General features: G+C 38.6%; 2 protein-coding genes across 3 annotated transcripts; one reads left to right on the top strand and one right to left on the bottom strand.

The window, feature by feature from the left end:
* Positions 1-17,812: 17,812 nt before the first annotated feature.
* LOC149845717 (ATP-citrate synthase alpha chain protein 3) lies at positions 17,813-22,662 on the bottom strand. The gene is made up of 12 exons (XM_089997712.1): positions 22,388-22,662; positions 21,844-22,020; positions 21,335-21,496; positions 20,701-20,781; positions 20,290-20,341; positions 20,084-20,198; positions 19,928-20,009; positions 18,975-19,070; positions 18,770-18,871; positions 18,544-18,660; positions 18,347-18,463; positions 17,813-18,138 (listed from the first exon to the last, which is right to left on the bottom strand). Exons 1-12 carry the CDS (start codon positions 22,484-22,486, stop codon positions 18,067-18,069), a joined length of 1,272 nt encoding a protein of 423 aa, XP_089853838.1. The 5' UTR covers positions 22,487-22,662; the 3' UTR covers positions 17,813-18,066.
* A 24,393-nt stretch (positions 22,663-47,055) lies between these two features.
* On the top strand, positions 47,056-125,357 carry LOC149845716 (protein serine/threonine kinase). Of its 2 annotated transcripts, XM_089997710.1 has the most exons (17): positions 47,056-47,300; positions 53,366-53,400; positions 53,529-53,600; positions 53,736-55,853; positions 57,026-57,353; positions 57,499-57,714; positions 57,833-57,905; positions 58,021-58,226; positions 58,322-58,384; positions 58,545-58,726; positions 58,850-58,961; positions 59,041-59,559; positions 103,970-104,280; positions 122,563-122,806; positions 122,900-122,973; positions 124,773-124,902; positions 125,104-125,357. In XM_089997710.1, the coding sequence occupies exons 1-17, from the start codon at positions 47,142-47,144 to the stop codon at positions 125,251-125,253; spliced, it is 4,992 nt and encodes a 1,663-aa protein (XP_089853836.1). In that variant the 5' UTR covers positions 47,056-47,141; the 3' UTR covers positions 125,254-125,357. The 2 variants fall into 2 exon arrangements, with proteins under 2 accessions (XP_089853836.1, XP_089853837.1); XM_089997711.1 differs by lacking the exons at positions 122,563-122,806; positions 122,900-122,973; positions 124,773-124,902; positions 125,104-125,357 and adding an exon at positions 113,382-113,434.
* The last annotated feature ends 18,822 nt before the right edge of the window (positions 125,358-144,179 follow it).

Raw genomic sequence — 144,179 nt, 5'->3', positions numbered from 1 at the left:
TTATGGCAGAGTTTGATCTCACTTCCGCACAATGGTCCGGGGCATATCATTCTGCCCGCTACAGCTGGGATTCCTTTGTTTCTCTTAAAATCTTTCCTGGTCCTAGCGTGTCTGCCGACTATCATGAATGGTGGCAAATTGTTTGTCCCCCACCTCTTTGTCAAGATCAATAAAGTCATGTTTTCTCATTTCTATAAAATTGTCTCTCTTTCTATTGTAGTTTGACGACCTCGCCTAGGTAACAAGGCATATTATCGTTGTTTATTTCTTTTGTAGAAGGAATGACAACACAATTGTCGTGATTCCCACGACGACTCAGTCCCTAGTAATGGGACATCTTTTCCAAATTGTCTACCATATTTTCGGCAAATATTTCTTCCAAAAGCTAATTCCTTCATAATCTAATCCGGTCTTTGCCCTGCAGAGAGCATCCATATCGTTTGATGGTTGAGACAAGATCGGGCAAAAGAACCACGGCATCCCAGTACTCGTCAGCATCGGAAGAAGAGATGGGTTCCCCTCGATCCGAGAAGAGTCAAGAGCAACAGCAAGAAGATGACGGCATAGACCCTCAAATGTATGCCATGTTCAGAAAAATGATGAATAAGATGATGAGTGAACAGCCCGGGACCAGCTCAGAAAGAAATCCATTCAGAGAAAGGTTCCATGGTCACAGGAGTAAGAAAGTTCCCAAGAAGCAGATCCAACCAGAAGAGATTTCAGATGAATCAGATTCTACTGAAAACACAGATGAAGAATATGAGGTGCCTCCGGCATTTCAGAAGCGTGGCCAAAGTAAAAGCCGCAGATCAAAAAGCAGAGATAAAGAAGAGTCTTTGCAAGCACAGTTTAAAGAAATGGCCCGAGTTGTCAAGGATCTGCAAGCCCGCGACAAGGGCAAGAAAGTCTTCACCAGTGAGGACTTCTATGACGGCTTAGAAGGGATGATGATCTGGAGAATCTCCCCCGAAAATTCATCAAGTTCGATGGTTCTGGCGACCCAAAAGCTCATCTCGCCACATTCTTCGCAGAATGCTCGAGGTTCAGAAGGGATAACCGAGCATTGTTTCTATGCTTCCCCCGCAGCTTGGAAGGAGTTGCAGCCAAATGGTATGCTGAGCATATCAACCCCATCGAGCTCAAGGAGTTCAACAAAGTTGTGAATCTCTTTATTGAACGCTTCTTGTTCAACACAGAAGCGCTACCTACGTTAAGTCATCTCTGCAATTTAAGGCAGAATGAGAATGAAAAAGCACGGGATTTCATTCACAGATGGAGATCAGCCTGTAATAAGATAAGAGATCCTATCTCGGAAAGGCATGCATTGTCCCTGATCCTCAACAATTTTTCGCAGCCGTTAAGAGGATTGATCTCCACAGCGCCATCCAGGACCTTCATTGAGCTGACTGAACGAGCCGAATGGCTCGAGCTGAGTGTGGAAAATGGAGTCTATGAAGGCTTCACCTTTTCCAAGAACAACTCCCAAGGTAAGCAGAAAAAGAAAGCCCACTTCACTTATTCTGCTAACAACAACAACAAAGGCCGTAATCAGCACAAAGGGCAGAAGAAAGATTACTGCTACGGCACCGGCAGTTCGAATAACAAGGATCAGAAAGCAAAGCCTGCTCCTCAGTACAGCAAACCTCCTCAGCAGGATCAAGGGCCAAAACTGCGTGAGAAAACCAAACATGAAGGATGGAGCTACGACAGAAAGTTTACTCCTCTTGACCAATCACTCGAGGATGTGCTCGAGTACATGCTATCAAAAGAAATGGTGAAGTTGCCCAGATTGGCCGATCCCCCTGTGCCCATGGAGAAATGGAAAGATCAGTTCTGCAAGTTCCACAGGACAGTGGGACACAACACCGAGAACTGCTTTGTTCTCAAAAACATCGTGGAAGATCTCATTGAAAAGAATCTATTGGTAGAAGGAGAAGAAGAAGAGAAAATGGACATTCTTAATCACCCCTTCCCTTCACACACCACAGCAGTAGTGTATGCACAACCCTTTCTATCGCATGAACATATCAAGCCATGTTCTGCGCAAGATCTCCAAGTTCAGCATCAGGTGACGCTGCTACGACAAGCAGCTCCAGATTCTAAGAAGATGGACTTAATTTCGGCATTCAGTAAAATGAAAGTTTCGGAAGCACCTGTGAAGTCAGTTCCCAAATCAAAAGGAACTCTTGACTTCTTCAAGCAAATCGTTAGACCCAGGCTGGAGAATTCAAGTCAGAAGCCTCTGACCGCTTTATCCAATGTCTCCATCCTTGACTTGGCCAAGAATTCTAGCAAGCACCGACAAGTACTGGATGATTTACTCAGGAAAATCAAAGTTAAACCCAATACCACTCCAGAAGACATGGCACAGATTGTGAACTCTGTCATGACCAATGCACCAATCACTTTTTCGGATGAGGACCTTCCAAAGCCTCATTCCTTTCATAATAATGCTCTTTACATTGTTGTTCGGGTCAGAGGAATGACAGTACCGCATGTGTTGGTCGATGGAGGCAGTAGCCTCAATATTTGCCCTGAAATGACCGCAAAGGCATTAGGGATCAAGGATGAAGAATATATTCCGGATCCCATCACTATCTATGGGTTTGACAATCATGGTCAAACGGCCAAGGGCAAGATATTCCTGGAGGTGTTCATCAACTATTCAGTGCATTCAGTGCTTTTCCATGTGGTTAACGTACCACCAACCTACAACTTGCTGCTCGGTAGGACGTGGATTCACAATGCTAATGCAGTGCCTTCCACCCTACATCAATGTGTGAAGTGGTCAAAAGGTGGAATGATTACCACAATACTGGGAGAAGACTCAGAAGAAAGGCTCCCGCAGCCCATGATTCCTCGGCCATCATTCAATGCAGATATTCCCAGCATTAGGGAAAGCAAAGAGATCAATCTCAGAGAGAATCGAGAAATACTTCAGGCACCATCAGAGCCATCTCTGCACACAGTAGCCACGACACGATGGAAAGGTCCTCAATTCTTCAAGGTTGGAGGTCGAATCGACTACAGCACCATTAAGGATCATCCCTTGTTTCCTCAATTCATGAAGTCAAGAAAGGGATTTGATTTACTCCTGAAGCATGGCAATCATCCCTTCAAGGGACTCGGCAAGAACGAAGATGGCCGCATCGAGCCAATGATCCAGAAACATCGTCCCCACAGAGCAGGACTAGGGTTCTCCGGAGGAAGCTCGTCAAAGAAGACTGTTTTTGTCAAAGGGGCACAATGAAGACCATTTGTTATTGTCTTTCTATTCTTTTCCAAATAAATGTCTCATTTTACCAATGTCATTGATCAATTCAATCAATAAAATTCCAAGTTTCTTTGTCTATCCGGATGCCATCTACTCCCTTTCTGTATATCTCTTCATTTTATAATTCAATGTCATTTTATGCATGGTTCTCTTCAAATGATTGCTTGTCTTACTATAGGTCGATTTATCTGAACCAGATTTCTTCTCCAAAATTTCAGAATGACTTCTCGGACAATCAAGAAGCTCGTTCTCAATCCCAAGGCCTTTCAGAAGTCGACAGCAATTCACAGAATCAAAGCAAGCACCGAAAATGATAAGATTGCAAAGCAGTCTGATGATTGTGCAGAATATGATCAGTCTCTTCAGGAATTACCAGAGTTTGCTGCAGTTCAGAAGCAAGATGAACCATCTCCTCTAGTACAAGATCCAACTGAAAGTGTCAATATCGGTTCAGAGGAAGATCCCAAAATTCTCCAGATCGGAACCAGTCTGAGTCCGGAAGAAAAGAAAAGGCTTACAGATTTTCTCAAGCGGCATGAAGAAGTGTTCGCATGGACATATGAAGATATGCTAGGCTTAGACCCCAAATTGGTCGAGCACCGACTCGTCTTAAAGCCGGATGCTAAGTCAGTCAAGCAGAAGCTGAGAAAAATGGATCCCAGAATAGAACAACAAGTCAAGGAAGGACTTGAAAATCTGCTCAAAGCAGGATTTATTCGAGCTATTGACTACTCAGATTGGTTAGCCAATATCGTCGTTGTCCCAAAGAAAAGCGGCAAAGTAAGGATTTGCATAGACTTCAGAGACCTCAATAAGGCAACTCCGAAGGATGACTATCCACTTCCAAGCATCAATCTTCTAGTCGATAGCACGGCAGGACATGCCATGTTCTCTTTCATGGACGGATATTCCGGCTACAATCAGATTAAGTTGGCTGCCCGCGACCAATCAAAAACTTCCTTTACTATGCCTTGGGGCACTTTCTGCTATACGGTTATGCCTTTTGGGCTCAAGAATGCTGGAGCAACGTATCAACGGGCAATGACTGTCATCTTTCACGATCAGATGCGCAAAATCATGGATGCGTATGTTGATGATATTCTCGTGAAATCTAAAGAGGAAGAAGATCACCTTGAAGCGCTTGATCAAGTCTTTAAGAGACTCATTCTTTACAAGTTAAGGCTTAACCAGCAAAAGTGTGTCTTTGGAGTCGAATCAGGCAAACTGTTGGGTTTTCTGGTCAGCAAAAAGGGAATTGAAGCTGACCCAGCCAAAGCAAAGGCTATCATTGATATGCCTCCCCCGAAGAATCTCAAAGAACTACGTAGCCTTCAAGGACATATGCAGCCAATCCGGCGATTCATTTCCAATTTGGCGATGAGATGTGAGCCCTTCAACCACTTACTCAGAAAAGGAGTGAAGTTCGAATGGGGACCAGAATCCCAGCAATCGTTCGATCGAATCAAGAAGTATCTTCTTAATCCTCCCATCCTGAAGCCGCCAGAATTGGGAAAGCCTCTTTTGTTATACATCTCAGTCAATCAAGTCGCATGCGACGGATTCTTGGCGCAATACAAAGAAGGCAGCCTGATAGAACACGCCATTTATTACGTGAGTAAGACTTTCATAGATTATGAAAAGAGATACTCTCAAATAGAGAAGACCTGCCTAGCTCTGGTATGGATGTGTCAGAAGCTAAGACACTACCTGTTGGCATCAGAGGTCAAAATCCTATCTAAACTCAACCCCCTCAAATACATCTTAGAGCAGCCTTTCCTCAGCGGACGAGTCACAAAATGGCAAGTCTTACTGATGCAGTATGACTTAGAATATGTCTCGCAGCAATCAATCAAAGGCCAAGCAATTGCAGATCAATTGGCGGATTTTCCTCTGGCCGAAGAAGAGAAAGTCGAAGATGACTTCCCTGATGAGCAAATTTGCAATATCCAGCAATTTCCAGTCTGGAATTTATTCTTCGATGGTTCTAAGAACATGGCCGGAATAGGCATCGGAATTTTATTAATCACTCCTGAGAAGGAGATGATTCCATTTTCTCTCAAGCTAGACTTTCAATGCACTCACAATATGGCTGAATACGAAGCCCTGATTCGAGGTCTAAAGATTCTATTAGACTTCAATGTCAAGAGAGTACATGCCTACGGTGACTCATTACTTGTTGTAAATCAAGTTCGAGTCGAATGGCAAGTCAAAGATCAGAAGTTATTTTCCTATCAGAAAATTGTTTCAGCTCTCGTCAGCAAGTTCGAAGAATTTCAGTTATTCTACATCAAGAGAGATTTTAATCAAGTGGCCGATAGCCTAGCCAGTTTAGGCTCCATTATGGCATTCAAGAATGGAGAATCTTGTCGCTCTTTTGAAATTGGCAGACTTGACCAACCTGCTTTCATTCCAGCGGAACAGGTAAACCAGGCTGAGCAAAAGAAGAAGCCTTGGTATTACAACATCAAAACTTTCATAGAAACTGGCGAATTTCCTCCAGAACTCTCAAAGAAAGAGCAACGAGCAATCCAGCGTATGTCTACTCGATACTTCATTTTGGCCAATGTCTTCTATCGTCGTGGATTCAGTTCAGAGTATTCCAGATGTTTAGATGAAGACGAAGCCAAAGAAGTTGTGCGAGAAGCACATGAAGGCATTTATGGTGGCCATGTCGGCTACCAAACCCTTGTCAAGCAAATCATCAGAGCAGGTTACTACTGGAAGACTATGCAACAAGACTGCTATCATTATGTGAAGAAGTGTGTACAATGTCAGATACACGCACCTTCTATCCATGCTCCGGCAACTTATTTACAATCTGTTGTTTCTCCATGGCCATTCTCCATGTGGACCTTCGATGTCGTAGGTCCCATCACTCCTTCAGCTTCAAATGGCCATAAATACTTCCTTGCCGCAACAGAATATTTCACCAAGTGGGTAGAAGCCATCAATCTCCGCACAGTAGAAGGCCGACACATGGTCTCTTTTATTCACAAGAACATCCTTTGCTGTTTCGGCATCCCGCATGACATTGTGTCAGACAACGGCAGTCATTTCAAGAATGAAAAGATGAAGACATTCTGCTCAAAATTCAAGATCTATCACCATTTTTCCGCTCCATATTATCCTCAAGGGAATGGTCAGACAGAGGCCACCAACAAGATTTTAATTCGTATCTTGGAGCGAACTGTGGAAACAGGCCGTGACTGGCATGAGAAGATCCACGATGCACTATGGGCCTATCGGACCACCATTCGAACTCCAACGAATGTTACTCCATCAGAATTGGTCTATGGAACAGAAGTAGTATTGCCGCTACATGTTCAGAAGCCCGCTTTGAAATTTGCTTCACTTCTGCAATTACCTCTTGATCAATACCAGCAGCAGCGACTAGTGCAACTAGACTTACTCGACGAGAGAAGGCTAAAAGCAGCAGAGCATGCTCAATCCTATCGCCAGAGAGTAGCCAGGCAATACGCGAAATCTATCATCGAAAGAAGATTCAAAGTTAATGATTTAGTACTTTGATCCACAGCTTATCTCAAGCATCGTCCCGGCGGCAAATGGTCGCCAAATTGGGAAGGTCCCTATGTTGTCAAAGAAGCATTACCCCGCAACTCATATCGGCTCATCAATGCCAATGGGGTAGAATTGTCAGATCCTATTAATGCTCGACACTTGAAAAAGTTTTATACTTGAAACATTTATCCTTCTCTTGTAATCCTTCCTGTTTCCTTCAAATAATGATCCAACTTTCTTTCCCAGTTACACTGGGGCATTTTAAATTTTTGTTCTATATGCAGGCAGGATAAACAAATTCCTCATTTCATGCACATGTGCATTCATAAGCATCAATTCACATTCATTTGCATTCAACCACATTAACAACCATCTGGTCAGTATTGGGATTTCAACAAACAGTCCCATCACGATTCCTAAATAATTCGAAATCGAAAGGTCATCACCAATACTGAACCAAAACCCAGCGCTCGAACTGGTATTATTTCAAAATCCAGTACTCAAACTGGCACATTTTCAAAATCCCAATTTTTCAGAAAACCGAGTTCCGACTCGGGTTTTTTATTCAAATCATGTTCTTTTGTTGATCCGGGTTCCGACTCATGATCTCATTACCTTACTCGAGCCCTGACTCGAGCTCTTCATTTTCTTTTGTTGATCCGGGTTTCGACTCGAGATCTCTTTAGTTACTCGAGCCCTGACTCGAGCTCTTCATATTCTTTTATTGATCCGGGTTTCGACTCGTGATCTATGTATTTTATTCGAGCTCTGACTCGAACTCATCATTCTCCTTTATTGATCCAAGTCATTTCGATCATCAGGGTCTGTCAATTGCTCAAATTTGATATTTTGCCTTCCAAATTCTAATTTAAATCTTCAAATCAGGCAATTCTCCAATTTCGACCTCTGGGTCACCCAATTTCTAATTCTCAATTTCAATTACCAATTTCCAATTTCCGACCTTCGGGTCAATCAATTCTCAATTTTGACCTTCGGGTCACACATTTTCGACCTTCGGGTCAATCAATTTCCAATTTTCGACCTTCGGGTCACACAATTTCGACCTTTCGGTCAACCAATTCTCAATTTCGACCTTTTTGGTCAAATCAACTCTCAATTTCGACCGTCAGGTCATCCAACTTCGACCTTCGAGTCATTCAATTCCCAGCAACCAATGTTCCAATTTTCAATTTTGACCTTCGGGTCAATCAATCTCAATATCCAATTTCAATCATTTTCTCTTGCGAGAGACCCTTTTTAGGGAGAGCTCGAGGGAGCTCGTTCTTTTCGCATGCTATCCAATTCGTTCACTTAGCCCCTTTTCAGGGAGAGTTTGAAGGGACTCGCGTCTTTGTGAACCGTTTGCAAAACAATTTCCAATTTCACACAAGGAACCCTTTCATAGGGAGAGGTTCGACGGAGACTCGCTTTTCTTGTGACCCCCCCCCCCCCAAATTTCATGCTAGGCCATTTTCATCATGAAAGACCCTCTTTGCAGGGAGAGTGTGATGGACTCGTTCCTTTCATGACCCAATTTTCAGACCTCACTATTATCGGGCCCCTTTTCATAAGAGAAGCCTAATATTAGGGAGCTTTGACGAAAGCTCAATTTCTCTTCGAAAGTTCGTTTTGCAAACACCTCCTCTCCAGGGAAGAGAGGAGTATTTCCCATTTCCCATTCAGGTAAGGGCTAAGCCTGAGTCTCTCTTTTTGGGAAAAAAGAGAGGAGAATTTTCGTCACGGATGTATTGAGCCGGATTTAAAACGCTCTCTCTCACCAAGGATTTCAAGAAAATTTTATCAATTTGTCAATCAATTAATTGTTGATTTCAGAATCTTTATTGCACAAACCTTTATCTCAATTTACCTTCAGCATTACTTCCAAAAGAGTGAAGCTTTTGCGAAAAGAGATTCAAAATTCAAAGTCTTTTTATTGGCCAACCAAAAGGATGAAGGATAAGTCCTCGATATGGCCAGAAAAGAAGATTCAATGTTATTGAAAAGCCGTAGATGATCGATATTGATCGCAGTCAATGGCGCATCTTTAAAGGCTATTCTTGTAAGGACGAGGCAGTGGAAATATCCCGAGCGCTAGAAAAGAGAGAATTCACCCAAATCACCTAAGCTGCAATTAAATATCCGCAAAAGGGATCTCTCACCTGTCGTCAAGATGAAGGCGAATTAGGCGAGTAGACCCCCGGGGCCAAAGAAGATTCGAAACATCTCCCAGATGACGGAGTTTGTGACGGGTCCTTCCAGGGAAAGTCCAAAGCACTGTCGAGATGAAGGCAAATGCGATGAACCTCTCGACAATCCCTAAAAGATATTTAATTTCAGCTATCACCCAAAGATCTCCAAACCCATCGCCCAAGAAGGATCAAAACATATCCAAGATGAAGGAGTTTGTGACGTACCCTTCCCAAAAGAGAGAAAGAGAGGAAAAAGAAAGAGAGAAAAAGTAAGAGCATCTCCAAAATGAAGGAGAATATAGCCAAAAAACTCAAAGAGAGCCAAAAGAGTGCAGAGAGACTATCATGAGAGAAGCTCCCAGGATATCAAACTGCCAAAATTTGCCAAGAATTTCTTTAAACTTGTGCAATTCTATTATCAATACTCTTTCATCAACTGCTTTCGTAATATTAAATTCTCTTTCTTGTTCATATCTAGGAAATTGATAGCTTCCTTGAAGAAGGTCAATTGCAAGCAATTTGGATTTTCAAGTCTCGATTCTACAAAGTGAACCTTGTTTGGAGGTAATGCTTTGGGTAGAAAGTAAGGAATATCTTTGCAACAATATGCAACATTTTCAAAAACTTTGAATCAACAACATAATTCCCAACATTTTGACAATATTTTCTAGCTATCCTGACGTAAAGTGAGAACTTGATGTCTGTTTTCAATGCATCCTGACACCAATTTTTAAATCCCTCCTAAGGACTTGGTTCCTTTCCTTTTTTGAGAGCATGAACTCTCAGAATTGCACACTTCCCTGTGTCCCCAGTGTCCCACCATAGACAGTCCCATTTCGGTTCGAGGTCGAACCGCCAATCATTTCCCGCAAAAGGCAATTTCAAAAGTTGATTTTAGTCTCAGTAATGAGATGCCCAAAATCAATCCCTTTTCAAGCTTTAGGGACCCAATTTTCCTTTCTTTTGCAAAACCCTTGTCGGATTTACTGTGCAAAATCCGAAGGTTCCATCATGGTCTCTTCCTTTGAGGATTCCATTCATTTTCCGCCCGATCAGGACAAGGGTACAAACCTGAGCCTCGATCAAAGAGGTATTCTATTTTCCGCCCGATCAGGATAAGGGTACAAACCTGAGCCTCATCCAAAGAGGTATTTCATTTTCCGCCCAATCAGGTTAAGGGTATAAACCTGAGCCTCATTCAATGAGGTATTTCATTTTCCGCCCGATCAGGATAAGGGTACAAACCTGAGCCTCATTCAAAGAGGTATTTCATTTTCTGCCCGATCAGGATAAGGGTATAAACTTGAGCCTCAATCAAAGAGGTATTTCATCTTCTGCCAGATCAGAATAAGGGTATAAACCTGAGCCTCAATCAAAGAGGTATTTCATCTTCTGCTCGATCAAGATAAGGGTATAAACCTGAGCCTCAATCAAAGAGGTATTTCATCTTCTGCCCGATTAGGATAAGGGTATAAACTTGAGCCTCAATCAAAGAGGTATTTCATCTTCCGCCCGATCAGGATAAGGGTATAAACCTGAGCCTCAATCAAAGAGGTATTTCATTTTCCACCCGATTAGGTTAAGGGTACAAACCTGAGCCTCATTCAAAGAGGTATTTCATTTTTCCGCCCGATCAGGTTAAGGGTACAAACCTGAGTCTCATGCTATGAGATATTCCATCCCCAATCAGGTTAAGGGTCAAACATGAACTTCGTTTCATGCAAGGTATTTCAGTCTCATCCAGGTCAAGGGCATAAACCTGAACTTTGCTCTCACAGAGCAAATCTTTCCTCTTCATTCTCCGTTTCATATCTACCATCCTCCTCAGGCTAATTTCTTCACACTCAGTCAGATCCTTCTAACTGGGGCATTTTTTTTATGTATGGCCCAAATTTGGTGTGTTTTTCTTTGCCACTAAGCTCGGCCATGAGCCGGCTTAGTAACAAAGAGGGGCATCTGTAAACACCCCAAATTTTCACTCACCTCCCCGACATTTTCACCAAACATCATCATCCAGCCTCTGAAATCGCTGGAGGGCAAAATGGTCATTTTCTGAACCCGAACCTTGCAAAAGTCCAAATTTCATCTCAAACTCTCAAAATTCCTCTATTTTCAGCTCAGATGTTCAAAATTTTGTTCCTGACAGGAAACAGGCATCTCCAAGTCTTGGTTTAAGATTATATTGCATAAGACATGACATTGCATATCATTGCATGAGCATCTCATATCACTGCACTGCACAGCATGTCATTTCGAGGTCCAGAACTCTTGATTTCAAAATTTTCAATCCAGATTAAAATTTCAACTCTTTTCAAAATTGACTTCAAAACCCTGGGTCTTCAAAATTATCAATTCTTCCCATTTTACCGCAGGGCTCTGAATTTCAAAATATTTTCTCAGGAAAACAATCTGGATAATTTTCAATAAATTTCAACTCAGATTTTGCCTTTAGCTATTGCAACTATCATCTTTTTACAAAATCGCCCTACAAGGCCAACTCTTTCCAAAAATTCATGTTTTACCCATTACTCCAGATTTTATGAAAATTCCAAAAAGAAGTTGTTGTTTTATCCTTATTTCAATAAAGAAGCAATGTGGGACCCACACTGAGATGGTGTCACACAAGCTTTTCTTTTGAAAATTCGAATTTTGAAAAACCCAAAAATATAGGAGCCTTGTCCCCTGGATTGGTGCCACTTGTCTTTTCTCTCTCCTCCCATTTCCATGCCAAGTGTCAGTGTGGGGCTACCTTAAGAAGCCGCCACATGTCATCCCATTTTATCTGCCATGTGTCACCCTATCCATCATGCGTCATGTGTCATTCCAAGACTACCAGGAGATGCCAAGTGTCATAGGTTGTCCTGTCTAGAAAAAGTGGAGCTTGTCTCCTCTGAGGTGGCGCCACTTGAAGTGTGTCTCCTGCAGAGGACACGTGTCAACCTCTCCCTCCTTCTAGAAAAGTAGCCTGACACATGTCTCTCCCTACTTTTCTCAGAAAAGTAGGAGACATGTGTCACTCCTAAATTCCTACAGAAAAGGTAGGCTTGTCTCCTCTGAGGTGGCGCCATCTGGAGTGTGTCTCCTGCAGAGGACACGTGTCAAGCTCTCATTTCCTCAGAAAAAGCAACTGCCATGTGTCATTTCCTGCTATCTTCAGAAAAGCTAGAATTCAAATATTCAAATCTCCTCATAGGTGGCGCAGATCCTGAACTTCTACCTTTTCCAGGTTGTCTGAGATGGCGCCACATGGCTTGGCCCTCCTTCTCTCCCCTCTGCCACGTGTCATCTTCTGCTTCTTTCAGAAAAAGCAGGTGACACATGTCTCCTTCTACCTCCTTCAGAAAAAGTAGAGGACACATGTCTTCTCCCTACTTTTTTCAGAAAAGTAGGAGACACATGTCACTCCTGGCTTTCTTCAGAAAAAGCAAACCATTCAAAAATTCAAACAGGGCCTAGGTGGCGCAAATCCTGAGCTTTGATTTTTCCAGATGGCCTGAGGTGGCGCCACATGTCCTTTCCCTCCTTTTCCTCCCTCTTGCCACATGGCATTGTAGGAGCCACCCTGAGGTGGCGCCACATGTCCACCCTCCATTCCTCCAGGGCCAACCTCCATTTGAATTTCAAACTTCCCCCTGAGGTGGCGCCATCTGGGAGCTTCCTGCAGAGAAAATCAAGCAAAACAAAATTTTGAAAAATTTCAAATCCTGCTGAGGTGTCTCACTCACAAAAATCTCATTTTTTATTTTCTCAAAAATCAAAATAGCACCCCTGAGATGGCGCCACATGGAGGGCTCAGATTGAGCCTGTTTGAAATTCAAAATTTTTCAAAAAATCTATAAAAACAAGGCTCCACGCCCAGGAGAAGAGAGCATCTTTGGAGACCATTTTTGTGAACTTGAAAATCCGACCTAGCCTCCCTAAAATCTGATTCTGAACTTTGGAAATCGTGCCCCCTTTGGCTCATTGGAGAAGGTGGAGTAAAGTTCGTGCAGTGGCCAATTCGATTCAAGCATAGGTCGATTTTGGTGAACCATCCGAAGCCCGGAGTGAAGGACGAAGGAAGCTCGTGATAGCCGCCCCTTTCAAAAGCTTCTAAGCTGCGTAACGAAGCAAGGTGCACTTCTTTTCCCCTTGATGTAATTCCATAATCCGATTCGAGAGTCGTTTGAAGAAAGAGCTCATCCGAGAGATGGATTGAGCTATTCTCATAAAACGACATATATAAAACGTTTAATTATGCTTCCTTGATGATTTTTAACATTCATGCAGTTAGCTAGGTTTAATTTGCATTTTATTTCATTCATTTAGCACATTTCATGAATTAATTAGGATTAGTTTAGCATTTATTTCAACTCTGCTCATTTTCAGTAGGTCTTTGTTTTTGTGAGTCAGTCCACACGTCATTTCATGCATTTGTTTTTTATTTAAAATCCCAAAAAAATCACGAAATGCGCCCTTAGGTGTCCCTGAAATTTTGCCAAAAATTTGGAGGCATTTGAATTTGTTTACTGTGGTAAACATTCAAAATGGCAAGTCGGGTTTTGTTACCCGGGATGCGTTTTGAAAATCATTTGCCGACTTGTAAAATCGAGATATCCCTCATGGGAAATCCGATTTTCGATCCGAAAGATGTTCTGAACTTGGGAGAATGTCTAGTTTTTAATATGATTTTCTCAGATGTTTCTGATTTTTTTTTATGTCTGACAAAAATCCGAGAGTTCGGGACACGTGTCAGAGCCTAATTTGGGCCTCTGAGATCTTGGATCGACTTAGGGCTGTGGTTTCTCTTTGTGTGTTACTTCAAATCCAAAACTGTAAAAAGTGAAAGTTGTGTCCGAGATGTCGTCTGTTTGCATCTGAAAGCCTGTGATTTTTAGAACAGTGTTGATACCTGCTTCAGATTTTTTTTGTCAGTCCTCTGTTTTGCTACATTTGTCTGTTCTGTTAGTTTAGGCAGGAATAGTTATATTTTTATCTGTGTTTTCGTTGATCAAATGCCGAAGTTGTAAACATGAAAGTTGTTCATGTAGATGTCGTGCGTAGCTCTGATTAATTTCATAGATTTCCATGGCTGTTTTATATTTTTTTGGCATTTTACATCAGATTAGGTTGATTTTTACCTCTGTCAGAACTAAATCCCTGTTGCCAAACTCACCATGGCTCAAATCCCGAGGCTGTAAAAACCAAAAATGTTCCATTTCGGGTCTTTTAGCAGTCTGCAAAATATCAGAAGTTTCCATGGTGTAAATCTTGCATTATCATATTAGGCATTGCATTTGGTTCAGATCCATAGGCAAAATCCACCATTTTAGGACTTTCTTTGAATTTTAGCATTTAAATCATATCATTTCGTAATTTTTAGCATTCTAGGTTGTTTATCAGAGTAAGTAGATGCTTCATACCGAATTTGGTGCAATTTGGAATCCATTTGAGGTTCGGATTAGCCATAATACCAAAACAGGGTCCCACAGGACCCGGATCCAAGTGAAAAACAAGCGAAATTCGTTATTTTGGATAAATTGCAAAATGCCAAATTCTGATTTTACAGTCCTAATGTGTTTAGCAGCATGTTATACTGCATTTCATCATCATTTGATTCAATTTGAACTTCAAAATCTCAATTTTACCAAGTTTTCCTTCAAAAAACCCTGATTTTAAAGGTATAACTTTATAATTAGGGGTATTTTGGTCATTTTGACCACCATTCCGAATTTCAAACTATTTTCTACTAAATTTTCTGCATTTACATCATTTCAAATATCAAGGAAGCATGAGAATAGGGTTTATATCCAATTAAATCCAATAATTTCATAATATTATTGGAAAATCTTGGAAAAACCCACATAGTCGAGCTAACCCTATTTCAAGTTTGGCAGTAACAATCAAAAGAAGGAGCTGAAGTCTGAAAATTTCTTTTACTTCCTTTATTTAGTGATGTAATAATGTAAATCTTGGAATAAGAGAGTTAATTTCCTGCTTAGACTAGGATGCATATCATATAGTTTGAATTTATGCAAATATCCTGCTTATGTGATGCATACATCTTATTTCAAAAGCACTATGGATGTTCACGAATGACACGTGCACCAACTCTTAGGGAGTTGATGGACTCGGTGGGATCCATATTTACGGCCCTAGTCGGAATATGGACGAGACCCAGATCCATCATCTTTCTACTAGTCGCATAGAGCCTACACTCTTAGGCTATTTTAAAATGCACATCATATTTCCAAAGTTTTCAAAATCATGTGCATCAAATCAACTAAGTTCTGAACATATTCATGGCCACAGTCAGAATATGTGAAGGATTTATTTGGACTTAATGCACATTTTCCAACCAATTCCTCAGAAAATCTTTTCAAAGGACATTCATTTACTCATGTCATTTGCATCATGAAATCATTGATTTTCTCAAGATTTTCTCAATATTTTCTCAAGAAAACTTCATTCTCAAAGAAATCGATTTCTCAAGAAACTCTGAGAATTTTCAAGATCGGTTTTCTCAAGTCAAGTTTTTCCACAGTTTTCCAGGAGAAAAGGTCATTTTCCCAAGATTTTCAAGAGAAGTCTCTTACCTTTTTCAAAGTCAAAATCAATTTCCAAGTATTCCAAGATTAAGATTCTCAGGATTTCAATTTCCCAAGCTTCAATTTTCCTTTTCCCAAATGAGTTTTCCTATAAATTTTCCATTATTTTCCTAAAAAAACTCTCAAAGTCCAAGTTTTCCTAAGAAGTATTTCTCTTTTCAAAGGTTCACCTTTTTTCAAGAATCACTTCCATTTTCCCAGGATTTTCAACTATTTCTGATTTTCTCACATCTTTATAAGCTTTCTCATGTTTTCAAAAACCCTTTTTATCTGAGTTTCCTGAGAAATTGACCCTTTTCCTGAGAGATTCTTTCTAACTCCAAATGTTTTCTAAGCATACATCATGTTTTTCAACTTGCATTTTCCAAAATCTCATAGCACATGCCTGAATTCTTTGTGCATCTAGGATAGAACACGATGTTGATGATTTAACTAAGTCAAGCATAGTTTTGGTCCTTGGTTCGATTACCCCTGTTAAAGGCGGCAGGAACGGTCGAACCTCGTACCGACAGGTCGAGCCCCATCCTATGGATTTTCCCGCAATTTTCAAAAACGGAGGTGAGTATTTCAAAAGCAATTTCCAAAATCCGGTCAAGTTTGAAGCGCGAAAGCGTTTCCTCTTTCTCTTCCGCAAGGAAGGGAAGACGGGGAAAAATTTCGCGACGATAACAAACATCTGATGCATGGTGATGCGCCACACACATGATTTCGGATGTTTTAGCGTTGGTTGATCACTACTAAAAGGTCCAAAGTGCAAAAAAAAAATTTTTGCACCACTGATCTTGCACGTGATCACAAAAGCATATGATTGGTTGTGGACTTTTTGGGGGTTTAACCATACTCCCGTGTGTCTCTCTCTCTCTCACACACACACAAATTCTGGAAGTTACTGATTTCTAGTGGAACCTAGACTTGTCCAAGCAAGCTAAGATGCCAAATTAGAGCTGGTGCGGCCTGCTCAAGTATGGTGAGATATTTGATCACAAATAGAAGCCATTTTTTTAGGAAACCTGTTGGACTCTTGATGAAACAGATCAACTTGACACTTTTTTTGGCTAACCAGAAACCACCTTGCACACTGACTTCATTGGCATAAAACCCCAGGTCCCCCCTTTCCCACCAAGGAGTATGCCTGCAGCTTCAGCCTCGTGGCAAAGGTCGCACACCCTATGAGTTTCAAACTCGTGATGTCCCATCAACTTGGTGATATTCATAGTCGCCCCTATCAAATGAGTGAAACCACTTGGCGCCATATCAGTGCAGAGCTAAACAGCGAATAACATGGTGAATCCCCCAAGACATTTTACACATTCTTTTAACAGATCAAGGCACCCAAGTGCCTCATTGAAGTTTGTTTTTTAACTGCATCATAACAAGAGCTCCGAAATAATAGCATAACCATCATTTCAACCATGACCACTTCTACAATAATGCCATGAACAGAAATTCGTCCCTTCTTAGGATGGCAGAACCTTGATGGACTGGCACTGGATAGGTCAAGAAAACTGATGCTTTTGTTGCACTCCAGACATAATCAGAAATAATTAACTACATGAGATTAAAGGAAAAGGCATGACATGTTCATTTACCAATCAAATTTGCTAACAAGAGAGCATTCAATAGGATTGCAACCGTTAGCCACCATATCTGTCAATTTGCTAGACATGTAAGGCCCAGCCCACCAACAAGTAATCAGTAAATCAGTGTTCAGACATGAATGAATCAGTTGCATTTCTTTTTGTAGAGGATGTCAACTAACTCTGTTAATACAACTATCAATCAGCTAGAATCCAAAGTTGCCTTTTTCTCCTGTCTCCTGGATAGCAAGCTCCCCTACTAATTTGCTAGACATGTAATGGAACCAATCTAGCTGCTGGTCCCTATCCATTTTATTTGTAATAATCCCATTGGGAGATTCCAGCTCCAGGCCCCATCACTTGTGCTTACAAGATTGTTCCAAGGAAAAAGGAAAGGAGAGAGAGAGAGAGAGAGAGAGACTTTGCTGAAAATAAATAGAAAAATAAATATATAACATATCAAAATATATAATATATGTACAGTGTGTACTGTATGCATATATGAATCACCCAGAACCAGCATCTTGAAGTACTAGCGTAGACATGGGTAGGAAGTATCAATGTTAGATAGACACAGTAACACTGATATACCAATCAAGAAAACAATCTTTATGGAGGACAAAAGCATGTAGGCGTTTAAAAATAAACATCAAACACTTCATTAAAGAAGCAAGAGGGTGATGTCTTATATTATTATCGATGATCAGCGAAGAACAAATATTTCCTGGCATTAACAGCAGCTAGCTTTCACAACAATGGGAATTGTAGGCTCAATTGATGCCCTCTCTCAGTTTGTTTGGCAACAACAAAACTAGGAATATCTAGCTTTTCCACAGAAATCAAGAGTTATGCAGCACTCAATACATCAAAGGTGAATAGACACAACCAAGCAATTATAATTCGACCAAAAATGTAGAAACTTATGCAGTTGACATAATGCAGTCAATTGCCTGCTTACAGATTCCAGTCATCGTGGCTTCTGGCCCATAGACCTGTAAAAAATATGGCACCATAATACTGCTATCAGAGGAATAGGATATGGACATTTTTTATGTCTAGACAATTTTACAAAGTTAAAGATCTCAAATATCTGCAAGGTATTTAGCATAAGCCTTACAAAATCTTCACAAGTGGATAAAAGAAGGAAAGACGAGGAAATAAAAGGAAGAAGCAGCAGCAGATAAGTTCTGTATGTGTTACCTCAAGAGGAATCCCAAGTTCCTCCCCCAAAGACCGCATTTTAGCCAATCCAGTCTGATAATTTGGGCCACCTCTGCGAACGTAAATATGCATTCTTGAAGCCTTTAGTTTGGATTCCTGCACAACCAGAGTATGCACACCATTAGAAAAATGCATCAGCCAAACCCACATTAATCTACTTCAGGATGGAGCCTAACCTTCTCCCTTAGAGCACGAATGATGCCATTAAACGTAGTAGCAACATCGGTAAAGTTAGCAATGCCTCCTCCAATTAGAAGAGCTCTCTTACACCCATCAGGATCCGCAGTAGCACACTGCAATTAGATTAGCTTCTCAGAAAATTGTAACAAGCTTGAAATTGCCCAGCCCATTGGGAAGAAATAAGGGTATCTAAATGTGGTAACAAGAAGTTTGTAGACTTACATCAAGAACAACTCTTGCATATTGCAGCACCTCGTCTTCATTAGGAGCACCGCTGTATTCAGCATAGTTGCCAAGTTCAGATGCATAGCCCAAGTCTCCAACCTAAATGCATGGAAAAATCAAAGCCTTAGTGCAGGCATCAGAAAATGCAAATAACAGCCTTCTGTAGAAAAACGGGAGTATGAATAGAACATAACACACTTACAGTGTCAGCATATATCACACTAGCACCACCTCCAGCCACCATAGTCCATATGCGTCCTTTTGGGTTCAGAACTGTGAATTTCAGAGAGGCACTTGTCTGCCATTATATTGCAATGATAAGCCTTGGATTGAGAGGAAGAGGCTTGAAGCAGTTCTAAAGAAGATGTTCTCTATATCTAGCTCCTATCACATATATTCACTGGACGGCTGAAGATTTAAGATTGAAAGTTTCATTACTCATCTAAATGATTCTTCATAAAGAAGTTTAAAATGAATCCAGATATTAGTCCAGTAACTCTTGCTTAACTAGCTAACCCATCACACTAATGATGAGACATAAGTTCCTAAACCAATTAGAGTGGACTATCAAATGCTGATACAATTTTCTGGGAAGCCTTCCAGGACAGAAATAAGAATGATTCCAGTGAAGTGCTGCTGTTAAGAAACCTTTTTAGAGGGAGAAAGATTGCATCACCACTTTTCTGTATTCAGAATTTAAGCTCCTACAATCACGCATCAACATATGTAATGGTGTGAAAAATGTTTTCCCATATATCTCCTTTACCTTAATAATTTCAAAAGCACAACTGGCTTTACACACAAAATGACGAGTTGATTAAAGTCTAATGAAGAATGATATCCTTCTCTATAAGTAGAAGAATGAAAGGAAGTGTCCTCCATATGCAGGTCACAGTGCATGACACCAGACCGTATAAATTACTACGGTTATCAGGCTTCATCATGATAACATAAAATAGAGGATAGCAACGTTGAAGATGAATGTGGTTTACCCACTGAATAATGCAAAAGCATTTCCATCCCAGTTGACCATTTCAATAAACAGAAGTACAAGACTACAGCTAACTTATTTAAAAGTACATTCAAGATCATATATAAGAGAAACTTGTAGCAAACTCCATAAACATTAAGGATGACTCAAATTTGACAGTTTACCTTCTCATCCAAGACATGGACAAAGCTTTCGGTTGGGCTCAAGACTCTACCAAAAGGCAATGGGAACTCTATGTTTCCCCACCTGCACAGATGAATCATGAAAATTTTCATATTGCCAAATGGTTATGGATAAGCATATGGAGAAATATTATTTACTTATTGAAGTTCTTGAATGCAGCAGTGTCATCCAACTCTCCACGCATATCCAGTGGGTAAGGCTCTCCATTGACTAAAGTGAAGGGGTTCAGCTCTAGGAAAGTGAAGTCAAGATCTGCCATGCAGTGATGGAATGTAATGCCGCATACAGAAATAGTAGTAGTAAATGATAAATAAACAAATTTTACATAGGATATCAGTCATACCCTGAAATACTGCAAAAACAGCCCTTATAAAATCTCCAATTTTCCCTCGAATCTGCATAAATAAGAAGATGATAAGAACTTGCACAAGATGTGTTCTAATTGGAAAAAGAAAACCAGAGTATGAGCAATGTATAAGTGTGTATGATACAATCTGCCCAGAGCACAGCAATGCATACATTAGGAATTAGGATTTAATTAAATGCAATATATGAACAATATAGAAGCAATAGAAATTGAAGTGAAACTGCCCGTAGACAAAAAATGAAACAGATGCAACAACAATAATGGATTTTCATTCCATAAAGTGACTAAATGTGCAAGGTCCTCCCCAGATCTTAAATTCTTAATTATGTTTCCACTTTAAAATTTTAGAATGACAGATTGAAAACCAAAAGAATACACCAACCATACCTCCAAGGGAAGGGTGGCAATCAGTGGTGCACATGCCTCGGGGGTGAAAGATTTTTCAGTTGGGAGGAATATGGTCTTTACCTGCATGAGCCAAAATACGGAAAACAAAATAAGTCCAATAGACATTAAAATGCTCATAATGTATAACAAAATACCCTTAACCAGAATATAAACGAAAGAAAATCAGCCCAACTCGCAAGCAAAGAAATAAGAAGCCTTTCTTAAACTGATTCATTAAAAGAACATTCAAGTTACGGAACTGTAAACATGTGAAAATTACAGTTTTCAAGTAGGAGCTCCCATCACAGGCATCATGAAGCAGAAACAAAAAATGGATAACTAGAACCATGCAGGGATAATTCCAATCAACGTTTCCTCTTCTAGACTGCATATTTCTTCAACTTCACATGTTGACACAATTCAACAAGTAGTTATAAAATCTAAAACCCCTGCATAAGCAACATATATTTCATGCATCCCTCACTTCAGGTTAACCCTATATGCATTTAGCCTTGAAGATCTTATGATTCCGGCATGGATACGAGATCCAGTTTTTTCCCAATCAAATGTTTGAGCTTGCACAGCAGTTATTCATTACAAAAGAGATGGATAATAAATTCAACTTCCTTTGTACCTTGTCCCAGTTCTCTTCAATTTCAATCCCACCACATTCAGAGAAACTAATGGTGTATCCCAATCTCTCTGAGACAATCGACAGATAGAACTCTTGGCTGTGAGGAACAAACGGTTCCACGATGAAGGTAGTAATGGGAGCTTTGCACCCGCCCATCTCAACCTGCAAAATGTCCATGCTCATTAAAGAATACACACACACACACACACTTCCAAGAATACACATATATGAGTATACGCGTAAGTTGAACCAAGAGATCAGCAAAAAAGACACAACACCAATCATGTATCTGTACGAGCCTGAAGAAACAGTTGAGTGGTGGTTTCAATGATCTTGGTAAATTTTTCACGTCTTAATGAAAACAGCTAGTCCATCAATTTATTCAATTGAATCTAACCATTTATTAAAATCTTTGGCTTCTTAAGCTAATGAGCCCATGGAAGCATTTGTTCCAGACACAAAATTGAACAAGAGTAATCGTGCCGACACCAAACAGAAACAAGATTTACCTCTTTACCAAGACGTTCTTTCACAAATGCGGCAACCTGCACCAGATCAAGGTTCAGAGCTACCAGTCCGCTCTTGCCACGCTTTCCGAACAGCATGTCCGGCTTCACCACCAGCCTGGTCGACGAAAGCCACGGCTCTATGTCTGTTAACTCAGAGAAATCTGTCGACTCCGTTACCTATCAGATTTCAACATCATCAAAGCAATCAGAATAACCCATCTCATAAATATACAAGAAATTTCAGGATCTCCGCATCAAACCAACATTTTCACTATTTCATGAAAATACCAACACCCCATTTCTTCTATATAGTCATTCAATTGATACATATATGAATTTCCTTATTTAGTACTAATCAACCCATACAGAAAACAAAAAAAAAGTTGGCACCCAACAAGATAAAAGAACCAAAGAAATCGATACCCATATCGAATTATTTCACTATTACTGAATTGAGAGCCTAATCTTCCATTAACAGTTATAAACTTCTAAACATTTAGAGAGAGAGAGAGAACACAGACAACACGATGGGAATAGAGAAAACCTGTGCAGATCGTATCTCCAAGTCGATTCCAGAGAGCCTCTTCAAGTGTTGCTTCAGCAACCTCTTCGAATCGTACTCTCTGATCTTCTTCCTAGCCATTCTTGCAAATTGAAAATTTTCGAAAAACTCCCCAAATTCGAATTCTCAACGATCCGATCTACTTGATCTAGAACACCAGAAATCCACCAAAACCCCAATAAATCAAGAGAGGGAGGGAGAGGAGAGGGTAGGCCACCAAACCCACTCCCGAATCTATCACTCCACGAGCGATTCAGAAGCAAGAGCAAGAAGAGACCTGATTAAACAGTAGCTGGTTTGGGATTCTTTTATTGACTAAAGTACCCCTGTACGGTGCAGTGCTCATATTTAAAACTCTAGCCAATTTTGTAAATAATCAAGGGCATTACTGTAAAAATAAAATGGACCAACTGCCCAAGTTGTGTGAAGCGTTAGATCGGGCCCAGATTGTGTTTGGCAGGATCACATGTCTTCATGCGCCGTCCCCCGTGCAAACAACCAACCACCAAACTAATACTATTGAATCTTGACACTTGGACTCTTTGAGCAGCGATCTGGTTTACAATTGGTAACACCCAACTGTCAAGTTCCTGCAATGGGGTGCTGCCGGCTGTGTAAAATTAAGGTTGAATCTATAACATAAGAGTTCAAGGGGATGTTGTAGTGAAAACCTTGATGGCTTCAATAGGGAAGCAACTTCTGGTATGACCCAAGGTGTTAGCCTAGTTGGAACGGGCATCGGCTGTCATAGGCGCAATCCCCTTGCATCAGGAGACTTCAGGTTTTCACGCTTTTGGTAAGTATGCCAAGGTGGTAAGATCTTTGATCTCAAACACAGTTTCTTCGAGTAATAAGGGGGTGTTTGCATGTCACGGAATGGGGTGCTGTGCGACACCCCCTTTCCATGGATTCCACTGCCCCAAAAATGGAATCAGACCGGAACCGTTTTGGCAGAAAAGGGGGTCCCTCAGGCATTTTAGTACCCCCATCGAGGTAAATCCACACTCCCACATTTGTTTCAAAATTTTGGGCATTGTAGAAATGCACGCTGGTCGATGCATTTTTTTGCAAAAAATACTCATTTTCCTTTACATGCAAGCTGCCCTTAAAAAAAGAGAGACTAATGAGAACTTAATTAACACTTTTTCAAGTGTATAGGAAAGTCAAGATATCATTTTTCATTGAGAACAAAGGTTGTTGATGCAACTTTTTGTGAAAGTGTTTTTAAAAGGTATTTTTTAATAAAAATCATTTATGTAAACCATTAATCAAATCTTAAATTTTTAGTTCACACTAACGGCGAAGTTTATTGCCTTAATAAAAGAATAACTAAACGTTCTACCCTATTACAATTGTCAATCAGAAAGTAAAAATTATTACAACCTAATTAAATGGCCAGTGACCCTAAAAAAATAAAGAAAAATAAAAATCTGCAGGGCTCCTTCTTTCACGAGCTAGCTTTTTTTTTGCTTTGCACGGGCACGACCCTAGCGATGATGCTTCCTTTGCACACATGAATCCACCCGCAAAACACAAAACAAAAATGCACACGCAACTAGATTTTTAAAATAACGACGGTTATACTTTACAAATAAGAAAGATAAAAGAAAAAAATTTAAGAACGATAAAAAAACTACCAATGATAACTAATTAACTTACTTTGTAAAGAAATAAAAGAATCTAAATTAATATGCAATGTGATGCTGAACTAAAACACAAAAAAAAAAATGGAAGATGCATGTTGCAAAGTACGCACGATAGAGACGTGGCCTGAGTACTGCAGATTCACGCACCACCGTTTCACACCATACAAATCTCATATCTGATTAAGATTTTGATGCAAAAATGTGATTCACACTCACATTGATGTGCATGATCTGCCCGAAACTTATGAAACATGATTCACGCTAGAGTGCATGATTTAAAAAAAAATGCTGGTAAAACGTGACCAGCCCACGCTATGTTGTAGCCTGCACGATCTGCTGTAAACGACCAATAGACAATGAAAGAAAAATCTTGAAACCCTGGTCACGTTGATGCCAATAATTTGCAGGTCCAAATTATGTAGATCTGCGTGAACTACTGAACACGCACGCGCACTACTTTGATCTGGTTAAGACCATGATCTACGAATCACGTTAAAAAAAATGTGATACAGCAGATAGGCGCCCTGCTGTTCTTGCGAAACAACCCGGCACAAAGAAAATAACTCCAATCGGTTTGCGATCTGGGTTGATGAACCTGAATTTACGAAAAAGATAATAACAACGCAGATCAAATTTATATGCTATATGCAAATAATAAATGATTAACATGCTATGCAATATGTAATGCCAAAAGCAACTTTATGCATTTGATGAAATAACTAAAAATCTAAACTAAATACATAAAAATAAAGAAACGAGTGAGAAGAAGCGTACCTGAAAGTCGCTTCCGATGGAGGGGTTGGAAAGAGAAGTGGTTCTCCAAGGTAGCACATGGACTCTGATGAACGAGAAGAGATCTAGCACCGACGAGAGAAGGGAAAGAAGAAAGAAATAAATAGGAGAAAGAAAAGAGAATAACAGAGGGAGAACCGACTATATATAGAGAGAGAGAAGAGAAGGAGAAAAGAGAGGAGAGAGGGGCTGGCATGTTTCTCAAGAAAAGACGTCCCCCTGTCTCTAATTAATATTATTTATACTAAAAATTAGGTTAAAAAATATTTCTAAGAAACCCTACCTATATTTATGAAATTCACAAAACTACATTTTCTAAAAAGTCTTTTCAAAAGAAAGGCTGATAAAACAAAATAACTTTTTAAAAACCACTCAGGTAAGATTCATTTTTTGTAATTTTTTCTCTTTTTGAAAACTAATCAATGCCCTGCCAAACTTGGATAAATATGAGTAATTAATCTTCTTTTCAACTGTAACCATGCATATAAAGTGTGTATAATATGCATAAAATTATGCATGATCAGTTGTCACTGGTCCAAGGTTACTACTTTGATCTGCAATGAGTGTGCTAGGTGTCCCCAACCGATCTTCCTGTTTGAATCAAGCATATATGAGTCGAACTTGGGTCTAAGTTGATGTCCTTCAATAATTCATCTAAAATTCAATTTTGGGTGCAAATTAATGCTTGAATTGACTTTGGTTTTATTGAGCAACGAGTTTGATCAAGTGTTCTCCCACTTGTGCTAAATGCACACTCGGATGCAACTGTTGATATTGGATTTGCTAAAATATCTTGTACAATTCTTGCAAGAACTTGATACTTACATGACCTTATCTTCCATCATTCTAAGCCATTGAAATCATGAACACTTTGTGAGGTATCTAGAGGTTCCTTCACATACATTTCTAATTCACCTTTGATGGGTTGATTGATGGTAGCCTGTTTACGATGTGTATAAAATCTATTATTTTGTCTCCTCATTATCCACAATATTTGATGTGTCATTGAAAGATTCCATGTGAGATGAAACATTAGACAAAATACTTGCATATTTAGAATACAACTTAAATTCTTCAAGAGTTTCATAATTTTCTCTACCATAGACCTTTTCAAAGTAAAATTTAACAATATCCAACTTATATTTGTGATCCAACACTATTGCAATTAACAAATGATATTGAACTTTTCAATATTTTTCAAAATTTGAAGTCATGAAGTAGATGAATGTAAATGGTGTAAACTTCATGAAAAGTATAAGTTGGTAGTAGTATACTTCGTACCTAAAAACCCTTTTATTGCAATATAGAACATTCCCAAAAAACTGCTTCCACCTAATCATCCTTTCTAGGCAGATCTTGATAAGTATTTTCTTGATTTTTTAAGTGCAAAAATGCTTCTTTATAGTGTAATGCAAAATCTAACATAAAAAAGGTGCACTGTATCAAATATAAAAAAACTTTCGTTGAAGAAGAAATAACCCTTTTTTTATCTTACATCTTTAATTAAATTAATTTCCATCACATCATTCGTGCTCAAATTATCTAGAGTAAGGGTAAATAATTTTAAATCAACGCCCCAATCACATAGCCATTTTTTCAAACACATTGTCATATTATGTTCATTATGTGGTGGAGAAATGCAAGTCAAACTAGGAATCCTAATATATTAGGGAGTTTCATAATGAATAAAAAACTAGGTGGAAAGGACTCAAGTAAATAGGAGTCCTATTTGGAAAAAATTAGAAAACAGTCCTAATTAAGGAAGGGCTCTCTCACTCTAACCACACGAGTTTGTTGAGAGGGATAGAGAAAGAACTTCCGTAGTTGAAAAAGGGGGAGAGGGCCCATAAAAGGACCCTCCCACATGCCCCTCCTATTCCTTCATAACTCTCAAAACTCTCTCTCTCTCTCTCTCTCTTCTATCCCTCAAAACCCCATACAAAGGTGGTGGAGCTGAAGTCATTATATGCCTATCAATTTTGGTATTCATAAATTTTAGGTAAAATTTTATTTTGTGTGTGCATAGCACCAAGTGTGCATATGCATGCGATATTAAATTTTTAGACTTGTATTATGGACGATATTAGTCCTAAACACGCGTTTGGACCGATATCCCATGATTTTGAAAGGCTACGAGCCTCCAGATGGATTTTTACGAAAAATATTTTTTGGAAAAAATCCTAAATCATGTTTGTTCTTCATAAAAAATATGTTTGATATTTTTAAATCATGATGGATGTGTATTTGACATGATCAACATGTATAAACCTTATTTAAATTGATATTTATAGTTTTAATTAAAAGTAAATAAATAAATAAAAACCTAGATAGCGAAAATTGTTTTGGAGATTCGAGGTTTCTTTTTGGGAAAAATGGGTTTCAATGATTTATTATTGTTGTATTTTATGTTGTGATTCATATATTGTATGATCTTAACCATATTCATGTTAGATGTATGATTTTTTTTTGGGTGACTTTATTTCCATGTAGATCATACCGAGTAGGGTTTATGAGAGTTTTTTTTGAAAAAATATGATTTATATGAGTCTATTTGTGATTTATGTATGATTAAATCATGATCAACATATCATTTATTCATTATATTATATTTGATATACATGTGCAAGATTCATATTTGATTCAAATTTAAATTCTATTTTTTCTAATACAAAATTCAGTGTATAGGTGTTTGTTTTTTAATATAACTATTTCTTGGGTGTTTCAGATTCGATTTCATTTGTTGGATGTTTTGTATGCAATATGAAATTATATTGATGCATGTTTATATTGATATTGATTGTACTGTAATGAATTTAATCATGGCAATCATGTTTATGTAGTTTATTTTGTAAAAATATGAAATATACATGGTTTTTAATAAAGATAGCATGTTGTCTAGTTTTTGCGAATACTTTTCAAGAACTTTAATGTATGCTCAAACGGTTTGGTCAAAAATTCTAAAATTTTAAAAATATATTCCAAATTTATTTAGAAAGTCCCAAAAAAAATTTGGCTCTGTTCGAGGTCCAGATAAAAAAATATGGCCTCCAGAAGTCAAAACAAGATTTCTATCCTGATAGAAATCTTGTATTTTGATTGTACTGTTTTTGCCGATTTTATTTATCTAACTCTATTTCATGGTTATAGATGAAAATTTTATGTGTGTTAGAATTCATATTAAGAAAGTTTTGATAAAAAAATTGGTGCACAGATTTATTATTGTTCGTGAGTTAAAAATCGTAGAATTTATATTAGAAACTTGAAATTTTGTATAGCACAACCTATCCAAGATCCTGAACTGGTTGCGGACCATGAATTTGGACCTGCTCCAATAGAGTTTGAACTTGCTCTCTATGAGAGATTATTTCAGACATGTCTATCTATTTATAGTAATTTATATAAAAAAATTGTTCTATAGAGATATTAAATCGATACTTTTTTAGAGGGAGTTGAACTGAACATGTAAGTCAAAGAGTAGAAAATAGTTTTAGTAAAATAATCACTTCTCTCTGCTCTTTACTTTGATTGATGCATGGTATGTAGCTATGTTTAGCTAACACATAGTGTATCTGCTAAAATTTTTAGATTTTTCGCACAATAATTTGACTAAGATATAATTTATACTGACTGATAAAATTGAGTCCCTACAGTTTCAAATTGAAACTCTTATGGTATATGTGTTCGGGTCCCGAAAGAGGACCAGTTGGAGAAGTTCTAGTTTCAGAATTGAACCAGATAGACACGTTAATGCTTAGAGACATGTGTATTTGAAATGATGTTTATGTTATGATTATGCATGTGTTGGGTGATATTTGCATAGTTACATGAATGCATGATATATTTATATACTTACATAAGTATGATATGCAATGTATGGTATGATACGATTTATGTACATGCAGCATGATGATTAATTGTTGTTGCATGCTTTGATACATGAATTTCATGATGCATCATTGATTGCTCATGTTTGAGATCATAATTTGAGGAACCGATTGGTGTTTGTGTTCCCAAATAGTTATATTTCATATGCTCATGTAGATGTGCTCTGCATGTGTACGATTGTGGGAATGGGGTCAAACGATATTTTTGTGTTGTAAGGTACACTAATTTGTGAAAATATATCACTGACCTATGGCCTTAATAAAGATAACCTCATGCTGGATGGTTTTCGGTACCTTAAAATGATACATTTTTTTTCCGGATATATCATTTCAAGTCTACCTTAGAGAGGATAGAGGGTACAAGCTTATAGGACATTGTGTCGTTTAGAGAGCAAGTCGTCACCTCTGGTTCTCCAGTCCTGGAAGTGAGGGGAAAACAAACTACCATGTGACCTAGGTGGTAGTTTGTTTGACATGCAAAGTCTTTTTATGGGATCAATAATATTTTATGATGTCATTAGGAGATTTTCTCTTGGTTGTTAGTTGTTCTCCTTTTAGGTTGCCATTTAGTTAGTTATTCAAGTTATAATAAAATACATAGCATAATAAATAGCCGAATGATCTCGATTGAATGAAGGATTTTGCTTGGAGTGCCTACAAGATTAAACAAGAGAAACAATTAATTAGATGATTAAAATAATTATACTTTTATTGTAGTTATGTTTATCTTTATTGTTTTTATTGAAAACATGCCTATATTGATATGATATTTATTGATAACATGATAAGATAATGTGTTTCCTAAAATTAATTGTTGTTGATATTCAGTTGAATGCCATATGTTATGTGTTATGTGTTATTATTGAATATATGCTTATGTATGCATGCAACGTTAATGTGTATCTTACTGAAAGTCTGACACCCTACTTTTATAATGCACATATAATGAATGAGATGAAGAGCGGTTGCGAGATGCTGGAGGGGCGCCATATGAACCATTCATTTATTTTATTTAGATCTCATGAATTTTATTTACTCTGGTAATTGTTTATTTAATTGAAAAATTGATATAAATTATTTAATTATGGGATGAATGGTTTAGAATAGTTTATGGTTATTTGACATTGTTTTAAATATGTGTAACTCGTCCAAAATATTTAACTGTTTTCAAAATAATGTTTTTTTTGTAAATTTTAAAGTATATGAGATTTCAAAATAAAGGGTTTTATCAATTGAATGTTTCTTCTCGAATTTTATTCTAGAAAGTTAGCAAACCTCGATATGTGTACATGTTTACTCCTTAGAGCTCAATTCGGTTAAGACAATACCATAGATAAAGCCTCATATTTAAAGAAAATATTTCTATAAAATTTCTGATTAAAATTTTGGGGTGTTAAAAATATTTCTACGAATATAAAAGCCTAGGCTTAGATTAGGTATTAAATCTAACATGCTATTAATATGACTGATCCAAAAAATAATAAGGATCTGAAATGATCACAACATTTAAAATTTTAACTTGCATAGTTAATATGTGCAAATAAATGAACATTAATCTCAATTAGATCTAAAACATGGAAGTGGATATAGATCCAAACACTAAGATTACGAGAAACATGCTACATGTAAAAAAACTCAATAAAATTCAGCTCATAAGTAAAAAACAACTAAATGGATCCAATTAAAAAAAAATCTTGAAGTGAATTAGGATAAAAAATTGGATCCAAGATTGAATCCAAAAATCCAAATTCAGATCCAAAATAAGGCTAAAAACCAAATGCATGCATGCATTAATTTTCTATCTTCTCGTGATGAAAAACATCAATATAATTCATCTATATAATAAATATGTCAAGAGATTAGAGAAAAGCCACTAAAAATCTCAAAATCCTCCATAATTAGGCTCAATATTGTATGAGCATGCCACCACCTAATAAAAAAACATAGACTATAGTGTCTTGTCAAGAGGACAAAACAAAAAATTCTATATTGGATTGACAACATACCTTACTCCATTCAATTACTTATGATCGATCAAACATCTCTCCACATGGTTGCCATGGAGCATGTTGTCGCTTTTAAATTGTTGAAATTTATGAATGATGTGGATGGTGACCATGGTGATGACAAAAACCAAATTGGCTTGAAGGTGCACATTGTAGCCCTCTCTTAACTGCGACAATTGCCTGTCTAGGTAAAAATCCAAGTGTAGAAGAGTGAAGTACAACTTTGCTTCTGGGATACAATCAAACCCGCATCCCTCGTGATATTCTTGATCACCTTTCACACTAAGGTAATTGACTACCATGACACAAATTTTTTAAGCAGTCTTATATAGAAAAAAAATTAACTTTAATATAAAAGTAAAAAGACAACAATATGCTCCATATGTGTGGACCAAAGGACCTTCCAAGGTAAATATAGATCTAGGTTAGATGGGTCAATAGGTCTTTAGAGGTCTATTGTCAATAACATTTAGCATGCCTCATAATGACTCTTAAATAAGTCCTTAGAGGTCCATTAATCGTAACATTTAGCATGCCCCATAATGACTCTTAAAGCTATGCATGCACCCTACTTGTGGCTTTTAAAGCTCTGCATGCACTCAAATCCAAACCCAAGTCTAAGTCCAAAGTTTAAAGTTCAATTGACAAGCCCTATAAGGCTCTTGCCCCTCTAAGACAATTCTACAGATTTTAAATCCAATGTGTTTCTAAAAAATGTTTAATTTGGAATTAAATAAATTTCATACAGTGAACTTTTCCTCCAAGACTCATTTTTCAAAAACTTGGGTAAAAGGAGAGTTATTTAGCCAAAGAGCTTGGTTAAAAAAACTATTGCTTTTGAGCCAAAATAACAATACTTATCACAAATTGTATTGAGATTTTGTTTTCTTCTTTCTTTTGGTAGGTTAAAGTAATTAATGTTTATGATTTTGGTACTTGTGAATTATCACTACAAGAAAAACACCTTTATTGGTGTGTCACCCTGACATGCCAGTAAAAGATAACGAGCTTTCAGGTAGTCATCAACAAATTAATCAGATCAATTACTTATTTAGAGAGTTTGTAAGTTCGAAGAATTACCAATAAACATGAATTTGTTAATCTCTTGCTACATTAAAGTGTGCATTGTAGTACTTTGAAACAATGTATTTATTAATTAGTTTATTTCATTACAAAGAGTTGTGTATTTAAGATTAAGTAGAAAATGCATAGAAAAACCAGTTGTTCGTTAGCCTAATGGTGGTACTAGAAGGTATCATGCGTGAGGCATTGAGTTCTGGTAGAGGAAGCAGAGTAAATGCATAGAAAATTAGTTTCTTGTTAAGAAAATGTATGAATAAATGTATTATGTAATACTGAAGATTTTCTTCTTATTTTTTGTCAAAGAAATCTAGGTGGTTGTAATTTGACTGATAGCATCACAAAAGAGTTGGGGAATTTTTTTGCTTTTAGGACTTACTTTATCAAAGCTTTTTAATTAAAGAATGGTGCTTATGAACATGTAACTAATACACAAAATATTCAATATATATATATATATATATATATATATATATATATATATTATTTCATTTGTTATGAATGCATATTTCTAGATATAACCCAATTAGCAAGAAAGGTATATTCAATAATAGGACTTGTCTAGCAATTAAGGGTCATGGGATTGAATTTATCCTATAACTTCAAGTTGATTGCAGTCTTATTTCCCATTGGGAGTGTTTATAGGTTATTGTTATCATTATCATTATTATTTTTTTAAACATGAATTTGCTTCTTTAATAGTAGATTTGATATAAATTATTTTAGCAATTTGATTTCCTAGAATTCAGTAGTCTTAGACATATCAATCAATTGTTCATAGGTTATTGCTATTCTCATCATTATTTTTCTTGATCTTGAATTTGCTTTTTTAATAGTTAATTTGATATAAATTATCTTAGCAGTTTGATTCTTTTTTAATATTTTTAAGGACTTGACAAACAAGTTAATTGGTATTGTTCTCAACTTAACCAAGATGAACTCTCTTGATTATATACAAGAATTATAAACAATTGTACTTAAATTTTTTATTTTTTTAGTTCATGAAATTACTATTATTAGTTTGGGATATTTTCAAATACCCCCCCCCTCCCCCTCCCATCCACCCACAAATGTTTTGGCCTAATTCATGTGCACACCAAACTTTTTAGAGTTTGCAAATACCTACCAAAGTTTTTACTTGGGTTAATCAAATGCCCTAATCATCAACTAACATAGGATTGATATTAGGTTAACCTAACTCATGTTCTGAAGTTACCATTTTATCTTTGTATTTGGAAAAATAAAATTACTAATTTACCCTTATTCTAGAAATATGTACAAAGTAAGTTTGTCCGTTTGTAGGGCTATCAACCAAATGTTTTGAGAAAAAGTTTATTGACTATAATGTCACTTGAACCCTTGACCTCTCCAATAAGAAAAACACTAACCATTACACCATAAAACTCATTGTTGATTATTTAAAAAAAATTATATAAAGCTTAAATTATAATAAGCTAATCACCCAACAATAACTCGACCCACCGATAGCATAACCGGGTCTGTTTGATTCCTCAATAGCTAACCTGATAAATATCTGAATCGAAACTAAATGCTTTTTTATTTAACGCAAAAGTTAATTTGGTTATAGTTGACAAAAGTTTTACTATTGCAAGAATCAAAATCAATAGACTATTGTTGACTATGCTATCTCTAAGCACAACTAGGTCCATTTGGTTCCTCAATAGCTAACCTGACAAATATTTGAACCGATACAAAATGCATTTTCATTTGACCCAAAAGCCAACCTGGTTATAGTTGTCAAAAGTTTTACTATTTCAAGAATCAAGATCAATTAACTATTGCGATGATGGTGACTATGCAAGCTCTAAGTGCAACTGGGTCTGTTTGGTTCTTTGAGAGAGAGAGAGAGACGTGACTTGTGATAAGTGAAAAAAAATAGGCTTCGTAAGTACTAGGCTTTCTCATGTGGAAAGACATATGGGTAGCATTGTCATTTAAACAAAATTATAGCTAAATTAATTAGAGGTAATTAAATTGGGGTCATTTGATTAACCGAGGTAAAAACTTTGGTGGGCATTTGCAAACTCTTAAAAGTTTGGTGTGTTCATGAATTAGGCCGAAACATTTGCGGGTATTTGAAAATTTTTCTATTAGTTAACAAAATTTTCTTTTTCACTACATTAAATTTATTTGTAAAGAAAAACATAAAAAACATTTGTTTTACTTAATTACGACTTTTGTCAAAAAATGCACCATCATATAGAGATTTGTTGAAAATAAGAGAAAGTAAGTAAACCACAACATAGGGGCAATAAGTAACATAAAAAATAATACATGAAATATTTATTTGTACTTAAAAGCATATTTCAATGATATAAATTTGAATTTATAATAACATTAATATTTTGAGGCATCTTCAGTATTTTTTTTAAAATTTATTTGTTATATATAGGTTTTATATAGAGTAAGAGGAAATGATTTACAAGCAATGATGGGAGGAAGTAAGAAGTAACATAAAAAATAAATATTTAAATTTTTGTTTTTTACTTAAGTATATTTCTAGCTTTTTAATGAAAATGCATTATCATATGTAGACTTTGTACAAATTCATTGGAATCCCAATCCCACTCCAAATCTAAAAAATTAATATTTTTTTTAAGGCAAGCTGGGGTTAGGCAGACCCCCACCAGTAATACAACATAGCATTGGGTTTTGAACTTGCAACATCCCAACACAAAGTGACGTGCACTAACAACTCCTACCAAACAAGACGAGCCACCGTTGGTTGGATCCCATAAAGTGAACAAATCCAAACCGTTCACATCCTTGCCTGATTTCAATAGACCCATTCGTTGGATTGGTTCAAAACTTAGACCATTTAAAACATGTCTATTTTTAGGTATGAAAATTTTAACACCTAACTCAATGCCCTCCATCCCCTGCACGGGTTTTGATTTTAACCTTCACCCCTGCCTCCATCCCTGTTTCATGTCCTTCATTTCCGGTTAGAAACCTCGTTTCCTCTCAGGCCATTGTCATCCATAAAGAAAGATTGGGGATGGAATGGGGCGGGCCAAGACGGAGATCGGGACGAGGATAGGGCAGGGCAGGAGAAAGCGTAAGTCCATCCCCACCTTCATCCTGCATGGGTTTTGATTTTAACCTCCATCCCCGTTTCATGGCCTCCATCCCTGGTCTCAGGGGCGTAGCTAGGGGGGGGGGCAGGACTGGGCTGTAGCCCAGTCCTACCTCTCGAAACAGTTTAAAAAACTCTTTTTTTTTTTTAAAGCCCAGTCCTAGCCCAGCCCTGATTCCATATGAAATAGATTTTTATCCATTTTTGTAGCCCATCCCAGTCCTAGCCCAGCCCTGACTGCAGCAAATAGTTTGATTTGTCCATATGAAATAGATTTTTATTAATAATTGTAGCCATTTTTTATTTTATCTAAAAAAAAAAAATTTGGGGGGCGCTGCCCCCGAACCCCCGACTATCACACAAATAAATTTTTTTTTGCTACATCCCTGTTTGCCCCCCCCCCCTCACATGAATCCTAGCTACGCCCCTGCCTGGTCTAAACAGAGCAAGGCAAGGCGGGACCCAATGTCCCCCAGTCCACTGCCATCTGTACTCATGGGTGGCTGTAGATGATCTGTAGACGTATGTGTATGTGGCAACGTGCTTTTGCACAAGTTGTGCTCGTTTACCACCCATGACAGTCAAGCGTAGTGATACTTTTTTAAGCTCTAGCCTATGTCACAAAGACACGTGGACATGAGGATACATGACGCGAATTCAACTCAAAAGTTAAAAAAAAATGTTGAAAAATAAGACAGTTTTTTTTTTTTTTTAACATTAAAAAATCATTTATTGAAATAAAAACTATTAAAATAATAACTAAATATTCATTGTATGTGTTGTTGTCCGTGTCCACATGCCCGAGTGTGTCTGATTGTGTTACCAGGGACACGCCACTGTAACATAGGCTACAGTTTTTTCATATTCATTTTTATAAATGACATGAATTTGGGTTCATAAACACACGTTGCCCGAGATAGATGCAAAAATAAGTGAAACAATGGATAATTGAAGATAAGGACATCTCAAACATAGAAGGTAAATGAAAATTTATGATGGAAAGAAAATAAAAAACCTTGGAAATGATACAAAAATTTAGGTAGTGAAGGGGACAAAAAAAGGTTTTTCACTTTTATTTTATTTTATTTTTTTGGGTTTTTTCATTTTTCCCTTCTGAAACTTGAAAATTTATATTTCTATTTCAATAATCCTATTTAAGATGCATCGTGATTCGTCAGTCATTACATCCAGCATGGTAAAATTTAACTTTAGTCCGTGTGTGTTTTGGTATTCTAATGTTTTATGTTCATCATAAGTAGTTGTACTTTACCAACCTGTTGATCTTGAAATGATTATACAGCCAACTCTTGTTGGAAATAAGGCACCAAATTTTGAGGCTAAGGTAGCTTTTGATCAAGAGATTATCAAGATAAATTAATTTCTTATGTTAACCAGAAAATCTAAAATATTTTATGTTTAAATGAAAAGTAATCTATGCAAGGTAATGTATTAATATTTTCATGTAATTTTATTTTTTCATTTAGACGCATCTCGCACTGTGTATGTAATATCTCGTATTTTAGTACTTAGTCATTTTATAATCTTGACAAAAAATTCACTAAGTTTGAGAGAAAAATTGTTTTAGACTCGATTTTTATATTGAAGTCTTTGAGTCTGGGATTGACCTAGGTCTCATCGACAAGGTCAAGGCGAATCAAACAAAGCGTGAGAAAGAGTTTTAATTTCGACCTTTAAATTCAAGTAAAATTTGAGTGAAATTCAGAATTTGGTATTCGTATAATATATTGTTGGATGCGTCTCATAATTTTGAACGCGATGATACTTTACTTTTTTTAATTCGAGTCCCGATTGGCCTAGAAATCATGTTTTCTGAAAATTGAGCAGTTTGTCGATATGGATCTAGAGTTGGATCGGGTTGGATCCAAGACTTAGGATCCAAATTTTTATGGATTTGGGTTCTATATGGGTTCTACGTAAATCTGGACTTGATCCGGGTCTTACTCTAATTTTTTGGGGTATGGGTTTGGATCTAGGATCTGGATCCAAATCCAAGCCCAATGTTTTGTAGCTTTAAATTGAATATCAAGCTTTATTTTGGCGCTTATTAAGGTTAAGAAACCTTTAGGATTAATTTGGTTATTTTTGGAAGTTTTAAATATTTTTAATTTATTAATAATTAATAATTAATAATTAATAATTAATAATTAATAATTAATAATTAAATAATATCAATTCTGATTTTTTATTTTTTGCCTGAGTGAGACTCTCTAAAAGAGTCCCTATTCTACCTAAGAGGGGTTTAAAGAGTTTTAGGAAGGTTGAAATTCCTAAGATAGAAAAAAGTCAACAAAATGAGGAGTTTAAAAAAATTAAGAAATAGCCATATGAAAGAGAGTTCCCTTTTTGGGAACACTCTTAGAGAGAAGGCTGGAGAAGGGGGGGCGTCACCCCCTCTCCCACCTATTATTTAAAGGAAAAAAAAGGGAAATAAAGAAAGAGGGAAAGAGAAGAAAGAAAGAGAGAAAGAAGGAGAGAGAGAGAGAGGAAAAGAGAGGAAGAAGAAGAAGGGGATCTTCTTCTACAGCCCTTTCCACCATTGATTTTTCTATATTTTCATTTTCTATCAAAGATGCGGGTTCTTCTCTTGACTTAAGTGAGAAATCGAATACCAATTCGATGTTAAATTAATGGTTAAAGAGTGAATCTATGTGTTCACTCAAAATTTTATGGATGATGATCCATAGATCCTCTTTTATATGGTTTTTTTTTTTACATATAAAAATTTTGTGTATGGGATTTTTATGCAAAAACAAAATTTTTATTTGGTGATAAAAGCATGATTTAGAGTTGCTTTCAATGAGAACCGATTTTCATGGATGTATTATCGATCATTTTTATTGTTTCAAAAGTGAAAAAAAAAGTATGTACATAGTATAACATAATCTTTGTTGACATAGACTGGTTTGTATGCAACAATATAGGTTGAAATCATGAAGTACGCGGGTGTTTCGCATCACATGCATGTGCAATGGGGTGCTTAGTAAACCCCTTTGATTTTATATGCATTATTGAATGTGTATCTTCAAGAGAGTTTATCATTTCTTGTGATATATCTGAGTAGGTATAGGGTTGTTTATGTTTTATAGCCATATGATATTAAGATTACATTTACATCATGCTTTTAGTTCGTGTATGTACTCAGTTAACAAGGCATGGTTCACACATAGCTGAAGAGAAAATAAATTATTATAACAGGAAATCTAATTTTTTTTAGCAGGGTCCCGTTAGCGGTTTGGTCGGTAGACCAGTCGAGTTCTGCTCGGTTGGCCAACCGACCGGGCTAATTTAACTTGTTGGCTGGCCTGACAGGCCTGGCTAAACTAGGTTCAGTTGGCCTGGCTTGCCAGGCCAGTCGATGTTGTTGAACCCAGTCGAGTCGCTCGACTGGGCAGTTTCTATATGTGTTTGGGCCATCAGGCTCAGCCTACGTGCTCGACTGGGTTAACTAGGCCAACCTAGCTTGGCAGGGACCTGGCTGGCCTAGTCCGAGCTTTGGACAGAACTGAGACAGGCCTGACAGTTCCTTGCCAGGCCCGGCTCAACGCTGACTGCGACGCCCCCAGAATTCCCGACTTGTAAAAATCCTGTAAAATCCTTTGGATTTTGGGGTAAACTTTTCTTCTTTTTTTTGAAAACATTTGCGCAAGTGCGGAAATACCAAAAAGGAAGCAAGTGAAAACTCTAGAGCGGGTCGCAGGAATGAAACAACAAGGTTTTGAAACAACTTTTATTAGATTCACTTTACAAATAATACAACAATTTTTCTTTTACAAAACAACAACTGCCAAGATCCTTGAAGTATTAGAAGTGTGGGTTCACGTCCGCTGCCGCACATCGAGCTCCATCGCACACCTAAGCAAACCCCTCTATCCCCATAAAACGGGGTCGGTACTCTTTCAAGCTGGTGAGACAAACCAATCATAATAACCCATGTGTGGAAAACAAAGCAGAGCTATTCATGACATACATAGCATGCTTATTTGTAATAACTGAGCAGGTAAAACATAAGCAAGTGTACAAAGCTACACATGGAGCAATAAGAGCATATAACTAGCATGAGTTAATGCGGTTAAGCAAAGCATGAGAAATTAACCATGACATTTCATTTCACAATTCATATCAATTAGCATAGTATGCATCCAGGAACATAAATTACTAATGTAACAACACAAAAGGCCGTGGCATGCAAACAGAAGTGTCATCGTGAACTGTGCACAGATATAAGTGGCAAGTATGTGCATCGTGCCATAAATACGAGAACTAGCCAAGTGATGACACAAATCATTGCACATTATGATGAGACAGTTAGAAACATTTTGCCACAGAAGGGCAGCTCTAGAAACCAATCAACAGGCGAGCAAAAGCATATTAAACTTGTATCTTTAACATAAGCGATCTCATCTCGCGAGGTGGGTCCATCGCCCCCAACGAAACTCACCAAGGAGTCCAAAATCACATAAGTCTCAAAAGACTAATAATTTCCATGTGTGTGCCTCAAGCTCCCTTCGTACTTAGGGAAAACACATTTAATTTGCCAAATAATTCGTGCAATCAAATATAACGAGCACGACCATGCGACTACATTCATTTGATGACATACGCCATAGGTTTCGTAATTACGCAAAACCTCATTTTGAAGGCATTCAATAAGGCATCAATTTCAAATACTTTGCGTTCTATACAAACGAACACATGCATAAAGATATGCATCCATAGTGCCTGTGTCAATGGGTTTCCATTTGACATGCGCCAAATAGTTCCTTAATTACGCCAAACGCCTTATCTTACTTAAACGCATTGGGTAAGGTGTCATAGCAAAACATTTTGCGTTCTTTGCAGAGCAAACACGTGCACAAGGTATGGCATCACATTACTCGTATTGGTGGGTTTGTCATTTAGTGCGCATACATAACCATTTTTAGGTAATTTCCTATTGTACAATACGCACTCGTAGCATGTTTCGTAACTAGTCACATTACTTAATGTATTCATTGGGATATTGGATCTCGCGTCATAAGCACGCTTGTAGCCCCATAGGCTGCAACTCAGAGGTCTGCTAATGATACTAAAAGTGCGGCAAAAGAAAGAACTTCCATCTTGTTGAACTGAAGTTGCCAAAAACGGACCCACTCCTAAACCTGCCATACGGAGCCATGGGGCAATATGCACACGCAACAGGCCCGATTTGGGCAGTGCTGAAAAAACGAAAAGAGGACAGCGGGCTATGCTGTCACGTGGCGCCAATGACCCTGCCGCAAGGGCCAAAATACTCGGACTAGGTGTGCCGCGTTCGGGGAAAGAGCCCACACACACTCGGTTATAACAACAAGGGGAAAGGCCCAGGTTTGGACCGACTGGTCCAAACTCACAAACGGGCTGCTCTAATTGGAGCAGGGTCTGGATCGAATGTCCAGACCCAAACCGTGGCACCGCTGCCACCAACGAAGGGGCGCAGGCCCACGGTCTGCACCCAGCTGCGGTCTGAAATGCTGCAGCTAGGCTGCAGCAGCCCCATGTAGCACTAGCACTAACCTCATTTTGAAGGCATTCAATAAGGCATCAATTTCAAATACTTTGCGTTCTATACAAACGAACACATGCATAAAGATATGCATCCATAGTGCCCGTGTCAATGGGTTTCCATTTGACATGCGCCAAATAGTTCCTTAATTACGCCAAATGCCTTATCTTACTTAAACGCATTGGGTAAGGTGTCATAGCAAAACATTTTGCATTCTTTGCAGAGCAAACACGTGCACAAGGTATGGCATCACATTACTCGTATTGGTGGGTTTGTCATTTAATGCGCATACATAACCATTTTTACGTAATTTCATATTGTACAATACACACTCGTAGCACGATTCATAACTAATCACATTACTTAATGTATTCATTGGGATATTGGATCCCGCATCATAAGCACGCTTGCAGCCCCATAGGCTGCAGCTCCGAGGTTCGCTAACGATACTAAAAGTGCGGCAAAAGAAAGAACTTCCATCTTGCTGGACTGAAGTTGCCAAAAACGGGCCCACTCCAAAAGCTGCCATACGAAGCCATGGGGCAATATGCACACGCAATAGGTTCGGTTTGGGTAGTGCTGAAAAACCGAAAAGAGGACAGTGGGCTATGCTGTCACGTGGCGCCTATGACCCTGCTGCAAGGGCTGAAACAATCAGACTAGGTGTGCCGGGTTCGGGGAAAGAGCCTGCACACCCACACACACTCGGTTGTAACAACAAGGGGAAAGGCCCAGGTCTGGACTAACTAGTCCAGACCCACAAACAGGCTGCTCTAACTGGAGCAGGGTCTGGACCGAATGTCCAGACCCAAACTGTGGCACCGCTGCCACCAACGAAGGGGCGCAGGCCCACGGCCTGCACCCAGCTGTGGTCTGAAATGCTGCAACAACCCCATGTAGCACCAACACTAAGCTGGGCACAAAAACGAGGAGCCCTTAACCGAAACTTGGTTCGGTTAGGGGCCTCTAACAGGTCTGGACCATATTCGGTCCAGACCATGTTAGGCCATCCGAACACCCCAACCACCCGTAATGGGTGCTGGCATAAGTTGCGCCAAAACTGAAATGGAGAAGAGCGGTAGACGCCCCAACCGAACTTGCATGGAACGCCCTTTGACAGGTCTGGACCATTTCGGTCCAGACCATGTCAGTCCTAAAAAGGGTGACCGAACCCCACGAACCCACCGTGGGTTCGGCTAAAGGTCGTTTCAGACCATGAAGAGAGAAGCAAACGCCCCAGTCTGGGGTCAACCACAGCCGGACTCGTCCAACAGCCTGGAAGCCTGGACTGGTTCCAACCCAACAAGAGAAGACATAAAGAAAACCGAACAGAAAAAGGAATGAGAGGCCATGGCTCCTTGCCAACCGCAACAGAAAATAAATGGAGAATGGGAAGAACGGCTGGTGCAATCTGTCATGGCTCAACCCGACTAGCCCAGGCCAGCAACACCCAACCCAACGAGGTCGGCTCAAATGGGTAAGCTGCATGGCGTGGGGGCTGGTCCACGACTTCCTTGCCAACCAAAACCATGTAGAAAAACCAGTTTCGTTGCACAGCTGGGCAGAACCATGGCTGCCACGATTCCAACCAACAAATAGCGTAAAGAGATGCGGCAAACACAAATGGAGACATGAGAGCAAATCTGGAATGATCCCATGCCCTTACAACCTATAACGTTAGTCAAAATAGATGCATGGGGGTGTGCTTCAACGAAGTCCACAAATCTAAAATAAAAACATATAAGGGTAGCCCACAAAAATGCAAGAACATGGGTACATTTGCTCAACCAAAATCCACAACAAAGTAGGTGAAATGGAAACTCACCTTCGAGGCTTTCACAAAGGTGGAGATGAAGATGACGTCCCCGGTGGAGAGAAAGGGGGTAGAGAGAAGCTCCACCAAAATCGCCCAAGAGAGAATCCCCTCTTTCTCTCTCTTAAAGTCTTAAATACTTAGGTTTTTCTAAAATGAATGGCTGGGATCTAAAGAGGGAAGATGGAGGGCTGGGGTGAAACACGCCCCTCCATGCCCAATGCATGTCCTTTATTCAAATCTTTCAAGAAAGTTTGCAAAAACGCCATTGAGGGGTTTTATAAAAGCATTTAAAACTTTGGGAAATTACAAAGGGATGCCCTAGCTTGCCGCCCAAGCCAGCCAACCGATTTTTGTAATTTGAAAAGATTCAAACTATTTTCAAAAAGACCATGGGGCGCCAGCCCCATGCTCCCCTTTTTAGAAAATCGCCCCTCATTATGGGCGCTAGGCCTCATCATGAGGTCTTGGAACAAAACTATGGCCAATCGTGGCCTTCTTTTTAAATCCATGCTAAATCCTTTCAAGAATGCCACCCAGCTGGTCAACTACTGACCAGCTGGTCCACCATGACCAAAATCGTCCTCTAGAGAGGTCGCTCAATGGGTTTAGGTCGCCCCATGGGTCTGGGCTATCCAAATCCAAAATCGCCAATGTACTATTTTAAGAACAATGCTTATTTAAGGCTTTTAAATATAAAATTGACTTCCATAACTCATTTAGTTATTTCCAAACCCTCAATTAACATGGAATGTTCAATGCTACTTAAAGAAATTCTCCTTTGTTTGCAAGAAAAAGGCTTATTATGACTCACGTACAATCGTTAAGCAAATCTCGTAATTCACATGCACTGACAGAGTTTTTTTGTCGTATGGGTCCCAAATTCGGGGATAAGCCATACCAATACAATATAAACTTACCCTTAAAGTTTCAGAAGTTAATTCGTCCAGAATTAGGCTTTTTTTACTTACATAGTGTATTTATGCGATTTTCGGGTCGTGCGCACAAAGTCGAAATACAAATCATAGTCAATTTATAGCTAATTACGCGATTCAACCTCGTAACCATATGAAAGCATACATATCAATCAAAGAAAACAGTAAATTCCTCAAAAAATTTCACGAGTCTTACACTGATAGACCCGACCTAGCTGACGGAGGTCAGCTGGGCCTGGTTGGAACACCAACTGACTGGGACAGCTGGGTGTGAACTTCCTTATAAACAAAATTTTTTTCTTTAAAAAATATATATATGTGTGTGTGTTAATGATAGGCACGTACAAGCATGCATAAATTTGATCAAATTATGCAACAACAAGCATACACTTATTAAAATTTTGCATTGACAGTTATGTAGAAATTGTGTTGATGTGCCTATGTTTATTTCAAACAGAATCAGTGCATTGCTAGTTACACACACGTGATAAAATGTGCAACTGATGTTTCTTTCAATGAAAACAAACAAACATGCATAGCATGAATACATGTATGCAATGAAAGTATGCACTTGACTTGATTATACAAGGGAAGTAATTAAAGACATGATTATGAATGAAAAGTTTCATATGCCTACATTTATGGGACATGTTTAATTATCATGCATTTATGGATTGGTTTCAAGTATATGTGCATACATGAAATCGATGTGTGTTTATTATGTACAATCCTTCATAAATGTTCTCATGTACTTATGAATCATGAATGAATTCATGTGTGTTAAGTGATTTTACGAAATAGATGGTGAACACGTGCATATGACTGTAGTAGTTCATGCACATTATTAAATTGGTATGAATGAATGTGCATTTGGAATCATATTGGTATCATTGCATAAATTGCATATTGTTATGATTTTTGTATATGATGCATCGATGTTCGAAATGAATCATCATGGGCATACGATGCATCGATGTTCTAAATGAATCACTATGGGCCTGGTGGGCCTTAAGCTTTGGTTTGCTCTTCCTTTATGTATTTTAAATGTATCAAAAAAATCACATTTATTTTTATTGCACTATTTTATGTGTTTTCACGGGCGGGAGTCTCGTGATGGTTCTCGCAGAGGTAGATGCGAGCTTTTGCCTTTGTTTTTGCATGCTGAATTACAAAAGTCAATAATTGGTTTTTAATAAAAAGATAATGAATAAGAACAATGTAATATACGTTGTGGGATCTCTCAATGAAAGAATGAAAATCTTAGAGATTCGATTTTGGGAGACCACGAGGATACAAAAACTCTATGTGCTTTATTTTGACCCCTCAACCCGATATTGAGGTTTTTAAACCTGATCACGGTTTTATGAAGAGTCTGTCACTTTACCTGAGGGTGGTGTGTTCAACACAACAGTTGTTTTGGTATACCAAGAAAGTGACACTTATGAGCGTGAAGTATCCTAGTGTCCCCGACATTAGATGTGGAGGTCTAATGTTCCGAAGGTGATTCAGTCGAGTGCTAAGTTTGAAATCAAGTAATAAAATACAACTTGTGTGTTAAGCTACCCTGAGAACATAACTTGACCTTGAGAATTTTACCCGTGTGGTGTATCCGCAGACAACGGTAATTAAAAAGATGAACTTAAATTATATGCATTTAATAGAGCATGTATATGAAAAGAAAAACTTTAATGAAAGATAATAAAGTGTTCATGCATTGCACATAAATCATGCATATTCTTGTTATGCATTAGAACATGCATATTTTACATGTTTCTTTAATTGTTACATGTTGGTGGATGCATGATGTTTAATTTCTAATGCATGTTAAATGTCGTGCTTACTTAAATTGTAATTCCTGCTGTTGATTAATTTTTTTTCATGCTTAATAAATGTTTCATGTTGCATGAATGCTTAATTGAATTATATAATTGTCATAATTACATTCCTCTGAATTATTGCATAAAATTGTATCTGTGTTCTTTATGCTCATTTATTTCATTAGAGGGATCTCTACGTAGAATTTTTCAAATTTTTGACCCCCTCTTTCTATATTTTTTCGTAGTCGCAGGTGATCAGTAAAGCGACTGGCTTCTGGGAGAGTCACATGTGTCACACACTTGTTAGACATATCACATATGGACAACATGGCTCAGTCTTTTTTTATTTCATTTCGTTTCATTTAGTTGTTATTGCACTCCGAATTTCATTTATGCAATTGTCTCGAGACTTATCACTTTTTATTTCAATAAATGTTTGGTTTGGTACGAATGATAATTGTAAGCTCTATTGTGGTTGGTTGTTTTATCCAATGAAGAGTGAAACTGTAAAGTCCTCGGGTTTCTGGAAAGATTTTCGCAATGGTTTAAATATATATATATATATATTGCATTTTCAAGGGGTATGAATTGGGGTCGTTACACAAGTAGTTAGAATACCTTGTTTCAAGCACTTCATATGCAATTAGGCATATTCGAGTTGCAAAATATAGTTGTTTAGAAAAGTTCTTCTAGCCTTTCTTGATATATTGTAGTGGTTCGTAGGGATGACAGTGGACAGGGGCGAGGGCAGAGGACAAGGTCTCCACCCCTGCCCAGTCTCAAAATTCCTTCCTCCATCCTCGTCTCCATCCCCCACCCGTTTTGATTTTAACCTCCATCCCCGCCTTTTCCGTTTCATGTCCTCCATCCCCAGTCCAAACGAAGCAAGGCAGGACATTGCTCTGTTTCTCCCCGATCCAGTGTCATCTCTAAAGGCATTTTAGTTATTTTACTAATGGGGATCGGGAAAGGGGCGGGGCGAAGTGAAGCGAGGCAGGTGAAAGGGTTAGTCCATCCGCACATGGGTTTTAATTTTAACCTCCATTTCTGCCTCTATCCCCAGTCGAAACGAAGCGAGACAAGACAGGGCAGGGCCCCGTTTTCCCCTAATCCACTTCCATCCTTAGTGGTTGGATCCAAAATCCTATGTTGCTCATGAAAGTGCACCCTTCGTCTGTAAGATATTTTCATCTTTATATTGCTAGCCAACACGTGTCATCACACGCCATACTTTTTGATCAATCTACATTAACCAAGACATTTGGTGATCATAATTCTAGACATATCATAGAATACACAATAATCTTATTTTGCCATGGTCATCATGTCTTTTAAGGAGAAGTTAGAAATAATGATTACGTAGATAGCTCATCGAAGATGGCTATATATTCACTTTCATATAGTCACATGTTTTTTACTTCAATACTGAACCATTATCACTGTAACTTCATCAATTTCTATGACAACATTTTTTTTTGTTTCTAAATCCTTTGAGAATATCATTTATCATGAGTTCTCCAATTGTTAAAAAATTCCAACTCTGTTTAAAGTGTTGGTATATTATTTGGTCTTAGGTCATTTAAAAGCCAACCAAAATGATCAACAGTGCTAAATTTGGAGGTTCTTTTGTTGGTATTATGCGTTTACATGAAAGTGAAGCTTAATTAAAATTAAAGTCAAATAATTACAAGAATTCATGAAGGCCCCGATTTAATGATTTTAATTTAAATATATATCAAGCAATATAAAAAAGAAACTTATTTCCTTTAGTTATTTTGTTGTATACTTTGAAAATAAGTTGTAACGTGTTTTAAATATATACATCATATATTTTTATTTATTTATTTGTCAAAAAAATTAATATAAATATGATTTGTCTAGGCTCAGCCATATCGACGGGTTGTTAAATATCTACTGTAACCATAGAAGATGGTCAACTGGGTTCAGTTCACCCGAGCCCTTGACAAGCTTAGAACCCAGACCGGGCCCCAGCTAAACTCGATTATTTATCGTTGTATTCCTCTGCGCAGTTGCAGAAGCAAGCGGAGCGAAGGGGCTGAGGTAGCGTCAAAATGGAGGGAAACTAGCGGCTCTTCGTGGGGAATTCGATCTCAAAGTAGGCCGATGAGGAACGAAATCGGAATCTTCGATCGGGAATTGGAGGAAAGGAAGTGTTTCGAATGTTTGCAGAAGCGGATCGAGTCCGATCTGTCGGACAGATTGCTCATTTGCCATGGCGTCTCGGATTCCGCTCTCCCCTTTGGTTCTACGGCAGTATGCCAGGTACCCATCATCAATTTCACTTTGATTTTGGCTCCCTCATCCTCGATTATAGTAAATCATGACTACCCAAATGATTAATTGGTGATTTACTCCCTCTCTTTGTGATATAAGATTGTTTTCGTTTTCTTTTTTGGCTAATTTCAGTGGGTTGGTACTCGTGAATTTAGCGTAATATGATTGAAATGAATTGAATTTAAACCATCCTATGATTGTTTTACGAATCATGGGTTTGATGGTGCTAATTTGACTGATGTATTGAATTGTTCTTCACATGAGTTCAATTTTTAGTTCAAATTGGTCAAATTGTGAAGCAAGTAAGACACCAAGTTGTTGAAATATAAGACATGGTTATAATACGTTAAATATGAGTTGCATATGGAAGAAACTGTTAACTTTATGACGTTAATTTTGGTTTTGTAGCTCAAGCTACTAGGTGACATCCATTTTTCTCTGACTTCTAATCAATGATTCAAATTAATCTGTTGAGTGTTTTAGATTATGTGATCCATCTATTCATTTGTCGAATGTGGTTGAATTAGTCTTGGTATGGGCTGGTTCGGTTTCTAGCTCCAATTTAACAATAGCGAAGTAAGTTCAGATCGGGCAATAGTTTCTATGGATTGTTGAAAACTTGAAATGCAACTCATGGACGTGTCGTGTGAATCACGTGATACATCAAGGAATAGCTGGCAATGGAAGGTTTATTATGCCTTCATTGGTTTTGATATAATAGTTCAAACTAAGTTGGTAACTTAATATGTTTGTTGCCATAGTAGTGATACTCGTCCTCGCCGTTTTACTCAGGAACTTTGTTCATCAGAAAACTGTGATTAATTGGATAGAAAATCAGTTAACCCCACTGTCAACCTTTCGGCAAATCATGATTAATTGGCAATGCGAAAAATCGTGATTAATCAATTCCATCACTCACAACTTTTTATATTAAAATTTAACATTTATTTTCATGATTAGTTTTTCGTAAACCCCCATTTTAAAAACTTCAACAAATAATGCGTAAATTCAAATATTTTTTAGACTTTTAATTGAACATTTAATTCCTAACAACACATGAAGAACAACATTCTATCTAAATATAAAACCTAAAGAAAAAAGAATTACTAAACGTTATGATTTTTTCATTGAGGTAACTGAATAGGTTGTGTCACGTTGTACATATCTTGTCCTTTCGTGGTTTAAATGGACTATTGAGTGTTATTTTGGTGGGGATCTTATCATGTATATAACAAATGTGTCATAGTTACGAGTTACAACAATAGTACTCTCTCTCTCTCTCCAGTTTGACTTTCTTTCATTGTATCTTAGTAAATTGCAAGAAATCGTCCCAATTTATCAGCTAGGAAGCGATTAGAAGATTTTCATATAAAATCGTGGTTGTTTCCTCACAAAGATAACCACTCGCCATTCATTGATGGTTTGGATGATGAATCGCCGAATCCAGCTGCCATGCATGCTGTACCTCCAGCGACTAGTTGATTTGCAACATTGATTCTGCTAATCTCTGTAACCTCTGGTCAATCAGTTGAATTTCTCAAAATCATAGAATTCAAGAGGCTTGTTATTATATTTATAGTCATTAGTGGTAGTACTTTTTTTAGGAGAGCAATGCTGTTAGTGGTACTTTATTTTATTTTCAAGCTTAACTTGATAATATGTGGAGTATATGATACGAGCCAACAATCTTGCTGCGTACACGTATCACAAAGTTGCACACCAACGAGGGCATGCAGCGATCGGCAGAAGAGCGAGGGCCTAACGTGCACATAAAGGTGCACCACAGCAACAAGCGGCACCCACGCAACAGTGTAGGAGTGTGCCCGCTGTGTGGATGGTGAGTGCGATGATATGGGGCACAGCAAGGAAGGCTCGGCACCCTTGTGCGAGTGTGAATGTTGTGGTTGATGGAGGGCACGAAGCAGGTGTGAGCAGAAGAGGGGATTCTCCTTCGAGGCGGACGGACCTCCAAAAACACTAGGCTAATACTTCATTGAAAGTGGGCTTATTACATCAGCTTATATAGGGTGTAAACCTTATTGCACACCCTAGAGTGGGCCCAAACTAGTAACGGACTTTGGACCCAACTACTGCTCACAGCCTCACCATGTACATTTAACTCTATGGGTCTGCAAAAATTTTGGACTGTATCAGTATATGTTTATTAAAGAGCAGAATGTTGATTATTCATTTGAATCCATAAATCATAGAATTCAATACTTGTATATTATATTTATACCATAAATATCATTGCTGTCTATTCTGTTTTTCAATTTCAAATTGATTATCTATGAGTTAAGCCTCATCAAGGAGCAGAATTTACAACATTGCTCCAAATTTTTTGCAACATTGCTTCAAATTTTTGAGTTTGAAACATTGCTTCAACATCTATGAGCTTGCAACATTGCTTCAAATTTTTGAGATGGCTCATCAGTGGGAAAAATGAAGCATGAACTGCTTCCTTTTCTTGTTTCGTCCAATATTGCTGACACACATGATGTGATACCATTGGTGAAAAATGTGTACCTTACACATGGTCCGTTTCTCACTTGTATAGTTTGACATGCACAAACCTACCTGGAGTTTTAATAAGACTTGTGTCTGTGTGTGTAAATGACCTTTTGCAGGTTAGTGGTGGTTAACACCATCGATGATTATCTACTTTATTCCATTAGGTGACTTAAATCCTTATTAGTTATTACCAAGATGTGGGCTAACTACATACAAGTTAAAAAATGTCAGTTTTGCAATTTAACTGGTGCTTCTGTATGTCTCATATTTAACCACATCTTGTTTATGAAAAATACTGAAATCCATAAAAGGTGGTTGTGCATATTTCTTTTGTGCTTTTAAAACACTTTTAGACTACAGAGAATTTGTTATCCAAGTGCGTTTCATGTAAACCACATGCTCCTTAGTGTGTGAAGTCACATTCAGGATCGGCCATGTTTACCTAGGGGTTATCCACATTAGTTAATTTTTTTTTCTTCTTTTTGATGAGGAGGAACCCTCGCCAAAGTGAGGAAAACCTGGGTGGGGCCCCATGACCACCTTGCCTTATGTGGCCCACCTGTGAAAGCTATGGACACAGCCATTTGCCAGTGGAGTTTGATCCGGTGCCTTATCCACATTAGTTAACTTAAAATCATTGTTTAAGAAACCAAGTTGGTCAACCTTGTGACTTGTCTAAGTTGACCAGGATCACCATCACAATGATTCAACACAGTAGGCTGATCCAGGTTGAATGAACCTAGCTTCTTATTTCTTCTTTTCAAAATTTTATTTTTTACATGATTGACATCATGTATATGGATTATTGGGATAGGTAGATTTACTGGGTTATTCTATTCAAACCTCTTTTCCTACTTTGTTTGTTTAAAACTAGATTTGTGATTGTTTTCATGTTGAAGAGTACTTAATAAGTATCACAGGTTCACAGCTATAAGCTCCCAATCCACAATAGTTGTTTTCGGAATGAGATGGTTGACAGATGTTTATTGTTAGTTGATTGCGGATAATTGATCCACTAGTTTGTTTATTTATTGATATTATGAATTTATGTTCTAAAATTCATACTTTTAGATAATGCTAGTTGGCACTAACTGTTACCTAAATGTTATTTTTTGGCATCATGTACATGTATAAAAGTTAACAAGACCTTTCCAGGTGACTGGTTTGAGTGTCCTGATTCCCAAGTTGTGACTGAATAAGTTGAGTTACAAGCTATGTAACATAGACACGGCAAACAACCCACCATACTCGTGTTGACACGCTTGGGTATGGATACCAGGGGCAGCACGGATATGTTGTGGGTCAATTCGGGTCGGGTCCAACTAGGACCCAACTCAAAATCCAGTTTTTTTTACCCGAAGAGAGAGAGAGAGAGAGAGAGAGAGAGAGAGAGAGAGAGAGAGAGAGAGAGAGAGAGAGAGAGAGAGAGAGAGAGAGAGAGAGAGAGAGAGACCTGGGCCACGTCTTCTTCTCCTTTCTCTTCTTGTCATAGCGTCAAGAGAGAAGAAAAAGGGGCAACCCCTATTATTTTACATGTTATTTTACAAAATTTCACCCCCCTCCCTTTGTTTGAATTTTTTTCATCCACACCCCAATCTCTTCAAAATATCATCCACACCCTCAATCTTCCCAAAATATGTAATATATAATTATATATAATGGATTGGGTCTAACCCAATCCAAAATACAAATAAATGATATATATATATATATGTATATATATATATATATATAGCCATGTCCCCGTACCCTCAATTTTTGAAATTACCGTGTCGTACACTACCCTCACACGTACCCATGTGACATAGGTTACAAGTCACTTGACTTTTGAACTAGGGTTGAGAGTTTGAAGCTAATATTTCAAACATAAACATGTTTTGATGTTTTTGAGCTTCTAAAGCTTAGTTTTTTCATAGGCATGAAGTGAATATGTTATATTTTTTATCGATTCAAGGCTGACATTCATTTTCATCCATCACAATCAGCACTTTCTATGACAAGTATGGAATTTAGGAATTTACACGACCTTCACAGTTAAAATTTGGAAAATAGTGTAAAATTTCAACTCTAGAAAGCAGGGTTTATAAATGTTGTAAAAGTGCAAAAATGAAAATAAATATGAATCTGAAAAATGAAATGAAAATTCTAAAATAGTTTGTTTGATGTGTTTTAATGCATTAGCAATGTTCAGATATAATTGTTAATGGCCTATGAAATTGTACTAGACAATGAAGCCATTACCTTCAAAATAAGTTGTTTTCAACTGCTCTATTTCCATTCCATATCCTGGTGGCTATGTTACACAGACACTTCACTTAGCATATGTATCCCTTTGTCAACACGACAAAACACTCAGACACTTCACGAACACAACATGACACTTCATGGACATAGAGTCAAACCAGTTTCACGCACAATCAACATTGTGTCATTAACTTTATCTATTTTCTTTTATGATCTTATTTACTTATTTTGTATTCACTTGAGTTCTTTTTTCTTTCAAAGTTTGTCAACAATTACATTACATTTCAATTTCAACTTAGTTCTTTATTTGATGTTTCTAATTATAGTGAGTTAGGATTGTAGTTTTATATACACATTCACACAGGGAAGCAGATCAGGTCATGCTGAACATGAGTTTTTTTGCTCACGCTGACATCGTGGCTATCCGATTTGCATTTTAAAAAGCTCAAAAGTCAACAAAACCACGTGGCATTCATCCAAAATGCAAGCAGATAGACACGATATTGGCATGAGCAAAAACGCTCATGTTCAGCATGACCTGATCTACTTCCTTCACACAGATACATTCTATGTGTGTGCAACTGTGTCCCCATGTCCTAATTTTTGAAAATTATAATATCATACCATGCGTATTCGCATCGTTTCCTGCTCCTGCATCCGTATCTGTGTGACATAACCTGGTGGTTGTGCATGTCATGGTTTAATGGTGTGACCTTTGACTTGAAGCATCAGCAAGCAGCTCTATTTCCCCTACGACATTCTGGATCTGTAGCCTTTCAACATCCCTCCAAATTATAATATTTGTGCTTCATGAAAATGTCTTGTAACAAGCACCAGTGACAAATTGCATATAAATGATAAGGTGCTCCCCATTTTAATACATTTAGCATTTTTTTTTCTTATTTTCTACTGGCTTTCAACATTTCTTTTATGGATCACTGCCAAACAACTCTTATGACTTAGTAAAGGTTTAAGTGATAGTAAGGCGTCTTGAGAGGCATCATTTTCCTTTTCTCCATTGGTCTTTTAGAATTCCCTCTCTTGATAAAAGTTTATGGGTTTTTTTCTGTTTCTATGAAATTTTTCTTCTATACTTATTGTTTTAGAATCTGAAATCTTGAACTAATCCTAAATCTATCAAAATATTTTTGTTCTCTTGTATTTTCAGTTTCTTTTTTATATTTTCGTTCTTTTAATGTTGGAAAACTTTTAAATAGTATACAGCGAAGCAAAACTCAAAACTTTGTATGTATATATATTCTCATTTTATTCTGACTGCAGTGTGTTCCTTAATCCAGATTGAATTGACCAAGAGGGCTGACACGTTGCCATGGTATGTCATCGTATCTTTCATTTGATATTACCATTTTAAATGTTTGCTTTTGTGATCTTATTTAGTATATAATTCTTTTTCTTGCTTATTTTGGGATCTTATTCGGAGTATTTGATTATGTGATACAGTAAGGAGGATTCAGTTCAGTTTGAAATGGTGGCTATAGAGAACAAAAATGGCAGGTGCTTGAAAAGATACATGTATGGAATTTCCACTGGAATATGTGGTTAAGTTTGTGGAGTTGCAGCTTTATGTGTCTGTGTCTTCCTTGTCCGCAGGATATCTTACTGAAAGCCAATGATAAATGACATGGTTCTTGTTTTTTTTGCATACAGTGATTGGAAGATTTTGGAAAATGGTATCAAAGGGAATAGACCTGAAAAGGATAAAACAACCTTGTTGGAAATTGATCAAAATCAAGCCCAGTCTGATGTTGGAGTGCTTGATGAAAAGGATGAATCTTTGACTGTGCTAAAGAATGAGTTGAATGCTTGTGTTGTTCACAAAAGTCTTTGTCAAACAATCATATCTGCACTAGCGCCTATTGCCAATATCGGTTGTGGTTCTTATAATACTATAGAGGAAATTCTCTGTAGATATTTGTCAGGCTCCTTTGAACACAGTGTCATGTCATCCCTTATTCTCCTTTTGGAAAGCAAACCAAGCAAACAAAGAGGGGCAGATTTTCTCTCTTTACTTGGATTAGGTAACCATGGTAAAAGTGTTGCTTCAAGAAGTTTGCGGCATCCTAATATTGCTCCAGTTATAGGTATGTTACAAATGCCTGGATATATCAATTTGTTGCTTCCAAAGGCTCCATACACTTTGGAAAATATTCTACATTATAGCCCTGAAGCATTGAAATCTGATTGGCATGTCCGATTTTTGATGTACCAGTTGCTCTCTGCCTTGGCATACATTCATTGTTTAGGGATCACTCATGGAGATTTACGTCCTTCTAGTATAAAGCTGACTGATTCATGTTGGTGTTGGCTCAGCGTGTTAGAGAACTACCATGTAAGAGCTAAACTGAGATTGATGGATGAAGCTAATCCTGTTGTGACTCAACCTAGGGTTAGTTTATGCACAGATGATTGTCCTTGCTCAGATGTTTATGCTGATTTGAGGTTGTCAAATTCTAGTGATTGGCAAAATGATTTTAAGAGGTGGTGGAGAGGTGAACTGAGTAACTATGAATACCTCCTTGTTTTAAACCGGTTAGCTGGGAGAAGATGGGGTGATCCCACTTTTCATACTGTTATGCCCTGGGTTATAGATTTCAGTGTGAAACCTGATGAAACGTCTGATGCTGGTTGGAGAGACCTTCGTAAGAGCAAATGGCGTTTGGCAAAGGGTGATGAACAGTTGGATTTCACATATTCAACTTCTGAAATCCCGCATCATGTATCAGATGAATGCCTCTCAGAGTTGGCTGTCTGCAGCTACAAAGCAAGGCGGTTTCCCCTGAGTGTATTACGTTGCGCCGTTCGCTCTGTTTATGAGCCGAATGAATATCCGTCTAACATGCAAAGGCTGTACCAATGGACTCCTGATGAATGCATCCCTGAGTTTTACAGTGACCCTAGAATTTTCTTTTCTATGCATGATGGAATGAACAATCTTGCAGTACCATCATGGGCAGGTAGTCCTGAAGAATTTATATCATTGCATCGTGCTGCTTTGGAAAGTGATCGTGTATCACAACAGATTCATCACTGGTTTGACATAACATTTGGATACAAGCTTTCTGGTGAAGCTGCTATTGTAGCTAAGAATGTCACTTTACCTTCTTCTGAACCCAAGAAACCGAGGTCAACTGGGCGTTGCCAACTCTTCACCCGACCACATCCAAAGCGCAGATCTTTGCTGAGAAAAATGAATAGTTTGAAATCACAGTCTGAAGTCAGATCTCAAGCTCAGGGAAATTGCTATGACTTTGCTTCTAAAGTGATACCTGAGGATGTTTCAGGCGCTGTAGAAATAACAGATGGAAATGTTTGTGAGGTAGCAAATTGTTTGGAACAATTAGAAGGAACAACATCTTTTTGTGAATACAATAGGCATTTAAGTCCATGTTATAATTCTAGTCAAGAATACTTCAGTAAGAGGACAAATGTGGAGTTATCTAAGGAATATGTGCATCCTATTAACATTGATTTAGATACCCTTCTTGAGTATTTTGATATTGGTGATGAACGTGGTGACTTGGTATTTCAAGAATTATTACTATGGCAGCAGAAATCATCTCATCTGAGGTCCCAATCAGAGGATGTCTCACATGACATGTTCTCTGTGGGGTGCATACTAGCTGAACTTTATTTGAAGCGGCCACTTTTTGATCCCATTTCATTAGTTGCGTACACTGAGCATGGCTTATTACCAGGATTATTTCAAAAGCTTCCTCCTCATGTTGCATTACTTGTTGAAGAATGCATTCAAAAGGACTGGAAGAGGTATCTTATGTTAATTTATTGTTCCTATATTTCAAATAACTTAATCCCTGTTTAGAGGTATTCATGTTTACTGTTTACAAATAATAAACAAAAACAATATAATTAAATATTTATAAACAATAAACAGAAATAAATTACTATTTTTTATGATGATTTATTTGAAGCAGTTTATAAATATCAATGTATTCAAATGTATGGGGATTGCATTTGAGTTGGTTTCAATCAGGATAAATGAGTTTATTGGATCTAAAATTCACACTAAAAATCTTAATATATGTTGGAATCATGAAGATTCAAGTTGAGAGAAAAGGTGGTTTCATGCATGCTCTGGTTAAAGTTCAAATTGGTTCAATTGAAACCTATATGGGTTGTTCCTAAGTCATATTTAAATCGATGCGAGAAGCAAGTGCATTAAGATTTGGTCAAAAGCTTTGCCGATCCATGTATAATCCATATTAGACACAATTTGGATCTGGTTCATCCATGGAGAATCATGGTCCGGTGTTGTATCAACCTGTGTTAGTTTCTACTTTTTGACTTCATTGAACCAAATTGAGTTGAGATTATCTGATATTACAATTTAAGAAAAAAACATAAATATAAACAGAATAAATAAGCACCTCCCCCATATTAATAAAACATGTGATTCTCTGTTGGTGTTTCTTAAATAGAAACAAGAAATACTTTATTCAAACATAATCAGAAATGAGCAGAAAGTAAATACATCCAACCACTATCTTAGTCTAGGGCCATACATCGCAAAAGTATAAAGACAATATATGAAAGTCTTCAATGTGTTTAGCAGAATGATTCAATGCATCTTTGAAGTGTTGCTAGTCCTCATTTGACACCATCAAAATAATAGAACCTATTTAAAATTATCTTCACGATTCCTTTACTTAAATAAAAGGTGCTTAACCTTCATGATTTTAGTGCAAATTTATAAATGTTTTTCAGAGGAGATATGTTGAATATCATTGCAAATTTTTGAGAAACACAATAAACAGACGCTAAATTGTTTTGCTAGTTAGTTGGATTGATCATGTATCCACATCATCTTTGTTGTTGAAGTTTTTCTTCATTTTCTCATTGTTTTATTGTCATACTTTTTCACTTCTCTGTGATCTTTAGATTCTATTACCGCATTACTGCATCTTAGTTCTCTGCAACAGGAGGCCTTCGGCATATTGTTTGTTGGAGTCACCATATTTTCCTCAAACAGTCAGGTCTGCTTATCTGTTTCTTGCCCCTCTTCATCTTCTTACAAGCAATGGATCTCGTCTTCAGTTTGCAGCCAAGTTGGCTGGAGAAGGGGCCCTGAAATTAATGGGCTCATTTGCTGCAGAAATGTGTGCTTCCTATTGCATACCATTTATCATGACTTTGTTGTCCGATTCTGAGGCTGAGTCAGCTTTATTCTTACTGAAAGAATTTTTGAGGTGCCTTAAATCTCAGGCAATTGTTGTTTCTATACTGCCAGCTATCCAAAAAGTTCTACAGGTTTGTCGTGATCTTGATTAGTTTGAATTCTATCATAATTCTTTAATCGGTTTCTTCATTAGATTCACTTAAGCTTTTTGTACTTTGAACTTGGTAAACCTCTTGCTTCATGAATGAATTTTATGATACATATCTTTTGCTTCAGTCATCAGAATACTCTCATCTGAAAGTTTTGCTTCTTCAAAATTCTTTTATGAGAGAAGTGTGGAAGATATTGGGTAAACAAGCATACCTGCAGAAGATCCATCCACTAGTTATCTCAAATTTGTATATGGTACCTCACAAGAATTCTGCATCTGCTGCTTCAGTCTTGTTGATTGCATCCTGTGAGGAACTTGGCATTCCTGTGACGGTACATCAGGTTAATCTGATCAAAATTTTCCCTGGTTTTTTAAATGCTATGTTTATACATACCTTACAAATTGAGGAAATCATCATGCCATTGATTTTGTGTTGCTGACTGTATACTTTTCCACTAGACTATATTTCCCCTGACCCATTGCTTTGGAAAAGGACTAGCAGCTGATGGAATTGATTCTCTGGTTAGAATTGGTATACCCTATCATTACTGGTTTGTGGAATCAACAACTTTGATGTACCATTTCTGGTGTTTCGTCCATTTGCTCCTCTTATAATATGTTATTTCTTTTCTTTTTTAATGTTATAGGGGGGATTCTTGGAGAAAATTTTGTTGTGAGACAATTTCTGCCTTTGATGAAGAATGTTGTTACTTCTTGCATTGAGCTTGCCTCTATGGATAATCCTGAGCCTTTACAGAGCTGGAATTCTCTGGCTCTGATAAATTGCCTAGTGACATTGGATGGACTGGTTGCAATTTTGCCAAGAGAGGTGGTTCTAAAGGAGTTGGTTCAGGTAATGATTTCTGCTGATACGGATTTAGCTTTTTTTTTTCCCATAGAAAATGTTGTTCTTAACTCTTCTTGATCATCTGCCTTTGACACTTACAGGATCAGGTCTGTCTTCTTGTTAAGGTTCTAATGCATCCTAATGTTGAAGAATCTGTGCTTCAGGTCATAACTGAATCATGATAAGATTAAGTTGCTTCTTTATCTTTTCTTATTTCTTTTTCTTGTTTCTCCGGAGACTCCCATTGTTCCCAAAACTGTGATGCATATTTTGTTACTGTTTCTATTGTTCACTGAGATAATATATCTCCCATCTATTTCCCAGGTTGCCGGGACTACTATTCTTTCAATCTGTCAGAAGATTGGACCTGATTTAACTGCATTACATATCCTTCCACAACTTAAAGAATTGTTCGATGAACTTGCTTTCTCTCAAGAAACTACCCCTATGCAGGGTTCTGGATCAAAATCAGTTGAAGCTCTGATAGAAAGTCATGCAGACCTTTTGTATGTATCATCAATCATTTATAACTTCAATCCAAAGTTTATTTTCTGTTTCTGCTATTTAGGTTGAGAAAACGTAAGATGTTCTGTTGAGTAGAATGCATGAATCTGCTCTGCTGTTGGCAGGTTGCTGGTATATCCAGCATTGGCATCTCTTCTTGGTATTGAGAAATTTCGCAGGTGCTGCACCACATGGTTACTTTTAGAGCAATATCTCTATAAGCATCATAATTGGAAGGTAAGCAAGCTTTATGTTGATGCTTTTGTTTGAATAGTATATTCTCCTATGGATCATTTGACCATATGTATTTCTTCAGTGGGAGCATATAGGAGAGACGTCTAGAACTGGTTCTGAAAATCCTCCTGCTCAAAGACCAAGCCTTAGCAAGACCCTGCCATCAGAGTACAATCCAGCAAAACTATTGCTTAATGGAGTTGGATGGTCTATACCACAATCACAAGGTGCTAGGAGTGGCAAGAGCTCAGTGAATCCTAAATTGGATGATGTTCGAGCAACTTCTAATGCCAGGGTTGAAGCTTCGTCAAATCTTGTAAAATCAGAACCATGGTTTTGGTTCCTCAGTCCTGCTGACAATTGGGATGGCCCAGATTTTCTTAATCGAGTTGGTGGCTTGAAAGATGAGCTCCCATGGAAGATCAGGGCATCAATTCTTTACACAGTCCGTGCACATCCTGGAGCTTTGAGAGTTTTAGCTGTTGCAAATGATGAATGTACGGTTTTTTCTGGAGGTGTAGGCTTGGGATTCAGGGGAATTGTTCATCAGTGGGACTTGTCAAGAATGAACTGCCTTTCTGGTTATTTTGGGCACGAAGAGGTGAATTTGTTGAACTCCTTTGTTTTCTCAGCATCATTTTTTTTAAATTATCAATCATTCAATTTCTTTAGGAATCAGAGCACAACAGCTTTGTCCTTGAAAAAGTGCACGTGGTAAAATAAGTACATTATTCTGCATGAATTTCATGTTCATTTCTTAGCTATATTAGGAGTGGAAAATATAAAATTGATTCCACAAATTAAAGGTATCTGCTGTTAGTGGAACTTTTTGCTGGAGTTCTCTCTTGAAACTGTCATAGTTGTCCATCTTTAAAATGGTCAGCTAGTAGCTTTTTTCTGTATCACTGGTGAACACCTTATTTTAGTGTGTAAGCTGGATCTAATCATGTTAATGGGTGACAAGCCTTGGATTTTGCCTTTGTCAGACATGAATTTTTCCAAGAAATGACACTATTTTAGTAGGAAGATTATTGAAGAAACCTAATGAACTAGTGTAGGAAGAAGACATGCTGGCCGTGACTTTGCCTGGCAGCATGTACGGTGGCAGAACATTTAAGCAAGAAATTCATTGCAGACACTGCATCAGAAGGGTATTGGTTCCTTCACACAATATACTCCTGAAGGAATTTCCACGTTCCTTGAGGACCCTTCTATAGGGTTGACCTGTAAATAGATTTAGGAGAATACCTCTTTAGGCTGTTTGTGAGATACTTTATGATCCTATCCAGCATGTTTTTTTGTTGAAGTTCCCTAATTATTCTCAAATAACATCATTAGTAAGTTATGAGGACATAAAAAAATGTATCAAGATAACTCACGCAGAGTTTACAGCAAAAATTGATGTAACTAGTATGAATTTATAGAGTAGATCACCTATATCTTGTTATGTTTGGTGACTGGTCTACCAACACAATTAGATTGTTACAATTTTAAATTTCTAAAGTCTTTTTAACTGCATAAATGCCATGGAGTCTGAAGATAAGAAAGCTTCTTAATATAGTAAACATATAGCTAAGATGGGCTCTGTCACTAATTTTCAAGAAGACGTGTGAATTGTTAGTTTTAAGGAATGGGGTTAAGTCCATTCATTTTTTTGACTTGTAAAACAGTGACCATGTTACTGTGTTTGATATCCAGGAGATTCAGAGTATTTTAGTGTTTCTCTTAATAGCTTGTAATAAGTTAACTAATGCATGTCACTATTATTTATTTTAATTCCTTTCCTTTTCTTTTATCTTCTTAATCAACTTGCTGGAGCTTCTAGAGTGCAACAATGATGACTTAAAAATTGAGTCCCTGACATTTCAGTTTATATAGTTCAGGCATTCTTATGTTCCAAAAAATTTACAAAGTTGGAAGGATCTTACTGAAAGTGGCACTATTCTTGCAACACATTTCGCTCCTTATTAGGGTTTAGATTTTGCTTTCCTCTTTGTTGTCATCAAGTAAGAGTGTTAAGAGAGGCATGAATGACATTGGAGTTGTGCGTTGAATGGTTAAGGATGTTTATGATTAGGGGAAAGTGCTAATTTAGAGTTATGAGATGACTCCAAAGAGTAATCTTCATAGCGGATGGGCTGCTCTAGCACACCTGAGTTGGACAACCTAAAGAGAATCCATTAGTTGTTGAATCCAAAGGTACTTCTTCTTTAGGAAGATAGTAAGGGATGTTAGAAATAGTATTGTTTATTAAGGGTATTTCTGTCCTTTCTAGTATGAGACTGTGTAGTATTATTTTCAACTTAATAGGGGTATTTTTGTAATGTAAAAAATAGTCACAGCAATATAAAGGACGCGACCTAAGGAAGACACAATCCTATTCTCCTCCATCCATCTTTTTTTGCTTTTCGCCGTTCTCATTGTGTGAGCAACAGGGCACAGATCCCGATGTGATTTTTGTCAAGGGAATGATAAAGAACCTTCCAGATCACAAATTTGAAGTTTGGTGGAAGAAATTATATGGAATTACAAATTCCATAAAACTTTCTATAGGAGAGAAGAGGGATTTGGGTAAACTACCATACAGAGAAAGTTGCTGATAGAGATGATAAGGACTTCGAGTTCCTAAAATGAAGCATGCTTGTTCTACGTGACTTTTTCAGTTGAGCTATCAGCAGTTAGCAATGCCTTTATGTACTTGGAAATAAGCAAAGCAATTGAAATCAATGTTTACACTGCATTCTACAAGCAGCGGGAGCAAATGTGTCTTCTATTGAAAGTCTATGTAATATAATGTAGCATAAAGTTATGTAAAGTATCTTTATTAGGCCATTATGTACAACCCTATAATAAAAGGGGTATACTAGTCTTTTTAGGCTTTTAGTTTTTGAAGTCTCAAGGGGGTTGACCCTTTTAATGTGTAGGAGGCTCCTCATTTGAAATATGGAATATACGAACATTGGTTTCTCTCCCTCCCTCTTTTGTTGAGTCTCCTCTAACCCTAATCTCTCACTCTTTTTCTATTTGATTTCTATCATGGTATTAGAGCCATGAAGGAGATTAGAGAAGACTTGTGAAGGTGAATCAGACTTCATTCTGGTTTGCACTGAAGCATGTGCAGAAGGTTGCTGATGTCACCATCATTCGTACGATCTTGCTGCTTTAGTGCATCTGAAGGTTTGGGTTGGTAGTTCCTGATTTTAGATGTTCATAGAATCAAGAATCACCATCATCGACCTTGATTTGGATTTTTGGCAGATTTTACATGCATTTTTTCTGAGTTATCGGTTTCTTGGTGATTGTTTTGATTTTCTGAGCAGATCAGTCACATCAGTGGGTTTTAAACCCTGTGGTTAGACGCTTTTGTATCATTTTTGTGTTGGAAATCTCCTATAAGTGGTCTGATATAAGTATTTGTTATATTGGGTGAGATTTATTGATTCTTTTGAAAGTCTCTCTTTGGCGGTAACTAGTTTTTCATATACTAGTTACATTGTTTTAAGTTCTGGGCATCGATCTTGGCTGCAAATCGGTGATAGTGATCAGATATCATTACTTTCACCTGTGTGCATAAAATTTCTGTTGGTTGTGATTTGCAGTATTGAGTGTTAATCTATCATGTCTGCTGTATATTTTGGTAGTTGTTCAAAAGGTGTTTGAAGGTTTTGGATGCTTAATCGTGCGATTAGAGAAAATATTCTTGGGTGTGAAGAATATTTGGGCTTGTTGTATGCATCTGTGTGGTGATTTCTTGAGATCCACTACTGGTTATATGCTACAGTAGTAGTTCTTGAGTGTGGAGCTTGTTTTTGATCAGATATCCTGCAATGTAACCCATTACCCCAACCCATACCTCTTGAAAATGCGATTTTTTTTAAAACCATTGCGGAAACATTCTCAGAGACCCGGAGCCTTTACAGTTCCACTCACCATTGGATAACCCAACCAACCACAAGGGATCTTACATTTATCATCCATACCAAACCAAACTAAACTTTTATTGAATAATTAATGATAGTCTCGAGACAAGTGTATAAACAATTGAATGTAAAGAAAATGTAAAGAAAAGCTGAGCCACGTTGTTCTTCTGTGAAGCTATCTAGCAAACGTGTAGTACTCGTAGCTCTCCCAGAAGCGAGTCGCTTCACTGATCCTCTATGACTGCAAAAAACCACAGAAGTAGGGGTGTCAGAACCGAAATTCTGAGTACAAGTACCTCTAATGGAACAAATGAGCAAAAAGAATACAGATAAGAATTCATGCAATATTTTAGAGGAAATACATTTACGATAAATCCATAATTCAATTAAGCATTTACGCAATAGAGACAATTATTAAGCATGAGAAAATATTTAATAAATAACAATGATCACAATTTAAGCAATACAAGAATTTAACATGCATTAGGGAACAACATTATGCATTCACTAACATTTAATAGTTAAGGGAACATGTAAACATGATGCATAGCAGAAATATGCATGGATTCAGTGCAATGCATGAGCAAATTATTACCTCTTATTAGATTTTTTTTCAATATGTATATCCCTATTATACATCAAGGATCTGCATTAAGCCCATTTCTATTTGCTATAGTGATGGATGAGTTTACAAGATCAATTCAAGAAAATGTGCCATGGTGTATGTTGTTTGCTGATGATATTGTTTTGATTGATGAGTCTAGAGCTGGGGTTAATGCTAAGTTAGAATTATGGAGACAGACATTGGAAGCAAGAGGTTTTAAGTTGAGTAAGAGTAAGACAGAATACATGGAATGTCGGTTTAGTAAGCAACGAAATAGTGATGGGAGTGTAGTGAAGCTTGGTGAGCAAGAAATACCGATGGATGATTGTTTCAAATATTTGAGATCTATCATTCAAAAGTATGGAGAAATCGATGGAGATGTAAATCATAGGATAAAGGTTGGGTGGATGAAATGGAAAAGTGCAATTGGAGTGTTGTGCGATCGTAGAATGCCATTGCGGTTGAAGGGAAAGTTTTATAGGACGACTATTAGGCCCGCTTTACTATATGGTACGGAATGTTGGGTTGCCAAGAGACATCATATTCAAAAAATGAGTGTAGCTGAGATGCGTATGCTGAGATGAATGTGTGAAAATACAATAAAAGATAAGATTCGGAACGAGGAGATACGTAAGAAGGTAGGCGTTGCACCCATTGAAAATAAGATGAGAGAGAATCGTTTACGGTGGTTTGGACATATTCGGCGAAGGCCTAATGATGCGCCAGTTAGAAGGATGGAGAAATGGGAAAATATATTAGTTAAAAGAGGTCGGGGTAGGCCTAGGAAGACATGGATGGAGGTGATAAGAAAGGATATGAATGCTTTGAACCTCACCGGGGACATGGCATTGGATAGAAATGATTGGAGGAGAAGGATGTAATGAAATAGGCAGAAGCACCAATAGAGCAAAAATGCACTTTTAAAGAGTGACCACTAGAGCCAAGAACACAAACATCAAATGTGCACACACAAAACTCTCAAAAATAGAAAATGACTTAAAGTCATAAGTTGAATGTTATTGAAGAGAAGAAGAGAAGGGTGAAAAACTCATACCATTACAAGGGGGAACCTCCTCTTTATATAGAGGAGGAGAGCACTTTAGAAGGACCATAAAGGGGTCTCCCTTCTAGTCGTTGGGAGCCCCAACGGTCATAAATATGACTGTTGGGGCCCCAACGACTAGATGGGTGGGGCCCCTTTATGGTTCCAAAAAGCAAAAACAGAAAATAAAAAAGGAAAAAGAAAAAGGGGAAAAAAGAAAGAAAAGTAAAAAACAAAAAAGTACATATGGAATTACCAAAACACCCCTATCGGGTTTTTGGTTTATACAAAACAGGAAAAAGCTATATAATTATGTATATATACATATATACGTATATATACTTATATATATATACGAATGTATATATATATATATAAGTATATGTATATATATATTTATATATACATAATTTAACATGCCCCCTCAAACTTTACGGGGAGAAGACCGAAAGTTTGCCAAGAAGAAACATGAATCGTGGCGTTGGGAGCGCCTTGGTGAAGAAGTCAGCCAGTTGATACTCTGAAGTGACATATGGCAATGTGATGGTCCCTTTGAGATATTCGTCTCGAACATAATGGCAATCCATTTCGATATGCTTGGTCCGCTCATGAAAGGTGTGATTGCTGGCAATGTATATCGCACTCTTGTTATCACAACAGAGCTTGGTGGGAGTGGAAATGAAAACGCCCATGTCACCAAGGAGACTTCTGAGCCACACAATTTCCATAGTTGTCATCGCCATAGCCCGATATTCAGCTTCAGTAGATGATAATGAGACCTTCTGCTGTTTCTTGCATCTCCACGAGATGAGAGATTCTCCTAAAAAAATGCAAAGACCCGTAATTGAGATACGATCATTGGGATTTACTCCCCAGTCAGCATCAGTAAAAGCAGTCAATTCAAGAGATGAGGAAGAGGATAAGAAGAGTCCCTTAGAGATGGTATTTTTGATATATCGCACAATTCTCATTACAGCCGCCATATGAACCGTAGTAGGAGCGTGCTGAAATTGGCTCGCTGCATAACCCGCATGAGCTATGTCTGGACGTGTGATGGATAGATAGGTGAGGGATCCAATTAATTGACGGTAGGGGGGTGGATCTTCAAGAAGAACACCATCTTCAAGTCTTAGTTTCGCATTGATAACTTCAGGAGTCTCCACTTTCTTTTCATCAGATATTCCTGATTTGGTACAAATTTCTGCAGCTAACTTCATTTGAGATAAGATGTACCCATGCGCTGAATAAGCCACTTCAATTCCTAAAAAATATCTCAAATAACCAAGATCAGACATATCAAAAGTATCTTTTAACATAGACTTAACATCATTTACTCCCTTTTTGTCATTCCCAGTGATGATCATATCATCAACATATACCAGAAGCATAATAATGGAGTCACCTGTCCTTTTGACAAAAATAGCAGTGTCAGTATAGCAAGAAGAAAAACCTAAATTGATTAATACATTACTAAATCTGTCATACCAAGCTTTAGGAGCTTGCTTAAGTCCATATAAAGCCTTTTTTAATTTTAAAACTTTTTCATTTAAATTCATACCTGGAGGCGGTTCCATATAAACTTCTTCATTTAAATTACTATTCAAGAAGGCATTTTTAACATCAAGTTGAAAGATTGGCCATTTTTTAACAGAAGCTATGACAATAAGGGCTCGAACACTAGTCATTCGAGCAACTGGAGCAAAAGTTTCATCATAATCTACCCCATACTCTTTAGCATATCCTTTGGCTACCAATCTAGCCTTATATCTTTCTAATGAACCATCACTCTTAGTTTTTACTTTAAACACCCATCTACATCCAATGGGTTTCTTGCCATTGGGAGGATCAATGATTTCCCAAGTTTGCGCCCTTTTAAGGGCATTAAGTTCAAGTTCCATGGCTTCATTCCAATGAGCATATTGTTTAGCATCATTGTAATGAGATGGTTCATGAAAGGAGTGAAGAGCAAGTAGGCATGCTCGAAAGTTAGGAGAAAAAGAGTCATAAGAGACAAATCTATTTGGTATCTTAGGAACACAATTTGATCTTCTTTGAGAGGTCTCTTCTATTGACTCACTTTGAGAAAATCTTTTAAGGGCACAAGGAGGATTTCTTTCATTCCTTCTAGAGTAGACTTGTATTTGTCTTGAAGCATTTTCTTCTAAGTTTTGATCATTATTTGGATGTTCAACAAGGTTTTCATTAAGAGGTTCACTAGGATCAACATGATCATCTATGATGTTTTCTTGAGGTAACAAGTCAAATAAAAAGGAATAGTCAATATTTTCATTTGGTTGGTGCGAAAAACCATTTTCTTCTTCGAGGAATGTGACATCTTTTGAAATATAAAGTTTATTCTTAAGTATGTCAAAACATCAATATCCTTTTTGTTTTTCGCCATATCCTAAGAATATACATTCAATAGCCCTAGGAGAAAGTTTATCATTTTTGCGAGTTAAAACAAAGCATTTACATCAAAAAATTCTTAATCTTTTATAATCGGGAGACATATTGTAAAGTTTTTCAAATGGAGAAAGATTTTTCAAAGAGGATGAAGGGATTCTATTGATGAGATATGTTGAGGTTAGAACCGCTTCGGCCCAAAAGGATTTTGGGATATTTTTTGAAATCAATAACGTTCTTGTAGTTTCTATTATGTACCTATGTTTTCTTTCCGCAAGACCATTTTGTTGAGGAGTGTTGGGACAAGAACGTTGATGACAAATACCATTTTCTTTTAAGTAGCTTTGAAAATCATTAGACATATATTCACCTCCCGAATCGGACCTAAGAATAGACAGATTTCCCAAAAATTGATTTTTAACCATTGCATGAAATTCTTTAAAGAAGGAGAAGACTTCGGATTTGCGACTTAGGAAGTATATCCACGTAAATCGAGTGAAGTCATCAATAAAGACCACATAATACGAAAAACCTCCTTTAAATAAAATAGGGGAGGGTCCCCACACATCGGAATGAACAGGTTCAAATGACCGAGTGGTAAAGTAACTTCTTTGAGGAAATTGAGTAGCTTTAGATTTCCCAAAAATGCAATCTTTACAAGTCATGTGATTGTCTTTACAAGTATTGTTCAAAAAGGAAAAAGAGACATTTTTACAAAATTTGGATGACCAAGTCTCTCATGCCAAATTCCAATACTTTTGTCTTTTACAAGATTGCAAGATGACTTAGATGGAAGCGTCAAAAAATCCATAAAATAGAGATCACCCCTTCTATGGCCTTGCCCAATCAGCTTCCCTGACTGGAGATCCTGCACGGTGCAATCTTTAGGTGAGAAAGAGACTTGACATCCATGATCGGTGATTTGGGAAACGGGAAAAAGATTTAAATTAATTTTTGGAACGATTCTTACTTTAGGAACGAAAAAGTTTTGAGAATTTTTGAAGTCAAGTGTTCCAATACTTTCAATTTTTAATGATGTTCCATCGGCCGTTGAAACATAGGAGGACATGAGTTCGGAAAAAACATTTGAAAGAGAGTTTTTATGAGATGTCATGTGAAACGAAGCACCAGAGTCTATTATCCACATACCTGGAGGTGATGAAGAGCAGGCGATGGCGGCTCCGGATGTTGAAGGAGAAGACTTGAGAAGGTGTTGGAGAACTTCGGAGATATGATTAAGAGTTTCTTTGATATCTCCCTCTTTGGGACTTTCTTCCTTCTTTGGAGAATTTTCTCCAACCGCGGCAACCTTTCCTTTAAGCTTTGGACAAACCGGTCTAATGTGCCCCGGTTCATTACAATAATGGCATATAATTCCCTTTCTAGGTCCATAGTTATTTTTGTTAAAGTGGGGAGGCCTATATGCTTTAACATTCGATCCGGGCCTAGTAATGGCCAAAACTTCATCACTCTTAATGCTCAAGCCAAGTCGAGTTTCTTCTTGACATATCTCGGCAAGGGCATCTTCAATAGGTAGGGCTTTGCTTCTATGGAGAAGAGATGCCCTTGTTCAAATTCCGGGCGAAGACAATGAAGGAATTGAAAGAAGTGCTCCTTTTCAATTTGTTCCCTTCTTAGCTCAATATCTTGTGGAGCAACCCATTTAGGCTCAAGAAGGACAAGCTCATCCCAAAGAGGGGTTAGAGAGCTAAAATAGTCCCGGACACTCATATTTATTTGTTTGGTGGAACGGATTTTTTCTTGACAAAAAAATTGTCGAGCAAGATCCTTTTGGGTATACATATCCTTAAGGAAGAACCAAGCCTCATTGGGCCTTCTAAATTTGACAATATTAGCACAATTTTTAAGGTTTATATTGTTCATAAACCATGCCAAAATTTTGGCATGGTTACTTTCCCAATCCTCAATTTTGGATTCATGTTCATTAATGGCTTTGATGCGCTCATCGCCATCTAAAGCTTTTTCAACCTCATTTTCAATTTTGGTGAGAACAAGAGAGGGTTCGGGAGTAGTTCCCATAACAAAACCCCAAAGTTTCTTACCTCTTAGATGATTTTCCATAGCGGAGGCCCACATGAGATAGTTGAACCCATTTAGCTTAAAAGAAAGCTCCACTTTAGAGTCACGTTCCATCGGCACCAAGTATACTTTCTTCCTTCAAAACTTTGAGAGGCACGCGTTCCAAGATGACAAAAGAAAATCCCAATCACCAACCGAGCTCTGATACCATGTAATGAAATAGGCGGAAGCACCAATAGAGCAAAAAGGCACTCTTAAAGAGTGACCACTAGAGCCAAGAACACAAACATCAAATGTGCACACACAAAACTCTCAAAAATAGAAAATGACTTAAAGTCATAAGTTGGATGTTATTGAAGAGAAGAAGAGAAGGGTGAAAAACCCATACCATTACAAGGGGGAACCTCCTCTTTATATAGAGGAGGAGAGCACTTTAGAACGGTCATAAATATGACTGTTGGGGCCCCAACGACTAGATGGGTGGGGCCCCTTTATGGTTCCAAAAAGCAAAAACAGAAAATAAAAAAGGAAAAAGAAAAAGGGGAAAAAAGAAAGAAAAGTAAAAAACAAAAAGTACATATGGAATTACCAAAACACCCCTATCGGGTTTTTGGTTTATACAAAACAGGAAAAAGCTATATAATTATGTATATATACATATATACGTATATATACTTATATATATATATACAAATGTATATATATATATATAAGTATATGTATATATATATATATATTTATATATACATAATTTAAGAAATGATTCATGTGGAAGACCCAAAATGATTTTCTTTTTTGGTTCATATCGCCGACCCCAATTGTTTTGGGATGAAGGCGTAGTTGTTGTTGTTGATGTATATCCCTATTAAATGCACACAATTTAAGTTTTTTTTTTTAATTACCATTGCTCGCGGATACACCAAACGGGTAAAATCCCCGAGGTCAAGTTAGGTTCTTAGGGTAGCTTACCACACAATTTGTATTTTATTACTGGGTTCCAAACTTAACCCTCGACCGAAACAACCTTCGGAACATTAGACCACTTATTTAATGTCGGGAACACTAGAGACCACTTATCCACAAGTGCTACTTTTTTGGTATACCAAAACAATAATCGTGTTTACACAACACCCCCAGGCAAAATAGCGGAAACTCCCTAAAACCGTGGTCAGGAGAAAGAACCTTAAGATCGGGTTCAGGAGCAACAACAATACACACGGAGTTTTTGTATCCTCGTGGTTTTTCCAAAACTGCAATTCCAAGAGTCTCGTACTCCCGACGAGACATTTTAGAAAGCACATTACATTATTCATTTATTTTTATTAGATTATTATTATCTCATTTCTTTAATTTGCAATTCAGCATGCAAAGACAACAACTCGCATCTACCCCTTCGAGAGCCATCACGGGACTCCCGCCCGTGAAAACACAAAACAGTGCAATGTAGTGCAAAATATTAATGTGATTTTTGCGATGCATTTAAAATAAATAAAGGAGCAAATCACAGCTCGAGGCCCACCCGACCCACGATGTGTTAAATTATGTATATATAAATATATATATACATATACTTATATATATATACATTCGTATATATATAAGTATATATACGTATATATGTATATATACATAATAATATAGCTTTTTCCTGTTTTGTATAAACCAAAAAACCTGATAGGGGTGTTTTGGTAATTCCACATGTACTTTTTTCTTTTTTACCTTTTTTCCTTTTTAATTTTTCTGTTTTTACTTTTTGGAACCATAAAGGGGCCCCACCTATCTAGTCGTTGGGGCCCCAACAGTCATATTTATGACCGTTGGGGCTCCCAACGACTAGAAGGGAGCCCCCTTTATGGTCCTTCTAAAGTGCTCTCCTTCTCTATATAAAGAGGAGGTTCCCCCTTGTAAATGTATGGGTTTTTCACCCTTCTCTTCTTTTCTTCAATAATATCCAACTTATGACTTTAAGTCATTTTCTATTTTTGAGAGTTTTGTGTGTGCACATTTGGTGTTTGTGTGCTTGGCTCTAGTGGTCACTCTTAAAGAGTGCCTTTTGCTCTATTGGTGCTTCCGCCTCTTTTCATTACATGGTATCAGAGCTCGGTTGGTGATTGGGCTTTTCTTTTGTCATCTTGGAACGCGTGCCTCTCAAAGTTTTGAAGAAAGAAAGTATATTTGGTGCCGATGGAACGTGACTCTAAAGTGGAGCTTTCTTTTAAGCTAAATGGGTCCAACTATCTCATGTGGGCCTCCGCTATGGAAAATCATCTAAGAGGTAAGAAACTTTTGGGTTTTGTTATGGGAACTACTCCCGAACCCTCTCTTGTTCTCACCAAAATCGAAAATGAGGTTGAAAAAGCTTTAGATGGCGATGAGCGTATCAAAGCCATTAATGACCATCAATCCAAAATTGAGGATTGGGAAAGTAACCATGCCAAAATTTTGGCATGGTTTATGAACAATGTTGACCTTAAAAATTGTGCGAATATTGCCAAATTTAGAAGGGCCAATGAGGCTTCGTTTTTCCTTAAGGGTATGTATACCCAAAAGGATCTTGCTCGACAATTTTTTTGTCAAGAAAAAATCCGTTCCACCAAACAAATGGATATGAGTGTCCGGGACTATTTTAGCTCTCTAACCCCTCTTTGGGATGAGTTTGCCCTTCTTGAGCCTAAATGGGTTGCTCCGCAAGATATTGAGCTAAGAAGGGAACAAATTGAAAATGAGCACTTTTTTCAATTCCTTCATGGACTTCGCCCGGAATTTGAACAAGTTAGGGCATCTCTTCTCCATAGAAGCAAAGCTCTACCTATTGAAGATGCCCTTGTCGAGATATGTCAAGAAGAAACTTGACTTGGCTTGAGCATTAAGAGTGATGATGTTTTGGCCGTTACGAGGCCCGGATTAAATGTTAAAGCATATAGACCTCCCCACTTTAACAAAAATAATAATGAGCCTAGAAAGGGAATTATATGCCATTATTGTAATGAACCGGGGCACATTAGACCGGTTTGTCCAAAACTTAAAGGAAAGGTTGTCGCGATTGGAGAAAATTCTCCAAAGAAGGAAGAAAGTACCAAAGAGGGAGATATCAAAGAAACTCTTAATCATATCTCCGAAGTTCTCCAACACCTTCTCAAGACTTCTCCTTCAACATCCGGAGCCGCCATCGCCTACTCTTCATCACCTCCAGGTATGTGGATACTAGACTTCGGTGCTTCTTTTCATATGACATCTCATAAAAACTCTCTTTCAAATGTTTTTTCCGAACCCATGTCCTCCTATGTTTCAACGGCCGATGAAACATCATTGAAAATTGAAAGTATTGGAACACTTGACTTCAAAAATTCTCAAAACTTTTTCGTTCCTAAAGTAAGAATCGTTCCAAAAATTAATTTAAATCTTTTTTCCGTTTCCCAAATCACCGATCATGGATGCCAAGTCTCTTTCTCACCTAAAGATTGCACCGTGCAGGATCTCCAGTCAGGGAAGCTGATTGGGCAAGGCCATAGAAGGGGTGATCTCTATTTTATGGATTTTTTGACGCTTCCATCTAAGTCATCTTGCAATCTTGTAAAAGACAAAAGTATTGGAATTTGGCATGAGAGACTTGGTCATCCAAATTTTGTAAAAATGTCTCTTTTTCCTTTTTGAACAATACTTGTAAAGACAATCACATGACTTGTAAAGATTGCATTTTTGGGAAATCTAAAGCTACTCAATTTCCTCAAAGAAGTTACTTTACCACTCGGTCATTTGAACCTGTTCATTCCGATGTGTGGGGACCCTCCCCTATTTTATTTAAAGGAGGTTTTTCGTATTATGTGGTCTTTATTGATGACTTCACTCGATTTACGTGGATATACTTCCTAAGTCGCAAATCCGAAGTCTTCTCCTTCTTTAAAGAATTTCATGCAATGGTTAAAAATCAATTTTTGGGAAATCTGTCTATTCTTAGGTCCGATTCGGGAGGTGAATATATGTCTAATGATTTTCAAAGCTACTTAAAAGAAAATGGTATTTGTCATCAACGTTCTTGTCCCAACACTCCTCAACAAAATGGTCTTGCGGAAAGAAAACATAGGTACATAATAGAAACTACAAGAACGTTATTGATTTAAAAAAATATCCCAAAATCCTTTTGGGCCGAAGCGGTTCTAACCTCAACATATCTCATCAATAGAATCCCTTCATCCTCTTTGAAAAATCTTTCTCCATTTGAAAAACTTTACAATATGTCTCCCGATTATAAAAGATTAAGAATTTTTTGATGTAAATGCTTTGTTTTAACTCGCAAAAATGATAAACTTTCTCCTAGGGCTATTGAATGTATATTCTTAGGATATGGCGAAAAACAAAAAGGATATTGATGTTTTGACATACTTAAGAATAAACTTTATATTTCAAAAGATGTCACATTCCTCGAAGAAGAAAATGGTTTTTCGCACCAACCAAATGAAAATATTGACTATTCCTTTTTATTTAACTTGTTACCTCAAGAAAACATCATAGATGATCATGTTGATCCTAGTGAACCTCTTAATGAAAACCTTGTTGAACATCCAAATAATGATCAAAACTTAGAAGAAAATGCTTCAAGACAAATACAAGTCTACTCTAGAAGGAATGAAAGAAATCCTCCTTGTGCCCTTAAAAGATTTTCTCAAAGTGAGTCAATAGAAGAGACCTCTCAAAGAAGATCAAATCGTGTTCCTAAGATACCAAATAGATTTGTCTCTTATGACTCTTTTTCTCCTAACTTTCGAGCATGCCTACTTGCTCTTCACTCCTTTCATGAACCATCTCATTACAATGATGCTAAACAATATGCTCATTGGAATGAAGCCATGGAACTTGAACTTAATGCCCTTAAAAGGGCGCAAACTTGGGAAATCATTGATCCTCCCAATGGCAAGAAACCCATTGGATGTAGATGGGTGTTTAAAGTAAAAACTAAGAGTGATGGTTCATTAGAAAGATATAAGGCTAGATTGGTAGCCAAAGGATATGCTAAAGAGTATGGGGTAGATTATGATGAAACTTTTGCTCCAGTTGCTCGAATGACTAGTGTTCGAGCCCTTATTGCCATAGCTTCTGTTAAAAAATGGCCAATCTTTCAACTTGATGTTAAAAATGCCTTCTTGAATAGTAATTTAAATGAAGAAGTTTATATGGAACCGCCTCCAGGTATGAATTTAAATGAAAAAGTTTTAAAATTAAAAAAGGCTTTATATGGACTTAAGCAAGCTCCTAAAGCTTGGTATGACAGATTTAGTAATGTATTAATCAATTTAGGTTTTTCTTCTTGCTATACTGACACTGCTATTTTTGTCAAAAGGACAGGTGACTCCATTATTATGCTTCTGGTATATGTTGATGATATGATCATCACTGGGAATGACAAAAAGGGAGTAAATGATGTTAAGTCTATGTTAAAAGATACTTTTGATATGTCTGATCTTGGTTATTTGAGATATTTTTTAGGAATTGAAGTGGCTTATTCAGCGCATGGGTACATCTTATCTCAAATGAAGTTAGCTGCAGAAATTTGTACCAAATCAGGAATATCTGATGAAAAGAAAGTGGAGACTCCTGAAGTTATCAATGCGAAACTAAGACTTGAAGATGGTGTTCTTCTTGAAGATCCACCTCCCTACCGTCAATTAATTGGATCCCTCACCTATCTATCCATCACACGTCCAGACATAGCTCATGCGGTTCATGCAGCGAGCCAATTTCAGCACGCTCCTACTACGGTTCATATGGCGGCTGTAATGAGAATTGTGCGATATATCAAAAATACCATCTCTAAGGGACTCTTCTTATCCTCTTCCTCATCTCTTGAATTGACTGCTTTTACTGATGCTGACTGGGGAGTAAATCCCAATGATCGTATCTCAATTACGGGTCTTTGCATTTTTTTAGGAGAATCTCTCATCTCGTGGAGATGCAAGAAACAGCAGAAGGTCTCATTATCATCTACTGAAGCTGAATATCGGGCTATGGCGATGACAACTATGGAAATTGTGTGGCTCAGAAGTCTCCTTGGTGACATGGGCGTTTTCATTTCCACTCCCACCAAGCTCTGTTGTGATAACAAGAGTGCGATATACATTGCCAGCAATCACACCTTTCATGAGCGGACCAAGCATATCGAAATGGATTGCCATTATGTTCGAGACGAATATCTCAAAGGGACCATCACATTGCCATATGTCACTTCAGAGTATCAACTGGCTGACTTCTTCACCAAGGCGCTCCCAACTCCACGATTCATGTTTCTTCTTGGCAAACTTTCGGTCTTCTCCCCGTAAAGTTTGAGGGGGCATGTTAAATTATGTATATATAAATATATATATACATATACTTATATATATACATTCGTATATATATAAGTATATATACGTATATATGTATATATACATAATAATATAGCTTTTTCCTGTTTTGTATAAACCAAAAAACTCGATAGGGGTGTTTTGGTAATTCCACATGTACTTTTTTCTTTTTTACCTTTTTTCCTTTTTCCCCTTTTTCTTTTTCCTTTTTATTTTTTCTGTTTTTACTTTTTGGAACCATAAAGGGGCCCCACCTATCTAGTCCTTGGGGCCCCAACAGTCATATTTATGACCGTTGGGGATCCCAACGACTAGAAGGGAGCCCCCTTTATGGTCCTCCTTTAATGCTTTCCTCCTCTATATAAAGAGGAGGTTCCCCCTTGTAAATGTATGGGTTTTTCACCCTTATCTTCTTTTCTTCAATAATATCCAACTTATGACTTTAAGTCATTTTCTATTTTTGAGAGTTTTGTGTGTGCACATTTGGTGTTTGTGTGCTTGGCTCTAGTGGTCACTCTTAAAGAGCGCCTTTTGCTCTATTGGTGCTTCCGCCTCTTTTCATTACACGATGATTCATTTCGATCATCGATGCACTATATACAAAAACCATAACAACATGCCATATAGAAAATAAATCACATGCTTTCTAAATGCACATTCATATATGCAAATTTAACCTATGTATGATATACCACTTTCATGTGCATGTGCTCGGTATTCATGTGCATGTACCTTTATGTGACCATTTCACAAACATGCTTCCATTCATGAATCATCTTAAGTTGGACAAGTGAACATTCATGCATTTAAGTACATGCAAAACACGCATAAATCTTATCTGTGCCCATGCACTTGAAGCAAACTTTATCATAGTATGATGCTTAAGCATGTCACATCAAACATATAAACAATTCCAATCTTAACATGTAGTGAAATCAAAGTACATCTACATAACACATTCTTGAAATTTAACATGCATAGAGAGATTAAAATTTCAGATTTCACAAGCCAAGTGCTAAAAGTGCATGTTCTTGATGGAGGCCTATCAGGCCATTTCAATTAACAAATCTAAAAATTGGTGTTCGCAATATAATATATCAACTATGCCCATATTTGAACCTTACATTATCACAACACAATTCTCTCTCGAAGCAAACAAATTCTTTCATCCAAAGTTTGAACACTCAATCTCTGTGAATCTAAATCCTGACTTGAGAAGCCCAGCTCGTTATAGTTACCAAATCAGCCTTTCCTTGTGCAAGGTCTCTCTCTCTCATATATGGGTTTTTGGGTCATTTCAAGGGACAATTTTGCCATGATACTTTGGTCAAAGGCAATCTAATAGATCTCATTTCTATATATAGGATAATAACTACCAGTAAAAGCAGTATCTCTTCCCTCTGCAGGACTCATTTTGGTCTGTGCTGTCTCCATTTTGGGAAATGTTGAAATTAAAACTAGTTAATATTCAAACTGGATAGTTGGGGAAGTTTGAAAAGTGAAGTGTGAGCAATCCTTTGTTTGGATTTTAAGAGGGAATCAGGCCTTTGCTTCACCCCAGGGCTAAGGTAGCTGCTATTTTGAGCTTTGGTCTTATCCCCACTTTATCCATCCAAGCAGGGTTTAATTAGACTCTACTGCTGATAATTAAGCTTGAATTTAACAAGGATCAGTTGAACATAGTGTAGTTTTAGTTGCTGTACAATTGGCTGGTTTGGGAGGGTGGATCCCAGTTGCCTGAGGCAACCACATGGGATCAATTTTACTTTAAAGCAATGTAGTCAGTATCGATATCGGCCATGTATCGTTTGGCCAGCCATTTGGGTGAACTCAGTCAGCTGGGGACTGGTTGCCCATGGCTCAGAGCTTTTTTTTAATGTTTATTTTTTTATATTTTATATTTTATTTTTTAAAGAGTGCCTGCCCAGCCGAGCGCACTCGGCTGGGCCCGATGGCTCAGGCCTGGCAGGCTGGGGCCAAGTCTGGCAAGACCTGGTCAGTCAACCAGACCAACCCAAAATAAAACCCTATTTTTTTTTGTAGGGATATGACCTGATGTCTTTTTTGAAGATGTTGTAGTTTTGAAAAGATTTTTAAATGAAAAGCATGTGAAAACCATACATCAAATAATAAAAACCGGTTCTCACTAGTGGTGGAGACCGGGTCGAACTCAGGGAACGGGAATATTTCGTATTCAAACAAACAACTAAACTATTCTTTATTGCCCAAATGAAAAGTACGAACAAAATTAAACTACTTGGCTATTACAATGAATGAATACCCTACGCAGAGGACTTAAAATGATTTTATTACAAACCCAAAGTTAAATGAAAATTAAATTCTTAATTCTAAAAGAAAACAAAAAATGTCTTCTACGCTCGTGCTCCGTGTCGTGTGTCGGACGCGTGCCAAATAATATTGCTAGCTTGCTCTCGCTCCACGCCTTCCTGCACAACACAAAAACACAAGCGAAAAACTAACACTATACTATACTAAAAATATGAAATACACGACAATATGCAAAACGTAAAAATAAAAAATATCTAAAATGCCTAACATACATAAAATGTGATGTCTAAAAACTTAAATGCAATGCTTATAAAAAAATGCGACAAGTGAAAACGAACAAGAAATTTTGTGAAGTGGAGAAGTGCGAAAATCACATGTGAAATATGAATCTAAAAACTAATGCCGTAAAATAGGTATTGGAATAACCGTGAACCAACTTTAAAAACAAGCCATGAAAATGAACTTTAAAAACAATTGCCGTAAAAAAGATTGATTTTAAAAACACAAGCACATCGTGAAAAACTGTTTTTTTAAAAGCACGCCGTGAAAATCAATTTTGAAAACAACACTTGCCGTGAAAATCATTTTTAAAAACAACACTTGCCGTGAAATACTGTTTCACGGCAAAGCAAAAGGAGCCCGACCTCATGGCAAGTGAGGTCGGCTCTCACGGTGGCCTGCCCGATTAGGCTACTGCTAACAGTGGGTTCACAATGGAGGAAGTTTCACCGTGAAGGCCTAATCAAACTCTGGCTGATGCAGTGAGTTGCCAGAGATGAAGTTCTAAAATAACAGGCCGTGAAAATGAAGTTCACGGTTTGAGATTCCGGCCAAGGCACCCGATTCTAGCCTATGATAGGAGGTTCCGGCCAATCAAATAGACCTCAGCACTACAGGGAACCTCCGACAGTGAATGACTACACAACTACTGGAATAATCCGGTAGATCTGAGAATCACAATGGAATGAACAAACAATCGGGTAGACAGAAGCCTCCGGCAGGTGCAGAGGAATCTGACAGGTTCAGAGGATGCTGGTGGCTCAGAGGGGTTCCGGTAGATCTGATTTGAAATCCGATGTATCAGAAGTCAGATCATAGCGAATGCAGCCAATCCCAACAGCGAGAAAAGGATTCCAGCAAACTGAAAAGATTTTCACATTCACGGTGAATGAAGACTAATTGTGTCAAATCATGTTAAAGATTGTGTGAGTTGTAAATTGGCCAAGAGTCATGCTCTTCCATTCAAGTCTAGTGATAGGGAGTCAAAATGTTCTTTTGATCTGGTACATTCAGATGTATGGGGTCCTTCTCCTATTGTGTCAAAAGGAGGATCATCCTATTTTCTGACTTTCTTAGATAATTATACAAGGTTTACTTGGATATACTTTATAAAAAATATAAGTGATCTTTTTGAAAATTTTAAGAGCTTTTGTGCCATGGTTGAAAGTCAATTTGCAGCTAAAATTAAAACTTTGCGTACTGAGTTTGGTGGTGAATACATTAGTTATGTCTTTGAAAGATTCCTGCAAGAGAGAGGTGTGGTTCACCAAAAGTTATGTCCGTACTCTCTTGAGCAAAATGGTGTAGCTGAGAGGAAAAACATACATATTTTGGAAACAACAAGAGCTCTTCTGTTTGTAGGAGAAGTATCTAAACTGTTTTGGGCAAATGCAGTTCAATTGAGCATTTATCAGATAAATCATATGCCTTATGAAGTACTTAAAGGCATATCTCCCTTTCAAAAACTGTATGGAAATGTTTCAAACTATAATATGTTGAAGGTGTTTGGTTGTGTATGCTTTGTTTTGTTAGCTGATAGATACAAAGACAAGTCTTAAAGCTGTCAAATGTTGCTTTCTTGGTTTTTCTGAGCTCCAAAAAGGATCCAAGTGCTATGATTCAGTTGAAAAGAAAGTGTGGATATCCAGACATATTGTGTTTCAGGAAAAGGTTTTATACTTTAGTCAGTTTGGAGAAAAGTCAGAAAATGAGTGTCTTGTCCTTTTTGGTTCCTTTTGAAGAAAGAAAAGATGAGAGAGTGGATGGAGAGTCAAGGGGAACAAGTTCTAGTTCGAGGGGACAGGTTTGGTCAGACCTACTCAAGGAGATATGAAGGTTTGATTGAAATTCCATTTGTAGATAAAGTGAAAGAGCAGAGAAGTGAAGGGACCAATCTTGATCTCATTCCTGCTACAACTGAACCTGCACAACAACAACAAAATCTAGAGTTACCATCCTCTTCTTCTGGTTAGATCCTCTGTAATTCCTTCTCTTTTTGTGTCTTATGAGTCTTTTGCACCCCATTATCATGCTTTCTTAGTCTTAATCCATTCCTATGTTGAGCCTGAGTCCTATGCAGAAGCAACAAGAAAGGAAGAGTGACAAAGAGCCATGGTTGATAAAATAAATGCACTTGAAAGAATGCAGACATGGGATCTATTAAACTTCCTCCAAAGAAAAATATTATTGGCAGCAAATGGGTGTACAAGGTAAAGACAAAGGCAGATAGGTCTGTGGAGAGATATAAAGCTAGATTGATAGTTAAAGGGTACAATCAACATTTTGGAATTGATTTTGCGAAAACTTTTGCTTCTGTGGCACACATGACCACAATTTGTACTCTGCTAGCAGCAACAACTATGCAACAATGGGACCTTTGGCAGTTAGATGTCAAGAATGCATTCTTGAATGAGGATTTATAAGAGAAAATGTATATGAAATTACCACAAGGATACTCAGATCTTGAAGGCATAGTGTATAGGCTTCACATAGCTCTATATTGTCTCAAACAAGCACCTCGAGCTTGATTTGAGAAGTTTATTTCAACAGTAAGGTCACTTGGTTTTGAGCAGAGCCACCATGATCTTGCTTTGTTTGTGTCTTCCTCTGCTCTTGCAAGATGTATATTGCTTTTTTATGTAGATGATATGATTCTCACTGGGAATGACATGAAGAAAACTGAAAAGACCAAAAAGAAGCTGTCCAATATGTTCAAAATGAAAGATCTGGGGCGATTGAAGTATTTTCTTGGGCTTGAGATAGCTTACTCTAAAATAGGACTGAACTTGTCCCAACATAAGTATACTACATGTTTGGTTGTAAAAGCAAGATTGGCAGATGACTCAAAAAAAGTAAATTTTTCCATAGAGACGAACTTGAAGATGAGGACATCTGATGGTGTTGAGTTAGAGGATCCTGTAGTATATAGACAATTAGGAGCCTTATATATTTGACTATATCCAGACCAGATATAACTTGTGCAGTTCATGTAGTGAGTCAATTTATGAGTGCTTCCCGATTAGTTCACTTGGCAGCCGTACTCAGGATTATTATGTCAAAGATTCTATGCACTATGACTTGTTTTTCTCGTCTTCGTCTGACAAAGAGTTGGCTTTCTGTAATGCTAATTTTGGAGGTTCCACTAGATCGTCTTTCCACTACAGGGTTTTGTGTTTTCCTTGGAAGATCTCTGATTTCGTGGAAGAGCAAGAAGTAGCAAAGGGTTGCCTTGTCCGCTGCAGAAGCCAAATACAGGGTGATGACTCAAGTTATAGCTGAGATTATTTGGATTCGATGACTATTAAAAGAATTAAGAATTCTATGTGAAAAGAAAACTCAACTATATTGTAACAATATGTGTCACGTCTCAAAATTTCAAACTTGCGAACCTTTCAGAAAACAGGCAAGAGACTAGAAAGATCTCTTACTTTTCAGAGTTTGTTTATGAAATCAGCGGAAGATAATTCTTTTGTTGAATTTAGAAAGGCAAGCTGACAACTTTGGATACGTTAGCTAAAAGAACCAAAACTCACAATCCATATAACTTGCAAAACACTTGAAAAAGCCACTTTCATTAAAAGAAGTTCCCAGCTAGTACAAACTTCAGATATCCAAAGAAAAATCCGTGACAAAACTCAAAAACATTCAGGACGCGAGCTAAGAGCAGGAAAAAGGAATCTTGAAGCCATCTTGCCATCGCCCGTGGTGTACCTAATCATCACCTGTACCCATAGAATGGGTTAGTTTTACGAAAAACTAGTAGGTGCACAAGAGAGACTACAGGTAACTGAATTAAGAACATTTAATTTAGCATGCTAAGCAGTTTAAAGCAGATCAACAGTTAAACAGGTATGCAGTACAAAGCAGGTAAACAGTTCAAATTAAGTAAGCAGTGCAAGGTAAGCAAGCAGTGCAACTGTCAAACGCAACATGACGATCCATTTGATCGTAAGCCGTGAACTCCTACGCAACTAGCAAGTCTTATGACCCATCAACCAGTGTGAACAAACTTTATGTTTCGATATTACTGGCCTGCGGGTATGCGCAGACAAATCGTAGAAACAACTGAGACTAGTTCGGACGTCTGTTATTCTATGTATTTTCAATAACCCAAATAGCTAGTTGAGTTCGCTCCTAAGGGGACGACTTTAGCCGAGAGAGGATTCCTTAAAGGCAAGTACTTGGCAACGGATGCATCCAACTTCTACAGAAGTCCATGGGATCTACCACCTAGGATAATATCTGGTAGTCCCTTCCCTTAACACCAATGACTGGGGAGGCCGGATCTTTGCCCATGGGGTGGTTGTTAACAACCTGTCCATTGGAGTTTTGTACCAATCCATCCTCTCCCTTGACAGAAACACAAGGGCGAATGAGTGCGTTAGGGGTAAATTAACTGACGACTCATTCTAGATGCTCGGGTCTTTTGACCAAATGAGCATCTTACCTGTGAAGACAATCCCATTTTTATGTGTTTACAACATTGTGCATTTAACACTGTTTAAGGTCGCACGACCGTCTCATCCGATCATCGCAGTATTAGCGTGTAGTGCACGACTACAAGTACTCTAAGGATGAAAGGGGTATAGTTCCTCAATACGAGCCTCAACAAAAGTGTTTCACAAAGATGTAATGTTTCTCAAACTTTACTTTTAACATTCTTTATCTTTTGAAACATCCAAGAGCTTGTGTCCACATTTGGCATGCAATTTTCTAGAATCTTATCCGCTATCGAGGTATCTACATGCCTCGCATGACTCGATACCGACCTCGATAGACGGGATACGGGTTTCTGAACATAACTCCCCCGCTAAGAAGTTCGCTCAAGCCCCAATTCGGGGTTACCCGAGATATGTCGAATAGACGAACAAAACCAACCAATCACATTCTTCCAAATACTTCGATTTGGGCAGTCATTGATGCTTTTGCGCAGCTCCCTAAAATCTCAAGTCTACTTTGTAGGATTGCTTACTGGAAAAGATAGGATCCTTGCGAGGTATCCATCTCCTTATACGAGGATGTATTGTTAAGCTCTCAACTCAACTTTTGTCGCAAGAGGGAGAGCGGTAAATGCCTTTGCATCCTCCACGAGGATGCCTTTCTAGCACATGCAATGAGCGAAAACCTGAGCGTCATCTGCAATGGCAAGGCAGTAACAAAATATTTGCAAAAACAGGAGCCTGGGCGTAAAGCGTGACAACAAGGCAAAGACTGTGAGTAGGAGTACAAACACAAAGCCTGGGCGCAAAGCGCGACGACAAAGTAAAGACTGACAGAAAGTAAAAGACAAGGATCGCGAAACTGCGTCATTGAGTTAAATGCGTACTCATATATATATATGCATATATATTTATTTAATTGTCTTTTTTAGTTAATTGAACTCAATTCAATTGTTCAAGTCTTCCGTGCAATTTTCCCCTACCTTGGAGAGTTACAAGCTTCCTCGCGCATGCAGGTGTAAACGATTGATGGCTCGGGTCACGGAACGTGAGCGGGATTCGTCGTACGAGCTGCAAAAGCGACAATCTTAGCAAGCTAACACCAAAAACAAAAGGTCGGAGGCACTGCTGCGGATCTAATGTGAAGAAAACAGAGGCAGGGGCATCGTGCCCTTGCACACCTGCTATAAGCGCAAGAAGCAGGGGCAGGGGCTGCGAGCCCCTGCTAGCCTGCTGTTAGCAAACTACGAGGAGGCAGAGGGTTGCACCCCTGCCCTCAGAAAGCGAGGGCAGGCAGGGCTGCGCCTCTGTCTGACAAAGTAGAAGAGAGGTAGGGGCAAAACCCCTGCCTCTCAACAACAAAGGGGAGGCAAGGGGCTTCACCCCTGTCTGTCGAACATGTAAGGAGGCAGAGACTTGTTCCCTTGCCTGATGCCGGGGGAGAGGAAGGGGGATCTACCTCTGCCAGCCGAAAAGCAAAGAGGCAGGGGCTAGGCCCCTGCCCGTTAGCCACAAAGGGGGAGGCAAGGGGCTTCGCCCTTGCCTGCCGAAATTAGCGGAGGCAGGGGAGACGCCCTTGCCTACTAGAAGGAGAAGGCACATGGAGGGGGCTCAGCCCCTCCCTCGCCAAACTGAGGGTGCAGGGAGGGGCTCGGCCCCTCCCCTACAAAACGAGTGCACAGGGAGGGGCTTGGCCCCATCCCTACCAAAGGGTACGCAGGGAAGGGGCTTAGCCCCTCCCTTGCATACAGGGGGTACAGGGAGGGGGCTGCACCCCTTCCCTGTCGTTGGAAGGTGCAGGGAGGGTCACAACCCCTCCCCTGAACAACGAGGGTGCAAGGAGGGGCTCGACCCCTCCCCTGCTAAAAGTGGGCACAGGGAAGGGGTTTGACCCCTCCCGTGGCCACACGGAGAGTAAGGAGCAGGGAGGGGGGCTTGACCCCTCCCCTCCCAATAGTGGCACAAGGAGGGGGGCTCGACCCCTCCCTTAGCGACTGAGAGTGCAGGGAAGGGCTTTGCCCCTTCCTTGCAACAAGAGAACGTAGGGAGGGGGTTCAACCCCTCCCTGGCATGAAGAAAACGCAGAGAGGGAGGAGGAAAGCACGACAAGGGGCCGTCGGCCTCCTGTCGGCTCTTCGAGGAAAAGGGGGGGGGGAACAGAAGAGAAAGAAAAGAAAAGAAAAAGGGAAGAGGAGGGTGCGTATCTGGGGGTCGCCGGATGGAGCTTACCGTAGGGGGTCATGTTAGAATTTCCACCTGTACCTGTATTGAGAAAGGAGAGAGAGAGAGAGAGAGAGAGAGAGAGAGAGAGAGAGAGAGAGAGAGAGAGAGAAACGAAGAATAGAATGCAAGAGGGGCCTGCGGCTGTCACGATTGTGTTAAAGAAATTGTGACCTAACTTTATATTTATATTTGGATGTACAACATGGGTCTGGATCTATTATAATATCCAGACCCAAAACAAAAGTAACAAAACGTACATACAAGAGATAGCCGTGGGTTGGGTTTGGACCCGAACACCTAAAACACCTTTTTCACCCCCCCTCAAGTTGATCATGGTTTTGAATCATGAACAACTTGTCTTTAAGCATCCAAAAATGATCTTTTGTCAAGCCCTTTGTAAATATGTCTGCAACTTGTCTTTGAGTATTGACAAACTCAGGCTTAATCTCTTTTTCTTCAACTTTTTGTCTTACAAAATGTTGGTCAATCTCAATATGCTTAGCACGATTGTGGTGAACTGGATTGAATGACATGTTGAGAGCACTTTGATTATCACACAACAAGATAGAGCGAGCAATCGTTTCTCCTACTTCAGTTAGGAGATGTCTGACCCACGTGGCTTCGGCAGTAGCTGCAGTCATAGATCTATACTCTGCCTCAGTGCTTGATCTAGCAACAACCTTTTGTTTTCTGCTGCTCAAAGAGACTAAATTCCTTTCAATAAAGACACAATATCCCGATTTAGATCTTCGTTCATCGGGATCCCCTGCCCAGTCTGCATCACAGTATGCAGCAAGTTCGCACTCATTCTTGCCCAACGACTACAGTGAATATATCAATCCGTCCCCAACAGTCCCTTTCAGATATCTAAGTATCCGCTTAACCGCTTCCATATGTCCAGTACGTGGTGCATGCATAAACTAAGACACTTGATTGACTGAATAAACAATATCAGGTCGAGTGAATATGAGATACTGCAACATTCCTATTAGACTGCGATACCTGGTGGGATCGTTACTCAGATCTCCGTCATGAGCACTGAGTTTTTGGTGAAGCACACTTGGAGTTCCTAGAGGTTTGCAATCTTTCATGCCTGCCTTGCTGAGAACATCCACGGTATACTTGTGTTGAGTGAGCGTCAAGCCATGAGCTTGGTTATCAACTTCTACACCAAGAAAATAGCGCAGGACACCAAGATCTTTCATCTTGAACCTCTGACCTAGTAAGTTTTTTACTTGGATGTGAGCTTCAGAGTTCCCTGTGATGACGATATCCTCAACATAAATTAATAGTAGAGTAGTCACATTCTGACTTCTAAAAATAAATAGTGAGTGGTCCAACACGGAACGAGCAAATCCATGTTTTTGAATCTCAAGCGAGAAGCTATCAAACCAAGAGCGAGATGCTTGTTTTAGCTCATAAATAACTTTCTTTAACATGCACACATGTGTTTTGCAATTGTGTTCTTGATATCCAGGGGGTTGTTCCATATAGACTTCCTCCTTCAAATCCCCATGCAAGAATGCATTTTTCACATCAAGCTGACTCAACTTCCATTCATGTTCAACAACTAGGGAAAGAATAATTCGAATTGTTCCCATTTTCACCACCGGACTGAAGGTCTCATCATAGTCTTGCCCAACTTCTTGAGTGAACCCTTTTGCCACAAGTCTTGCCTTGTATCGTTCAATGGTCCCATCTGGCTTATACTTTATTTTGTAGACCCATTTGCATCCGACAACATTTTTGTCAGGTGGTCTGGGAACAACTTCCCAGGTTCCACATTCATGCAATGCCTGCATTTCATCATTCATGGCTTCTACCCATTTGATAGAAGTAACTGCCTGGTAGTACATAGTGGGTTCATCTTCCTTATTGAGTGCAGTTAAAAAAAAGCTGAAAATCCAAGGAGAAGTTGTTATAGCTAACCCACCTGTCAATAGGATGTATGCGATTTGATTTTCTGACCTCAAGAGTATGAGAGGGAGTAGGATCAGTGACTGAGTCATGATCTGGATGATTTGATGCTTTCGGTCTCTGTCTAGAATAGGAAATGCCTTTGTATCTGCCCGATACGAATGATGGTGCTTCCTCCTCATTCTGCGATCCCGATGTCCCAGTGTTCTCAAACATCTCTTCTCGCTGTACACAATCTGGAGAACAAGCTTCTTTGGAACTAGCAAAAAGTTCTGAACTCAGCCAAGGATAGTAAACTTCAGTTGTGTTAGGGGACATATCCATTATGTCTGTACCATCAAAATTTTTCTCATCAAAGACAACATTTCTTGAGATTCTGATGCGCCTGTTGGTTGGATCATAACACCTATATCCTTTGTAGTCATCTGCGTATCCCACAAACCTACACTTCTGAGCCTTGTCTTGAAACTTTTTTCTGAGGGACTAATCAATATGCACATAACAAACACATCCAAAGACACACAAATCGTAATAACTAAGGTGAGCGCCAAAAAGACAATAATAAGGAGACTTATTTTCCAGAACAACCCTAGGCAGTCTATTTATCACATGAACGGCAGAATGAAAAGCTTCTGTCCATAGGTTGATGGGAAGATTACTGTCATGAAGCATACTCATGGCACTTTCAACGATATGCCTATGTTTTCGCTCAGCAATCCCATTTTGTTGTGGGGTGTGTGGACAGGACACCCTTCTTCCTATTCCATTATTTTGAAGAAAAGAAATAAAATCACGAGATGAGAACTCCCCACCTCCATCACATTGAAAACTTGAATGGACTCAGAAAACTGATTTTTAACCAAGGAAAGAAAATTTTGAAACAAAGGGAAGACTTCCGACTTATTTTGTATGAAATATATCCAAGTGTATCGAGAATAGTTATCAACAAAGATCATGTAGTATCTGCTCCCGGATCTAGAAAGAATTGGGGCAGGTCCCTATACATCGGAACAAATTATCTCAAAAGGTTTTGAAACTCTCTTATTAATGGAATGAAAAGGCAATACATGACTTTTGCATGAAAGACAACTGGGACACTTCTGACTTCTCTCATCCCCATTGAGACTTTCTTTTGGAATGAGATTATTAGAGACAAGTTTCTCAATAAAATGACTCCCACAATGTCCTAATCGACTATGCCATAAGAATGACTTATTACATTCAGAAATACTAAAAACATTAGCAGAAGAGGATGAACACGACTCTAATGAAGACTTCGAATCCAGATGAACAGGGCGAACAGAATGACATGGAGCTTCTTCAAAGACATACATATTGCCTCGTCTCTTTCCTTCAGCGAATGTTTCCCTCGTACGTAGGTCCTTGACCTGCACAGAGAAGAGAGTGAATTCAACTAAAGCATTATTATTATCAATAAGTTTGGAAATAGAGACAATATTTTTCTTGATGTCGGGAGTATGAAGAACATCAGAAAGTGTAAGAGTGAAATATGACATGGGAATGACAGTTTTTCCAACATGGGAAACAGGATGGTGGGATCCATCTCCAGTGACAATCTTACTTTTTTCAAAATAAGGAATAGGGTTAGAAAGTTTACCTGCATCGCCTGTCACATGAGTCGCTGCCCCTGAGTCGACAAACCAAGTGCCTTCATCACTCTGCTTCAATTTCAACTCTAACAAGGCGGATATCAGCAAATCTTTAATCTCTCCACTGTCTCTGATATTTGTGAACTTTCTTTTGGTTTATGTCTGTGGACCCTTTCCTTTATTCTCTGGATTATGCCAACAATTCGCCTTGATATGCTCCCTTTTGTTACAAAGGAAGCAAGTGGGGATGGATCTTTGTCCCTGCGTATGAGCTAACATATTGGGAGTGGGAAGCAAACCACGTCCTCCGTGTCCACTTCGCCATTGTCCTCCTCGTCCTCGTCCTCTACCATAAGTCACCCCTGTGGCAAAAACTTCTTGGGAATTTGTGTGAATGTGAGTTTCTTAAGAGAAACCCTTCAGAGTTATTTCATATTGAATCAATTTAGCTCGTAGCTCATCAAAGGTAGGAAGGACAGGGAGGCACAATAGTGAAGTGACTATCATACTGTAGTCAAATCCCAATCCACTCAGAGTTTGTTGCACCATGTCACTGTCACTTACCGTACATCCTATAACTGCAAGCTGATCTGTGATAATCTTTATCTTGTTCAAATATTCTGTGATGGTCATGGAATCTTTTCTTAGCAACTGAAATTCTCTTTTGAAAAACCATCCTCGCTTGTGAAACCTGCGAATACGTCTCAACCAGTCGCTCCCAGAGTTGTAGTGCTGCACAATTGTCAGGGATGGCAACAAGGACCTCTTGAGACAGGGTTGAAGTGATGTATGCAACAACTGATTGATCTTTTCTTTCCCAGTTGATAAATTCTACATTTTTGACATACACGATCGAACTCGCCCCTTTATCATCTTTCTCTTCTCTCGGGACAAATTCTGGTGGGACTGGAGTGGTTCCATCCAGGTGACCTAAGAGACTTCGGCTCCTTATAAAAGGAATAATTTGTCTCTTCCAAATCAAGATGTTTGAGGTATTCAACTTTTCAGAAACGAGTTGGTTGAGAAAACTTGAATAAAGATTTGATTGAGAGAAATAAGGATCCATTGAGAATGAAAATCAACAAGAGTGTTCACGAAATGCTCAGCCCCCTGTCAGATTCAGAGAATAGAGAGAATGAACCTTTTTCTATACACTCCAAAAACTGAGATTGACGTGATGAAAAATACTTTCACACGTTAGATGTATTTTCATACAAGTATAGAAATGGATAATCAAGAAGTAAATTTCACAACAAAACAATAAAGAATCACGAGAAAAGTTGTAATATTCGAATATGCAAAGGTAGATTCGTGGAGGAGATTGGGCAAAAGGAAGATCAAACAAATAGTACCAATAAAGGAAATCAAGCAGATAATATTAAACGAAAACAGATTTGAATTAGCAATCGTTGTAAAAACCAGTTAAAAAAAAAAAAATTTAAAAAAGATCGGACCCGGGTCGGGTCCAGACCCGACCCGGATCCAACCTGTGCCAGCCCCTCGAAAACCCTTTTCGAGGGGACTGGCAGCCCACGGCAGGGGGCCTCTCCGGCGACACAGGGGGCGGGCCCTGTGTGCGCCCCCTCCCTATTAAAAGACGAGAGGGGAGAGGGGAGGGCCTACGAGCCTCCCCCGACTCTCTCTCTCATCTCTCGTCTCTCTCCCCTCTGCTCTCTCTTCCCTCGACTCCATCTCCCTCTCCCTTTGCCGACGCAGGCCACCCCCCCCCCCCTTCACGGCGCCACCCTCTCCGGCGAGCTCCCTCCTCGGCAACCACCTCCCCGGCGTCCTCCCTTCTCTCCGGCAGCCGCAGGTGAGCCCCCTCCCTCACTGCCTCCTCTCCTGTTACGGCAGGCAGGGGCCAAAGGCCCCTGCGACTGCCCCCCCCATCCTTCTGTTCACCTTCCGGCAGGGGCCATCGGCCCCTGCCCCCCTTTTTTTTCAGTCCCGCAGGGGCCAATGGCCCCTGCCGCCTCTTAGATAGCCGCAGGGGGCCTTTGGCCCCTGCGCTCTCTCCCTTCTCTTCTGGCAGGGGCCGATAGGCCCCTGCCCTTCTCTTTTGGTAGGGGCCGATGGCCCCTACTCTTCTCCTTAAAAGAGAAGCAGGAGCCACTTTGGCTCCTGCCTCCCTTCTTTTGGGAAAAAAACCCAGCAGGGGCCATTTTGGCCCCTGCCCCTCTTTTAACCGACAAGGGCCTCTGGGCCAGAGGCCCTTGTCTCTTTTTCTGGCGAGCAAGGGCTTGGCAGGGGCCTTTGGCCCCTGCACTCTCCCCCTATGCATTCCCTTGGCAGGGGCCTTCGGCCCCTGCCCCTTTCTTTTAAGAAGGCTGGCAGGAGCCGAAGGCTCCTGCCCCTCCTTTTAAAAACCCAACAAGGGCCTCGAAGGTCCTTGCCCCTCCTTTTGAAGACTTAGCAGGGGCCAAAGGCCCCTGCCCCTCTTACTATTATCACGGCAGGGGCTGATGGCCCCTGCCCTCCTTTAGATATCCGGCAGGGGCCGATGGCCCCTGCACCCATCTCCTTTTAGTGGCATGGGTTATTGGACCCTACCCCGTTCTCTTTCATAACGGTAGGGGCCGATGACCCCTGCATTGAGTTGCGGAGAAACCGAGCTTTCTCCCTACCTATATTCATTTTATACATGCTAAACTACGTACTTTTGCAGTGTTACGCAACGGAGCCCGTTCGCGCCCCGCGAACTAAACCGACGCTCACTTACGTTCGTAGACGGCTTCATTCTCGCAATACTCCAAGGTAGGAGAAGTTGCACAAGGACTTAAATAATTAAATCAAGCTTAAATAATTGATAATCGAAAGGACTTAATGATATATTTATATACTTATATGTATATAAGTACACTTTTAAATCAAGGACGCGGTTTCGCGATCCTTGTCCTTTGCTTTCGCATTTCAGTTTGCCGTCGCGCTTTGCGCCCAGGCTTTTACTTTCGTATTTACTGCTTATTGTCTTTTAATTCAAGGACGCAGTTTCGCGGTCCTTGTCCTTTGCTTACGCACTTTCTGTTTCTGTTGCCGTCGCGCTTTGCGCCCAGGCTTTTGCTTTCATAGTTACTACTTACTGTCTTTTAATTCAAGGACGCGGTTTCGCGATCCTTGTCCCTTGCTTTCGCAGTTCCTGTTTGCCGTCGCGCTTCGCGCCCAGGCACTTCCTTTTCACATTATTATCTTTTGTTTCTTTTCCTTGCCATAGACTCAGAGTATTCGAGAGGAATACCTATTCCTCTTTCCACCCGATACGTTTTGGGAAAACCCTTGATCTGGAGCAAGACCAAGTTGTTGGGTGATAGGTTCCTTTGTGAAACTCATTTACCAAAACCAGTGTCGTGACTTACATAGCACCCAGACACTGCGTCATCGGATGTCAAATTCGAGAAAATCACATGCCTTATGTTGGCAAGATTGTGTGTCGTTTTGAAAGATTTGATATGTTAAAATAGTTTTTAAAAAAACATTATATCTTTGCGAAACACACTCTCGAGGCTCCTATTAAGGACCTGTATCCCTTTTCTCGTAAGTGTACTTCTTAAACATGCGAGACATGTTAGTACTACGACGATTGGATGAGAGAGTCTTATGACCTCGATTAATGCTTAGTGCAGGTTGTTGAAAACACATATAAGAGTGGGATCGCCTTCATAGGCAAGATGCTCGTTTCGGTCTAATGGACCAGAGCATGAAGAATGAGGCAACGGCTAAGAAACCCCGTCGCGCTTACTTCAACCTTGCTTCGTCAAGAGAGAGGACGAAGGGTACCAACTTTGATTGACAGTCCATTTATGGCTTTCAAAAAAGGGCAAAAGACCCGTTTTTCCCCAGTCATCGGAGGTTAGGGGGAGGGATAGGGGCTACATAAGTTAGCCTAACACTTCTGCAAAAGTTGGATGCATCCCTGTCAGGCCTTGGGGACTTACTCTCTCGACCATCGGTCGTCTCCATAGGAATAGGATTCAGTCAGACAACCGAGGTATATTAAAATACTTAACATAATGAACACTCGGCTTGGACTCGACTGTTTCGACTCACGTGCCATGTATGTACCCGCATGGTCGGTTATCAAGTAATAACTAAATTGAGCATGCACACCCTTTTCAGTTTGTTGTACTTAGCTTATTCCTCCAGTCTATCTGCTTAGTTCGCTCGTTACTACCTGCTGCATAAATTATCTATGCCTAATTTAGTTCTTTCTGTCTTTGTACTCTCCTGCTAGTTTTTCACAAAACTAACCCATCTCATGGGTAAAGGTGACGATTAGGTGCATCAGGCGATGGCGCGACTGCGAGATGATTTAAGGATCCATTGTTTCTGCTCGTAGTGCTTCTCCTGGACATTTTTGGTTTTTGATACGGTTTTCCCTTGAGGAAACCCAAATTTTGTATAAACTTGATACTCTCTTCAAATAGAAGGAATGATTTCCTAAGTATTATTGCAGATCGTCCATGGTAAATCTTTGTTTTCTCGCTAACGTGCCCAAGGTTGTCAAACCCGTCCTTTTTCTTTTAAAAGAAATCGTTTCCGCTGATTTAGAAATAAACTCTGTAAAGAAAATGAATTTTCCAACTATTTCAAGGAATTTATAAGGTTCAAAATTTTGGGGCGTTACAACTTGGTATCAGAGCAGATCGAAACAGTGATTCTTGGTCATCGAGCATCCGCATCGCGCTGTAAGTAACTTAATTTCTCTTTTTCTACTCTATTAGGACTAGAGTATACCTTACATGAGTTTTTGGGATTTTTCTTGTCCAAAGAAAATGAACCCTCCGGATGGTGAAAGATTGGGACGCAGAAGGGGCGCAAGAAGAATGCGCTGTCGTTCTGTGAGGGGCAGAAGCTCTGTGGTAGGAAGACTTGAGCGTTCTTCTATCGGTTCAGATCATTGGACCAGCGGGCCGCCCCCTCCCACTTTTGCGGATTCTTGGGGCTTTACGCTTCCGGATACCTACCAGGCACCGCTAGCCGCGACATGGGCAGCAGTGCACTTTCGGGAAGGAAGTCGTGTGCCAAATCATGTTTTAGTTAATCGACACACTTCTCGGGAATCCTCTGAAGCAGAATCCCCCTGGCAAGCCCAGATGGGATGCAATTTCTGCGGCGAAGAAGGACATACGATGGATAATTGTCAACTCAGAGAAGCATACGATAGAAGGGGGACTGCAGCACAAGATCTGGAGGACACAGCATCCTCAGTCCAGGGTACTTATGACACACCATCGTGTGATGGACAAATATAACCCCTAGAGAGTGCTCAGGACATCGCTCCACCCACTCATATGCCTTCCCCCAACTCACCAATTTACACACCATCCCCAGACTCGCCACAGTATATATCGGATACTCCGGTAAACACTCCGGCTTCACCGCTATACATATCGGATTCCCCGGTGTACACACCAGCTCCACCGCTGTACATACCGGATTCTCCGGTGTACACTCCGGCTTCGCCGCCCTATGCACCGGATGCCTCGCCACATTACTCCCCCACTACTCCTCTTCACGGGCAAGAAGTCCCGAATGAGGATTTGCATCCTTTTCCCCCTCTACGCGGGTTAAGGCGCACGGGTATCGCAAGAGAGTACTTGAGGAAGTACTCTCATCATCATCCCTAAAAGATATAAACTCGTTGGTTTGTGTACCCGTGGACAGTTTTTGTTTTAACTTTTTGTAAGTGCCCTCTTATACCAGCACTGCTGGGCTTTTGTAATCTCTATTACTCGGAAATATGATAAACTTTTTTATATTACTCTTCTCTTTCAAGTATTGACTCATGTATCAACTGGGTATTTTAAGGATGGTTCGAGGGTCGAACGAAGGTTCGTCTGACGAATGGTCAGATCAACGGGGATTCATCATGGAATCTTTGAGCGCATTGGCTAACGTCATGCGAAATCAAGCACACAACCAAGTACCTACCCCAGAACCAAGCCACCCTACGGCAGTATCATATGAAAAGTTCTTAAAGCTCGATCCTCCAACCTTCGCAGGCAAGCCCTGTAAGAACCACAAATTTTACACTAAAACTTAAGAATTTTGTGGATTTGGGCTGGGATCCGTTATTGGATCCAAAAGAAAAATGTGCATATTTGAGTATTTTAGTAATACTATATAAATAAATAAGTATTAATAATTTTTTTTTAAACCCTGGTTGGACTCAAGTGGATCCAACTCCTGGATCCACTGCTATCCACGCGACCCGGATCCAAACCGCAATCGGATCCGGCATCGCGGGTCGTGGTTCGGACTCGGACCCGACCCACACCCTGTTAAATGAAAAGAGGGGTTAAAACTTAAGAATTTTGTGGATTTGGGCTGGGATCCGTTATTGGATCCAAAAGAAAAATGTGCATATTTGAGTATTTTAGTAATACTATATAAATAAATAAGTATTAATAAATTTTTTTTTAAACCCTGGTTGGACTCAAGTGGATCCAACTCCTGGATCCACTGCTATCCACGCGACCCGGATCCAAACCGCAATCGGATCCGGCATCGCGGGTCGTGGTTCGGACTCGGACCCGACCCACACCCTGTTAAATGAAAAGAGGGGTTAAAAAGGGCAACCCGATATGGGTTGCCCGATAAAAAGATTTTTGAAAGGGGGAAACCTTCTCCCTTGAGACATCGGGTGTTAGGGTTCAGCCGAACCCTAACACATAAGGAGATGGGGAGGTGGGGGAGCACACGCAGCCGCCGGGAAGGTAGGTTTTCCTTCCTTTTCGGGTGGCCTCCCTCTTACAAAGAGGGACCCCCGAACCCCTTTCTCCTTTCTCTCGCTATCCCCTTCTTTCTTTCTCTCTCTCACCCTTTTCTACCTTTCTAAAACTCGAAGCCCCCCCAATCCCAAGCCGCAGCTCGAGGCCTTGCAGTGAGGAGCCAACCTCGCCGGTAGTGGTGCTGTCCAGGCCGACCGAACCCTCTCGTGGATGCCGCAACACCCTCGCCGAATAATGGTAGGAGATCGGTACTTTTATTGTTTGGTGTTGAGTGCATCCGGGTATGTGGGTCAGTTAAGAAAGAAATCTTATTATCGCATGAAGTGGGGGTTGCATTTGGGGTTTTTCCAATGACTGCGGAAATTTACTTCAGATTTGGGGGTTTTGCAATATTAGCATGGAATAAACTCGGATTAGGAGTTTTCTAGCTCAATCTTATGTTAAAGAAGGTCCGATTGTTTTTGGATGTATAAAGGATCATAATCGGGGGGTACGATCTGTTTATATTGGTCATTAGAGTCCATTTCCATCCCTGTTTCATGTGCTGATTTTGATAAAAATAACAAATTTTAGAGAATCGGCTATGTTTATGACAGTTGTTAAAGTATACAATTTGAGTCTTAAGGTCTCCAACAACCATCTTATCAATGATCATAAAAACGAACTTCCTGTTGGATGTTGACTTGCCGGAAGGAACACCCATTTTTGTTTGAATTAGTGTAATTGTTATTACTTGCTTAACTGTAGTAGCAACTTAGGGTCAACAAGTAACATATTGAATATAGTATGCTGTGGTAATGCGAAAATTGAAACTTTGAGGATGGCTACTTCCATGAAATTATGATTTTCGTCCATTTATGCAATGACTATATTCTGCCCAGTTGTACAGGGAAACACATAGTAGAAGGTTTCTTTAAGTCTGGTTGTTGAAATAAGGTTTCATTGTAACCTGCTCAAGATTCATAATTTTTATGATATCTCTAGACTGAATAGTTATTCACAGAATTATAGACTTGCACATTCAAGCTAAGAAATGAGCAACCGTATGAAAGAATCAAAATAGGGCTTCAAGATAGTGCGCCTTCAAGCTTTGGAGAATAGCCTTCAATCTGAAAATACAAAATAAAGAGAAGAGAGGAGAGGGGGGAGAAGAGGAGGATGCCAAATGGAAAGTAGGGCACGTTAAAAGTATCGTGACCCTCTCTTAATAAGATATATATAGGATCTAACACTACTGAACAAAATACATGAAAAATATACAGGATTACAAGTATGCCACCGCCTAAGCATGGGGAAAGCATACGCTCGGATATGGATCCAATATCGGATCCATATCCGATACAAATACAATTCTAACATCCCCCCTCAAGTTGTGCATGAGTTTTCATCATGCCCAACTTGTTCTTCAAATGCCAAAACTGTGATCCAGTGAGTCCTTTGGTGAAAAGATCAGCAACTTGTTCAGAAGTATGTATATATGCAGGGGAGATTTCCTCATCTTCTATTTTCTGACGAATGAAATGTTGATCAATCTCAATGTGCTTGGTACGACTGTGAAGTATGGGATTGAATGAAATTTTAATGGCACTTTGATTGTCAACCAGCATGGAAGATTGAGCAATAGGAAGAGATAATTCCCCAAGGAGGTGACGAAGCCAAGTAGCATCGGCAGTGCCAGCAGCCATGGCCCTATATTCAGCTTCTGTGCTGGATTTTGCAATGGCGCGTTGTCTGCGACTACTCCAACAGACAAGATTAGAATTGAGAAAGACACAATAGCCAGAAACAGATCGGCGTTCATCAAGATCGCTTCCCCAATCAGCATCAGTGTAAGTAGAGATAATATGACCATCCACAGTAGGAGACATGCGTTTATAAGTAAGTCCATCGCCAATAGTCCCCTTGAGATAACGTAAGATACGCTTGACAGCTTCCATATGAGTGTCTGTGGGAGCATGCATAAACTGGGAAACTTGATTGACAGCATATACAATGTCGGGCCGAGTGAATGTCAAATATTGAAGTTTCCCAACAATACTGCGGTAAAGGGTTGGAACAGGATATGCAGGACTGCCATCTGAAACGTTCAACTTTGCATGCAAAACGCTGGGCGTGTTAATGGGCTTACAATCAGACATACCAGAGGATGTGAGAATATCAAGGGCATACTTGTGTTGAGAAAGAGTGAGGGAATCCTCAGTTCTGTCTAATTCAACACCCAAAAAATATCTGAGGTCCCCGAGATCTTTCATTTTGAAGTGTTGTTCTAACACTTCTTTGATTTGGACGATATGAGAGGAAGTATTTCCCGTGAGAACAATGTCATCCACATATATCAATAACCAAGTAGTGATCCCTCCTTTGTGATAGATAAAAAGAGAATGATCAAGAGCACTCTTCTGAAAACCAGCTTCTTGAATGTGAAGGGAGAACCTTTCAAACCATGAACGAGAAGCCTGTTTTAACCCATATAATGACTTGTGCAACTTGCATACCCATAGATTAGAATCATTAGTAGCATATCCTGGTGGCTGTTCCATGTAGACGTCCTCTTTGAGGAAACCATGAAGAAAAGCATTTTTGACATCAAGTTGATGTAATGTAACAGCAAGAGAGAGAATAACTCGAATGGTACTCATCTTAACAACAGGGCTGAAAGTCTCATCATAATCTTCCCCATGTTGTTGAGTGAAACCTCTAGCCACAAGATGAGCTTTATACCTATCAATACTGCCATCTGGTTTATATTTGATTTTATAAACCCATTTAGACCCAACAACATTCTTATCCCTTGGCCGTGGAACGACTTCCCATGTTTGACATTCATTCAGGGCTTCCATTTCTTCATTCATGGCTTCAATCCAACGGGAATTTTGAGAGGCCTGAGAATAACACTTCAACCTTGTTAAGAAACTCCGTCGCGCTTACTTCAACCTTGCTTCGTCAAGAGAGAGGACGAAGGGTACCAACTCCGATTGACAGTCCATTTATGGCTTTCAAAAAAGGGCAAAAGACCCATTTTTCCCCAGTCATCGGAGGTTAGGGGGAGGGATAGGGGCTACATAAGTTAGCCTAACACTTCTGCAAAAGTTGGATGCATCCCTGTCAGGCCTTGGGGACTTACTCTCTCGACCATCGGTCGTCTCCATAGGAATAGGATTCAGTCAGACAACCGAGGTATATTAAAATACTTAACATAATGAACACTCGGCTTGGACTCGACTGTTTCGACTCACGTGCCATGTATGTACCCGCATGGTCGGTTATCAAGTAATAACTAAATTGAGCATGCACACCCTTTTCAGTTTGTTGTACTTAGCTTATTCCTCCAGTCTATCTGCTTAGTTCGCTCGTTACTACCTGCTGCATAAATTATCTATGCCTAATTTAGTTCTTTCTGTCTTTGTACTCTCCTGTTAGTTTTTCACAAAACTAACCCATTTCATGGGTACAGGTGACGATTAGGTGCATCAGGCGATGGCGCGACTGCGAGATGATTTAAGGATCCACTGTTTCTGCTCGTAGTGCTTCTCCTGGACATTTTTGGTTTTTGATACGGTTTTCCCTTGAGGAAACCCAAATTTTGTACAAACTTGATACTCTCTTCAAATAGAAGGAATGGTTTCCTAAGTATTATTGCAGATCGTCCATGGTAAATCTTTGTTTTCTCGCTAACGTGCCCAAGGTTGTCAAACCCGTCCTTTTTCTTTTAAAAGAAATCGTTTCCGCTGATTTAGAAATAAACTCTGTAAAGAAAAGGAATTTTCCAACTATTTCAAGGAATTTATAAGGTTCGAAATTTTGGGGCGTTACAATCGTGATTGGTTTGGTGTTTCACGTGAATCGATTTCAGCGATTCATGTGAATCGATTTCAGCGATTCACGTGAAATACTGTCACCCCTTTTTCAGGGTCTGGGTTCACGTGAACAAGATTCACGTGAATCTCAGATCCACTAGAATATAAAACCCACGCGAGATGTGGGTACACTGGAAATTTCAGAAAGAGGGGAAGAATGAGAGAGGCAGAAAGGAAATGAAGAAGAATAGAAGAGTAGAAAGGGAAGGAACGAAAAACCTCAAATTTTTATCGTCGCACCTGTCGGAATTCTCTTCGGCCTTTAGATGGATCTCCGCTCTGATACCATGTTAGAATGTCCACCTGTACCTGTATTGAGAAAGGAGAGAGAGAGAGAAACGAAGAAGAGAATGCAAGAGGGGTATGCGACTGTCACGATTTCTGTGTTAAAGAAATCGTGACCTAACTTTATATTTATATTTGGATGTACAACATGGGTCTGGATCTATTATAATATCCAGACCCAAAACAAAAGTAACAAAACGTACATACAAGAGATAGCTGTGGGTCGGGTTTGGACCTGAACACCTTTTTTAGGTCGTCGGTGGCGGCTACTCGGCAGACGTGAGGAGAGTGGGAGAAGCTGTCGGGAGAGAGACGAGAGCGAGGGCAGAGGGGAAGGAGGTTTCGAGAAACCTTCCCCCTTTGCCTCGCTGTCTTTAAAAGACACGAGGGAGGCGATGCCTCCATTGGGTCCTGGTTCGAATCCGACTCGAATCCAAGTTGTATTTTTTTTCGGGTTTTACAATATGAGCGCTATTCATATTGCAAAGGATCCAGAGTTTCATGAGCACACTAAGCACATTGAAATAGACTGCCATTATACAAAGACTTATGAAGATGTGATTATAGCTTTGGAGCATGTCAGCTCAAAGAATCAGATTGCAGATGTATTTACGAAAAGTCTTTCTCTTTTGCATTTCAGTTCTTTCCTTTCCAAACTTGGAACGATTCCTTTACATCCTTCTAAGTTTGAAGGTGAGTATTGAAAGTCTATATAATATAGTGTAGCATAAAGTTATATAAAGTACCTTTATTAGGCCATTATGTACAACCCTATAATAAAAGGAGTATACTAGTCTTTTAGTTTTTGAAGTCTCAAGGGGATCAACCCTTTTAATGTGTAGGAGATGTCAGAACTGCCAGTAGATTGGCGTGTTTTGATGTAGAAACCGAGAAGAGAGAGAGAGAGAGAGACTTCTTTGGTGAAATCGGCAACTTTTTCTTTTCTGTACTGCTGCACTAATACTTCATTAAGATAAATAGGGTTAGAGTATTTTTACATGGACAAAACTGTCCTGTGTTAGTAAAACAAATTACATTAGAGTATAGAACATACACGATCCATATGGATCTCCTACTGGATCCATATCTGATCCATATTCTAATACCCTCCCTCAAGTTGTGCATGGGAGTGAACCATGTGCAACTTGTTCTTCAGGTACCCAAAACGATTACTTGTGAGACCTTTAGTGAACATATTAGAATATGGTTCAGATATGGATCCAGTAGGAGATCCATATGGATCGTGTGTGTTCTATACTCTAATGTAATTTGTTTTACTAACACAGGACAATTTTGTCCATATAAAAATACTCTAACCCTATTTATCTTAATGAAGTATTAGTGCAGCAGTACAGAAAGATCAAAGTTGGCTGAAATGAGACTGATATCATAAAGGACTCAGAAATCGGCTTTATGATAGAAGAACCAGAGAACGTCATGACAGGATTTTAAAGAATGTCACAACAGGGTATTGGACAGCTGATCTGGGTATTGTCTCAGTATTTGTGAGACAAATAAGGAACCATGAGCAGATCTGACTATATTCAGATCTGTGAATGGAATAACGAGCCTTGAATGGAGTTGTAGGGGTGTGTTAAATAAGAAGAGTGTAACCAGACCAGAGCAGATTCTCGTGACCAGATTCTCGTGAAACAAGGACAACACACACAAAAGAAAGGGGAGAACTTGGCTGGATTGACCAGTCTAGACAGAAAGAGCTAGAAACAGAGGAACTCGACTGGGGTGACCAGTCCAGAACTGACCAGATTTATGTGAGAGGACACGTGAAACAGGGGAAACTCGTAAATAGAAGAACTCGGCTGGGGTGAATGATCAGTCCAGATCAGATTCACGTGAGGAGATAGACCAGGCAGGGGAAACTCGTAAATAGAAGAACTCGGCTGGGGTGAATGATCAGTCCAGATCAGATTCACGTGAGGTGGACAGACCAGGCTAGATTCACGTGAAAGAATACGTGGAAATCAACTTTTCCAGAAATAACGAGAGGAAACAGGAATAGCGAGGAGAGAAATCTAAAGGAAAAGGAGAAACAGATCGTGACTTGTCGAGGAGGAGAACTCACCTTTTTGGAAATGAAGCGTGACCTGACGAGAATGAGGATGCAACTTTTCACGTCTCTGATGAAACTCGTTCTACTCCCAGTACTGTCGCTGCTCTGATACCATGTCAGAACTGCCAGTAGATTGGCGTGTTTTGATGTAGAAACCAAGAAGAGAGAGAGAGAGAGAGAGAGAGAGAGAGAGAGAGAGAGAGAGAGAGAGAGAGAGAGAGAGAGACTTCTTTGGTGAAATCGGCAGCTTTTTCTTTGCTGTACTGCTGCACTAATACTTCATTAAGATAAATAGGGTTAGAGTATTTTTACATGGACAAAATTGTCCTGTGTTAGTAAAACAAATTACATTAGAGTATAGAACATACACGATCCATATGGATCTCCTACTGGATCCATATCTGATCCATATTCTAATGGGAGACTCATTCAAAATATGGAATATACGAACATTGGTTTCTCTCCCTCTTTTGTTGAGTCTCCTCTAACCCTAATCTCTGTCTTTTTCTATTTGATTTCTATCATGGTCTATATCATACTGTTGGATAAGTATAACCCTCTAAAATGGAGATGTCTCCCCAAATAATGCATCCTGTCTCTAGTGTGTATACCCTCTGCATATGCACTGAGACCTAGTTGCAGTGTTGTGAAAAGCGTTGAGGCGTAGCGAGGTGCTCCACCAAAATCTGAGGCGAGGCGTAAACCTCAATTTTTTTTATTAAAACTTAAAAAAACTATAAAAATTATCTAAAATTATAAATAAATAAGAAATGCTTTATTGATGAAACAACAACCAACAAAAAATAAAAAATCTCAAATAAATACGGAAAAAATATGAGATTAACATGTAAAAGTAACATTAATGCAACAACAAAAAATAAAAAATCCCATCCTACATCTTTTCCCATTGTTCAACTGCAAAAATACATATAACAAAATATATATTAACACAAAAAATAGATTCATATTCAATAAGAATCAATATATATAAATTGAAAACTAGTGAAAACACAAACACATGAAGTCAGTGAGAACTAGAAAATTATTAGTTTATTTATTTTTTATTTAGGAACCAATTTGAATTACTTGCCACTAAAAGGAGAATATAGAAAAAACTAACAATGTATTCAATGTGAATAATAACAGATCATGGGCAAAGCTAAGTAAATGGGCAAAGATTCAATGTGAATGATAACAGATAATGGGCAAAGCTAAGTAAACCCTACCAGATTACACATGTAGTAAGCACTGAAGTTGCAACTCCGACCTCAATGAATGTGAATACATAAGGTCAATTCAAATATAAACAAATTTTATGAAATAAAAGCATAGTTACAATGCAAAGATTCAAAGATTTTCCCCTTGCAGTAAGGGGGTCCGGGGGCTCCCCCCGGTGCGGGTCCTGCTGCGCGGTCAGCGGGCGGGGGGTCGTAGGGGGGCAGCACCCCCCGGAAGATTTATTTTTTGGGGGGCTGCCGTCGTTGTGTTGGGATGTTGCAAGTTCAAACCCCAATAAAAAGAATGTAATTACAATAAAAATGCTGCACCCCCGCACCCAAGTTTTTACCGCAGCCCCGCACCTGCACCCACACCCGCACCCGCACCCGCACCCGCACCCGCACCCATGTGACATAGGTTGTAAGACCGTAAGAAGATAAAGATGCAAATTTGACCCTACACATCATGTTGTAGTCAACTTTACCACATGAAAAATAAGCACAGAATGCACATAATAAACATGATCCAAGGATTGGTTTTGGCCTTTGAGTTTGGATCTATAGAAAACACATAATGTACTGCTAGAATGAGTCAAATAACGTGCCATTTTGCATCTGGTTACATGTGTTCTAAATCAATAGACAGAGAAAAGAAAGCATAGTTCAATGGCACATATATAAAGCAGCACATGTAGGTGCAAGCGTTGGTTTGTTACCACTAACTAGCCAGCTAGCAACTAATGCTGTTGACCTGAGTCATGATGCAAGTGGGGAACCCAGAAACAGATTCATACTTCAATTCAAAGGGGCTGGTAGAATATGCATGGAGTCATGCAGTCATACCAGACAACATGTATCTCCTCATATCTCACGTCTGTGATTTCAAGTTTCTCAACTGGACAAATGAATGTGAAGCTGCGAGTTGAGAAAGTTTCTCAAGTTTCTCACGTGATACAACATTAAACTGTACAAAGATGGGTAAAAACAGATACAGGGTTGAGAAAAAAGCAAAAATGAAAAAGAGAGAGGGGCGACTGTATCACGTGAGAGAGGAGAGGAGATAAGAAGAAGAAGAGGAGAACGAGAGAGAAAAGAAAACCCGTACCTGTTTCTGGTCTCCACCACAAGAGAGAATGCTTTGTCGTGAGGGAGAGAAGGTCGTGAGAAAAAAAACAGCGATAGGGTGAGAAAAAAAGTAAAAGAATAACATAAAAGAGTCGGTAGGACTTTGTTTAAGCCCTAGTTTTTGGTCGAATGAGGGTTTTGACCCTCATTTGACCAAATCAATTGAGGCGTGTATGCCTCATTCTGAGGCGCGCCTCGCCTCGAGGCGTGCGCCTCAAGGCCTATGAGGCTCACGCTTCATAGGTTTTGCGCTTTACCCATGCGTCTCAAGGCATGAAGCCCCTCGCCTTGAGGCGAGGCGCGCTTTTTGCGCCTTGAGGCACGTTTTTAATAACACTGCTTAGTTGTAAAATTAGGCTTAAAATGCCTTAATGCTGTGGAATAAGAAGAGTCAATAGGGGACAAACAAGGAGTAGAAGAATATGAAAGTTTTTGCAAACCAGTATCATTCTGAACAGGTTTCTGCTTGCTGCTTTGATAAAATACAGTTCATGAAGGGAATTTCTCTTAGCATAGTTTATTTTAATTCACAATAGTTTTTGTTTTTATTTAAGTTAAAAATGTTTGAGTTACTTTTTCTTTTCTTCCAACTTTTGAGGACATTGACATATTATGGGCTTCCAGGTTGTAAATGACATTTGCATCTTGTCTTCCAGTGGGAGGATAGCTTCCTGTGATGGAACTATACATGTGTGGAATAGCCAAACTGGAAAATTGATATCATTTTTTGCTGAGCCTTCAGCAAATTCATCAGTTCTCTCTAGCTCTTCTCCTTCAGCAATAAAAGTCAATACTGAACAGGGCAATGGTGTGAATCCTGCTACACTATCTGGTGGCATCCTGTCCACTGCATTTAATGGGAGCTTGTACACGTGCATGCATTATTTGGAATCGAATGATAAACTTGTAGCTGGCATGGGAAATGGTTCACTGAGGTATTATTTTCTAATGGATTGAGATAAATTTGTCATAGCTTAATTTCTTATAAAATGTTATATTTAAGATCGAGTATAACATTTGTATGTTGTCATGGACTGATGGGCGTATTGATCATCTAGGCTATAGACATAAATGAAGTCAATGTGGATCATCAAAATCCATCATGGTAGTGCCCTTGGATTTTGCTCTCTTCTGTGTTACACGTACTCATGCACATACACATGCATGCATGCATATATGTGTAATGAAATATGCAAAAATAAGAACAATGTCCTACAATGGACATTCACACATAGAAAGCAAAGAACAAGTCAAAAATGTACCATCCATGGTCACATATTTGAGAAACAGAAAGGAGATTTAAATTAAGTTGAGGTACCACTCTTATGTTTGGCACAAAAAAATCTTTGGAAAAATTTAAAGTTTCAAAACTTTTTACTTGTAAAGATGTACCATAAGAGTTTTTAGAGTTATTACATAAATTAGATAGCCCATTTCTTAGTGGGCTCATATGAAAGGAAGCTCCAGACTCAAGAATCCAAGAGGACATACCTGGAGGAGAAGAAGAAGCTATGACGGCACCCGAAGTTGATGGCGATTTGAGTAGAATTTGAAGTGCCTCCGATAGTTGAGCAAGAGAGGACTCCTTCCCTTTGATGGGCTCCTCCTTCTTTTGTGTAATTTCTTCAACGGAGGCAACCTTACCTTTTGAGGCTTCATTTAGCTTAGGGCAATTAGGTCTTATATGACCCGGTTCTTGGCAACGATGGCAAATGACTTTTCTATAATTGCCATTATAGTTATTTTGCCTCCCAAAGTGTGGAGGCTTATAAGCTTTCACATGATTGTCGGGTTTAGACACGGCTAAAACTTCATCTCCTCCCTTAATCATACCAAGACGAGTTTCTTCTTGGCATATTTTGGCTATGGCATCTTCCAAAGTAAGAGGTTTAGATCTATGAAGTAGGGAGGATCTAACTTGTTCATATTCGGGCCTAAGCCCATAAAGAAATTGGAAAAAGTGTTTTTTTTTCATTTGTTCTCTCCTTAGTTCCACATCTTCACTAGAGACCCACTTTGGTTCTAGTAGGGATAGCTCATCCCATAAAGGTCCAAGGGTACTAAAGTAATCTCTTACACCCATTTCCCCTTGCTTAATAGTATGGATTTTTTCTTGGAGAAAGAATTGACAAGCAAAGTCCTTTTGAGTATACATACCTTTCATAAAGAACCATGCTTCATTCGAAATTTAACAATGTTGGCGCAAATTTTGAGCTCCACATTGTTCATGAACCAAGCAAGAATTTTTGCATGCTTGCTTTCCCAATCTTCAACATTAGATTGGTGATCTTCAATAGCCTTTAAGCGGGCATTTCCTTCAGGTGCTTTTTCTTGAACACCATCCATCTTGGTGAGTTGGAGTTGCGGTTCCGGAGTAGTGCCCATGACATATCCGCAAAGCTTTTTACCCTTGAGGTTGTTCTCCATGACGACGGCCCACATCATGTAGTTGGTAACATTAAAGTTTTAAAGAGAGGTCAATCTTTTGCGCTCCTTCCATTTTAATCTCAAGAAGACAAACCAAGAGAGAAAAACAGTATGAAAAATATAACTAGTCAACTAGCTATATCTAGAATCAAGAGCATACACCTTGCTTTGATACCATGTAATGAAATATGCGGAAATAAGAACAATGTCCTACAATGGACATTCACACATAGAAAGCAAAGAACAAGTCCAAAATGGACATACACAAAAGCCAACAATGGCTTGCAAACATAAAATCTTTATAAATGCAAGAAAGGGCTTCAAGAAGCCATGCTTTACAAAGGAGGGGACCCCACTTATTTATAGGCGAAGGAGAGTGAGAGAGAGGGAGAAAAGTAGGAGAGAGGCCACATTGGGAGGCCCAACAAGGTGTCGTTGGGCTCCCAACGGTCGCAATTGTGACTGTTGGGGGCTCAACGACTCTTAGTTGGGACCCCCAATTTGAATGCATTTCATAAAAAGAAAAACAAAAATAAAAAGAAGGAAAAAGAAAAAATAAGAAAAGAAGAAAAAATATAAAAATGACTACAATGCCCCAATTGGGCAGGAATACCCTTATCGGGTATGATGAATATACATATATATATATACATATATATATATATTGATTACATGTATTTTAACAATATGGCTGTGTTCCTATGCTTGAGCCTTACAAAACATCCATATTGTACCAATCACCCACACGAGTGTCCATGTCTCAATTACTTAACTAATCTACTGATTTCATAGGCTTTTTAAAAATCAAGGCCCTTCTTATCAAGCGCATGTTGTAACGCCCCAAAATTTCAAACTTGCGAATCTTTCAGAAAACAAGCAAGAGACTAGAAAAATCTCTTTCCTTTCAGAGTTTGTTTATGAAATCAGCGGAAGACTATTCTTTTGTTAAATTCAGAAAGGCAAGCTGACAACTTTGGACACGTTAGCTAAAAGAACAAAAACTCACTACACATGATACTTGCAAAACACTTGGAAAAGCCACTTTCATTTAAAGAAGTTTCCAAATAGTACAAAATTCGGATATCCAAAGGAAAATATGTGACAAAACCCAAAAACGTCCAGGATGCGAGCTAAGAGCAGAAAAAGAATTCTTGAAGCCATCTTTGCCATCGCGCCATCGCCCATGGTGTACCTAATTATCACCTGTACCCATAGAATGGGTTAGTTTCGCGAAAAACTAGTAGGTGCACAAAAGAGACTACAAGAAACTGAATTAAGAGCATTTAATTCAGCATGCTAAGCAGTTTAAAACAGATCAACAGTTAAACAGTTAAGCAGTTCAAAGCAGGTAAGCAGTTCAAAGCAAGTAAGCAGTGCAAATCAAGTAAACAGTGCAACTATCAAACGCAACATGACGATTCATTTGATCATAAACTGTGAACTACCATGCAACTAACAAGTTTTATGACCTATCAACCAGTGTGAACAAACTTATGTTTCGATATTACTGGCCTACGGGTACGCGTAGACAAATTCTAGAAACAACTGAGACTACTTCGGGCATCTGTTATTCTATGTATTTTCAATAACCCGAATAGCTAGTTGAGTCAGCTTCTAAGGGGATGACTTTAGCCGAGAGAGGATTCCTCAAAGGCAGGTACTTGGCAACGGATGCATCCAACTTCTGCAGAAGTCCATGAGATCTACCACCTAAGATAATGTCTGGTAGTCCCTTCTCCTAACTCTAATGACTGGGGAGGCTAGATCTTTGCCCGTGGGGTGGTTATTAACAACCTGTCCATTGGAGTGTATACTGCTCTGTCCTCTCCCTTGGCAGACTACAAGAAGCGAATGAGTGCGTTAGGGGTAAATTAACTGACGACTCATTCTATATGCTCGGGTCTTTTGACCAAAGGAGCATCTTACCTGTGAAGACGATCTCATTTTTATGTGTTTACAACATTGTGCATTTAACACTGTTCGAGGTCGCACGACCTGTAATAACAAAAAAAAATTGGTTTGGGCCGGATCCGGACCCGACTCGGGCCACCGCCCCTCGCTGTCATTAAAAGACAGCGAGGCAGGCGAGAGGAGGGTTACGAAACCCCCCTCACCGCCTCTCGCTCTCTGTTCTCTCTCTCTCACCCTCTCGTCTCCCTCGGTGTCTCTGACTCTCACCCTCTCGCTCATCCACCGTCACTGACGCCGGCAAATCTCAACAGCCCGCCGCCACCGACATCATCAACCCTCTTCCTGCCGGCGAGTTTCCCTCCGGCGACCACCAAGTACGCCTTTCTCTCCCTTTTCTCTTCCGTTTCGCCGCCCCTCCTTCCTCGTTTCTCCTCTTCTCCCTGTCATCGACAGTCGGGGGCAAAGCCCTTCCTGTCGGTTGTTTACGACGGGGAAGGGCTGTGCGACAGGGGTTTTAACCCCACCTGTCGCCGACTGGTCGGCAGGGGTGAAACCCCTACCGCCTGTGAGGAGGGTTTCGGCAGGGGGTTTTGGGCCCCCTGCCTGCCCTTTCGACTTTACCAGGGAGGGTCGAGACCCCTCCCTGCCTCCTGTTCCTCTAAGGAACTGACAGAGACCTTTAGTTTCTGTCTCGTATCCTGTTAAGCGGATCGACAGGGGCCTTTGGCCCCTGCCTCCTCTCCCAAGGGTCGCAGGGGGGCTATTGGCCCCTGCGTCTCTCTCGTTGCTCATTTTCCTGGCAGGGGCCATCGACCCCTGCCCTTTTTGTTGTTCCAACCGGGGCCATCGGCCCTTGTACTTTTCTAGCAGGGGCCGATGGTCCCCTGCTTTTCTTTTTCTTTTCTTTTAAGATTTCCAACAGGGGCCGAAGGCCCCTGTCTTTTTAAAAATAACCAGCGGGGGCCAATGACCCCTGCACCTGTTCTTTAGCGGCAAGGGTCATTTGGCCCTGCCCTATCCTTTTCGAATCAACTGGGACGGTTGGTCCCAGCCCTATGTATCAGAAGTCGAGTCTTCGCCTTGCTGTTGCTTTTGTCTGGGTTTGCATGTTAATATCGCATATTTGCAGCTACGACAGATCCCACTCGCGCTCCGCGACCCGAGCCGTCAATCGTGTACATCCGCAGACGCCAGCAAGCTCGTAACTCTTCAAGGTAGGGGAAGATTGCACAAAAAACTTGGATAATTGAATTAAGTTCAATTAAACTAAAAACGATCATTAAATGAATATACATATATAAATATATATATTTATACGAGTATGCACTTCACTCAAGGATGCGGTTCCGCAATCCTTGCCCTTTACCTTCTATCAGTTTACTTGCCGTCACGCATCACGTCGAGGTTTAACGTTGCACTTCTGCTTATCGCCTTTACCTTACGTCGCGCTCTGCGCCTAGGCTCTTGCTTTTCCATATGTGTTGGTATTGCCTTGCTATTGCAGATGACGTGCAAGTTCTTTCTCTTTGCGTATGCCTTAAAGGCATCCTCGTGGAGGATGAAGGGGCATTTACTAACCTCTCTCTTGCGACGAGAGTTGAGTTGGGAGCTAGCGTTACATCCTCGTCTAAGGAGAGGGATACCTTGCAAGGATCCTGACTCTTCGAGTATGCAGTCCTGCAGACGAGTTGGAGTTTGAGCGAGCTACTTAGCAGGGGTTCTGTTGAGAAACCTGTATCCTGTCTATCGAGCCAGGTATCGAGTCATGCAAGGCATGTAGATACCTCGATAGAGGATGAGGTTCTGGAAAATCGCATGCATAATGTTGGCACAAGGTACTGTTGTTTCAAAAGATAAAGTAAAGTTGATAAACTTTGCATCTTTGTGAAACACTCATGTTGAGGCTTCTATTGAGGAGTTATACCCCCTTCATCCTAGAGTACTTGTAGTCGTGCATGACACGTCTAGTACTGCGATGATCGGATGAGACGGTCGTGCGACCTCGGATAGTGCTAAATGCACAATGCTGTAATCACATAAATGGTCTCACATTCGCCTTCACAGGCAAGATGCTCGAGTGGTTTAAATACCACAGCATAGGATGGGTCGTTAGTTAAGCAACCCCTAACGCACCCATTCGCTTCTGGTTGTTCTGTTAAGTGAGAGGACAGAGCGGTACAAAACTCCAATGGACAGATTATTAACAACCACCCCACGGGCAATGATCCGGCCTCCCAGTCATTGGAGTTAAGGGGAAAGGGGCTACATTAATTAGCTCAACACTTCTGCAGAAGTTGGATGCATCCGTGGCACAACCTCTTTTGGGGAATCTTCTCTAGGCTAAAGCCGGCCCTTTAGGAGCGGACTCAACTAGCTATTCGGGTTATTGAAAATACATAGAATAACAGACGTCCGAACTAGTCTCAGTTGTTTATACGTTTTGCCTGCGCGTACCCGCGTGCCAGTAATATCGAAACATAAAGTCTGTTCACACGGGTCATTGGGTTGTGAGATTCGCTTGCACTACTAATTCGCTTGCACTACTGATTCGCTTGCACTACTGATTTGCTTGCACTACTGATTCGCTTGCACTACTGATTCACTTGCACTATTAATTCGATTGCACTACGGATTCGTTTGTACTACTTACGCGCTTGCACTATTTTACCTCGTGCATTGCTTACCTGTTTGACTGCATATTTGCTTTAAACTACGTAACATGCTGAATTAAATGTATATACTTCAGTTTCCTGCTGTCTCTCTTATGCACCTATTAGTTTTTCGCGAAACTAACCCATTCTATGGGTACAAGTGATGATTAGGTACACCACAGGCGATGGCGCGATGGCAAGATGACTTCAAGACGTTCTTCTTCCTGCTCTTAGCTCGCGTCCTGTTGTTTGGGGTTTTGTAACGGATTTTCCTTGGGATATCCGAATTTTGTACTATTTGGAGAACTTCTTAAATGAAAGTGGCTTTTCCAAGTGTTTGCAAGTAGTATGGGTTGTGCGTTTTGGTTCTTTTAGCTAACGCGCCCAAAGTTGTCAGCTTGCCTTTCTAAAATTAACAAAAGTATAGTCTTCCGCTGATTTCGTAAACCATCTCTCAGATAAAGAGATCTCTTTTTAGTCTCTTGTCTGTTCTTCTGAAAGGTTTGCAAGTTGAAAATTTTGGGGCGTTACAACTTGGTATCAGAACTAAGGGAAGCAAAAATTCTTGACCATTGAGCATCCGCATCGCGTTGTGAGTATACCTTTCCTCTTGCTTAGTAGGTGTATTTTGCATTGTTAAGCTAAGTGGCTTGACACGTTCTGCTTATGTACCAGCATTGCTGGATTTTTATAAACTACTCATGTTAAACATGAATGGTACGTATGTTTTGGCTTATCTTGAGCTTCCTGAGGTTTCTAATTATTGGTATTCTTTGTTACTCCAAGGATGGCAAGAAACTCGAACGAAGGGTCTGCTGACGAATGGTCAGATCAGCGGGGATTCGTGATGGATTCCCTAAGTTCCCTGGCAGCGGCTATGCGAGACCAGATTCGTTCGCAAAGGGAACCAACGCCCGTTCCTGAGCCGATCCAGCATACCGCAGTGACGTATGAGAAATTTCTGAAGCTTGACCCCCCGACCTTCGACGGCAAGCCTGACCTAGACATGGCCGATAACTGGGTGAAGGAGGTGGAACGAGTGTTCGAGGTCTTGTCAGTGCCCGATGACAAGACATTATTCGGGACCTTCAGGCTGAAGGAGAATGCCCGCAGTTGGTGGGACATGGCCCGGGGTGTGCAGTTTCCAGGAATTTCGCCCATTCCTTGGGAAGCTTTCAGAAAGGCTTTCTTGGAGAACTACTTCCCGCTTCACGCGAGGGTGAAGAAGAATGTGGAGTTCTTGGAGCTCAGCCAGGGCAATATCGTTAAGCTCCTGACTCAACTTTTGTCGCAAGAGGGAGAGTGATAAATGCCTCTTGCATCCTCTACGAAGATGCCTTTTATAGAGTTCACACTTATGGTAAATATGTACTTACATAAATGTAGTCTTGTGCCTATCCTGATTTCACTTGTTTTCAAAACACTAAAGTTGTGCTTGTGCATTGTAGTTCTTTAAAAGCGAGTTTCCTTCTGCGAACCTAGTGCTCTTCAAATTGCACAACTTTTGCAAAGTTAAGTTTTAAGCCTGGCAGGATTGCGAAGTTACATTTGAGCCCTCCCAAGTCCACACACTTGGGAGATGTTTTATAACCTCGATTCAAGTTGCGGCTCAATTTGAATAACCCCGATTGGGGGCAGGAGTTTATGATCGAGTGAGGTTCTGTTGAAGGACCCATTCTTCATTTATTGAACCTAGTGTCGCGTGTCGTGCGAATCATGTCGATATTAAGATAAATTTTGGATGCAAGATTGATAGTGATGTGCCTTGTGTGAATGACTCAATGTGGCATTGTGACTTTTAAGGATGAATCGTGCCAAATGAGCACTCCTATATTCTTTGGATCGTTATGAAGTTGTGTGTTGGGTGTTCCTTTTGAGAAGCCTATGCACCTCCCTTTTTCAGTGTAGCGTACTTTTAGACATGCATGACATGTTAAGTACTTTGTTGATCGGACGAGAGATCCGAGGCGACCTTGTATCATGAAATATGCAAAATATTATTGAAATGAATTCAAGACTTATCTTACCAAATTGTGTGGTGTTACTTCTTATGCAGATAATATCTGTTGGGGTTTCTTTGGTGAAACCATATCCCTTTCATCGTAGTCGTACTTTTAACAAGTATGACCGTACTTTTTGACAAGTACGTCTTCTTACGTTGCGATGATTGGATGAGTAGGTTGTGACAACTTTGATGAGTGCAAATAACAAAATATTGTGATCACCTAAATAGGTGATGATTCCGCCTTCACCGGCAAGATACTCGAGTTGTGTCGAAAGACCAGAGTATGTAGAATGGGTCTTCAGTTAACTACCCCTGATGTACTCATTCGAACCGCTGACTCCTGTCTGGAGAGAGGATGGGAAGGTACAAAAACTTCGATAGACAAGCCATTAATGACAGTTACGAGCAAAAGACTTGGCTTCCCCAGTCATCGGAGTTAGGGGAAGGGGACTACCATAATTATCCTAGGTGGTAGCTCTCCATGTTCGGGATGCATCCATTGTTTATGCTGCTTTGGGGACTTCTCTCTTGGTCACCGACCGTCCCCTTAGGTGCAGACTCAGTCAGCTATCCGGGTTATCATAAAATACATAGCATAATAAACCCCCAGATCAGTCTAGGCTGTTTCTAGAGTCGTGCCTTGTGCGTACCCACTTGGCCAGTTAATATCGAAACATAATTTAAATTCGATTACACAATTTGTTGAGTTATGCACGTATAAAAGTTATAGTGTGCAACAGGTTCAATACTTATTGAATTGTGTGTGTGGTTGATGTAGCATTGTATTTTGCTAGTTAAATTTCTTATGCAGTTCTTTGCTTGTAATAGTTAGCCTACTTGTGCCAGTAAAATGCTTGTAATAATTTTAGCACCGTGCTCATGATAGTTTGCTCTATGACTCTGCTGAAAGCAAATTGCTATTTAATTCCCTGCCTACTTGACATATTAAATTATTCTGCTCAATTATGTTCTATATTGTCCTGTCTGTGCACCTACCAGTTTTTAGTGAAATTGACCCATTTTATGGGCATGTGATGGATAGGTAATACAGTCTGCGATGGCACGATGGCGTGATGAGATCAAGACAAAGCTCTTTCTCTGACATTTCGCTCCTGAGGACATGTTGGTAAATTTAGTATGAAGTGTATTTCAAAAATTCTCTTTTAATTAAACCTTGAGTTACTAAAACTGTTTTAATAAACTTCTTTTTGGTTTCGACAAATATAATGAGTTATGAAATCCCATGAACAAATTCTCAATTATTGAAACTGCATTTTGAAATCATTTGATTTCAATAGTTGTGCGAAATTCGACAAAGGAAAGTTTACGCTGTAATGCGCTCAAGGTCCATTGACTTGTAGTTTTAAAAATATCATTTTCCGCTGAAGTACTATTTAAACTCTGATAATCGTATGATTTCAAAGCTTTCTAAACTATTCTAAAAGTTACAAGTCCTGGATTTTTGGGACGTTACAAGCATTCGATTTCTCACTTGGATACAAAAGAGGAGACTCGTACCTTTGCAAAAATTGAAAGAACAAGGAAAACCACCGGTGAAAATTATCAGACGGCTCCTCCTTCCTCCTTTTCCTCTCTTCCTTTCTCTCTCTTTTTCTTTTCTTTCTTTCCTTTCCCCTTTTTTTTCTCTTAAATAGAGTGAGAGGGAGGTGACTCTTAAAATGTATTCATTTATCTCGTTGTATGTACATATATATATATATATATTCGTATATATATAGATACATATACATATATACTATGTCACATGGGTGCGGGGATGCGGCACTTCCAAAAAACATGGGTGCGGGGGTGCGGCAAAATATATATATATATATATATATATATATATATATATATATATATATATATATATATATATATAGGACTTATAACCAGTTTTTTTTGCTGGTGTGTTTGTTTGAAGACTTGTTACCCATGTTCTGCTTGTTGTGTACTTTGGCGCAATGGGACAAAATTGATGAACCGAAATGATTGACAATCTGATCGACCCAACCTGCTGTGGTTTGTTGGAGAGAGAGTCTTCACGAGGCCTACGACTGCCACTCCACTGCCACGCCACTGCCTAGGGTTCTTCAAATTTCATTTTATATACAGTTGCATACAGATCTCCAGTCTGGACTCTGGATGACAGTTAAAAGAAATTTATTGGATTTAACGTGGAAAAGAGAGCTCTACACCAGGCTACGGCTAGAGCACCCATCTCGTCAGGAGAAAAGTGAATACTAATAGACACCAAGGCTACCACCACCATTATCATTTATTATGGAGAGAGAAAATCCTTGACGAAGAAAGATCTGGATGGTTGAAGGATAAAGACTTCAAAAGGCTCTTGAATTTTGGTTTTAATTTTTGAGGAAGATGGATCATCATTTCCAAGTTAACAACATGTTTTCCAACGCTGCGAATTCATTGTTTGGAGGCAGAAATAGCATGGGATGCCAACAAAGCTCGTCAGATGTTGTGGACACAAGTGCCCCCTTTATAAAACAAGAGCAGCAACAACAAGCAGGCATCGACTGTTCCGTCCTTTCATTCTCTCATCCCTACCTGCAAGGATCCAGCAAGGGGTGGGGAGAGGTGAAGAATCTGCAAGTCCTCGTCAGGGAATAGGCAACTCTAAAGAGACCGAAGCTATCAAGGCCAAAATCAAAATCAAAATCCAGCAAAGGGCGGGTCCCGTTGCACGGTCAGCTATTAGCAGATTTTTTTTTAAAAATTCCGCAGCCCATTTCACATGGCAAATTAAAAAAAAAAATAAAAAAAATTAGACCAAAATGACCCTAGGTGCGGTCAACGCACCCAGGGTCGGGTTGACAACACCCGGTGCTGCACCCGCACGCGCACCCACATCACGTCTCGTTGACGCGGGTGCGGCACCTATCTAGCCGAATCCCTGTGACATAGGATATATACTATGTATATATGTATACATATCTCTCTCTATATAAATATAAATATATATATTATCTATTTTGCTCATAATAACCCGAAAAGGGTATTTTTGTAATTTTCTATTCTACGCATATTCCATTTGGAATATGATTGTATTTTTATTCTTTTATTTATTTATTTATTTATTTTTGTTTTTTTGTGGATTGTGCCACCTAGGGAAGGCTCCCCAAAAGAGTCATTAGGGAGCCCCCAACGGTCACAAATGTGACTGTTGGGGGCTCCCAACAACTCCTTTGAGAGCCTCCTATGTGTCTCCTCTTGTTGTGCATAAATAGGGGGTGTTTCCCTTTGTAAATTATCAAGCTTGTGAGCTCAAGCTCTTTTCACATTTTCAATATATTTTTCCTTTTCATGCCTTTGTGCATGATTATTTTTCTTACGCCTTTATACGTACTTGTTCAAGTGTTATTTGAGTGCCTTTGTGCATATCTCTTGTAAGGTATTTGTGCTTGTATGCGTATTGTCTCTTTGTAGACATTTTCACATGGTATCAGAGCTTGGTTAAAGATTGAAGATCGTGTGATTCTTCGTTTTTCGGGTGCCTTGAAAAACATGCCTTTGGCTTCTTGAAGATGGGAGTGGGGGCTTCTCTTCCTTCATTATTTTAGAAGGGCATTACGACAAGTAAGACTTAAAAATCTTATTGCGGCGCGTATTTCTTCTTTCATCTTTCCTCTCTAATAGGTGAAAAAGAGTCTCATTTCTCTCTTGGATTTAAACTCAATGGTTCCAACTATCACGTTTGGGCCGAAAACATGGAGGCTCACATAAAAGGGAAAGGTCTTTGGGGTTATGTTCAAGGCACAATCCCGGAACCGAAACAAAAAATGACCTTGATAGAGAAAGGTGAAATTAAGATTCTTGAAGGGGAGGAAAGAACCAAAGTCCTTGAGGAATATTCGAAAAAGCATGATGAATGGGAAATGAAAAATTTCAAAATATTGTCTTGGATTTTTTCTTCCGTTGAGACCAAAATCAACGCGAATATTATCAAATTCAAAAAGGTTTCTCAAGAATGGGAGTATCTTGAGAAAATGTATACTTCTAGGGACTTGGCCCATAAACATTACCTTCAAAAGAAGGCTCTAACTCTTCTTCAAGGCGAAATGACCATTAGAGAATATTTCACCATACTTTTTTCCATTTGGGATGAGCTTGCTATGCTCGAACCAAAATGGAGTGAAGAGGCGATTATACTTCGTTACAAATAATTAGAAGAAGATCGATTCTTTAATTTTTTGAATGAGCTAAGGCCTGAATTTGAGCAAATAAGGTATTCTCTTTTGTCATCTTTCACTCCCCCTTCTCTTGAGGATGTTCTCACCAAATTAAGTGGGGAAGAAACCCGTATGAGTCTAAGTAAGCAAGGGTCTAATGTGCTTGCAGTTCCATCCAATTTCGAAGACAATGATGGGGTCAATGCGGTGTCTAGGCCTGAAAACAATTTAAGAGCCTATTGTCCCCCTCATTTTAAAAATCAAAATCAAGGAGGAAATGGTGGACAAGGTGGAAAAAAAGATTATAGCAAAATTATTTGTTATTTTTGTAAAGAACCAGTGCATATCAAACCCGTTTGTCCCAAATGGAAGAAGTTGTTAGCCATGTCCACCACTTCTCAGCCGCAAAAGGAGGAGATCTCTTCAAGTGGATCCTTTCACTAAACCAAATTGTGGAGGCACTTCAACCTCTCCTCAAGGGAGCCATCTCGGGAGCCGTCGTGTCTTCTTTCTCTCCTCCAGGTAAAATTTCTTGGTTTTTGGATTCAGGTGCGTCTTTTCATATGTCCCGAAACATGTATACTCTTTCCGAATGTTCAAAAAATAGTTCTTTATCTTTTGTTTCTACTGCGGATGGGACTTCTCTTGAAATTAAATGTGTTGGGAATTTTGAAACTCAAAACTTTTTCATTCCCAAAATTAGATTTATACCAAAATTAAACTTGAACCTTCTCTCCGTTTCTCAACTCTCGGACCATGGATGTGATATTAAAATTTTCTCTGATAAATGTTTAATACAGGATCGCCGGTCCGGAAAATTGATTGGGAAAGACTCTAAAAAGGGGGACTTATATTATATGGACTCTCTTCAAGTTCCTAAAAATTCTTTTTGTAATGTTGCCCAACATAAAGATATAAATGTTTGGCACAAAAGACTTGGTCATCTCAATATTACCAAGTTATCTTATTTGCATTTTGCTAAAAAACTTTGTAAAGATACATTCTCTTGTAATGATTGCGTTCTTGGAAAAATGAGAAGTATGCCTTTTGAATAAAGATCCATGTTTACTTCTAAACCTTTTGAAATTGTTCATTCGGATGTTTGGGGACCGGCACCTATTGTTTCAAAATGAGGATTTGCCTATTATGTGATTTTTGTGGATGATTTTTCTAGATACTCTTGGATATATTTTCTTAGACATAAGCATGAAGTTTTTTCATGCTTTAAATCATATCATGTGATGATTAAAAATCAGTTTAATAGCGACTTAAAGATATTTAAAACCGATTCTAGAGGAGAGTATCTCTCAAATGAATTCAAGAAGTATCTTGAAGATAGTGGTATTGTTCATCAAAGGTCATGTCCTAAAACTCCTCAACAAAATGGGTTGACCGAAAGAAAACATAGGCATATCATTGAAACCACTCAAACTCTTCTTATAGCTCAAAATATTCCAAATTTTTTTGAGCTGAAGCTGTTCTTGCGTCTGTCTATATTATCAATCATTTATCATCTAGAAATTTGGGTAAAATCTCTCATTTTGAAACACGATATAAAAGGGAACCTGATTATAACAGATTGTGAATTTTTGGTTGCAAATGCTTTGTTCTTACAGATAAAAATGACAAACTTTCACCTAAAGTTATTCCCTGTGTCTTTCTTGGATATTCTAAGACTCAAAAAGGCTTTCGCTGTTACGATTTTAAAAATGATAAGTTACATGTTTCAAGAAATGTGACATTTTTGGAAAATGAGAGTGGTTTTGAAAAAAATGACTCACCATGAAAATGTTGACTATTCTTTCTTATTTGACCTATTATCTAGTAATGATGATATGTCTAGTGATGATGAAATATCATCAAACCATGATAATGATAATGAAGTAGACATTAACGACTTTAACTCACCTATTACTCAAGAAGACAAAACAACAAATGACCCAATAACCTATTCTCGTAGAGATAGAAATACTTTCAGAAGTGCAATTGAGCAATATAGTGATTCTATTCCCATACATGATCCCAGATGAACTGAAAAAAATAGGAAGCCTCCAACAAGATTTGTCTCTTTTGACTCTTTTTCACCTAAGTATAGAGCTTGTCTTAGTGCCATTCATTCTTATTTTGAACCAAGAAATTTTGAGGAAGCCAAAAAATATGTCGAATGACAAGAAGCTATGAAAAATGAACTCAAAGCTCTTAGGAAAGCTAACACATGGGAATTTTAAACTCTACTTTTTGGAAAGAAAACTATAGGTTGTCGTTGGGTGTTTAAAGTTAAGACTAAGAGCGAAGCTTGCTTAGTCGCGAAAGGGTATGGTCAAGAATATGAAATTGACTACAAAGAGACATTTGTACCCGTAGCACGAATGGTTACAGTCAGATGTCTCATCACTATTGCGTCTATTAAAAACTGGAACATTTTTCAAATGGATGTTAAAAATGCCTTTTTAAATGGTGATCTTAATGAAGAAGTTTATATGGATGCCCCACCAGGTATGAAAGTTCCTAAAGATAAAGTTCTTAGTCTTCAGAAAGCTCTCTATGGCTTGAAACAGACACTCAAAGCCTGGTATGACAGATTTAACAATGTTATGTTAGAAAATGAATTCTCTTCCTGTTATACAAATACTGCATTATTTATTAGAAAATCCGATGCAGGTATTGTGATATTATTATTATATGTTGATGATATGTTAATAACAGGTGATGATGTCAAAGAAGTCAAGGATATCAAATCCGTCTTGACTTCGAAATTTGAAATGTCAGACTTAGGGTTTCTGACATATTTCTTGGGAATTGAGGTTGCTTACTCGCAACGTGGTTATTTTCTATCTCAAACTAAACTTGCTTCTGAGATTATTGACAGGTCAGAAATCTCAGATAACAAAATTTGCGAAACTCCTAAAATAGTGGGCTCGAAAATGAAGATCGATGACGGGATTCCTCTGTCTGATCCTACTCCTTACAAACAACTGGTAGGCTCACTAATGTATCTTAGCATCACTCAGCCTGATTTGTCACATGCGATCCATATTTTCAGTCAGTTTCAACATGCTCCTACAATGGTTCACATGAGTGTCGTTCTTCGCATCATCGGATACTTAAAGAGAACTGCAAATAAGAGAGTATTTTTGTCTTCATCTTCTGAATTAAAGTTAATTGCCTATACTAATTTTGATCGGAGAGGTGACCCCAATAATCGTCACTCCACCACTGCTTTTTGTGTTTTCTTAGGTGAATCGTTAGTCTCTTGGAGGTGCAAGAAGGAACAAAAGGTCTCTTTGTCCTCCACCAAAGCCAAATATCGAGTCATGCCATCCACAACCATGGAAATTGTATGGATTCGGCGTCTTCTAGAAGATATGAGAGTCTATATTAAAGAGCCAACAAAGTTATGTTACGACAACAAAAGTGTAATTTATATTGCTAAGAATTATACTTTTCATGAACGCATGAAGCATATAGAGATGGATTGTCACTTTCAGGGAAGAATACTTGAAGAAGATCATTGATCTCCCATATGTGACGTCTGAGTACCAACTGGCTGATTTCTTCACTAAGGCTCTTTGTTCGCCTAGATTTAATTTTCTTCTTGGCAAACTTGCGGTTATCGCACCGTAAGTTTGAGGGGGGGTGTTAAAATGTAATCATTTATCTCATTGTATGTATGTATGTATGTATGTATGTATGTATATATATTGTTTATAATAACCTGAAAAGGGTATTTATGTAATTTTCTATTTTACGCATATTCCATTTGGAATATGATTGTATTTTTCTTCTTTTATTTATTTATTTTTTATTTTTTTGTGGATTATGCCACCAAGGGAAGGCTCCCCAAAAGAGTCGTTGGGGAGCTCCCTATGTGGCTCCTCTTGTTGTGCATAAATAGGGGTGTTTTCCCTTGTAAATTATCAAGCTTGTGAGCTCAAGCTCTTTTCACATTTTCAATATATTTTTCCTTTTCATGCCTTTGTGCATGATTATTTTTCTTACGCCTTTGTGCGTACTTGTTCAAGTGTTATTTGAGTGCCTTTGTGCACATCTCTTATGAGGTATTTGTGCTTGTATGCGTATTGTCTCTTCGTAGACATTTTTACAGTGACGCCCCTCCCTTCTCCAGCCCTCTAAATGGGCTGGAGAAGGAGAGTTTCCAAAATTTTGAAACTCCCTTCTCTTGTTTCCAAATTTTTAAAACTCCTCTATGTTGATTTTTTTTTAAACTTTCTAATTCTTTTAAAAGTCTTTTCTTAATCCTTCTTTAAGTCTTCTTAGGTATAAGGACTCTTTTAAGAAGTCCAAATCAACCCTAAATTAAAATTTCAGAATTAATAAAATTTAATTAAATAATTAAATAATTAAATAATTAAATATTTATTTATTAATTAATTAAATATTTTTGAATTTTTGAAGTTGGTTTAATTACTTTAGGAGTCTTCTTAACCCAAACTAACTTTAATTTAAAGCTTTAAACTTTAATTTAAAGCTAAATTTTTATTGGACATGGATTTGGGTCCGTATTCGAATCCAAATCCAAAACAAAATTGGATCATGATTTGGATTAAATCCAGATTAAAATTGGTCTTGAATAAGATCCAAATCCATAATAATTCGGATCATATGCATTAGATCCAATCCGATCCAACTTTGGATCCAGTTTGACAAACTGCTCAATTTTTAAAAAAATGCGATTTTCGGGCCAACCAGAACTCGAATTCAGAAAAGTAAAATATTGTTGCACTCAGAATTCTGAGACGCATCCAACGACATATTACACGAATACCAAATTCCGAATTTCGCCCGAAAATAACTCGAATTTCGCTCGAATTTAAAGGTAAAAAATAAAACCCTTTCTTACGCTTCGATTGACTCGTTTAGGCCTTGACAATGAGACCTGGGCCAAGCCCAGATTCCAAAGCATCGACCTAATATCGAGGTTTAAATGATTTTTCTCCCCGACTTAGCCAAATTTTTGACAAAATCATAAAATGACTAATTGTGAAAATGCGTGACATTACATTGGAACTTTTATGAGTCTCTCTTTTTGAATTTGTATGATTACTGGCATCATTAATTGACATTAAAAAAAAAGATCTGAGAGAGATTTACTACTAGAAACGGACAACATGATCAACAAAGAAAAAATCCATCTCCATTGCCTAAAAACAAAGAAGAAAGACCTTACAAAGGTGTTTCTGGCATTTCAAATTCAAAACTCAAGCACGGCAATTGTTTTCATTAGCATAAATTTGAAATCAGTTTAACAAAGATGTGGATCCAAATTAATACATGGAAAACCCCTAAACTACAAAAAGAAGACCAACTGTCTTTCTTGGTGCTATATCAACTGTCTTTCTTGGGGATTTCTTGTATTGTTCACACAGTAAGCAGCAAGATTGATAGGCATAATCTATTACATAGGCCAAGTATAGAGCGATGACTGTAACCACTACTATGTCACATGGCTGCCGTTGGCTTTTGCAGGACATGGGCATCACTATTTCTGGTCCTACACCCCTCTGTTATGACAGTGAAAATGCTGTTTGTATTGCCAGAGAGCCATAACTTCATGCTCATCCTCATCGAAATTGATTTGAGTATGTCCAATCTTATTGTGTTCCTCCCTTTCACTCCTAATTTTCTAATCTCATTGTTTTCTCTTGGAGCCATTGGAGATTGAGTGGTGAGTGTGAAAGTATACCATCATACCGCAGCCATCCTAGTGCAAGGGCATTTTAGGTTTTTTGGTGTTTCTTGTGCCCTGGTGGAGTTCTTTCTATAATTTATTCTTTCACTGCATAATATTTTGATGTAACATATTTTAGTTCCATCTTAATATTACTACAGATGTTCCTCTCTGAACCTTCTGTTTTGCATAACATGCATGAGAAATTTAACTTTTCAGACCCAAGTGTTAGTGAGGCAAGATGATTCTCTTTTCTGGAAATAGTATTATGGCAACAGAAATAATTTTGAGGTACAAATTGTGGTAGTAAAATCTAAAACTCAATCATATTTTTCCATATACAGGTTTATTGATATTGTTCAAGACCAGAAACTGCATCTATGGAAGAGTCAAACAGCTGAGTCATGCTTTTCTTCTCTCGTGTCTGCAATTTGTTCTTGTGGGTCTGGCAATCACCAACAGAGAGAAGTTGGATCTTCATCATCTTGGATCGCAGCTGGTCTTAACTCAGGACACATAAGGCTTCTTGATGCAAGAAGTGGGAACATAGTTGCACTTTGGCGGGCACATGATGGATTTATAACAAAAGTTAGTTTGACATATTTCCTTGAAATCAGAATTTGATGATTGAACTCAAATTTTTTGCCATGTTCTTCAGTCTTATCCTTTGGGATATTGCAGTTGGCAGCACCAGAAGACCATTTGCTTGTTTCAAGTTCCCTTGACAGAACGATGCGTGTGTGGGATCTAAGAAGGTATTTATGATGGTCATGAGAAATATAAAGAGAGATGCACACATGCACATCCATGCACACAAATACACATGTAAGGAGAGAGAGAGAGAGAGAGAGAGAGAGAGAGAGAGAGAGAGAGAGAGAGAGAGAGAGAGAGAGAGAGAGATGCTTATTAAATTTCTTTTGCTATTGACCTTTTCTTACATGGGGTTGCTTTGTGTTAATTGTTCTACCAAGAGTAATTCTTTTAAGTTCATAAGCATCACAACATATGAATTACCAACTATTTGTGGGGCTTAGTTAGAATCCTGCCTAAGTTGCCTAAGCTGCCTGGGCTACCTATGTACCAGCCTACTGCCTACAGGCACCATGTTCCTAATCGAATACCTAGGTGGCCGGGGGGGGGGGGGGGCACAAAGGTTGATACTTTATATTGTTTTTTATAATGTTAAAACCATAGTTGCCAATATTGTTCTCGATAAGGTTTTTCTTGGGATTTATTTTCCAAAAAGTTTTTTTTCTAGGAAAAAAAATCACAAGTATTAAAATTTGAAAAAATATAGTGAATAATAACAAATATAAGAAATAATAGGTTTTATCATTATTTTCTTGCACAAATATAAAGAAGCAATTAGAAAAGTTTTTAAAATATAAAAGCAAAAAAAATAATATAAAAAAAAATGTTTTTTGAAAATCTCAGGAATGCCTTAAGGGGGAACGTGGGGGTGGCGGCGTTGGTTTGTATTTGAATTTTTGAACAAATGCAAGCAACTTTTGAAAAGAAAATGGATCCTTTCATCTGTTGTGCTTGTTTGTAAATTCACAAGAAAACTTAGAATGTTATACACAATACAATACACCTGCTGTATATCTAATTTAGGGTTAGTGACTTGTTAAATGGGTTTCTGGTGGCAAAACAGAAATCCATCTGCTCTACCAAGTTCCTGCCTAAATGATGCCGAAAAGTAGCTGAAAATTCGGTCAGAATTGCAGTCTAGGTGATGCTTTTTTAATAAGTATATTGATACTCAAAACCTGGCCACATTTCTAGCATTTTCCCACATAGGCTCAGGATGAAAGATGGCTAGGGGTCTAGGTGGAGTTCTCTGACTAGGTTCTGACCTTTCCAGCAAGAATCCATTGAAATTGTTTGGTTTACTTAGCATTGAACTTAGTGAAAATAATATTGGTCAACCCCCATACCCCACTGTCATCTCAAATCTCAGTATCGAGATTTCCTCAGAATGGGAGAATCTCATGATAAATTTAAAATTTCTTATTTTGCAAAAATATCAGGAAAATATTCATATATATATAAGGTTAAATATTTGAAAAATACAAAAAATAAGGAAAATATGAAATGATATAAATAAAAAATACACAACACTCCAGGCACCCTAATAATCAAGTCACATGATGCCTTGTGTGTTTGAACTTTGAACAGCAAAGAGGATTTAGAAAATTTACTCAAAAGTATTCCCCCTTTTTGTTGTGGTGATTCTGCTTCAAATAGTCTACTAGTTTTTAGTGATACTAACCCATACTAGAGAAATTGAGAAGCAAAGTTTGTTTAAATAATTAACAGTGGGTGCCTGCACCCTTGCTATGGCAATTTAACAGACTATTGGGATTTGCTCCAACTAATGGCCCTTGTTGGTGGCAAAACCATGACTTGCACAAGGGTGTTCTATCAATTTCCCAGCCGAAGGATTCATTACTTAGGCTGGCATCCTCATTCAGTTTTTGATCTCCATTTTGTGAGATACCAATTTTTGCACTTATGCTATACTGCATCTTAATGTGGGTGACTTGTGCTGCAGGAACTGGCCAAGTCAGCTTTATGTCTTCAGTGGTCATTCAGATGGTGTTTCTGGTTTCTCAGTATGGGGTCAAGATATGATTTCGGTTTCTGGGAACAAGATCGGTCTTTCCTCACTTTGTCATTCAGAAGTAAGAAGATAGGACCTTTTTAGTTTTGCCTTGGTGAATTTGACTATTAGAAGCACTTTAAACAGTTGCATCTCTCCTTCCCAGTATCAAGTTATTTTTGTTATAATAACATGTTTCCTTGATTGTATATTAGTAATAACTTACTTTTTGTCACATTTTGTTCTCTTTCCTGTTCTAAGATTCTGCTTATCGATCTTACAGGAGCGACATCAACGGGTTAACCCACGAAAATTGTATACATCTGATTGTGGAGCTAGAAACATGTCAACTTTGTCAAGCATAAACATCCTTCCTTTTTCACGGTTGTTTGTTGTTGGAACAGAAGATGGCTTTTTGAAAATATGTTGCTAGATTCTTGTACCTCCAGATCAGTTATTTCTATTATAGGCAATGTGTTGAAGATCTTATGTTTTTGGAATGAGCTATGGTGTACAGATTATGAACTTGTACAGAAATATACTGATTTGCAAACTAGCATATTCTGGAGGTATACCATGGATGGCACAAGCTCCATCATCTTCCAGCTTTATCTGATATGTACATTAAGGATGGTACTCTCTCTCTCTCTCTCATTCATGCCGCAACAGGATCAGTTTCTTTTTAGAAGTTCAGGTAGGAGTTGCATCCACCATTCATGTTTTAGATACCATCACTTGCTCAAGTTTTCATTAACTTGGGATCTACTGCAACAAAGAACCACATTGTTGAAATGTATGAATGATGACAATGAGGCCACAACTCTTGCCTACCTATGACCATTCCAAGTTAGTAACATCCCTTACAGATACCAATCAGTGTCAAGTAAGTAGCCTGTCCCAGAGATGTTGACAGCAGTGTTTTTCATGCTGATGGGAGTAAAATCTGAAGTTCCCGTGTTTTCAGTTTTTTGCACATGCATCAGATTCATCATGCTAACGATGATGCATTTGTTGTTGAAACTTTCATTCCCTGCTTCTTGGCCATTCCATTATGCCAAAGATGTAACATTTGATCAGTAGTAGATTTTGATCTGAATGACTTGGATTTGAATTGTTTTCGCAATGGATGTATAATGCTTTTGTTGTAATTATAATTGGATTAGACTCGGGGAATTTGATCAAATTCAAAGAATGCATAATATATCAGATGCCTAATCAGGCCCGACTAGATAAGTCCTGGGAAAAGGACAGTGGAGTCCAAGGATCATAAATGAATTTGAGAAGCGTGTACAGAAAAGGGTATCCATCAGACCTCATCTCAGATGATCAATGAAATATCAATTATGATGACAATACCAGCGGCAATATATGCGGTAAATGGTCATAATGACAAATATGAAGCAACTAAATCAAAATTGAATATCATGCAACTAGATTGTAATGTTATGGAGAACCTTCTCTTGAAATGGGAGAATAATAACGCAATCCTACGTATTGTGGGAGAGGCGACACTTTCTAGTCTACTTCTAAAAGTTAACTCTTCCTTTTCTCTTGTTCTCAAAGCTGTAATGCATACCTCAAGCTCTTCCATTTTATTTCTAATATATAGAGTTTGCTTCGAGGACGTTTTGTTGGACTGCAGGTAGGGATGTACAATGAACCGAGCCTACTCGGGCTTGACTTGGGCTCAGCTCATCTCGTAAATGAGCCGAGCTTGAACTAAGCTATGAGGCTCAGACGTGCAAACGAGCCAAGCTTGATCGGCCTACCGAGCTCGATAAGGCCCGACTCGTATTTATATTTTATATAATATAAAAAATATATATTAATATCACCCCAACCCTTCTCGAACCCTGTCCCTGCCCTACTTTCCCCTTTCGCACTCTCTCTTCCCCCTTTCCCTTGCTTGCTTAGCTTCCCACTCCCTCTCTTCCATGCCGAAGGTGTGGCGGTAAAGGAACATGACAGAGGAGTGCGGCGGCAGAGGAACCTGGTCGAGGGCAGAGGAGTGCAGTAGCAAAGGAACACGATTGAGGTTCTCTCTATTTCTCTCTCTGCTTGTTAAGACGAACCAAGTCACAGTCTGAGCCTGGGCTAGCTCGATTCGTTGTACTTAAAAGTCAGAAGTGTGAAACACTAACTCGGGCTCAACTCAAGCTCGACCCGGTTAAGCTCGGCTCGGGATGCGCTCGAGTTGAGCCTGTACATCTTTTTTTTAGCGAGCCGAGCTTGTAGCTCGAGCCCGACTCATGTGTATCCCTAACTGCAAGAATGTTGTGATGCTTAATTAGAAGAGGGATCTAAACCTGAAGCTAGTAAGAGTATCCTATTTTTTTTTTGTCACACAAAATTCTCTATTTTGCAACAAGTAGTTGTGGACTTTTTTTTTTAGGTTAACCATATGGGAGCTTAACTCCGCATGTGTATAACTGTTTAGTTATACACTGTCGGTCCCAAGCCCGGATAAAGGAGGAGGGCTGCGGTAGGCCAGTGACAACCAACATAAAAACTTAGTCATACTCTATGAATATGAAACAATTTGAGAATTTCGTTGGGGCGTTCCCTACTGGGCGACGCGTTGTACTCTATAGGCCCAGAGGCAGTGATAAATGGGCAAGGGTTGCTAGGTCGTCACCCAGAAGCAACGCGTCACACCGGCGCCCGGGTGTGGTCTCAAATAGACAAGGGTTCTCTCACTTTGTTGGACGGGTTGGGGGTAAAGAAGTTAGTCCAAGACCATAAAATTATGTTAGCCACTTGAAACATAGGGTCTTTAACTGGTAAGTTGGTAGAGTTAGTAGATGTTATGTGTAGGAGAAAGATTGATATTTTATGTCTACAAGAGACCAAATGGGTAGGTGAGAAAGCAAAAGTGATAGAACCTTGGGGATATAAGATTTGGTATACAAGAATAAATAGGAATATGAATAGAGTATGGATTGTTATGAGTCGTGAGTTTATAGATAATGTAGTTGAGGTCCGTAGGAAGGGTGATAGGATTTTACTTATTAAATTAGTATTAAGTATGCATATTATTAATATTATTAATGTTTATGCACCTCAAGTAGGTCTAGATGATTTCATTAAGCGTCAATTTTGAGAAAATTTAGATGGAGTAGTACAAGAGATATCTTATGGAGAAAAGCTTTTCATCGGCGGTGACCTTAATGGACATATAGGCATTAGTAGGGATGGATTTGAGAGTATCCATGGAGGCTATGGTATAGGAGAAAGAAACAAAAGTAGAGAAAGGATTTTAGATTTTGGTTTGTCCTATGATATGATCTTAGCAAACACTTGGTTTAGGAAGAGGGAGTCTCACCTAGTAACATTTAAAAGCGGGGTTAATACGAGCCAGATAGATTTTTTCCTACTTAGAAAGAGAGATAGGGGTTGTTGCATCGATTGTAAGGTTATACCAGGAGAAAGTGTAGCTACACAACATAGAGTCTTAATTTTAGATCTTAGAATTAGACAATGCCGCAAAAGGGATAGACATAGGATAGATCCTAGAATTAAGTGGTGGGCACTGAAAGGAGCTAAACAAGGAATGTTTGTAGAGTAGGTAGTTAATGAAGCTGATTGGTGTCTCGAGGAGGATTCAGAATCAATGTAGAATAAGATAGTGGGTGACATGAGAAAGGTGGCTAAGGAGGTATTGGGTGAGTCTAAATGTGTTGCACCGCTAGGTAAGGATACATCATGGTGGAACGAGGATGTCAAATTAGCTATTAAGGTTAGAAGTGAGTGTTATAGAAATCTAAGTAAGAGTCGTGATAATGAGAATTTGGAGAAGTATATGATAATAAAGAAGGAAGCTAAAAAAGTAGTTCAAAACGCGAGGGATAAGGTATATAAGGAGGTTTATGACAAGTTGGATACCAAAGAGGGCGAGAAGGATATTTATAGGCTTGCAAAGATGAGAGATATAAAATTGAGGGATCTGAGTATGGTTAGATGTATCAAAGATGAAACACAAAGGGTTTTAGTCAAAGATAAGGAGATTAAGGAGAGATAGAAAGATTATTTTGATAAGCTATTTAATGGAAGTCATGCTCAAGATCTTGGAGACTTCTCCATTCCTTTTCATGAGATGAATCGTGACTTCATGTGCAAGATTCAAAAGAAAGAAATTGCAGAGGTTTTGAAGAAAATGAAATAAAAAAGGACAGTTGGCCCAGATGGTATACCTATCGACGCTTGGAAATGCTTTGGAGGGAAAGGTTTAGAATGATTGACAAATCTTTTTAACAAGATTTGACGAACAAATAAGATGCCTAATGAGTGGAGGAAGAGTACTTTGGTGCCTCTATATAAGAATAAGGGTGATATACAAGATTGCACAAACTATCGTGGTATAAAACTCATGAGTCATACTATAAAACTTTGGGAGAGGGTGATTGAGTCTAGGTTGGAGAAGGTTGTCATGATATCGGAGAATCAATTTGGTTTTATGCTTGAAAGATCAACTATGGAAGCTATACATCTTCTTAGACAACTTATTGAGAGATATAGAGAGAGGAACAAAGATTTGCATATGGTTTTTATTGATTTAGAGAAGGCATACAATAGAGTACCTAGGGACGTTCTCTGGTGGACAATGATGAAGAAAGGTGTTTCTCTCAAGTACATTAGTATAATTAAAGATATGTATGAAGGAGTAGTAACCAATGTCCGCACTTGTGGAGGGGTGACAACCAATTTTCCTATAACGGTTGGGTTACATCAAAGATCTGCTTTAAGCCCTTTCCTATTTGCTATAGTGATGGATGAGCTTACGAGATCAATTCAAGAAAATGTGTCGTGGTGTATGTTGTTTTGATTGATGAGTCTAGAGCTGAGGTTAATGCTAAGTTAGAATTATGGAGACAGAAATTGGAAGCAAGAGGTTTTAAGTTGAGTAAGAGTAAGACAGAATATATGGAATGTCAGTTTAGTAAGCAACGAAGTGGTGATGGGAGTGTAGTGAAGCTTGGTGAGAAATAAATACCGGTGGATGATTGTTTCAAATATTTGGGATCTATCATTCAAAAGTATAGAGAAATTGGTAGAGATGTAAATCATAGGATAAAGATTGGGTGAATGAAATGGAAAAGTGCAACTGGAGTGTTGTGCGATCGTAGAATGCCATTGCGGTTGAAGGAAAAGTTTTATAGGATAACTATTAGGCCCGCTTTACTATATGGTACAACATATTCAAAAAATGAGTGTAGCTGAGATGCGTATGCTTAGATAGATGTGTGGAAATACAATAAAAGATAAGATTCAGAACGAGGAGATACGTAAGAAGGTACGTGTTGCATCCATTGAAAATAAGATGAGAGAGAATCATTTACGGTGGTTTGAACATATTCGGCGAAGGCCTAATGATGCTCCAGTTAGAAGGATGGAAGAAATGAGAAAATATATTAGTTAAAATAGGTCGGGGTAGGCCTAGGAAGACATAGATGGAGATGATAAAAAAGGATATGAATGCTTTGAACCTCACCGAGGATATGGCATTGGATAGAAATGATTGGAGGAGAAGGATTCATGTGGACTACCCAGAATGATTTTCTTTTTTGGTTCATATCGCCGACCCCAATTGTTTTGGGATGAAGGCGTAGTTGTTGTTGTGAACCATATGGGAGCTTGGTGACAAGAATCATTGTTTAGCTTTGGTGCATAGAGGCCTCTTGTTTTTTCATTGTCTTCGATTCAAAAAGTCCCTTAATATTGCATAGGTCCCTTAACCATAGTCACAAATATTTATTGGCTATATTTTGACGAGGCTATTTCTCACAATTAGTGTTAAAAGCATGCCTCAAGGCGCAAAAAGCATGCCTTGCCACAAGGCAAGGGCCCTTTGGCCTTGAGGCAAAAATAAAAAGCGCAAACAGTTTGAGGCACACACCTCATACACTATGAGATGCATGCCTCAACCTGAGGCGTGTGCCTCATTTTGTTTGGGTCAAAGCCCCAATTTGACCCAAAAAAAGGGGGAGGCTCAACTGATTAGGGTCTCTCGTCTCTCACTGTCATCCTCTCTTTTTCGTCTCTCGCCTTCCCCCCCCTCTCTCTCTCTCTCTCTCAAAAGGAGGTGGAGGAGAAAAAATAAGAAGAAGGTCTCACCCTCTCTCTCTCGGTAAGTCTCCCTCCTTCTTGATGTCTCCCTCTCTTGTTGCCTCTCCACTCTCTTTTTGTCTCTCCCTCTCTTGTTTTCCTCTTTTTTTGTTTTTCCCTTTCACTCTCACTCTCTGTTTCTCCCTCTCGCTGTCTCCCTCTCTTGTTACACACATGCAACACAAACACATGCTCTATCCTTCTTGTTAGTCGACCGACCTCATTATTGTTCATCAAGTTGAAAAATTAACATTGTTTTGATAGCTAATCTTTCTAAAATTAACATTGTTTTGAAAATTAACACTGCTTTGTCCAACTGAACTTTTTTACCACTCAAGGGATGAACCAGGTAACTAGTTAACCTTTCTAAAAATTATATTAATGTGATAATTTTGTTATTCAAATAATTGTCATGCTACCATATTGATTGCATTTCAAGTTTTCTTTGTTCTATATGTTTTCTTGTGGAGGTTGCTTAATTGTTTCTATTTCATCTCTTCAAGTAACAATCTTAAATTCATTTGATATGCATTTGGATAGATACCAGATACTCTTTAATGAAATCTGAGATGACTTTTCATTTAATATTTATTGTGGCCTACTTTTTATTTCTTAGATACTTACATAGATCAATATACACATTAACGTTACTTTTACATGTTAATTTCATTTTTGTTGGTATTTATTTGAGATTTTTATTTCAAATTGGCTGTTCATCAATAAAGTATTTTTTTATTTATTTGTATTTTTAAAGAATTATTTAAGTATTTTTTTGAAATTGAGGCTTACGCTTTATACCTCAAGGCGTTTCAGTTTTTGGTGGAGCGCTACGCTACGCCTCAATGCTTTTCACAACATTGCTCACGATATTATAGGTTTGGTGAAAAATCTCGGGGCTTAAAAAAATAAAAAATCTATAAAAATAAGTTAAAAAATAACATGTTTAGATAATAAAGTACATATATAATAAAAGAAATAAGTAAAAAATGCAAAATAAAGAAGAAAAACACATTTAAGATGCAAAAAATAAATAAAAACTGTAGCAATAATCGATAATATCATGATATTATCAAATTGGCAATATTTCCAAAATATCGCAATATTCTACCTATAATATCATTTGCAGAAAATACAACCATAATATCACAATATCACCGATATCTGTGACTATGATACAAACAAAAGAGAAGGAACTCTTTGAGCATGTTTGCATTTCAAACACCTGCCTACGGTACATAAAGAACTCTTTTTTGTTTTTTGTTAAAGAAATGGACACTGAGTGCATTTTAGTCATTTTGATTGACTAAACGATGGTCAATTGAGTGAGTTAAACCAAACCATCTCTAAAACAAAGATGTGAATACATGCAGTTAAATGTAATATTCCAAAAGATGGACAACTCTTTGTAAATAGCTGATAACTTCAGCAGCTTTGGCGATTTACTTTGTTTTGAAGCCCTCGATAATCCAAAACCCGTTTGAGGAATGACAAGAATCTGTGTGGAGATTTGGATGGGTGGTTTATGATCATCAAACGTGTTTGGGGGAAAATATCATAAAACTGCTCTAGAATGCTGCATGTTGTGATGTGGTGGTGGAACTTTGGCATTTATAGATGATTTTTTGTCATGGGATCAGAGATGATCTCTCGTTGAAATCCTAGTGTTAGCATTTTTTTAATTTGATAATGTGACGAGACAGCAGTATGTGTGATAATGATCTGTTTAAACATAAGTATTTAAAAATGTAAACAATTTAGCAGGTTATGCGAGAACGAGTCCCACAACTTACCAAATCCGCCAAATATATAATTTTGCAGGTTTGAACTTTTTTTTTAATGCTTTTACCCTTTGCAATTAGGATTTTTTTATTTTTGTGAGTCACGGTGTTGAAAGTGGATGAACCTATGAAACTCATCAACAAAACTGCATATGAGGTTGCGATGTTCCAAAAAGATTGCAAAATTTCAAAACACTTGCGAAAATCGTGACGATTATCGCAAGGCACATTGCGAAAATTGTTTAAGTATCACAGGGGCATTGCAATTTTTTTTTCTTGCGAAATTTCATTCTATATAAATGATGTTTCATTTCTCAACCCCTTATTTGCATTCATATGCCCTATTTTCACAACCTAGGATTCTTTTGGTCCCCAATCCTTTCGGTGATCTTTCGATGACATTCTAGTGACATTTAGGCTTTGTAAAAATTAGTAGCGGTTCATCGGCAACGATTCACCGGTTATGGTAAACCCCGAAAGCATGGGCAACACTTCATCGACAGTGAGTTTTTTCGGTAAAAGCATGGGCGTCACTTCATTGACGGTGAGTTTTTTGTAAAAGCATGGGGGTAAGTTTTTTCAGTAAAAGCATCAGTGGTGAGAAGATCAACAACACTTCATCGATGATGAGTTTTCTCAATAAAAGCATCGATGGTAAAAAGATTTGCGACACTTCATTGATGGTGAGATCTTATGGGTACGAGTGAGATAGAAAATCAAAAGTCCATGAGTTGTTCGTGAGAGTTGCATTCTCAAAGTAGAGAACATGAAGGATGATGATGCATAAGGCATCCCCTCTAACGAACTGTGATAGCCGAAAGTGAGTGACTTTATTTTGTTAAAGAATGGAATGAATGCAATATACAAGCGACTTCACTTTATGAAAGAATAGAATGAATGAAATGCATGAGAATATTCATTTTGTAAAAGAATGTAATGAATGCAATGTATGAACGACTTCATTTTGTGAAAGAATGACAATTCATTTCTCAACTCCTTTTTTTGTATATGAATGCCTTATTTTTGCAAACCCCGATGTTAGCCACCCTCCAACGATTTTTTGATGAATCGTCTGTGAATGATAGAGGTGAATAAGAAATTTTGCAAGAAAAAAATATTTGCAACCCTCTGCAAAATTCATGAAAAATTTGCATAGAGTTGCAAAATTTCTTACGATTTTTGCTTCTATAGTACAAAAAATGTGACACTACTTGTGAAGTTATTTTTCATTGTTGGTTGTGAAATTCCTGAAAAGTTTGCAGAATTTCTAAAGTGTTTGTGGAATTCATGAAGTTTCGCATGCGGTGATGTAAAAATTCTTTTAAGTATGCAAAATTACTGTAGTGCCCCAAGATTTTAAACCCGTAAAACACCTAAAAATTTAAAACTTTTTTATTATTAAAATCATCAGTGAAAATCTTTTTAACTTGGGTTCAAAACCTCAGTCGTGTTACATTTTGCACAATAACAATAAAACTGAATTTACTTAGGATAAAAAACAAAATCCTAGGTCTAGCCTTAGTTCCTTAAAAGTTCTGGTTCTTGATGCCGAAGTTCTGGTTCTTAATGCCGCCATTGCATCTCGCCATCCACTGTTCAACAAATCAACTTTACCTATAATCACATAAAAAGAGGTTAGATTCATGAAAGCCTGGTAGGTAAACACCAAGTCACAGGTAATCATATTAAACATATATTTGCATTCATTGATATCACATTACCTTAATGAAGTTATTCAACAAAATAATATGAAGTTTACAATTTTTGAAAGCAATAAAACACGCTATCACATTAAAACATAGTATCACATATGACTTATGCAAGGCTCATGGATGTTCTGTGACATTATGCAAAACCATGCTCATTATCAAGCGTTATTCATTGAATTAACAGACATATTTTTAATACAAATTGTATGAATAAGAGGGTTTTTGTTTCAATATTTGCATTCCATGTGGGTACATATAGAGCCACTAACTATTTCAGACCAAGATCACTTGGGGGTTTATTATGCCATGCACTTTAATCACCCGAGTGACTAGCTGAAATTATTCTAAAGATGATGGTATCATGACCAAGAGAACTCTTCAGAGGCCACTAACCACTAATTTGGATGCATCATGGACTTATTGCAGAAGTTGGGGATCTATGACCTAAGACACGTTGATAGCCCTGACTTCTAAAACCTACAAGTGACTGGAGACCTCTATGACGCCTTGCTCAAAAAAACATAACATATGTCACTCGAGGTTGTACCACCTACCCTATCCAAGGTAGGCTAACTATTAATGGGTTATAAGGGTTATCTTTTTAACATGACTAATCATTTCATGTGCCTCATACCAATAGGCAATTCATGGTTCAATAGCCTAGGTACTCCTCTAGGGTAACCCTCATAATATGATTCATTTGTATGTACTCAACCTATTTAGAATTGCTCTGGCGCCTTTAGTCTATATGCGCACTTCGCCTGTGAAGGCAGATACAACATATTAGGTGTGTGTATGCATGTATCATTCATCATTTAGAATTGCTCTATCACTTTTAGCTTTTATGAGCACTACCCTATGAAGGCGAATCTCAAATATCCTATACTTCATGCATATGACCAAATATAATTAAATTCATGATTTTCAATATAGATCACATGCTATACAGAATGCAGTGCTCAAATCACACTATGAAGGTTCCTCAAACTTTGGTTCCATCTTGAGCCATACATTATTTCATGCATGCACGTCATACAATATGGTCCATAGGGTTTCACAAACACTAGCTCTAATTTTGAGCTAAACATTTATCAGAATTAGAATTTCAAGTAAACAATTGCACATGAGCACACAAAACATGTGAATCTTGCTTTTATGTAAATTATGACATATGAGCATCGAGTAATACGTGCCAGCTATAATTTCATGTAAGCTATTGCATGTGAACTAAAATCTCATTTACTTAGATTATTCCAAAATGAAATCGAACCGATAGGAGTCAATTCTTGTATGACAGGAGTCAACCCTTGCTAAAACAAAATATTTTAGTCAAAAGTCGACTCTTGCATTGACTAGAGTCGATTTTGGCAATGCAATTGTCGACCCTTGTGAAATCAGGAGTTGACTCATAGCAAGGTGAGAGTTCAGCCACAAGGCTTTGAATAGAAACTTAATAGCATGAATCGACTCTTGCAAAACATGAGTAGACCCTTGCAAAGAATAGAACACAATCCTTAGAAAGATTAGGAGTCAATTCATGCAAAGCACGAGTCAACCCACTAGGCTTTTGAATAAAAATAGCTTGAGTCACCCTTGCAAAGCATGAGACAACCCACTAGGCTTTTAAATAAAAACAACTTGACTCGACTCTTGCAAAGCATGAGTGGACCCACTAGGCTTTTGAATTAAAACAACTTGAGTTGACTCTTGCTAAGCATGAGTCAACCCACTAAAAACAGTTTGAATAAAAACGGTTTGGAATTTTCAAGCATTTGGTATAAAATCCTAAGTAAATCAAATCATGCATCATTATATATATATATATATATATATATATATATATATATATATATATATAATGCACATTCTTTTCGAGCTCTTCACTAACAAAAATATAAGAATAATTTAATATCATATAACTACCACGTAACTGGCGTAGAAACTCTACCTCAAAAATTGAAATCTCTACGATGGTGTAGTGAATCAATTTGTGGCGAAGCAGGTGGAGCAGAGGGAGGGGAAAAGCCCGGAAGAGCTGGGCCGTCTCGGTGGTGATGATAGCGGTGGCGCCTGCAGAAAAACCGCAGCAGAGGATCAACACACCGTGGTTGGATGGTGCTGCAGTGAAAGAGGTCACTGAGTGGCACCATGAAGGGGCCTGCGCACGGTGTTGGTGGTCAGCGTCCAGCAGAGACCGTGGTGGTTCAGGGGTTGCAGTCACTGGTGACAGCAAGAGAAGGTGGAGAACCGAGGAAGGGTGGTGGCGCAAGGTGGTCGGGCGGCGCCAAGAGGTGGTGCCAACTGGTGGCAGAAAAGAAGAAGTTGCAGAGGTTGGTGATGGTGGTGATGAGGGCACGCAGGTGGCGTAGGAGACACTCTGCTGGTGTCCTCGTGAACCTGGGTGAAGCAAAGAGATGGGAGAGTAGAGAGAGAAAGGTGATGAGGTGGTGGTGCCAGCCAGCACTATGAAAAAAATCAAACGAACAATGAGGCACCGGCTGGGTCCTCGTGAAAATACGAAGTGAGGGAGGAGAGGTGAGAGAGAAGAGGAAATGAAGGGGAAGACTCGTATGGGAGGTATTTATAGTTAAGGAGAGTGAAGGGTGGCATGACAAAGGGAATAGGTTAAGTCAACACATGGTAGGGTTGTTTCAACATTTGTTAGAATCATAGTATACGTATAGGGGTTTAGTAAAGTGGGTCTTTGGATCTAGTTGGATCCAAATAGTGATCCAGTTTAGATTCAAACCATAACAGGTTAAGTTAGTTATTAGTTGGGGTTTAGTTTCACTAACTAGATCACAGTCTAGTTAGTGGAACTAGGTCCATAATATCTTTTAATAATTATGATATTTTCACATAAGCCTCTACTATAAAAAATATCAAAATGTCATTAAGTCAAAAGTTAATAACATGTATGTCCTTGAGTCGGTCAACATAGGTTTGGATGACTATGACCCTTAGGTCACAACTGTTCCCATAACTTTTCAAAGATAACTATTTTGCCCTCAAAACTTGTCGGGCACGTCCTAAACACGTTTCAACTTCATTTTTAATAAAATAAAAACCGTTCTTGAAATTTTGATACAAACGTAACCATGTGCTTTAAAATAATAAACTAAGCCTGATTTTTTTTTATTCAGATATTATAAAAAGAGAAAATACCAAACATGCCGATTGTTACAATTACTGCTGCATTAAATGCGATGTTTAATTTTTGGTGACTATTTCTAGTGAAACTCACATCAACGACACTTCATCAATGACACTTCATATTGTCACTGATTTTAGACCTAAAAAATGAAGGAATCTAAAAAAACACAAAAAAGAATAGAGATTCTAGACAAAAATATCTTTTCAACGATATTTTATTCACCAAAAAATGATGAAGGTACAACCTTGAGAACATTCTTAAAATAAGAGATAAACACACTTAGTTGTGCCTATTTCGGTTATTATATGCTATTTTCTGGCCACCTATGCCAAGAATTTGGAAAAACAAAAAAATAACAAAGGAAGATCGAGATGTTAACTTTTCAACGCCACCAAGATCATATCGATCTGATGAACGGTTAGAAAGAAATGCCTTATGGAACACAAACTGTTTAGTTATAACAGTCTGCAGAACAATTTTTTGTTTTGGTTTTGAATCTTGGAAATGAGAACCCTAGAGAGGTATTCGGTTTTGCCTCAAAACAGGAAAATTCAGGATCTCTGTCTCAACCTTTCAACAACTATAAAAATGTTAGTTTTTAATATCGAATGACTGAGATATAGTTTTGAGAACAGAGGTTGTTCTGCAAAATTTTGAGGAAATTATCATGGGGGTTGCAAAATTTGCAAGGTTCATACATAAGAAAGGTAAAAAGGTCTTAAGAAAATTGAGAACCTGTGGAATTGTCCATTTGGCAAATTTGGTAAATTGTGGGGCAAATTTGGTAAATTGTGGGGCATTTTTTAAAATACATTTTTTTTGTCGTACAATAAAGTCATTTTTTAAAGAATTCCTGACCCAATGTAAATTTCAAAGACAAGCCCCCAATATGTTTGTTGCCAAGTCTAAAAGATCCAAGTTTTCCTCTAAAAATCTCCAAAATCATTTTTGTGGTATTCAGAAATACCCCTATTTAAATTCTCATTTGGCAGCATGCTTTGATGAAACTTGACTTTTGGGTTCTTTTTTTGGTCACCAACCTGTGTTGATATTCCCTAAAAAAACTTCCTAATACCCTATAGTTAGTTTAAATAACTTATTTTCTAGTTTTGCTTATATTGTTGTTTAAAATTTTTATTTATGCTATCGACAATGGTTCTGCTCATCTAATAGAGGTGACTTACGAACATGACAAATTGACAGGAAGTCAAGCATGTAAAAGCTCGATGCTTGCAACATACACACAAAGACACACGATTTATAGTGGTTTTGTCTAACATGACCAATGTCCATTGTAGAACCTCTTTCTGTAGGTTTCACACCCTTGAGAGGAGACCCCTGCTTTGTTTATATAGATTTTTAAGTGTTGCAATGCATGAGAAATTCTTCAAATACAAGAGTCTCATTTACATACAGAGTCCTTTTGATTACGAACAAGCTTGGGTGTAGGAGTCCTTTTTTTTATTTTCTTGAGAATAAATTCTTGTTTTGGACGACTACCAAGGTAAGAGTTTTGAATGGATCTTTTCTTCTTGACCTTTAAGTCCACTACAACATGTGGATCTGATTGAGTATGACCGAATTCAATGTGACCTGGGTCTAGATCCGAATTCGAACATGTCTTCACATGTCCCCTCAAGCTAATCTCTCAGAGATTGAGCTTGTCCTTGAAATAGTCTCCTCGTAAGGCTTTAGTGAGTACGTCAGCTACCTGTTCTTCAGATAGAACAAAACACACTTTAATATCTCCTTGTGTAGTTTTCTATCTGATAAAATGATAGTCGAATTCTATGTGTTTTGTTCTAGCAAGAAACATAGGGTTGACTGTGAGATATGTAGCACCTATGTTATCACACCATAAAACTGGAAGACTAGTAGAATTGACAGCCAAATCCTTCAAAAGTTGTTTAAGCCACATTAGTTTAGAGGTTGCTCTGACCGAGCAACAATATGTTGTTTGGAAGAGCTCCATGCCAACATATTGGGCCCCAAAAAGGTGACATAATCGTTGATGGATTTTCAATCATCAAGACAACTTGCCCAATCTGCATATGAAAATGTTGCCAGCCTGAGGATTGTGGGCCTTTTGATGTGTAAACCATAATTGATAGTCCCTTTCAAGTATCTTAGGATACGTTTGACATGAGTCTAGTGTTCCTGCGTAGGCTCATGCATGAACTAACATGCGTTTTTTATTGAAAATGCAACATGTGAGCGCATGAATGTAGCATACTACAAAGCCCCAACAATACTTTTGTATTGGGTAGAATTTTCCAATAACTCTCAAGAATACCTTGAAAGAGAAACATTAGGAGTTGCAAGGGTGACCACGCTTTTGCAATCTATCATGCCTGACTTGAGTAGGAGATCTATGATGTATTTTCTCTATGTCCATACAATACCTGACGGGTCTTGGAGTACTTCTATACCTAAGGAGTAGTGAAGGGCGCCCAAGTCTTTAATCTAAAATTCTTGACCAAGGGCTTTGATGATATTTTTGACCTCCTGATGAGAGTTTCTTGTCATAATTATATCATCTATATATATCAGATTATATGGATGAACAAAGACAAGTATGCTTTAAACTAAAAAAAGTTCAATTTCTCTAGGTGCACTTTTAACCTCTCAAACCATATGAGCCTACTTTAAACCATATAGAGCCCGACTAAGTTTGCATACATAGTCAGGGCAATTCTTGTCTACAAAACCCAAAGGCTGCACCATATAGACTTCTTCTTTCAGAAAACTATCCAGAAAGACATTTTTAACATTTAGCTGATGAATACGCCAACCACCAAAAACAACAATAGAGAGAATCGTTCTGACTGATATAGGTTTAACAACTAGGCTAAAAGTTTTAAAGTAATCTATTCCTTCTTACTGATTGTACCCTTTGACAACTAACTGCGCCTTATACCTGGCAATGGACCCATTAACATGTTGTTTTATCTTATATAACAACTTACAACCTACCATGTTGTGGGTTGTGGTAGGAGGAACCAGGGTGCATATTTTGTTTCTGTATAAGGTCTCTATCTCTTCTTGCATGGCATTTTGTCATTTGGGTTCTATGGCAGCTTGGCAAAAATCAAGTGGTTCTTTTTCTTCCTATAGGTTAAGAGACCCACATGCATGGGATACTTCATGGCAAGAGAACAATCTTGGTTTTAGTATCCCATCTTGGAACTTGATTATCATAGGATGAGTTCTGACAGGACCTTGACTCACAGGGGTTAGTTCCATTGGTTCAAGATTAGGTACATGGTTAGACAAATTTGGAGAATACCAGGATACTCAGTAGGAAGTGAAGGTGGGCTAACAGCTATGTTTGGTCTCTCTTGGTTTTGATTTTCATGCTCTTGAGCAGGAGTTTAACCGAGACCAGGTAGGACAATAGATGGGGTTTCTTCTATAGGTCAACTGAAAGGAACTTGGGTTTGGTCAGAAGTCCATGTCAGAGCTGTTGTATATTTTTTCTTAGAGTACAAAAACTTAGATTCATCAAATAGAACATGCCTGAAAATAAAAGTCTTTTGAGTAGCTGGATCATAGCAAACATAGCTTTTATAGTTTGTGTCATAACCAATAAACATGCATGTTCTAGATCTAGGTACTAGTTTTGAATTAACATATGATCCCATATACGAATAACATGTGCACTAAAAAAAAATAGGTGTTCATATCCTAGCACACGATTCAACAAAAACTCATATGGAGACTTATCTCCCCAAGTTTTGGCTTGGAAGATGGTTAAAAAATATACAACATTACGAAAGCAGCAACCTAGAATTTCTCATTCAAACAAGCATGCGTTAAGAAGCCCATTCTTGTCTTGTGAACATGTCTATTTTCTCTCAACAATATTGTTTTCTTGAGATGTGTACGGACAGGAAAGCCATCTTTTTATTCTATGTTTATTAAAAACTTCAGAGAAAGCACCATTAACGAATTCTCCACTGACGTCACTGTAAAAAATTCTTGATTTTCTTTTCAAATTTGTTCTCAACTATAGCTTTGCAATTCTTAAAACATGATAAAATATCTGATTTTCTAAATAATAAAAAAATCCATGAAAACCAAGAATAGTTGTCAACCAGAAACAGATAATAGTAGTATCCTTCTCATGAAGGAGAGGGTGTGAGTCCACACAAATCGGCATGCCCGACTTCCAAAGGTGAGGAAGCACAAAAATCAACCCTTTCAAAGAGGAGTTTATGGATCGTGTTCACAATGCAATTAGAACATAGCTGGTTACCACATGATTTAAGATTTTCACATGCTATTAAATTATTTTGACCAAGCAAATTTAATGTTATAAAATTAGCATGCCCTAAAAGACAATGCCAAACATCCTTAGAAAACTTATGGGCAACACTAGAAAAATAAACTTTACCAACTACCTTTGCACGATTTTCTTCCCCTTCATGTAGACAACCTGACCAGGGGTACAATCCTCCTCTACTTGGACATCTTAGGAGGATAGTCTTGTTTCTCTGATCCTTAATATAAAAGTTGTTAGCATCGAATTAGAAAATGCAGTTATTATCTCGAGTAAATTTGGCAACTGATATAAGATTTTTTTTGGTAATCACATTTAGGGCATCTAAGAGAATAAATTGTTTTTCAAACGAAGGCAAAGAAATATTACTTATATTTACAATTTAGAGATTTGCACTATTACATACCATGATGTCATCTTGTCCATGATACTCAGACTTATTTATCATACTATGATAATTTGTGGCCACATGATGTGTGGCTCCCGTGTTTGGGTACCATAAGTTGTCATGCATGTTGTTCATGGTCATAGCTGCAAAGGCTTTCGAGATATCATAGCGGGTTTGGGCCATGTTATTCCTGCGCTTGCAGAACTGACACAAACTTGACCATTTCTCTAGCCACCTTCTTGCTGAGCTGTTCTTGGCTGCCCCTTATTTTCCCAAGTACCATTATTCTAATAATTTTGGAAGAAAGGGTTAAGCCGTTCACCCCTCTTCCACTATCTCTTTGAGAAAAGAAGGTTGTCATGAAGGACTCAACTTGTTGTAGAGATTTTGGGTTCAACATTTAAAGTCTCTTCTATTGATTTATCAAGAGGTTAAAAACTTCACTAAATTATGGAAGCTTGTTAAGAGTAGACGTAGTAACCGTTATGATAAAACTCTCATATTATTGAGTTAAACAATTTAACGTATATTGAACCAAAGTCTCTATCAAAGACTGATTCATCCACTATACATAAGGAGTCTATGAGAAACTTGACATGATTCAAGTAATCTACCATGCTTTTATACTCTATCTTGATGTTTTGGAGGTCATGTTTCAACTGAAGGGCCTTGAGGCTCGAGTGAGACACATATGATTGTTTCAAAGCAATTCAGGCCACAAGCAAAGAGGGGATCCGAATTAACTGTGCCAATACGACTCCAGTGACAGTAGCTTTGATCCAACTGAATGCGAGTTGATCAACCCTTTTTCAGACACTGTACTCAAGATTGATTTTTAGAATCTCAACTTCTCTAATATATTGAATTGGCTTCAGGTGTGATCCATCAACATAGTTGATGAGATCCTGACAGAACATGCAAAATTCAATTTAAGAGCACCATAGCAGGTGATTATTTTGATTCAACTTAACTGACACCAGGGATGAGAATGTGTTTCATTGCATGAAAGAGTTAGGAACGAGGCTGGATGAACTTGACGTCATTCAAAGATTTCTATTTTGCACCTTGGATCGAACTCATGAGCTCACTAAAGTGACAAACTCTGATACCATATAAAAGCTCGATGCTTGCAATATGTACACACAAAGACACAATTTATAGTGGTACGGTCTAACGTGACCTATGCCCACTGTATAACCTCCCTCTCTCTACTTTGTTTATATAAATTTTCAAGAGTTACAATGTGTAGGAAATTCTCCAGATACAAGAAGTCCTATTTGCATACAGAGTCCTTGTGATTACAAACAAGCTTGGGTGTGAGAGTCCTCTTTTCAGTTTTCTTGAGGAGTTTTTGTTTTGAACAACTACCAAGGTAGGAGCTTTGAATGGATCTTTCCTTCTTGACCTTAAGTCCACTACTTCAACATGTGAATCTGATTGAGTAGCACCGAATTCAACATGACCTGGGTCTGGACCCGAATTTGAACCTGTCTTCATAAGGCATTCAAACCGTACATGGAGTGGGTAGGGGAGTGTTGTGTTTTCCCTTGCCGTAGCAGGGAAGAGTTCATTTGAATATATTAGAGACATAAGGTGCAACCTTTTCATAGTTCGTTAAGTGGTAGACATCATTTCTTATAACGAGGAACTTCTCAGTGAAAAATATTCATTAATGTGGTGCAAGTCACTTTATCAACTGTTTAGATAGTGGAATACCAGTTATTCAGCTGTTCAAATTAGTGGAAGCTTCCGTTGTCTGAGTTGCTTTGCTTGCTAAACTTGGGCGAAGGTTTTTTTAACAGAAGGATGTAGTCTTTTATAATCCCTAAGATTTCATTTATTTTTTGTCCTTTGTCATCTCATGTTGATTTACATATACTTTTGTGTGAGTATTCATTTTTTTTCATTTTTATTAATATTTTGGAGAAGGGATGTCCAATCTACCTAAC

The sequence above is a fragment of the Nuphar pumila genome, chromosome 2 (genome assembly GCF_984573655.1).
Source record: "Nuphar pumila chromosome 2, dmNupPumi1.hap1.1, whole genome shotgun sequence".
Taxonomy (NCBI): domain Eukaryota; kingdom Viridiplantae; phylum Streptophyta; class Magnoliopsida; order Nymphaeales; family Nymphaeaceae; genus Nuphar; species Nuphar pumila.
Note: the sequence above shows the minus strand (reverse complement) of the source record. Positions and strands in the feature narration are given on the sequence as shown.

Excerpts from the sequence above, each read along its gene's own strand:
- LOC149845717 (XM_089997712.1), bottom strand. The coding sequence starts at position 22,486 with ATGGCTAGGAAGAAGATCAGAGAGTACGATTCGAAGAGGTTGCTGAAG. Across the intron at positions 21,497-21,843 it reads AAGAACGTCTTGGTAAAGAG|GTTGAGATGGGCGGGTGCAA; the intron begins GTAAATCTTGTT and ends GACATTTTGCAG. Across the intron at positions 20,342-20,700 it reads TTGCCACCCTTCCCTTGGAG|ATTCGAGGGAAAATTGGAGA; the intron begins GTATGGTTGGTG and ends TTATTTATGCAG.
- LOC149845716 (XM_089997710.1), top strand. The coding sequence starts at position 47,142 with ATGAGGAACGAAATCGGAATCTTCGATCGGGAATTGGAGGAAAGGAAG. Across the intron at positions 47,301-53,365 it reads GTTCTACGGCAGTATGCCAG|ATTGAATTGACCAAGAGGGC; the intron begins GTACCCATCATC and ends TCCTTAATCCAG. Across the intron at positions 53,601-53,735 it reads AGGTGCTTGAAAAGATACAT|TGATTGGAAGATTTTGGAAA; the intron begins GTATGGAATTTC and ends TTTTGCATACAG.